This window comes from Pseudorasbora parva, chromosome 12 (assembly GCF_024679245.1).
Source record: "Pseudorasbora parva isolate DD20220531a chromosome 12, ASM2467924v1, whole genome shotgun sequence".
Lineage (NCBI taxonomy): Eukaryota > Metazoa > Chordata > Actinopteri > Cypriniformes > Gobionidae > Pseudorasbora > Pseudorasbora parva.
Genome location: NC_090183.1, coordinates 15862836 through 16007014, shown reverse-complemented (window position 1 = coordinate 16007014; position 144179 = coordinate 15862836). Strand labels below are relative to the sequence as shown.

Here is a 144179-nt window from a genome sequence, read left to right as displayed (position 1 = left end):
TGACCCATTAACTAAAAGTAAATTAAGGTAAAATCTTTAAAACACTGGAAAATCTGTCATAACAACCAACAGACATTTAACTACATTGAAAGAACTGAAAATAAAATCATAATTTAACATTTTTATTATATCCCTTGATCACATGTCTATCTAATCCATAAGGGTGATAATGAAAAACAGATTGATAAAATACATTTAGTTTGTTATAGTGTCTTGAGCATGAGGCTTAACTCAACTTCCCTGCCTTAGTTAACTTGAAGCTAGTTAATATACCAGTGAAGGTGGTGTTGGGGGTGGTGGAGGGATTGAAGTGAGCTTAGCAGCCGCTTATAGGTGCTTGTGTTTGACAGGATTAGATGAACAAGCTCCTCACAAACTTTCATTTAGAACGCCATTGTTTTTTTTTTTTTAATTCAAAAGCATATTAAGATACTCCAGTTCAATTTGTTGTGCATTAGTGTCATGAATGGTTGCGTCTGGAGTGAGGGGTTGGCTGGCGGCAACACCATGCCGGTGCTTCTCTTTTAAGCTGAGTTTCATCAGGCAGCTCAGTTGTGCGGTGGTAGGAATCCATCTATCTAGAGTAGACAGGAGTGCAGTGGGAGGGGAAATGAGGATCTCTCTTGCTCTTTCCTTGATGGATAGGGAAGAGTTTTAAAAGGAATCCACAGTCCACCTTCATCACTATTATTACCAAATAAGTTTATTATGGCTGAGGAGTTTTGCACTCAGACATCTGTTTCATACATGAGGCCTTTTAATAGTTGCAAAGTTCAGTCTGAGTTTAAACGAGAGTATGTACACTACTGGACAAAAGTTTGAAATAATTCTTATTTATTAATGTTTTTGAATGAAGTTGCTCACCAAGGGTGTATTTATTTGATTAAGATTACAGTAAAACAGCAATATTGTGAAATATTATCACAATTTAAAATAACTTTTCAGTTTGAATATAGTTTCTAGTTTCTATATTATTATATATTTAACTGTATTTTATTCCTCTGATGGCAAAGCTGAATTTTCAGAAGCTATTAGTTCAGTCACACAATGAAGGTGACTTGACTTGACACAATACTTCAGAAATCATTCTAATATGCTTATTTGTTGCTCAGTTATTGTCAACAATTATTGGGGCTCAATTATAATTATGAACGTTAAATGAACGTTGGATAATGTTCACCTCTTGTCTGGCTATCCCCAGACCAAGGTCAATTTAAGATTGAACATTGGTCTTGGGAGTCTGCTCTGTATGTTCTACTTGCAAGAGGCGTAATAATAGGGCATTATTTAAATGACTCTGTACACAATTGAATAGTCATTCAACCAATCTGATCGCAAGAGGTGTGATAAACGAGCATAATTCAAATGACTCTGTATGCAATTGGATAGTCCTTTAAGCAATCAGACCTCAAAAGGCATGATCGACCCATCGCTTCTCTATCCGTCTGTAATACGGTTTGTAGATGGGCAGGAAGGAGGCGGGAACCGGCGAACGTTTAACAACATTTATTTAAAGTAAAGAAACAAAATGAAAGTAAAACCGCGGACAGCCCCTCACGGACGACTGCCCGCAAACACACACAAAATAAAACGTGGGCAGCCCCTCACGGACGACTGCCCACAAACACATAAACAAAACTAAACATAAACTCCAGGCCTGGTCCTCTCTCGTCTTCCGCTGTCCTTGCTCCTCCTTATATGCTCCCGTCACATGGCCGCGAGACGAGACCGGTGTGCCACGCAGCTGGCACTCGTGAACGTTAATCACCGGCCCGCTCTCGCGGTCCCTCGCCCCGCTGCTTGCCACACCACATACCCCCATCGCCCCTCGCAGGCCGGGGGGCACTCCCGAGACGGCGCTCTACTCCCCCTCCCCCCCTCTCCCGGGGGGGGGCGATCACGGCGGCCGCGGCACCTGGGGGTAAGGACAGAGAGGCGAGAGAAATGTAGACGGGAGCACGAGGAGCCCACGGAGCCCGCGGACGAGAGAGGGGAGAGAGGGAAAAAAGAAAGAAGAGGAAAGAAAAAAAAAAAATTCTGGTCCGGTTCCCAGACACACTGCCGTTCGGCCCTCCGCCCGCCGAGAGGCTCTTCCTCGCGGTGCTGTGCGATGGCACTGGACGCCTGGTGGGCCGCTCGATCCTCCTCCGCCCCCTGGCGGCCGGCGGTGACTCCTCCTTTCGAGGGACCCGGCAGCGAGCCCCGCGCTCCCTGCTCCTCCCCTATCAGGCGGATGGCAGCAGGCTCCGGCCCCCGGCAAGCGCGGCGACTCCTCCGCTCCCTCTCGGACGGCAGCCACCCCACCTCGACCCAGGGGCACGGCAGCGAGGTCTCTGTCCCACCTTTCCCGCTCCAGCACCATCGCCTCGGGCAGCCCTCGCGGTCTTTCCTCATCCGCGCTGCCCGAACTCCTCAGCACCGCGATCCCCCTCAGCAGCGAGGGCTCTCCGACAGCGCGTCCCTCCTTCCTCCCGGGCTTCGGCACCAATGTAATACGGTTTGTAGATGGGCAGGAAGGAGGCGGGAACCGGCGAACGTTTAACAACATTTATTTAAAGTAAAGAAACAAAATGAAAGTAAAACCGCGGACAGCCCCTCACGGACGACTGCCCGCAAACACACACAAAATAAAACGTGGGCAGCCCCTCACGGACGACTGCCCACAAACACATAAACAAAACTAAACATAAACTCCAGGCCTGGTCCTCTCTCGTCTTCCGCTGTCCTTGCTCCTCCTTATATGCTCCCGTCACATGGCCGCGAGACGAGACCGGTGTGCCACGCAGCTGGCACTCGTGAACGTTAATCACCGGCCCGCTCTCGCGGTCCCTCGCCCCGCTGCTTGCCACACCACACCGTCATCATGTTAAACCCACCAATAGCGCTCCAGGTGGATAAGCCAGTCGGTAAGCCAGTCTTCTACTGCTACTGTTACAGACAAAGGTGTAACAGAAGCAGTAGAAACTAATGTACAGGTTTCTAGACTGAGTTGCAGGGCGAAATCAAATCTCCAGCAGATCAGGCTGGGTTTATCCAGTCTAATCCACCGCGACTCCCTTTGGTGAATCCTGAGGCTCTATGGTGTACCAGAGCAATTCGGCGACATATTTAAAGATCTCTATCTTCGTCGTCATACTGCTTTAAAACCAAATTGGGCCGAACAGACATTTTCGACATCAAGAATGGGGTGTCCGACAAGGTTGTGTTAGGGCCTGCATCCCTTTGACCGACTGTGACCGCTTGTCAGAATTAGACTTTGCGAACGATGTGGCGCTACTATTGGAAGATGATCTGCAGCTACTAGTAGCCACAACACGCCTGACCCAGGAAAGCAGGGAAGGTCAGACTGCAAATGAACACCGAAAAATACGAAGTCCATGCGTGAGTGTCGTCACAGGCCTCTTGAGGTCATAAACAGCTTCACGTACCTTGGGATTGTTGTCTGCAGGAATGGAGAGACAGAATCGGACACTTACAGCAGGACTGAAAAAACCTATATGGTCATTGACGACCCTTTCCATCAAACTTATATATGACTATATGACTCCATCGTCCTGCCAAGTGTCCTCTACGCCAGCTAAACCTGGACAATTTCGGCTCGTGTTTGAAACAAGGTAAACGCCTTTCATCAGTATGCTAGTAATTATTCGTTCAATATGTAATTTCAATAGTTGCTTTGCACAGTGCGTGACATTTAATCTGTATGTTATGCAGGCTTTTTATGCAGATTTTTGACAGTCAATAGACTCGTCGAGGAATTCACATCCACAGCGACTTTGAGAAGCTAAAATAATCTTAGTTGTGTAGTTCTTAAAAAATGAAACAAATCAAGCAGGGATACTTACTTGTCAAGCAGAAATGTGGCTAACTCTGCATCGGTTTTTAATCCTTTCAGGACAGGTAGCTCCCTCCACCTTGGAAAAGCCGCTCCGATATTTACCCTCGTTTTATTTTGGGCTCTATCTAAATCTTTCTTTTTTTCTTTTTTATCATCGTCATCTGTCTTTTTCCGTTTACCATCTTTATTTTATGAGCCGTTTAAAATATAATAAAACTAAAGACTTTTCGGAGATATGAAGGATGCAATACTACTCTATAGGTACTCAAGATTGACTACGTTTACATGGACAACAATACTCCGATATTAATCTGATTAAGACAATACTCTGATTAAGAGGCTACCATGTAGACAGCGATTTCTAATTACCTTAATCTGATTAAAGTCATCATCTAACTAAACATAAATCGGATTAAGACATGTGGAGTATGCCTATTTTAGTCGCATTATCGGAGACATGTACACACCTTAATCTAACTATTAATGTTGTGTCGGAGATTTGTGGGTACAAGCCTCTGCCCTTTTTGAAAATTAATCAATAGTGCCCCTTTCAACAATCATCGATAATATTGTGGCCAATAAAACAGAATTGGGATTATAACGTCTACAAACCAGTAACAAATGGCGGAAAAGTCCCGTTTATCTGACAAAAAGCGGCCACATACAATACACTGACCCATCCGCATATGCACGCTGGATTCACTCGAAAAATGTGATGACTGACAGTTATAAATATTCATGTTAAAATCAGGCTAATAAAAATGTCATAAAAACACAATTCCTGGCTGCCTGTCATTATCCATGGATCACTGATTCTTTGGTAAGTTGTAAGGAACACTATATCGAGCCCAACCTTTAGTTTACTTAAAATGGAGAGGACGCTGGCATTGTCTGTTAGCCGCTTCTCCACCCAAAAATCATGTTAACTGTAAAGTTAGATTTAGATTTTATTTTATTATGTTTGTGACTAGTCTAACAGTCAGAGCTACAACTGGGACTGTTGCTGATCGCTGGCAGCCACTGAGAGGACGTTGTTTGCCGCTCACCGTTTTCCACCGCTTCTCTGATGTTTATGTTTGAATAGTTGCGGTTGGTTCTGGTTTGAAGGACATTTCATGTTGCTCGCTGCGACTGCTCTCTCTTCTGGATGTCGACTGCTCACTGGTGGTCTCGGTGGTCTCCCTCGGGCTTGAGCTTCATGGTGGCTGAAGTTTGCACCGGGCTAGCGTCATCAGCGTTCGGCATGATGTTGGGATGTTCCGCTTCCCAGCTGCTGAGTCTCGGCTGCGCCGGTGTTCTACATTGCGGCCGTGGAATGGCTTGGACTTCTGCGCCGACCCCGGTGTGTCCACAGAAGTGCCCGGTAAACTTTGTTTGCCTCCTGCGTGGTGCTGCAGCCACCTGCGTGAATCTGGTCTTCAGCTGTTATGCCTCGACGACGTCATTAGGACACTGCCGAATTGGGAATATGTAATAGAGCCTCTAGCGCTGGGAGAAATGTAATACATGGAGTGGACCACAGTGTACTGGAGCTTACAGAGACTTCCACCATCAGCTGTTTTCTGTTCACCATCAGCTCTGTTTTCTGTTCACCATCAGCTCTGTTTTCTGTTCACCATCAGCTCTGTTTTCTGTTCACCATCAGCTCTGTTTTCTGTTTACCATCAGCTCTGTTTTCTGTTCACCATCAGCTCTGTTTTCTGTTCACCATCAGCTCTGTTTCTGTTCACCATCAGCTCTGTTTTCGGTTCATCATCAGCTCTGTTTTATGTTCACCATCAGCTGTGTTTTCTGTTCACCATCAGCTCTGTTTTCTGTTCACCATCAGCTCTGTTTCTGTTCACCATCAGCTCTGTTTCTGTTCACCATCAGCTCTGTTTTCTGTTTACCATCAGCTCTGTTTCTGTTCACCATCAGCTCTGTTTCTGTTCACCATCAGCTCTGTTTTCTGTTCACCATCAGCTCTGTTTTCTGTTCACCATCAGCTCTGTTTTCTGTTCACCATCAGCTCTGTTTCTGTTCACCATCAGCTCTGTTTTCTGTTCACCATCAGCTCTGTTTTCTGTTCACCATCAGCTCTGTTTTCTGTTCACCATCAGCTCTGTTTTCTGTTCACCATCAGCTCTGTTTTCTGTTCACCATCAGCTGTTTTCTGTTCACCATCAGCTGTTTTCTGTTCACCATCAGCTCTGTTTTCTGTTCACCATCAGCTCTGTTTTCTGTTCACCATCAGCTCTGTTTTCTGTTCACCATCAGCTCTGTTTTCTGTTCACCATCAGCTCTGTTTTCTGTTAACCATCAGCTCTGTTTTCTGTTCACCGTCAGCTCTGGTTTCTGTTCACCGTCAGCTCTGGTTTCTGTTCACCGTCAGCTCTGTTTTCTGTTCACCATCAGCTCTGTTTTCTGTTCACCATCAGCTCTGTTTTCTGTTCACCATCAGCTCTGTTTTCTGTTCACCATCAGCTCTGTTTTCTGTTCACCATCAGCTCTGTTTCTGTTCACCATCAGCTCTGTTTTCTGTTCACCATCAGCTCTGTTTTATGTTCACCATCAGCTGTGTTTTCTGTTCACCATCAGCTCTGTTTTCTGTTCACCATCAGCTCTGGTTTCTGTTCACCATCAGCTCTGTTTTCTGTTCACCATCAGCTCTGTTTTCTGTTCACCATCAGCTCTGTTTTCTGTTCACCATCAGCTCTGTTTTCTGTTCACCATCAGCTCTGTTTTCTGTTAACCATCAGCTCTGTTTTCTGTTCACCATTAGCTCTGGTTTCTGTTCACCATCAGCTCTTTTTTCTGTTCACCATCAGCTCTGTTTTCTGTTCACCATCAGCTCTGTTCCCTATATCGAGGGAACTTCACACTGCGTCGGAACGACGAAATGGGGATACTCCCTAAGCATCAGCGGCTCTGAAGTCTGAATAGAAACTAGACCAATCCGATTGGCGTGCGTGATGACGTCATTGTGACGGCGTACCCGGAAGTATAAAAGGGGAGCCGGCGCATAATGGCGGCAGTCTTTGCTCTTCAGCAGGCGCTCTATGTTACATTGTCTGTCTATTTACTGTTGTTCTGTCCAGTTGCGATTGAGTTGTGTGTGTGATTAGTTTAAAAAAGTGTGAAAGTATGGAGAGAGAGTACAAGCAGTGTGTGCATCCTTGCCCTCGCTACATCTCGGGCTCGGACACACACATGCTTTGTGTGCAGTGCCTGGGTGCTCAGCACGCTCGGGCGGCTCTCGAGGGAGCCGCCTGTGAGCATTGCGAGCGGCTGACACTCAGGCTGCTCCGCTCTCGGCTGGCCGTGTTCGATGAGGCCGGCCAGCCTCGTGAGCCCCGTGGTTCTAGACCCGCTGTCGCTGAGGCGGCTCGGCGTCGCAGATCATGGGGCTCACAGCGGGATTTGTCAGAGGGTTTTGGGACTGCTGCGGCACCTTCCCAATCCTCCTCGACAGTTCCGATGATCTTCCTCCCCGTGTGGAAGCCCGCTCTGCGGCATCTTCCCCCGGGGTGGAGGGTCAGATGCTCGTTCTCTCCGGTTCTGAGGAGCCGGAGGGCGCGGGCATCGAGGCGGGGGATGAAGCGGGACTCTGCACGTTTCATCCACCCGCCCATGAGGAGCTGGTTGAGGTGTTGACCCGGGCGGTGGCCAAATTAAAGATCGATTGGCCACAAGAAACGCAGGAAGTCCAGCCACCCAGCAGGCTGGACGACCGGTTTCTTTCGCACCGGGTCCAAACACCGCGCCGGGGCTTACCTTTCTTCCCAGATCTGCACGCCGAGGTGTGCAGATCGTGGAAGAAGCCCTACTCCTCGCGTGTTTCCAATCCCCCGGTGTTGGATTATTCCAATGTTCTGGGGGCACGCGAGGCGGGCTATGGGGCGATGCCGCGGGTGGAAGATGCTCTCGCGAGCTATCTTTCGCCCGAATCGGCATCGTCCCTGAAAGCTCCGGTGCTGCCCACCAAGCCATGTCGTGACACCTCGGCTTTGGTGGGCAAGGCTTATATGGCGGCTGGTCGGGCTGGTAGTTCCCTGCACACTCTTTCCATTCTGCAGGCCTACCAGGCCGACCTCCTGAAAGAGCTAGACGAGGGGGAAGGTCCCTCTCCGGAGGACATTCTAGAGCTGCGGAAGGCCGCAGATTTGTCTCTCCGCATTACCAAGGAGACGGCCCGTGCCATCGGCCGCTCCTTAGCTGGAATGGTAACTGTGGAGAGACATCTCTGGCTGAATTTGTCGGGGATAAAGGAGAAAGACAGATCGTTTCTCCTTGACTCCCCGATCTCGCCTTCTGGTTTGTTTGGGGACGCGGTTAACGCCGTGGTCTCCAGACACCAGGAGGCGAAGAAGCAGTCAGCGGCCTTCCAGCAATTTCTCCCTCGCCGCTCTAAACCAGGAAAGGCTGGCCCTAGCGGGCAGCCTCAGCCGTCTGCCAGCTCCTCGCATCGGCAGATGCAAAAAGAGAGCGTCGCCTCTAGAGCCCCTCCTCCGGGAGCCTGGCAACAGAAGCGGCGCTCTCACCAGCAGCCAACCGCTCCTAAGGGCGATCTAAGGAACGTCCTTCAGGCGCGGAAGGCTGCCGGGAAGAAGTCCTAGCCTCGGCAGGGCTTCTAAGGGCGGTCCCCCCCCACGAAGAGACAACCGAGGTTTTTCTCTTCGGGGCGCCCTGGGGAAATCAGTGTGGTAATCCCGCCGTCTACGACGCTTCGGGCCACATTGATTTCCTCCGAACGCACGCTGTCCCATCCGCCTCTGGAAAGACCTGCGGTGGGACAGTTCGCGCGTCCGCACATAGAGACTCATTCCCAGCTTCTCCCTGCCGGTCAGCCGCTTCAGGGGGTTGGGGACGAGCCTCGTGTAACACCCGACGCCAGCCTCGAGAGGCTGGTTCCCTTAGTAGATTATCTCGGCGCATGGAAATGCCTTCCGAGTATTTCTACTTGGGTCCTGCAGACTGTAGAGAGAGGTTACAGACTGCAGTTCGGTCACCCTCCTCCGAAATTCAGGGGGTTGAACTGGACTGCAGTGGTACCAGAGCAGGCTCGGGTAATGGAACTAGAAGTAAAAACCTTACTGGCGAAGGGAGCCATAGAACAGGTTCCTCCGCTGGAAAGGGAGTCCGGGTTCTACAGCCGGTACTTTATAGTTCCCAAAAAGGATGGGGGGTTGCGTCCAATTCTAGATCTACGGCATTTGAATCAATCTCTCAGGAGGTTCAGATTCAAAATGCTCACGATCCCCACCATCGTGAGTCAGATCCAGTCCGAGGACTGGTTCGTCACGATAGATTTGAAGGACGCATACTTTCACATCCCCATCCTTCCGTGTCACAGGAAGTATCTGAGGTTCGCTTTCGGGGGCGAAGCATACCAATATCGAGTACTTCCCTTCGGCCTAGCCCTCTCCCCACGCACTTTCACGAAATGCATGGATGCAGCTCTAGCTCCAATGAGGCTTCTGGGCATCCGTGTATTGAATTACATCGACGACTGGCTCATATTGGCCCAGTCGTACGATATGGCAGTTCGGCATCGAGATGTCGTTCTGACCCATATAAAGTGCTTGGGGCTGAGACTCAACACGAAGAAAAGCGTGTTGACGCCATCCCAGAGGATTACGTTCCTAGGGATAGTATGGGATTCGACTACGATGCGGGCACAATTGTCTCCCGCGCGAGTCGAGACCGTACGGGCGATGGTCTCGGGAATAAGGCTAGGCCACAGCGTCACTGTGAAGCGCTTTCAGAGAGTGCTGGGGCACATGGCGGCAGCGTCCAACGTAATTCCGTTCGGCCTGCTGCACATGAGACCCCTCCAGTGGTGGCTGAAAACCAGGGGGTTTTCCCCCAGAGGGAATCCCTTCCGTATGATCAGGGTAACGCGCAGATGCCTTCGTTCCCTAGTCATATGGAAGAAACCTTGGTTTCTGTCCCAAGGGCCAGTGTTGGGAGCGTCCTGTTGCCGGAGATCCGTTTCAACAGACGCCTCCCTCACTGGTTGGGGCACGGTCATGGACGGGCGCTTTGCGAGGGGCCCGTGGGAGGGCCGTCATTCCTCCTGGCACATCAACTGCCTGGAGATGATGGCGGTCTACAAAGCTCTCAGGAGCTTTTTCCCGGACCTCCGCGGCCAACATGTCCTGGTACGGACAGACAATACGGCTGTCGTAGCGTACCTCAATCACCAGGGAGGATTGAGATCGCGCCCTCTATGCAGACTGGCGCATCTGATTCTCCTATGGTCCCAAGGGAAACTGTTGTCCATCAGGGCAATGTATGTCCCAGGGGTTCAAAATCAGGGAGCAGACATCCTGTCAAGGCAGGGGCTGAGGCCCGGGGAGTGGCGGCTCCACCCGCAAGTGGTGGAGGCCATATGCGAGAGGTTCGGCCCAGTGGAAGTGGACCTGTTCGCGTCTCGCGAGACGTCCCACTGTCCACTGTGGTTTTCTCTCACGCATCCAGCCCCGCTGGGGTTGGATGCCATGGTGCAGACGTGGCCGAGGCTGCGTCTGTACGCCTTTCCCCCGATCGCTCTGCTCCCGGGAGTCCTGGAGAGGGTCCGTCAACAAGGGGTCAGCCTACTGCTAGTGGCGCCCCGTTGGCCGACCCGGGTTTGGTTCTCGGATATCATAGCTCTGCTGGCAGGTCAACCATGGCAGATTCCTCTGAGGAGGGATCTCCTGTCTCAGGCGGCGGGCACGATATTTCACCCCCGTCCGGAGATTTGGAACCTTTGGGTCTGGCCCCTGATGGGGCCAGGTACCTAGAGGCTGGCCTGTCGGCAGGGGTGGTAGAGACCTTACTCAGCTCCAGGGCTCCATCTACCAGGAGACTGTACAGCCTCAAGTGGAATGTCTTTTCCACTTGGTGCGGGGAACGTGAGGTGGACCCAGTTAACTGCCCGGTGGCTTCAGTGCTGGAGTTCCTCCAAGATCGTTTCTCCGCGGGTCTGACCCCGTCCACACTCAAGGTGTACGTGGCTGCCATTGCGGCTTTCCACACACCTCTGGGTGATGGGCCTTTGGGTAGGCACCAGTTGGTTGTACAGTTCCTCCGTGGGGCTCGGAGGATGAGGCCTGTGGCTCAGTCCAGAGTTCCTACTTGGGACTTGGCAGTGGTTCTCGGAGGTTTGGCTGAGGCCCCCTTCGAACCATTGGAGCTGGCGGAACCAAAACACCTGACCTTCAAAGTAGCTTTTCTCCTCGCTATTACCTCTCTTAGGAGAGTGGGAGATCTCCAGGCCTTGGCGGTAACGCCAACTTGCCTGGAGTTTGCCCCGGGTGGAGTAAAGGCTGTTTTGCATCCTAGGCCGGGTTACGTACCTTAGGTCCCATCAAGGGTGGTCAGGTCACTGGTTCTACAGGCATTTCATCCTCCGCCTCATGTGACGGCGGAAGAAGGGAGACTTCACCTACTCTGCCCGGTTCGGGCACTTAGAGTTTATTTGGAGAAGTCTGCACAATGGAGAAGATCTCAGCAGCTGTTAGTGTGCTTCGGTTCACCTAAGAAAGGGTTGCCTGCTTCTACTCAGACGATCAGTAATTGGATTGTCCAGGCAATAACCATGGCCTATCGGGTGCGCAATTTGCCTTCACCCTTGGCCGTGAGGGCTCATTCCACCAGAGGCATGGCCTCTTCAGTGGCCCTCCTTTCTGGGGTCCCCTTGCAGGATATCTGTGAGGCGGCTGGGTGGGCCACCCCGCACACTTTTATCAGATTTTACAGCCTAGATCTCCCTGCGACGCCTGGCGCTAGGGTGCTCCAGTCCTAGCTGTGCCCGGTTTTCCGGCTTCACACTAGGGCAGGCGCTACCCTCGGTGTGGCCTAGTGGGTACTCATCCCCATTTCGTCGTTCCGACGCAGTGTGAAGTTCCCTCGATATAGGGAACGGCTCGGGTTATGTATATAACCCTTGTTCCCTGAGAGGGAACGAGCACTGCGTCGCGCCGCCACACCTCGGCACGCCTGGAGCGCATGCTTCAGAGCAAAAAACTGCCGCCATTATGCGCCGGCTCCCCTTTTATACTTCCGGGTACGCCGTCACAATGACGTCATCACGCACGCCAATCGGATTGGTCTAGTTTCTATTCAGACTTCAGAGCCGCTGATGCTTAGGGAGCATCCCCATTTCGTCGTTCTGACGCAGTGCTCGTTCCCTCTCAGGGAACAAGGGTTATATACATAACCCGAGCCGTTTTCTGTTCACCATCAGCTCTGTTTCTGTTCAGTTGTCTGTGTTGGTTGATTTTTTGTATTATTCTATTTTTTTTTTACTTGTTATTCATTTTTTATCGTTGTTTTTGTTATTTGTTTCCTTTGTTGCACTTTGAGATTCTTCGGAATGAAAAGTGCATTATAAATAAAATATATTATTATTATTTATTATTACTTTAAACTGATAATCGTTTGCCCTATACTCGTGTTTTCCTCTATTAACTCTATTAACTTCTGCCACTCGGGGCATGTTCCAGCGGGAAAGTGAGGTCGATGCATACCCTTTATTGCAATCCGCAACCTCACCGCTGCTAATATTCACACACTGCACCTTTCAGACTCTTTTGTTGAATCTTTCGGAAAGCAACATATTTGAAGAGTGTCTGTAGATAAGAATGCATCAGTAAGAATGTCAACATACGCAATCCTAGAAAAGAGTTGCATTGAAAAGGTCTGAATTGAGACCCAGACACTCCACAAATGCTATTATCTGAAACTCCTTCTCTATACAATTATCATATTTCACCCTGCAGTCAAATGTGTGGTATGCTTGACACTGTTACTAAGGGAAACTGGTTAAATAGACAGAACGGCCTACACCCTACAGGGCATTTTATAGGTGGCCTGTAATATAAGAGCAAATGGAGCCTTTGAGGAGGAGGCAATGAGACTTGTTTATTCAGTGGAGTCTTTTCAGGAGGCCACAGATGGCCATAAAGCAAAAAAGAAGAGAGAAGTGCTCTCATCACCTGCTGCAGTGTTATATTGTGTGTGCGTGTAAAGGAGAGAGAAAGAAAGACAGATATACAGAGAGAGGGGGAGAGAGAGCAGTTCAACTCTGAATATATACAGTTATTGATGACTACTAAACATGACACAAGCTGACAGACAAGCCGAGAGAAAATAATTAGACAAAATAAATGAAAGATGTGTGCAGGAGACAAGAAAAGGAAGCAAATGAGAACTGAAATGAAGAGAGAACTAAGAAAAACAAAGAAATGTGTCGATCAAAACAGCTTGTAAATTGAGAAAAGGGGAGACGCAGAGAGACAGGAGCTTTGAGATAAAGAAACAAGGAGAAAGAGAGAGAGCAGGGGACAACAAAATGTGTGACAGAAAGAGAGTGATGTATGGGGGTCTGAAACATGTCACTCCACACTCTTCTTGTTCGGGGAAGCTCAATACATCAGGATTTAACCCCAGGCCTCCCCCTTTTGTGGGCTGCTGTCAAACAGAGACAAATATGCAAACATGATATGAGCCCACTGATACTGTCACCGCCTAACAAATAAGTCTTTCGCCAGCCCGGCTGCATGTTGACAGAGCACCGCTGAGATGTTCACATTTCCTGCGGAATAATACAGGGGTCTGGGGATGCGACAAAAGTCTTCTTTTAATCTAGGATCCTTTGTGCCATCTGTACAGAGCCAAGGCAAGAATTATCTGGAGAGAAAAAGAAGAAGAATACAGCATAATCAAAATGATTAAGACATCTAATGGAATATTATTTATGTATAGAATTTCTTTCTTCTATACAGCAGTCTATTTTACTTGTATTTCTTTACACAGTCAAAAGAGAAATCTATCTATCTATCTATCTATCTATCTATCTATCTATCTATCTATCTATCTATCTATCTATCTATCTATCTATCTATCTATCTATCTATCTATCTATCTATCTATCTATCTATCTATAATACACATTACAAATGTAGTGTATTTCTGTTATGGCAAAGCTGATTTTTTTAGCAGCCATTACTCCAGTCTTCAGTGTCACATTATCCTTCAGAATCATGTATTCTAATATGTTGATTTTATGCTCAGGTAACATTTTTATTTAATTTTTTATTTTTGAAAATGTGATACATTTTATCATGACTCCTTTTACATTTTTATCAGGAAAAAGTTTATTTGAAATGTATTTTTTTATAATGCCTTTAATGTCCCTTTCGATCTGAAAAGTATTAACTTTTACTTAACTAACTTTAATTAACTAAAAAATATTTACTGGCCCCATATTTGGGAAAAGTAGTGTTTTTTTTTTTTTTTTTTTGAACTGTACTTTTTTCTAAGCCGAAACAAATACAGACATACAGGATGTCTCCCTTCTTTTTTCATCTCCACACCAACAGTAAGAATCCACTTAATCATTTTCAAATGAGTGAGCAATACTTCACTGAATCTCTTCAGTTCTGAAGCCCTGCCAAAACATCTAACGCTTGATTAGCTCTTTTCCTTACTTTTCCCTCATACCCCACATCACAAATTCATTACTTATGTTCACAGTCTAAATATATCACTCCATCTCTGCTGTTAGATGGAGCTAGATTAGATTTGATTATAATAGCCTACCATGCCGCTCTGTTGGCAGCAGTCTGCAGTTCATTGAGAGGGAGATCAAAGGTGCCTGGTAGCCAGAGCCAAAAAAGTGCCAGATAGTGAAGAGGGAGGCCCCACGCTTAATCTCATACACTGAGGGAAAGTGACCTGCATTCGGTTTTCCTCTAAACCTTCCATACATGTTCGTCTGGGGTTTGCTACAGGGAGATTGCTGGGCATTGTGTTCTGACTGCTGAGAAACAGAGAGCTCCTTCACCACTCTTCTGTAAGTCATCGCAGTCCACTCTGACTTTCTCTCATGTCTTCTTAAATTTTGGGAAATGAACTGTGAGGCACCCGGCCTCCGCTTCTACTCGAATGCTGTGAGATCAAACGCCTTATCCTCGGTCATTCCCTCTGCTGTAACCACAATGAATTTACAGCTGTCTCTTTACCACACAATTCTTTGAAGGACAGGCACTCTCAAGAGGCTCTCGAACATGTGGGTGAAGTGGTTGTTTCATGACATATGACTTAAACCATGAAAACACCGTGACTCATTGGAACAGGCTAAAATGTGATGAACTGAGACGTGACATGTTAACATAAGGAAAAATCATTAGAACGCTTCTGGATCTAATGGTTGTGATTCTGAAGATGATATGAATGAAATATTTTCCACTGCAGGAACGACTTCCTTGAATTGTGTTACAATTATACAATTAAGTGAAACATGCAACTCTCCACAGAATCCTGACCCAGGGCAACCTAAAGCAATTTAACATACAGTCGGCCAAAATACATGTGCATTAGGCGAGCAGAGATGTATGAAACAATTAAAGAAATTTAAGACTGTGTTTTGATTGCAATGGAACTACAGACCACAACATATCCTAACCTTGGCAATATCTCTAGAGTTTTACGGAGTAAATTGCTCTTTAACATTAAAATGCAAAGACAGTTTATTGGTCTAAATTATGTCATTAAAAAAATATCCCACAGTATCTATTGCACAGCAGACTCCAGGCTGGATATAATCATCTTTCTTTCTGGACCGGGAAAAATCGAGTGAACAAAAGGTTCTGACATGGGTGTAACACCTACACTTAAAGGGTTAGTTCACCCAAAAATGAAATTGATGTCATTAATGACTCACCCTAATGTCGTTCCACACCCGTAAGACCACCGTTTATCTACAGAACACAGTTTAAGATATTTTATATTTTAGTCCCAGAGCATATGCAGTCTATGCACACTATACTGTCCATGTCCAGAAAGGGAATAAAAACATAATCAAAGTAGTTCATATGTGACATCAGTTGGTTGATTAGAATCTCTTGAAGCATCGAAAATACATTTTCGTCCAAAAAAATCAAAAACTACGACTTTATTTAGCATTGTCTTCTCTTCCGTGTTCCTCAAATAAAGATTCAAACGGCCATGAATCAGTGAAACTGCTGAAATCACGTGACATAGGCGATCCGAATCATTGATTGATTCACTGATTCATGGCCGTTTGAATCTTTATTTGAGGAACACGGAAGAGAAGACAATGCTGAATAAAGTCATAGTTTTTTATATTTTTGGACCAAAATGTATTTTCGATGCTTCAAGAGATTCTAATTAACGTCTCGGTTACGTATTTAACCCTCGTTCCCTGAAGGAGGGAACGGAGACGTACGTCAGAACTGAACCGACGAATGGGATCTTACTTTAGAGACCAATCCTACTTCGAGCATCTAACAACGAGCCAATGAAATTTGGCATGCGATCACGCATTCCACGCTCCGCCCCGCAGCGCGGGTATAAAACAGGAAGTGGAATGATAGATCAGCGCTTTTCCTGCTGAGGAGCCGAAAGGTGACCGGACTCCCAGCGGAAGCACAGCACCTGGCGACGGGACGTACGTCTCCGTTCCCTCCTTCAGGGAACGAGGGTTACATACGTAACCGAGACGTTCCCTTTCAGTCGGTCACGTTCGACTTACGTCAGAACTGAACCGACGAATGGGATCCCTATGGAAAACGCCAGGATGCTGGCCCTTCCAGCGTCCTGCTTGAGCGCACTGCACCGTCTAGTATGGTACGGAAGTCAGGGCTCCAAGCAGGGAGTACAGTCACTGCTGTTTCTGCAAGACCCACTCAGAATGACTATTGGATAACGCTGGGAAAGCGTGCCTACCTCGTTCTTAGAGAGAGGGTACGCTGCGGGGCCACGTCCTTCAAGGAAGGAGAGGTGGCAGAATACACATGAGGACTAACCTGGCAGGGTAGTGCAACATATGGCAGTCTCTGGGGTGGTTCCAGCCTGATTGAAGGGGGGAAAGAACACGCCCAGAGACACGGGGCTAGCCCGAAGGGTAGCTGGTACCGTGGAAGAATACACATATGGGGTTGCCGTGAGGGAACCGCTACATATGGAACCCAGCCTACAGCCACGTTTCACAAGCATACGGGTGCAGGCCTGGCGTCGGACGGTCCGCAACGTCTGACACCGGAGGGGTGACGGAGGAGCTCGACAGGGTTAGCCGGTTTCCCGGGGAACACAACTGGAGACAATAGACGCACGTATCCGGCCCAGAGGGCGGGAGTGGCGTTTCGCAAGCCGACGCTTAGAACGGGCACTTAACGCTCCTGGCCACTGGGGGCGAGGATGCGGGAAGATACCGGCTCTACACGTAAGCTATAGAATCTAGCAAACGTGTTAGGTGTCGCCCAGCCCGCAGCTCTACATATGTCTGTCAGCGAGGCGCCTTGAGCCAGCGCCCAGGAAGAAGCAACACTCCGAGTGGAGTGAGCTCTTACACCGAACGGGCAAGGCACGTCTTGGGACTGGTAGGCCAAGACTATAGCATCCACTATCCAGTGGGCTAACCTCTGCTTGGAGACAGCCTTTCCCTTCTGCTGGCCTCTGTAACAGACGAAGAGTTGCTCTGAGGTCCGAAGGCTTTGGGTCCGGTCAACGTAAGCGCGAAGAGCGCGGACCGGACACAGCAAAGCCAGGGCTGGGTCTGCCTCCTCCGAAGGCAGCGCTTGCAGGTTCACCACCTGATCCCGGAAGGGAGTGGTAGGAACCTTGGGCACATATCCGGGCCCAAGGTTCCTACCACTCCCTTCCGGGATCAGGTGGTGAACCTGCAAGCGCTGCCTTCGGGGTCTCAGGACAACGTGAGAGTTACCTGGCCCGAACTCTAGGCACGATTCGTTGACCGAAAGTGCATGCAGGTCCCCTACCCTCTTGATCGAGGCCAATGCCGTCAGGAGCACTGTCTTCATTGACAAGATTTTAAGCTCACAAGACGCCAAAGGCTCGAAGGGAGGGCTCTGAAGTGCTCTGAGCACTAGAGCTAAGTCCCAAGAGGGTATCGAGAATGGACGAGGAGGATTTAGTCTCCTCGCACCTCTGAGGAACCTGACGATTAGGTCGTGCTTCCCCACGGACTTACCTTCTACTACATCATGGTACGCTGCTATTGCCGCAGCATATACCTTCAGGGTGGAGGGAGACAGCCTTCTCTCCAACCCATCTTGCAGGAAGGAAAGCACGACGCTGATCGAACACCTTCGGGGGTCTTCCCGGCGGGAAGCGCACCACTCAACGAACAGGTTCCACTTCAGAGCATAGAGGCGCCTCGTAGAGGGGGCTCTAGCTGAAGCGATGGTATCTACGACAGCTTGTGGTAGTCCATCTAGAACCTCCGCGTCCCGTCCAGGGACCAGACATGAAGATTCCAGAGGTCTGGACGCGGGTGCCATAAAGTGTCACGTCCCTGAGAAAGAAGGTCCTTCCTCAGGGGAATCGGCCAAGGAGGGGCTGTCGCGAGGAGTGTGAGTTCTGGGAACCAGGTCCGGTTGGGCCAATACGGCGCAACCAACAAGACCTGCTCCTCGTCCTCCCTGACCTTGCACAGAGTCTGTGCAAGAAGGCTCATTGGGGGAAACGCATACTTGCGTAGGTCCCGGGGCCAGCTGTGCGCCAGTGCATCTGTGCCGAGGGTACCCCCGGTCAGGGAATAGTACCACTGGCAATGGGTCGAGTCCGGAGAGGCAAACAGGTCGACCTGTGCGGCTCCGAACTGGTCCCATATCAGCTGGACCGCCTGGGGGTGGAGTCGCCACTCTCCCGGAGGTGTCGGCTGACGAGAGAGCTCGTCGGCTGTCTGGTTCAGCACACCAGGGACATGAATGGCCCGAAGCGACCTCAGCTGCCTCTGACTCCACAGGAGGAGGTGGCGGGCGAGTTGGAGCAGACGACGGGAGCGTAGACCACCCTGACGGTTGATGTACGCAACGGCCGTGGTGCTGTCCGTACGGACCAGTACATGCTTGCCACGCAGCGGCCCCTTGAGGCGGCGGAGTGCCAGATGTACTGCCAGTAACTCGAGGCAATTGATATGCCAATGCAATTGCGGCCCCGTCCACAGACCAGCAACTGCATGCCCGTTGTACGTGGCCCCCCAGCCTGTGGTGGAGGCATCCGTGAATAGCACAGCATGCCTGGACACTTGTTCTAGGGGCACCCCGGCCCGGAGAAACGAAGTGTTGGACCACGGGCTGAAGGTTTGGCGGCAGTAAGGAGTCACTGGGACCCGGTACTGACCGCTCTGCCACGCCCACCTCGGGACTCATATGAAGTCATATGAAGCAATCCGAGCGGCGTGACCACGGCTGCAGATGCCATATGCCCCAGGAGCCTCTGAAAGAATTTCAGTGGGACCGCTGTCCTGCTCTTGAACATATTCAAGCAGTTCAACACCGACTGGACTCGCTCCTCGGTGAGGCTCGCAGTCCGGTTGACCGAGTCCAGCTCCATACCGAGATAAGAGATCCTCTGTGTGGGACAGAGTTTGCTCTTCTCTCGGTTGACCCGAAGGCCCAACTGGCTGAGGTGACTGAGCACCAGGTCCCTGTGTTCGCACAACTGGTCCTTCGACTGGGCTAGGATCAGCCAATCGTCGAGGTAGTTGAGAATTCGGTTTCTGGTTTGGACAGAGAGTGGGTGAGAAGGCCCGGAGGCGTCCTCGGAGCCCACTCTGCTGCCCACTGCCCGGAGGCAGGGAAGTGAAGCACTCAGCCCCGACCCGGAAGGCCCGTGGGCGGCCCGGAGTGTTGACTGAGTGCTCACAAGAGAGGCAGTGTGTGGGTGAGAAGGCCCGGGGGCGTCCTCGAGGCCCACACAACTGCCCCCTGGCGACGGGAGGGTAGGAAAGGAGTGACAAGGCCCGTGGGCGTCGCACACTGCCAACCTGACCCTCTTGGGGCCCAGAGATAGAGGAAATTGCTCTTTTGGTGAAAATGTGGGTACCGCTGGACTCCGGAGAGCCAGCGGCAGAGATGTAGTGACCAGTGGTGCCCCCCCGGTCCTCCTCCGGGGGAGGGGGGGGGGGGGTGCGGACATCATCTCCCTCAGAGCAGCTCCTTTTCTCCCTGGGCTGCCCGTCTCAGGGCCGCTTCCCCTTACGCTTGCCGGCAGGTTTCGCGGGCCCTTGGACGGGTTGGGCGGCCCCCTTGCGTCCGGCACCCTGCTTCGCGGGTGGAGGCTGCTGCTTGGGCTTGGCAGGGGCGGAGGCGGACGCCGGGGGACGCCCTCGGCGACGAGCAGACTGGGGGGCTGCCCCGGGCGGCTGGGTGGAGGCAGCAGCGGGCCGCCGGGGCAGGATATTCTTGATGGCCTCCGTCTGCTTCTTGGCCACCGAGAACTGCTGGGCAAAATCCTCGATGGCGTCGCCGAAGAGGCCGGCCTGACAGACAGGGGCGTTCAAAAACTGAACCTTGTCCGAGTCACGCATGTCTGTCAGGTTCAGCCACAGGTGGCGTTCCTGGACCACCAAAGTGGACATCGCCCGACCCAGGGAGCGTGCCGTGACTTTCGTCGCCCGGAGGGCGAGGTCCGTCGCGGCACGCAGTTCCTGCATAACTGCCTGGTCGGAACCACCCTCGTGCAGTTCCATGAGCGCTTTGGCCTGGTGGACCTGCAGGAGCGCCATGGCGTGCAAAGCTGATGCAGCTTCTCCGCAGGCTGAGTAAGCCTTGCCCGTCAAGCCGGACGAGAACTTACACGCTCGGGAGGGGAGACGCGGGGCGTGCCTCCAGTCCGCAGCGGTCTTAGGACACAGATGCATCGCGACTGGAGGGATCCCCTCGTAACCCTTAGCTGCACCATCATCGAGAGTGGTGAGGATGGAGGAGTCAGTCGATCGCTGGCGAGCGCTATACGGCGCCACCCACGACTTCGTGAGCTCCTGATGCACTTCCGGAAAGAATGGCACCGGGGCGGGACGCTGAGAACCAGCGGAACCTCGGAACCCATTAGCTCATCCCCCGATGCAGCAACCGACATCTGGTCCTCCGCCGGAGCCCCAAAAGAGACGACTGGCGCTCCACGTGGGAGGTCAGCGCGCCCTTCCGGAAGCTCCACCGGCACAGTGGAGGGGGGAGGGGCCCGAGGAGCCGTGAGACCCGTCGGGTTTACCCTGACCGACACCCTCAGGTCCCCACCAAGGTCATCAGCCAAAGTAGTAGCCCTCTGCTTTGCAGCTGGAGGACCACTAGATCGGGGGATGGACGATGGCGCTCCACCTCTTCTGAGGTACTGGAGACGGGACCGCAACACTGCGATGGACATATTCCCGCAATGGGAACATGACTCATCCACGAACGCTGCCTCAGCGTGCTGTGCGCCCAGACACGAGAGACAACGAACGTGCCCGTCAAGCGGAGACAGAAATCGACCGCACCCAGAAACACACGGCTTGAATGACATCTTGAAAAAGACGCAGGGTCAAACCGTGTTGCTCTTTTGTGAAATGGAAGTCGCTCTTTTAGTGTGCTGAAGCACTCAGGGAGATGACCGCGGCTCCACACAGTTCGATCTGCAAGCCTGTGTGAGCTCTCAGTGATGTTTTTGTGTATGTGTATAGTGTATACGCCCAGCGAACCAACTCTTTTAAGGAAACGCTCAGCGAACCAACAAGCTCTTTATCACTGAAGGACGGTCTCTTGCTGATGCGCCGTATCACCCGCACTGGCAGACTCTCTTTCACAGGAATTTTTTGACTCGTAGTCAGAAAGCTCTTTGTAGAAACAGCAAATGAAACTGTTCGGCTCCGAAGTAGAAAGCGCTGATCTATCATTCCACTTCCTGTTTTATACCCGCGCTGCGGGGCGGAGCGTGGAATGCGTGAACGCATGCCAAATTTCATTGGCTCGTTGTTAGATGCTCGAAGTAGGATTGGTCTCTAAAGTAAGATCCCATTCGTCGGTTCAGTTCTGACGTACGTCGAACGTGACCGACTGAAAGGGAACTAATGTTACATATTGACTACTACTACTTTGATGATGTTTTAATTGTCTTTCTGGACATTAATTTAGTCTGTTTATATGAATAGAGCCAATTAATACATGTAATACAATTAACTACATGTTATAGATAAATAGGCCTTTGTGGAGCTAAACCGGATCGAACTTCCAAGCAATAAACAATGTTGCATAAGCTTAATTCGGATTCCAATATTATGTTTGATATCTATTGATTATGTGTATTTATCTAACTGCACATAACTTAGCACGCTGTCATAGGCTGGAGAATCCTTTATTTGAGGTGTTATTGGTTTCTTTGTGCTGTGATTCGTGATCAGATTTGGGACAGGGCTCACAAATCCCAACGTCCCAGTGTGTTTTCCAGACTGGCTACCAAAAAATGTATCACTATTTAAGATGGGCTATCTTAAATAATAAAATAATATTCCTTTCTTGATGTGCGTTGTTCACTCTCTTGACTTGATATTTGAAGGAAAGATACAATCGCAGAAGTTTTGACCCTAACCCTAACGTCATAAGTTGACCTCAGACAACAGCATAAAAACATTACAATGCCAGGTCATGACCCCTTTAAAACTATATTTCAGATATACTAGACTAAGCACATGCTGTATTTAAATAAATAAGATTATTTTGTAGTATTTTATTTAAGACATTACACTTCATTACACTTGTGACAAAACAATTTGTGTGGACAACTTCACCATCACCGTTTTCTCCAGAACGACTGTACAGCCGAATTCAAATTCTGTTGAAATATTGTCCTGTTTAACACTGTGAAGCTGCTTTGAAACAATCGTTATTAAAAGTGCTGGATAAATAACGTTGATTGATTAATTGAACTTGTAAAATATGTTTATGTTTGATTTGTGCTGCTGATGCAATCAGTGTTTTCAGATTTTAAAATCTTTATTAAATATCTAATCACATCCGCAAAAGACTGTATTGTGTACTGGTCTGTGAACAAAAAGATGGTGGATCAAATTACAGTTGTAGCAGAGATTGATGCTACCCTAACAACTACATTCCTCAATGACAAATTCAATGAATTTAATTCTAAGGTTCATTAGTTTGGTCCAAAGTTCAAATCCACCAGGAAAGTGCTTCTGTCAGCTCTGAATTTGAGTAAGAAAGAATTATATAATATCTTACATTTCAATTAATGCATTTTTTTCTGCACTTCATCAAATCTCTATTTATTTTGTTCTGTTGTATATTCCTAGGTCCTTTTTACCATATGTGATATTTCAAGTTTGATTCCAGTTAGATTTTTCATTGCTTATTTCATAACCTGTAAATCAAAGAAACCAGATTATACAAATGATGAAGATTAAACAAGGTTATTTTTCCCAGTGCAATATTCAATAAATTGCTCTCATTCATCTGTTATCATGGGCTGTAATTAATAACTCTTTGCTAATGGGGTCTTAGTCAGAGCCATTCATAACTGTCTGCTTTACCCACCAGCCATTGCAGGGCTGTGCATCTATAAAAAACCTTTGACTCCAGGCCATGCAAAGCCCATTCATCTTCACACCCACGCAGACTTGCGTATTTTATGGCATAACCTGTCCATCCCTCATCAGAATGGAACCCGATACAGCATTGCATTTACTGAAACAACATCCCTCCCTGCGTATCTGGGTCCAATTGCTGCATTTTGCCAAAGATGATGCTGAACGACAGCCATTCATTCATGTAACCAAAATCACTTTTTCTAATCACACTGCAGAATACACACTAACCTGTCAGTTTCAGCCAAACACATTTAGCTCTATGTGTGCATTTGTGTCAGGTATGGGTTTACAGCCTGCGAATGTCTCTCAACAGTTATGGTGTTTGAAGTTTTACTCGAGGTTCCTTCATAAGGCTCCAAAATTGGGTAAATGTTAGACCAAGGAGATGAAAAAGACCCGAGGCCAGGAACACACAAAATGGGGCCAGGCGCTGGGATAAAGGCAGCTTAGCTGTCAATCTACTGTATAGAATCCTGACCTCAATTCTCTCTGCTGACATCTAGTACATAGACTTTAAGCAACACGGATCTGGTGGAGTCCATTTCAGATAAATCCTGAGGGTGCTTTGCTACTTTTGATAGACAGAGACACAGAAAACTGTCAGTCATGGGTGCTTTATCTGCTTCCTGCAAAACAAAACTTAAGAAAGACCATTTCCTTCTTTTCTGTTTCTCTAAATAGCACGGTTCATATATAGTAGGCTACAGTTTTATTTTGCAGTAATATTATATATGAATTGGTCCCACTTCACATTAGGTGTCCTTAATAGTCCAGGCAAAGTAACTAATTTTGGTGCCAAAATAGAACTAATTGTAAAATATTTTTGTTCATCTTAGATATTTTCTATGCGGTGTCCAAAACAACATAAGTCCTAAGAAATCCTAGTTGAGCAAATATATTAAATTCTCATCAATCCGAGATGTGTGCCAGTAAGGCCAGACAAAAATAGACCCTAATGGGGCTATTTTTTTCTTTACTCCTATCAAAGAAAGACTTAATACAATGAAAGTATCCATGAAAATTATTATTTTTTTGTATTACAAGTTTCTTTGAAAATGAATTTGAATATGCAAATGAGCTATACACTAATCGAATAAAGGCTACCCAAAATATACCCGCATAGGTTTAATTTTTTCCTTTGCTTCTACCACAATAAAACTTTACAAAATGATGGTCTAAATGAAAAGTAAATATTTTGTATGTTTCTTCCATGAAAATTATTTTTTTTTTGTATTACAAGTTTCTTTGAAAATGAATTTGAATATGCAAATTAGCAATATACTAATCGAATATGCCCAAAATACTCCCTAAAGGGCTTATTTTTTCCTTTACTCCTATCACAATCAAACCTCACACACTGAAAGTATACATGCATGAAAAGTAACAATTTTGTTTTCCAAGTATCTTGGGAAAATCTATTTTAAATATGCAAATTAGCTCAACACTGTGCCTAATTGACTTATGGCCGAGAAGCCAAAGGTACAAGTGGAAAAAACAGGGGCCAAATATCTAACACATTCATGTCCATTTAGTAAGCTAACCTGTGCATAAACACGATACATTAAAGACACTGTCCACAAAAGACTCACCCAAAGGATTATTAGGAACACCATACTAATACTGTGTTTGACCCCCTATCGCCTTCAGAACTGCCTTAATTCTACGTGGCACTGATTCAACAGACCGGCCTGTCTGGCACCAACAACCATGCCACGCTTAAATCACCTTTCTTTCCCATTCTGACATTCCTAATAATCATTTATTTGTGTGTATATTGACCTTAGGAATTGATTGCCCAATCTTACCTCCAGTTTCTTTCTAAATTCTTTGTTTAAAAATTTGCAAACAAGCCTTACCTAATGAAATTACCCCACAGACAACATCAGAAGAAAGTCAGAATAGCCATCTTAGTCATTAGTAACATGGTGAGATTAAATTTTGGGCTGGTAGATTTATAAATGATTGTTATTGTTAATACTATTATGAGATTAAAGTCAGAAGTCATTCTTACCAACTAAATGATTCACTCTCACACAAAAGACAGATGAAAAACCAGATAGACACACTTTCCAGACATTCCAGCTCTTTAAAATAATTTTGCTAGACACCAAAACTTCTTCTCTTTATGTAGTTAGCACATATTTCAGACCAGGCAGGCCCCACATCAGACTTCAAATTCTATTGAGCCTAATTTCATTGCTAGACAACACTTTGGCACCTTTTGCAGGGAGAAATGGAGAAGTGTAAAATATTTAATGAGTCATTCAGTGATGAAATCACATCAGTTGTTAGAACATATTCAATAAGTGTGGAGCTCGTGTGCATATTCAAAGTCATTTAAAAAGAAACATGTAATACAAAAAAAGTTACTTTTCATGTATACTTTTACTTTTTTAAGTTTTATTGTGGTAGGAGTAAAGGAAAAAATAAGTTATTTGGGTGTATTTTGGGCATATTCGATTAGTGTATAGCTCATTTGCATAGTAAAATTCATTTTCAAAGAAACTTGTAAAACATTTTTTGTTTTTGTTTTCATGTGTTCATACTTTCATTGTGTAAAGTTTCATTTTGATAGGAGTAAAGGAAAAAATAGCCCCATTGGAGTCTATTGTTGTCTGACCTTACTGGCACACATCTCGGATTGATGAGAATTTAACTCAACTAGGATTTCTTAGGACTTTTAGGATGTTCTTCTGGACACCTCATAGAAATCATCTAAGCTGAAAAAATATATATTTTACAATTAGTCGGTCATAAAACACTATTTTGCCTGGACTATAACTACTATATACTTACATAAAAAAGAGAGAAAAAAAGAAAAGTACAATGTACTTATTGTGTTCATATTGCATTGCAAAACACTTTTGCTGATATTGAGGTGGGATACGGGTAAAGTTAGGGACAGGTGTGGGGGTATGGGTAAGTTTAAAGGTAGGGTTAGGTGTAAGGGAAGTGTCAACAGAGTAATTAATATGTAACTACAGAAATTACTTGTAATTACTTGCAGGTAATAATATGTAAGTACAATGTCAAAACATGTATGTACACAATAAGTGCATTGTATCAAATAATTAATTTAAATGTTAGTTCATAGTTAAGGCCACCTAATATAAAGTGGGTCCTAATAATTCACAGTATCTGTTAGTTTATCACTGATAAATAAGCATACAATTAATTTTACACATTTTTAGTGTAAAAATAATGAATGAATAGTAATGTTGACTGATTGATTCAACAAGCTGCTGAAAGCATTCTTTAGAAATGTTGGCCCATATTGATAGGATAGCATCTTGCAGTTGATGGAGATTTGTGGGATGCACATCCAGGGCACAAAGCTGTTTACTTTAAAAAAAAAAATGCATCCTGTATGATTTATAAGCATTTTGAAAAGTGGGGACATGGCCAATGTTCTCATATCTTACCCTCTCCTTGTAATACCTGTGTCACCGATGTCATTATACACATTTTTGTCCTCATAAAACATGCCCCCCCCCCCCCACACACACCTACACACACACGTTTGTTTTTGTGACTTATGGGGACATTCCATAGGCGTAATGGTTTTTATACCGTACAAACCGTTTTTCTATCCCCTTACACTGCCCCTGCTCCTAAACCTACCCATCACAGGAAACATTCTGCATTTTTACTTTCTAAAAAAAAAATCGTCCTGTATGATTTATAAGCATTTTGAAAAGTGGAGACATGGCCAATGTCCTCATAAGTCACCCTCTCCTTGTAATACTTGTGTCATACCCATGTCATTATACACATTTGTGCCAACACACACAAATCCCCAAAAAACATATTTGTTTTGGTTGATCCAGGGCAATGCTATAGTTCAGCTATTTGAGGGTGAAAAATAAATCAAAATAGATTTTCTTAGAATAGGTATCAGATTTATCCAAGTTTTGATCCCAATCATTGGTGTTATGGATGTTAAAACCTGAAACTTTGCTTTGTTCTGATTTAAGTATACAACTGGCATTGGTTTCTGATGCAACATTACAAAATATTCAATTTTCTTGTGTAATATTTGTACCATCTCAGGCCTATCAGAAAGTCTGCACAATTAATTTGTCAACAGTGTTATTAACCATGATAGAATTTACAGCATTGTAAATCACAGGGAAGAGTCACGAGAGTTTTGGGAATCTTACATCATACTGTTGGCCAATCAGTTTGTCTAAGCTGTGTTTTACCATGACACCAATTCATCTGTTAAGCAAGGGAGGGTTAATATTCTAATAAAATACAATTCTATTGAAACATCAGCCAAGTGGATACAGTTTGGAAGATGTTGCATTGACTTTATGCTTTCCCCTGGTGCATTATTCATTTGAGGTCAAGGAAGAATTTTACGGTACATCGAACAAAATAACACAGAAATCCATAGTGAAGATATATTGATATGCACACCTGCTTTTAAGCACTAAATCTCCTGCGGATTCAAGTTGGAATGTTGTTTTCAGAACAATTGTGTATCACTTCTTCTACTACCCTTTGAATCAGTATATAGTCTCACAAAGAGTCCAAATCCCTTTGAATGTTTTTTTGGCAAATAGCTACATCGGTTATAGGGGCCCAGCCCCATTAGTGAGAAAGAAGAGTCAAAGGTCTCATTTCCCCCTATTCATTAATAGTTTGATTATGTGCTATGTGCATGCTTGCATGTGTATGTGCATGCATTTACATTAATGAACCTGGCTTTGTTTCACAGAGCCATACAGAGGTTCCTGTCTGCTGATTGCATGAACACACGTTTGTGTAATCATTGCTCACAAGAGAGCAGAGACCAGGTTTCAGGTAACTTTTTCTTTCAAATTTTTATGTTAACAATTTTGTCAAGAATCCTTCAGCTGTAACATTGGACCCCATTGACTTTCATTATGTGGACAGTAAAACAAAGAAAGTCATACATTTTTGAAAAAATAAGAGTGAGTAAATGATGACAGAAATAACATTTTTGCATGATCTATTCCTTTGGAAATAAAGGAAAGGAGTGTAAATGCGTACACTGTACACAATTTTTGTTGGTTTCGCTTAAAAAAGTAAGTAACCTGGTTGTCTTAAAATTTTGAGTTTATTGAAATTAAAAATTTGACTTGATACAATGAAGGAAATTTGTTTAATAAATAGAAACTCAAAATATTATTGTATCTGAACCACATAAAAATGTGATAAATCATGAAAATAGCAATATTTGGCATGTTTCACGGCATCATCAAAAATAAAACACACACAATTACCCAATATGCTTACAAAATTAATATTTTAGTTTTATTAATATTTTAATAAAGGTTGTCGAATCTCAAAAAATGTTCATTGTATTATCTAAACATTTTTAATTTCAATGAACTCAAAATTTTAAGGCAACCAGGTAACTTTTTTCTAAATATTTTTTTACAGTGTATAAATAGTACGAGTGCAATGTCGTGAAATGTATACGCCAAAACTCATTTTGCCATGCATATGATACACAGTTTTTCGCGTGCATATGATACGCACTTTATGCCATGTATATGACGCTCTTGGGTAGGATTAGGGTGTTGGGGTGGGGGGTTCGTACATATAATAAGCGCGTATCATATGCACGCGAAAAACAGCGTAGCATATGCACGCCAAAACGAGTTTTGCCGGATACATTCCACGAGATTGCACACTCGTACCATTTATACACATTTTCGTGAGATCCGGCTGGGATCTCTGTAGGTCATTATTTCAATTTCCGAGTGATAGTGCCAAAAGTTGCTTTGTGAATCTCTTCTTTCAGGGCTTTGGCTGGAAAACGATTTGGGCAAACAAATAAATAAAGTCAAAGGAAGATTTGTTCCACTCCAAGTTTGGCTCGCTTTGTGGTTGACAGCCTTCCATAACTGTGAATTCCTAATCCTATTATTATATGATATTCATGTAATCAAAAGGAAACAAATATGCTTCTTTTGTATTTGGGATAGTGATACTTCATGATTACAACCAGGGATAATTACCTCCTGGGGAAAAAGCCATGCTGTAATGCAGATGGCCTTGATTCCCCTCTGTTTAGAATACCCTAGACAGATAATAGCAAACAAGTCCAGGCCTCCCAATAAAACATGGACATAATGAAGGCTCAGAACTCCTGCCTTTCAGACTAATGTGAGGGATAAACAAGGTGAAAATGCTGCTTTTCACTCTGTGGCGCCAAGTACTGGAAAAAGCTGCATTTCTCGAACTCGAGGAAGGGACGTGGGGGCATAAATACTCTCCTGTCCTTCTCCCCCACTGACCAGACTACCATTGCCACGTATTTGAGCAGATAAGAATCAGCAAACATATGGGCTGAGACCCAATCAGAGAGATCATAAAGCACTTCCTCACTATTATATCTAGAGTCTGGCTATGTCCTCCCCCGACACAGTTCAAAGACACTTGGATAGAGAAAAGACACTTCACAAATAAGCCCATCTTGAGGAGCGTTTGCTTGAGGTGCATACCAGCAAAACACCCTTGAACTATGGCTTTGGTCCACCGTCTGTGCGCTGACCTACAGAAAATGGTTTAATTGCAGCACTGTTGACCCTGCACTGACCCACTTCCTCCTCACATACAAAACATCCCAATTTGAAGGGCTATAACCTTGGAATTATAAGGGGAGGATATTTGGTGAATAATTAAACCTCAAGCATAGTGCAGTGGTTCAGATGTTTTCAATGAAAAGATTAATTAAATTGGCACACCATTAATTATGTTTTGCTTGAAATCCTGATCATTTTATCTCATAAATTCCCCCCAAAAGGTTCCCAGCTTAGCAATGAAGTAATGTAAGAATAATTTCAAGATCATGCAGTGGATTTTTTTTTTTTTTTTTACTCATTAGGCAGTTTTCCAATTCAGTTACGAAGAGACACCATTAATAAATACAAGGAGACAAGCTGAGGAAATGCTGAAGCTATATTTAGTTATGTTTCATGTTTGGGAATGGGTAATAAGGCCCAACGCCCACATTTTGATTTTGTGACTTAGCAAACAAAAGGGATTTGTGAATACTTAGTAAAGAGAGAGAATTTACCACCTTAAAGAGGTTATCTTTGGCATGGGCTCTTTTTAAAACAACATCTCACCGACACTCAATCTGAGATGACAGCTCTGGGATGAGAAGCAAGCTTAAAGACAAAAGAAAAGCAAATAAACGTGAAGCATAGTTGTCTCATACCTGTTTTGACCTGTATTGTGGCTGGCTGGACCTGCTCCAGATTCAATTAGAGACTAACTGGGTCCTTAAGCCTCTGTCCGGGGTCTCTGAATCCATCTAAGGGAGATGACCAGGGCAAAGCAACATAGAGGTCAAGCTACACTCTGGGTAATTTTATGGCTATTCAAGGAAAATCAAACTCTACAGCTGTCCCGCAGAGAGGAGCTTATGTTCTTTTACACTGCCATGGGAAAAGTACACTGAGGAAAAATCTGAAACACACTTTGACAAACCATAAGATTGTCATAAACTAAAAACATTTCTATGGTTCCTTGAGTTAAATTTAAACCATTGAAATCAAAACAGATACTTATCTCTTTTCTTTATCTAAAATATTTCAATGTAGAACAATGTATTCAACAATTCCGGTCCCTGAATTTAGCGTTTGTAGAGTTCTGATCATAGTCCAACAGCACTTCACTTTTTGTCCCGCTCCATTTGTCCTGGTCTGTTTCAGACCATCTGTTCATTAGTGGTGGTCATTTTACATTGACACACTAGTAGGTGGAAACAAATGACAGCCCCTTTCACACATACAATCTTTACTGGTAAATTACCTGGATTGTGGATGAAGAAAATGGTTCAGTGTTTAAAGGTCATAGCCGATGACTGACATCACAGAGCTTACCGGTATTTGGTACTGATGTGTGAATGATGTCTTACTGGGAAAAAAATGGAACGCTGTTGCTTGTGTGAACAGCATATTTGTCCATTTACTGAGAAGGTAGTTCAGGTAATTTTATGGTAATTGCTGTATGAAAAGGGCTACTGTCTTTATTTAGTGAGTCAATGTTGAATAGATACTGTAAGTGCACATCGAGGGTGCATAACTGTCACAAATGAGGTGAACACCCCTTTTTAAAGGGGTACTTCAGCGCTGGGAAGATGAATCTGTGTTTAAACTGGGTCATTAATGTAGAAGAAATGTGAAATTATTGTTAAATTATAGCTCCGTTTACATGAATGCCTGAACTGCGAGCTGAGCTGTGAGTGCGATCTGATTTGAAAAGCCCCAATATGCTTTTCTCTCAGGAGAAAAAATAGCTGAGCATCAGCACACTGTTTGCGGACTGCTGTGTGCAGTGTTTAGATGAGTAATTAAATATGCAGCGTGCAATACGCTCAGCGTGGGATTTGCTTTGTAGATTATATTTTTAATTTGCTACTGTATTTTATTTGCTATTTGTTTGCTACTGTAACACCTTAATTTTATTTCAGGGATTAATAAAGTCATATTGCATTGTGATAACACAAAAAAGTCAAGTCAAGTCTCCTTTATTTATTTTGAACTTTTTACAATGCCATTTGTTTCAAAGCAGCTTCACAGTGTTAACAGGAAAATAATGCAACAGAATTTGATTTGGCTGTACAGTCGCTCTGGAGAAAACCGTGATGCTATCCAGCTAATTTCAATTATCATATACAGTAGTGTCAATGCGGGCAGATCAGTAATATAGTTGAGTTTTACTGTAAGTCTCCCCAACTGAGCAAGCCAAAAGCCAAAGGAGACGGTGGCAAGCAACCAAAACTCCATCAGGGCCAGAATGAAGGAAAAAAAACCTTAGAAACCAAGCTCAGTCAGGGGGGCCAGTTCTCCTTTGAAGAACAAACAGTGTTGTATTATTATTATAGCAACATTAGAGGTCAGAAGTCATATTAGATTAATAGATGTTCGTAAGATCATTTGAAAGATTGAAGTGGTCACGCTGGAGACGAGTTTAATGAGGAAGTCGTGTCACTGCGGCATTTACAGGTTGGAGTTTAATTGACACGCTCTCGGCAGACACTTCAGGGATGCGTTGGTCATGTCCAGGCGCAGGTCCACCATTTGATCTGGATATGGCCTGGATCCGGCTGTCTGCAGTAAACCTCGGGATAAACAGAGAGACTAACATTAGCGTAGATGCCACTCTTTTTATGATGTAACAAGGTGTTTATGATGCACATCAGGTGTTATGGGAAGTGTCCCCGGTTCCGACTGACCTAGTTAGTGCAGCCTAACAATCAGTCAATTGATTTGAATAATAAAAATTGATTATGTTCTATGTGTACTCCATAGTAAAGATATATGTTTTTAGTCTAGATTTAAACTTACAGAATGTGTCTTCTTCCCGAACAATGCTAGGAAGACTGTTTAGGTGCTAAGTAGGAAAAGGATCGACCGCCTGAGGTTGATTTAGATATTCAAGGTATTATCAACTGGCCAGAGTTTTGAGACCACAATAGACGTGATGGAGTATAATGCATTAAGAGCTCACTAAAGTACTGGGGATTTAAACCATTTAGGGTCTTTGTAAGTAATTCGCAAGATTTTTAAATGTATGCAATGTTTAATAGAAAAGCACATTGACCGATTGAAGAAACAAACCTGATTTCCATGTCAAAGAATGAGGTGCCCCAGAGCATACCCATCTATTATGTAATAGTCGTAGACCAATGGCAGTTTGACCATGTTTAACAGCTGGTGTTTATTTCTAAAACCCTGTGTATGGCCAGGTTCATAGAATGAATCTAGAAGTTACAGTAACCTGCCGTGACATAAACACACTGTAAGTTTTATTTGGAACTGTTTTTATTGGCAGAGCCAATATTCTGTCTAAAAAGTATGATATTCATTAAGTTCTTGTTTATTGACATAAATGATTGCTAAAGCAATATAATACTCGCAATATAGCTTAATGGTCTGAATATTACAACAGTTATAATTAACAACAGATAACAACAGATTTTGTGCTCGGTAATATTGCTAAGTTACATTCAGTTGTAAATGTTATGCTTTATTTTTTTGAGAACGGGCCAAATTACACTGATCAATCTTGTAAATTAATTGAGTTTTAATGTGCCTGGTAGGTTGTGAAAATGTGTTGTGCGAAAGCATGGCTGAGCGCCAAATGTTCTCGATCCGATGAAGACCACAGATCTCAGTAGGCTGTGTGACACATGGATAACGCTGGTTTCCATTGACATCATAAACCAATAATGTCTGTCACACTACAGCCCCTCAGTAAAAGCCCAAAACCTGTTAAAAGTAAAGTCGCTCCACCACAATAAACGTCACAGAGAATGTATTAAGGCTGCAATGAAATGAAACCAAGAAAAAGAAAGGAAGCCCACCAGGAGCCCTTAATCCATCTAGCAAATACTTCTAAGAACAATAGTAAGCCCAAAGCCAAGCAGATACTGTTAGAGTGTACCTTAACAGTGTTGTGTACACTATTACGTCAATGTATACCTCCATCCTGGGCATTAAATATAGTAAAATACCATGAGAATTTGCATTAGGTTGTTAAATAGCACTTTTATTTACAATCCAGTGATGTTTAGTGAATAATGCCTTTAGCCCAGGATACTGCATGCGAGACTAATCTTTTGTTTACACTGGTCTGCCTTTCTCTCTTTTGCTGAGGGGACACAGAAACTCCAGTAATCTGCATTTAATCTGACCACATCTTCCTGTTTGGATTGACAGTCTTCCACTCTTTCACTCTGTGGTGAATGATGTTGATGGATATGATCTTTCTCTTTCTTATCCTCCCTCACTGTCATCTTCCACATTTCCTCTTCCACATATACAAATTCCTTTAACTCTATTGGCCAATGCTAGACGATTATGTCCTGCTGTTATCGTACACTCGATTAAAAAGTCAAGCACCACTTCTGGACTGTGGGAACGAAACTTTTCTCAGACTGAAATATCATAACCTGGCATGTTATTGTGCCATTGTCGCTTAGGGCTAGGCTAAAATACATTAGCCTCTATGTTTATTACTAAATAAATAATTTGAATGAATACTGTTAAAATCATACTCATCGTGTCCTTTTGATTTGACTGTTAATGTAAACCTTCTGGAAACTATTTTGGAATTTAAAAGTCACAACTGAAGAAATGACTGGCACTTCATTGAAACTCCACTCCACCCATGACCTCAAAAAGTCTATTTTAGGTTCATGCTGGGTGAATATGTCGAAACTAGTCACATCTTTGTAGACGCCAGCATCCAAACAAAGCCATGAGCTCAGTCTATGGTCACTCCTAATGCTGGTGTTAAAATGGGCAGCAGGCTTCTAAAAGAGAGGTGAGGGATCAAACATAGGGAAATTATGGCAACGAACAATACCACCCAGCTCCTTCATTTTCTCACGCACTCCAACTGGGTGCACTGCAGCTAAACAGAGACACAGCTCAACTGGGAATTCCTGCCTCATTGTCCTTGGCAATCCTTTCAGTACAGAAACACTTTAGTTGAACAAATAAACATGCAAAAACGTCTCAGAGATCAAAGTTTCTGATATGATGATTTAACCAGCAGGTACTGTGTAATTTGATGGAAGGCATATGCCCCAATGCAGCGGGTTTTTTTGGGGACACCCAGATGAGGATGCCCTTTACGACGGACCGCTTTCTCAAGATATATTTACATGCATAAAATCCTGCTATACTGCAAGTGGGATTTAAAGTAATTATTAAAATTAAAGTAATTATTATAATTATATCTGGAAAACATTTACTTTATAGTAAGTTAATGGTGTATCATTTTTATGCCTATATTATTATAGTACTTTTAGGCATGTAAACTCAAACACAAATGCTTTCAGTTCAGGTCAATTTATTTGTATAACACTTTTCGCAATAAATATTGTTCCAAACCAGTTTTAGAGATATCATTGACAACAGTGAAAGCTAAAAGTAAAAGTAGAGAAGAAAATGTATATACAATGCGAGTACAAATTATTCTTGACTGTATGTACATTGAAAGGAATCTCAGAAGACCCTTTTCCCCCAAAAAACGATATGCCTCTTTTAAAAATAAATAAATAGTGATTTAGTGCTGTCAAATCGATGAATCGCGATTGATCATAAAATAAAGTTTGTGTGTAATGTGCATAATTAGTATGTACATAGAAACACACACACGCATGATTTAAGAAAAATATATGTAAACATAAAAAAAATGATATATTTATACATTATTATGCGAACACAAACTTTTATTTTGGATGTGATTAATCACGATTAATCGATTTGACAGTACTAGATTTAACTCACGATTTCCAGTCGTAATACATTTAAAAAAAAGGTTTTGTTGATTGTAACTGCAAATGTACTAGATTTCTTCCAAATCCAGTTACATTCACTGAAAGACAAGTATAGACTTCCACACCTGCAGATTTTTATGTGGCCCGGCATGTCTTGTGAGGGTCTTTTGCTTTCAACTTTATCTGGAAGAAACCTTCCAGTTCTAATAGTCCCAGAAGGTTCTCATTAGTCTATATTCCAGCGGGAAGATTTAAGTATATAGGTGATGAGAGAAGCCTGCATGTGTTCCGTCTGTCTGTGGAAACCACAAGAACAATGATTAATCTAGACAGAGATTTATAGAGTGTAAAACCAAGGTCCCTGTCTGGATATCTTCCCTCACACATTCCTCCATTCTGTGACTCCCGACACATGTGTCTTTTCTCAGGAGCACAAAAAAGTATAGTTTTAATTATTTGTTATCTCTGACAAATTTGTGGCCGTTCAGAGTGGAGGCGGCCAGAGATATGGCACCAGAATAGTGTGATTTGAAGCATGTGTAGGATTTTGACTTCAGACAATTTGATGGACAATGTCAATATGTATCATGTTTTTTTTCTTTAAGTATATAAGATTAAACTGTAACAGATTTCTTTGGTTAAAAGTTGACTAATGAACAGCTGTCAGGAGGTGGGAGAAAATCTAAGCAGCAATAGGAAGCTGACCTTTGCTGACCTGGTCTGAACTTAGCTAGATAACATTTAACCCTCTCCTTGCCAAAATTAGTAGATCACCAGCTTTGAGAACCTGTCGGCATAACATAATCTTTGACCAATTTCCTATTAATATTTTACTGTTGCATCCTATCAAGCAGCTTATATCTTTTCGGTTATATCAAAACTCATTCAAGGAAAGAAACCATTAGAATGGGTTCTTGTTTTCTAATGTTTTATACTCACCAAAAGGATTATTAGGAACACCATACTAATACAGTGTTTGACCCCCTTTCACCTTCAGAACTGCCTTATTTCTACGTGGCATTGATTCAACAAGGTGCTGAAAGCATTCTTTAGAAATGTTGGCCTATATTGATAGGATAGCATCTTGCAGTTGATGGAGATTTGTGGGATGCACATCCAGGACATGTAGCTCCCGTTCCACCACATCCCAAAGATGCTCTATTGGGTTGAGATCTGGTGACTGTGGGGGCCATTTTAGTACAGTGAACTCATTGTCATGTTCAAGAAACCAATTTGAAATGATTTGAGCTTTGTGACATGATGCATTATCCTGCTGGAAGTAGCCATCAGAGGATGGGTACATGGTGGTCATAAAGGGATGGACATGGTCAGAAACATTGCTAATAGGCCGTGCCATTTAAACAATGCCCAATTGGCACTAAGGGGCCTAAAGTGTGCCAAGAAAACATCTCCACACCATTACACCACCACCACCAGCCTGCACAGTGGTAACAAGGCATGATGGATCCATGTTCTCTTTCTGTTTACATCTAATTCTGACTCTACCATCTGAATGTCTCAACAGAAATCGAGAGTCACCAGACCAGGCAACATTTTTCCAGTCTTCAACTGTCCAATTTTGGTGAGCTTGTGCAAATTGTAGCCTCCTTTTCCCATTTGTAGTGTAGAGGAGTGGTACCTGGTGGGTTCTTCTGCTGTTGTAGCCCATCCGCCTCAAGGTTGAACGCATTGTGGCTTCACAAATGCTTTGCTGCATGCCTTGGTTATAACGAGTGGTTATTTCAGTCAAAGTTGCTCTTCTATCAGGTTGAATCAGTCGGCCCATTCTCCTCTGACCTCTAGCATCAACAAGGCATTTTCGCCCCCAGGACTGCCGCATACTGGATTTTTTTTCTTCCTTTTTACACCATTCTTTGTAAACCCTAGAAAGGGTTGTGCTTGAAAATCCCAGTAATTACTGAGCAAATTGTGAAATACTGGTGCCAGGTAACTAATGTTACCTGGCACCAACAACCATGCCACGCTCAGAATTGCTTAAATTACCTTTCTTTCCCATTCTGACATTCAGTTTGGAGTTCAGGAGATTGTCTTGACCAGGACCACACCCCTAAATGCATTGAAGCAAGTACCATGTGATTGGTTGATTAGACAATTGCATTAATGAGAAATTGAACAAGTGTTCCAAATAATCCTTTAGGTAAGTGTATGTTTCATGTCTTGCCAGTCATGAGAAGGATCATTACACATTACATGTTATATGTACACTAGTTATTAATAATGTTTTTATTCTGGCATTTACATTTCTTAAAGCGTGGGAAAATTGCTTTCAGTGTTGTTGACTGTGCCATTGTACCAAGCACACTGCTGTATTTATGGCCATTTGACATCCTCTGAGTGTCGGAAGTTAAACACACTGTCAAGAACAGGAATCTCGTCTGCACGCCATTTCGTATCTGGCACATTTGACATACACAACAACCTTGCAGTGTGAATCACATCAGCGTTGGCTTGCTACAAGTCATTCAGATCATTGTGTCTCTCATACACACAGCCACAATGAACTCGTATTGTAGACTTGTGGCCACAAAGATGGTTCTGTTGATAGGGGTCGAACTGGCTCCAGTCAGGAAATGTACATTCATCAGTTATCTTTGATTGTGGCCCCAAAACAAATAATCGGCCTCCAGTGATCACATGCACTGTAGCAAACGCTTTTGTTGGAGGTGACACATTCTCACAGACATAAGAACTGCGTGCACTATGGAGCCAACTTTAAGACTGCTCCCTCACATAGCATTTGAACTACAGCCAAACTATTAAGAGCTTGAGACAGTTAGTAAATGGTGTAGAAAAAATTGGTATATTCTGCCACCTAGTGGACACTTTTCAGTCACATAAAATACAGATAAAACTTAAATGGATAGTTCACTCAAAAATAAAAACTCTGTCATCATTTACTCACCCTCAAGTTGTTCCAAGCCTGTATAAGTTCCTTTGTTCAGCTGAACACAAAAAATGATATTTGATAGAATGTTTGTGGCCAAGCAGAGAGAAAAACCATACACTAGGTAAAAAAAAATTCTATGGTAGTCAATGGTTGTTCTCTGCTTTGTTATATATATATATTGTGTTCAGTAGAACAAAGAAACTCATACAGGTTTGGAATAACTTGAGGGTGAGTAAATGATGTCATAATTTTCATTGTTGGGTGTACTATCCCTTTAAACCTCTTTTACATAACATTTTCATTAATATGTTAATGATATTAACAAATTGATTTTAATGTAAATTAAAACAGGGGACTTACATGTATTTCAAAATAATATATATATATATATTTTTTCATCTTTATTTTAGATGGCAGCAGTGAAAACAGCATTTGTCATGTTTGAAATAAAATGGGTTGGAATCAATTTTGACCCTGGACCACAAAACCAGTCATAAGTTGCAGGGATATTTTTTGCCAATAGCAAATGGCATTGTATGGGTCAAAATTATCGATTTTTCTTTTATGCCTGAATTCATTAGGACATAAAGTACAGATCATGTTCCACGAAGATATTTTGTAAATTCCCTAATGTAAATATATTTTTATTATTAGTAGTAATATGCATTGCTAAGGACTTAATTTGGACAATTTTAAAGATGATGTTCTCAATATTTAGTTTTTTTTTTAACCCTCAGATTCCAGATTTTCAAATATATCAACCAAAATTTGTCTTATCCTAACAAACATCAATGGGAAGCTTATTTATTGAGCTTTCAGATGATGTATACAATAAATAGAAACATAAAATAGAAAAATAATACCCTTACAGATAGTTTTTGTAGACAAGACAAATAGTCTTGTTAGAGAGCATCCATTTATTTTTGTTTAATTAGAGAGGAAAAGCTTTATATTTTTATCTTTTTCATCACTTTGTGGTAATTGGATGGATTGTTATAAGACAGATGTCTCTTTGGAATTTTTTTCTAGAATTATCTATGACAAGAAAATGAATGGTGATTTGATCCAGTCTTTGACATTTTAGCCTCAAGACAGTGTGTTCCAGGAACATGCTTCCCTGCCAGACACAATACATTTAAATAACCCACAAACACTCATTTAAAGTAATTTGAACAGTATAAGTACATCTTTTAAAATTCACTTTAAGAGTTATGTCCATGAGTTGCATACATTTCTGTGCAGGTATCAGTTTGCAGCTGGCTGGCACACTTGTTTATATTTCCATGGATTATACATGCTGGCAGAGCCAACAAACTGTCCTCGATGTCTTTTCATAAAGGTTAAATGAAGCTCGATGTGGGGTGTCAAACTCAGCTGCTTGACCAATTTGCTGCCCTAGACAAGATTTAACCTGGTGCCCTTTGCATCTCAGCCAATTCCACCACAGACCATTGTGTTTACTCACAAAAAAACTGCATAGCTTTATGTCTTGTATACATACATATATAATCTAATAATATATAAATAATACTCAAAATGGCACTGCAGAAAAAATGTAAAGCCCCTTTGCTAAGGTATTACGCTGAAACTTTTCTTAAATCTGGTAAATCTCTCTCTCTCTCTCTCTCTCTCTCTCTCTCTCTCTCTCTCTCTCTCTCTCTCTCTCTCTCTCTCTCTCTCTCTCTCTCTCTATATATATATACACATTATTAAATGTTAATATTTGTATTTAATATTTTATTTTTATTTGATCTTTTATTTAATTTATTTTCTTTCAGTTTACTAATGTATGTACTTTTATTAGCCTTGAAAAATACTTTAAGCTTTTAAGCTATTTTTATTTAAGTTTATAATAATATAGAACTTATACCACTGTTTTATTTCAGGTTGCCAAGACAGCATTTCAACGTTTTTCTTTTACATTTTATTTTATGTTATCAATAAGTTTTAGTGAACAACAACAACAACACAACTGATTCGCTTTTCATGTTGGTTGCACCATGGGAGTTTTGTTGATTTGGTGGACAAAGGTTTTTCAAATACTAAGCAATTAAGCAGGATATATGACTACAGCTGAAAATATGTTGACCACTTATAAACATACTGTCTACTGTACATGGTTTTTGCCACTCAAAAACATAAAAAAATTAATGAAACATTTAGCTCCTAATTGCCTTTAGCACGCTGAAAGTGTGCTCCAGAGGCGGACAGTAGTGAAGTATTTTTACTTTCTGAGTCTTTTTATTTTCCAATTATGTGCTTTATCAGTGTTCTTCTTTGGAAAGTGTTTACTTTACTACATTCCAAAACATATATTGTACTTTTTATGTTTCATATTGAATATCATTTAATATTTAATTATATAAAAAATGTAGTATTTATGTATACTATTTTGATATTGTATACTTTTACTTAATAAAAGTAATTCAAATTTTACTTGAGTACAAGTAAGAACATACAATATTACTGTCCACCTCTGATGGGCACACTGGTCTGAACATGTTGTTTCAGTGCACATGTGTGTGAGATGATTCTGCAACCAACATGACATACATCAATATGCTTTACTGTGTTACACAGTGTCCACCTGCTGTTTTGTAGCACATTTCCAGGAGGAGGACAATGACACTTTCAGCGTGATATTGCTTACGGTGGTGTCCAGGGGTGGCATGGGTGTCGATCATATGACTGTTTGTTTACAAAATCACTGTGCAGAAGTTGTGTAACACCCATCCATGGAGGGACGAGGGGCTTCAATGCGGCGGAAAATCTGACGGCTGTCTTGAACTGCCCATGCACAACAACCATCTGATATCTTTTCCAGAACCATACAGACGGACGGATGTTGGTGGTAAGCAGCCATCATGACAAAAAGGTTACAGATTATGTGGTACACAACTCACCCCTTGCTCAATTGTCCTAAAAATCCCCCTGACTGCCATGTTGTTGTGCAGTCTGGGAAGTTCTGGATGTCTACATACCAACAGCTATCACGTGGGTCTTGTTTGACCTGACATTCCTACACATTTCTATTGCAGATGGAGAGCTAGGAACGGGAGGGTGTTGTGTTGCTAAGTTTGGCATGTGACATGATCTTTAGTGGGTTGTGTTGGAGGGCAGCATGTTTTTTTTCGAATCAAGCCGCACAAACAAGTGGTGTGAGCAATCCTGTCACAGCCACTCACAGATCAAGTGTCACAGGCAGCTGGCCAGTATATAAGCCCTAAGTGCGTTCTGCCTCGACAGATCAAAAAAACCTCAGTAAAGGAAGAAGTAACCTGAAAAGCTCAAGCTCAACCAAAAGGCAAAGCAGTGATATAGCAGTTATAAGGACTCTACCTCAAACAACAGCAATGGACATCCGAACGGGTCAAATAGTCCGGGCTCCGAGTCCCATGGAGAGCTTGGAGAAGCAGCTGAGCTGTCCCATCTGCCTGGACATGTTCACAAAACCGGTTGTCATTCTACCATGCCAGCACAATCTGTGCCGCAGCTGCGCCAGTGACCTCTACGACTCCAAAAACCCATACCATTACTCTGGAGGTATTTTCCGATGCCCTACCTGCCGCTTTGAGGTGGTTTTGGACCGCCACGGTGTCTATGGTCTACAGAGGAACCTTCTGGTGGAGAACATCATTGACATCTACAAGCAGCAGTTGGAGAAAGGAGGTAATGCCCTTGAACCTCCTTTAAAATCCAAAGAAACAAAAGAACCTATGTGCGAGGTACACAAAGAGGAAAAAATTAACATCTACTGCATGACCTGCCAGACACCCACCTGCTCCATGTGCAAGGTATTCGGTCAGCACAAGGACTGTGAGGTTTCTACTCTAAAAGTTGTTTATGAAGCACAGAAGTCCGAGCTTAAAAATTCAATCGACCTGCTAGGAGCCAGCAACAGCTGCCTAAAGGCAATGTTAACGCAGATGGAGGAAACCTGCAAAATGGTAGAAGAAAACAGTCAAGTGCAGAAGCAGAGGCTGGGCGAGAAGTTTGACTTACTCTATGCCATCCTAGAGGAGCGCAAGTCCCAACTCCTAGAGCAGATCGCTCAAGAACAGGATGAGAAGGTGGCTGTGGTGCGATCTCTAGTCCAGCAGTACAATGAGTACCTGCAGGCCAGCATTAAGTTAATGGATACAGCCTCCCAGACGATAGACAACTGCAATACGGCAGAGTTCCTCATCACTGCTAAGCAGCTCATCACCGAAGCCAAAGACACATCCAAGAACTCAAATCTAGAGAGGCCAGAACCCGGCTTTGAGAGTATGGACCACTTCACGCTCTTCACTGAAGATGTAGAGGCCATGCTTGCAAAACTGGACTTTGGAGTCAGTGGTGATAATGAGGAAAATGAAGAAGAAGAGGAAGAAGAAGAGGAGGAATAAGAAATGACAGATTCTTGAAAAAAGACTTTGGTGGGAAAAAAAACGATGACAGTAGATCAAAACCTCAATGATAAGGACAATAATCAAGCTGCTTTTGATAACTGTGAGACAAGGGAAGTGCAATCTTAAAGCAGTTTTAGTACAAATTGTACTAATTGCATTATTTGTAATGTCTTTTCCACTTGACTTTTGTACTTTTTTATCAATATGGATGTTAATATTGAATTATGTTTTTTATATATTTTATTAGAATGCAGAATTTTATGTTTTGTTTGCTAAATAACAGCTAGATTATAAGCTGTAGAATACAGCTCTGCTATCTTACTTTAGAGTGTCATGTAAGATCTAATTGTTTGAATACTTGAAATAATAAATGCACTTGACTGATGAACTGTAATGAAATGTTTGTTTTCATTGAAAAATTTTGTGGAAATAAAGGACTTACAAAAAAAGAAAATATATACATATTTAAATTAATTTGTTAAGGTGCAGTTGGTGCACACACCTTCAGATAACCTTTCAATTCTTAACATTTACCCCTTTTAACTGTGTGGCTATATCTGCATTCTCTCCAACCTATCCTTGTGAGGCATTGATCTACACAGTTCAAGTGGGTGGCTATTTTAGCTGGGTGAGAATGAGAGAAGCCACAGAACTCCAGGAATAGACTCACAGTGGGATGTAGGCCTCATGTTTCCAACCCTGACAATTACAGCTGCTAGGCATGTTTGACAAAGTTGTGGGCCAGAGGTTAACACTGACTCTTTTATCAACTAGAAACAGTTGCTATGGCCCTTCAACAAACCCTGACGTTGGATTTGAATAACAATGCTGTACATGTAATGATCTTACACCAACACCATCAACACTGGTTCTTGAAAAATGAACTACATAAAATACATTTTCCTTAAAAATGAAATGACAGAGACTTGAGAGATAAACCCTGTTTATCAAACATCATTTAAATGACAAAGGCAATATTACTGTGAGTATTCCCTGCTAACCTTTCCACATAAAAATTCTTTTTTTTCTCTCTTGTTCTTTTTAATGTATTATTAATTATTTAAATGTTGTTGTACTCTAGATTTAAATATAAAACAATTAAATTCACAATATGTCAATTTTGTGTCACAATATATCTATATATATCTATATATATCTATATATATATATATATATATATATATATATATATATATATATATATATATATATATATATATATATATATATATAAATCAATAAATGTTTTGTATAACCAGTCAATGATTAATCTGATTTGACATATTGTTCTTTTACCCATACCTGCCTATGAACCCATCGCCCTGTGGGCAAGATTCAGCATACACTTCAATGTGAGGGCTGGGCATTGGCTTACTCAGCATAAGCGTTAATATGTCCATTAACAAATTCAGACTCAAATGTTTACATTTAACTATTGCAGCATACTTTTTTTTTTTTTGGAGAGACATAAAGAAAACAGAAAATTACATTAATAATTCGTAGCCTGTTAAAAGAGAAAAAATGTGGTAAATAAAATATAACAGCTGTTTACAGAGTTGACCTGTTGATTTAAAACTCTCAAAGAATGTTGGCCTGAGCTGCTGTGAATAGTATTGTGCATGTCTGTCACGTATATTTATCTGTTTAGTTTGAGGCTCAGCTTTCATGTCTCTAACATGGCACGGGATGAAATGTGTGCATGTGTGTGTCAAGACCTTCTCGGTCCAGAAACTAATTTTAAAGATGTTCTTCCAAGATTTGCCATAAACAAATTAGTTCATACAGTTTACCTTATACATTACCAGCTATCATTTTTAAGTACAATAATTATATTCTATTGATATTTAAAATTATATAAATTTTTACTTTGTATAAAGATACCTTATTTTCCATTAAATGAGCCATAGACAATACTTTTACAACTGCATGGAACGATTCTGCCCACATTAAATTGCTTTTATTTCGGGATCTGTTTACAGCTTTCCTTTTACAGTGTCAGTCTCAAACTTTTCCATTTAACGACATATATTAAGAAACTCTTTGTTCCCACTTTACAGCTCATCAATGAAACACTCAACCAGCGTGTGCAAATATACATTTGGTACTTTAGAAAAGTCACTGAAAGCTCAGCAATGCTTCCCTAAATAAGAGCAGGACTTCCCCTAGCCAGCACCCAAATCCAGGGCAATGCATGGGAGCTAATTTTAGAATATTGACTCAGCCTGCCCATAGTCTAGACCCGATGCACTAAAGGGCACCCTCTCATTCAACATCCTATACAGCATGAATTAGCACACATCTTTTACCTGAACCACAGCCCTAGAGAGGCTTTTCTGTTGATCACTAAGGTCGAGACAGTTTTGGACCAGGGAATGTATTGTTTAGCTTCATTTCCAGAGAAGAAACTGCTGTGTCATTTTGCACAAGACATGAAACATTACCAAGGTGTTGCAGAATGCACATCGACTGCATGCGCTGTGATGTGTAAAACTATCCCAGATTCATTTTTAGCCCCCACAGACATTGCCTGTAGATGGGCGTACAGTAAATAGAATCTTTCGCTCTGTCATCTTGCCATATGCCTCATAAGCTCTACTGTAATGTGAAAGTCAAAAGGTTGAACATGGCAGATGGCAAATTCTATCCTTGCAGTTTTCCAAATGTTAGCAATGCATTTAAACACAAGGATGAGTGTTACTGTGCTTAATATCAGCATGTTTGTCATCCGGCTTTTATACTGCACAAAAGTTCATTATAGAAGTAAAGTGGGGCAAAAAAGTATTTAGTCAGCCATCAATTGTGCAAGTTCTCCCACGTAAAAAGATGAGCGAGGCCTGTAATTTTCATAATAGGAACACTTTAACTATGAGAGACAGAATGAGAAAAAATCCAGAAAATCACAGTCTGATTTTTAAAGATTTTTTTGTTGTTGTGCAAATTATGGTGGAAAAATAGGTGAGAGATAATATTTGGCAAGGATGCCTGCTCCAATTTATTTTTGGGTCTATCTATCACATAATTGAGGTTGTTTCAACCCGCGGACAGGGATAACAACCCCAGGGAAAACTGCATACTTGGCAACACAAAGCAGCTGAATTCTGTTGACATTTGACAACTAACGTTATGCGTCGCTCCGTTGATCTGATTGGTTGTAGGTCTATCCAATTGAGGTCTTTCCTGGTTCGGTTGAAACACGCCCCATAATTACAGCCCAATGGAGCAGTATCAGAATCATATTCTGACTAGAACTGAGTATGACCACGTCAGGCTAATTTATCTGCAGCGAAAAGTCAAATGTTGGTCTATCTGGGATCGCAAAATCAATCAGGCTCGAAGTCAGCATGGCAAGTACCACCGTATGTACACTGAGACATCCTAAATTATAGGAAAGCTGCTGAATGCTAAAATGAGCCTATCCTTTATCTTGCCTCAGCACTGAAAAGCAGGGGATCACATGTACTCCAATGACTTCACTCAGGTCAAGTCTAGTCACCTTTACTTATATAGAGCTTTTTACAATACAGATTGTTTCAAAGCAGCTTCACGGTGGTAACAGAAAAATCATGGAACAAATTTGGTTTCGTCAGCACAACCGCTCTGGAGAAAACAGTGATGTCCTTTAAGTGTCCATAACTAAGCAAGCCAAAAGCCAAAGGCAAGTTTATTGTTAGATAATAGATATTTAGACTATAATTGCAGTTAGATAATGTGTGTTTTATCTTAAAGGTAGGGTAGGTAAGAATTGGTTAAAACATTTTTTTTTTCTTTCAAATTTGTTTAAACGTTCTTTATATATCAATACATAATACAAATGTAAGTACTCTAAAAAAGAAAGTATAAAATTTGAGTGTCTGTAGACCTCTCACGACTGTTTAAAAGACAGCTCATTATTTCCATTCACTCCACCTTCTCCCTTTTGGGCTCTTTCCAAAGCCACGCCCCCAAAACACATGAACGCGCCTCACCAACCGCTCAGCTGGAAGACGCATTATTTACCTGAGAGGAGCGGTGTGCATGTAGTGACATCATGTCAGAATCACATGTAATAAAAAATCTAACTTTATCAGTATGAATATAAACAAATAAGATGTCTTTTAGTACTCATTATCAAGCTAGAATATCGATACTGATAAAGTTTAAAATATTTAGTTCTAAAAAAAGTTCCTGGATGCGGTGTACTAGCTTTTACACATGCATTTTGTTATCTAAAGTTAAATTTAGCGAAATTCAACATGACAGCGATCAACTTGAGCTAAGCATATTGAGTATTTATCATCTCTACTAATGGCTAAGTGTATAATATTGTAACTTTACAGTATGCTAAGTAATTTTATGCTGTATTAGGCAGCTACATGTGTTAGTGATACATGTTTCATGAAAACATTAACCGAAAAAAATGTGTAATCAAAATTAAAGATTACCTGTCCAGCTGAAATACAGCCAGCAATGAGTCGTTTTTCAGCCCCTTGACTCCCTCAGTTCTCGACATCGTTGGAAAGCCATCGCTGATATTTACTCGCATTTGATTTCTTTGTTTATCCAAAGACTTCTTGTGCATTGCCTTTACTTGTAGGCCTACTGTCTTTCTTTTTTTGCATTGTTTGCCTTCGCTGACTGCAAAACCCGGCACCGTGCATTTTGAATGTTTTTGCTCTTCCTAGGGGTGCGCGCATGTGTGGGCAGAACCTGCAGCGAAAGCAGTGGTTTCCATGGTAGGGAGAGAGAGAGTGACAGTCGCCCAAGCCAATCATTTGTTTCATCCCGAACGAAAATAATGAGCGGTGTTTATTGCAGATTAAAAAGTCAAGACTCACTCGATTTTTTACTCTCTTTTTCAGAGTACTTACATTTTAATTATGTATTGACATATAAAGAAATTTTAAACAAATTTGGACAAAAGTGTTTTAGATCATTCTTACCTACTCTACCTTTAATAGCTTAACAGCACTTTAATAGCTACCGAACCATTCATCATTCACCATGTAGAAAATAGTAAATGTGTGAACAAGTGACTGCTTTTAGCCACAGCTTCAGCATCTATTTATAGTGTATAAAAATACTTAGATCGTAGAGAGCATTTGATATGATGAGAAGGTGAAGTACAGGGTGATTTTTTTTATTTATCAAAATCACATTGGCAGAGACTTTTTTGAATTTTGAATGTTTTGAATGCTTATATCCTCTTCCTAGCATTGTTCGGGAAGCAGACACACTCTGTCAGTTTAAATCTAGACTAAAACCGCATCTCTTTACTATGGAGTACACATAGAACATTTTTAACTTTCATTATTCAGATCAATTGACTGATTGTTAGGCTGCATTAACTAGGTCAGCCGGAACCGGGAACACTTCCCAGAACACCTGATGTACTCTTTATTACAAGGTTTATTTTTCTCCATCATGTCCTGATGGAGTTTTGGTTCCTTGCCACTGTCGCCTTAGGCTTGGAGACACTAAAATTATGATCTAAGTTATTCAACTAAACAAATACAAATACTATACAAATATAATTAATTAATTAGGTCTTATATAAACTATAATACTGATCTGCCAACATTGTCAGTATATGATAAATTAAAATAAGTTGATAACGTCACTGTTTTCTGAAGAACGACTGTACAGCCAAATCTAATTTTGTTGCAATATTGTCCTGTTTAACACTGTGAAGCTGCTTTGACACAATTGTTATTGTAAAAGTGCTATATAAATAAAGTTGATTGATTGATTGATAATATTCATATTAAACATACATTTATAAATAAAGACATTTATCACTCAGTTTAGGGCTTTTGAATTGACAGATTTGAACAGACAATATACATTTTACATAACAACAGATTTTCTGTGGGACACTATACTCACTATACTTTTTTTATGCAGGGGGGAATGTGTGAGAAGAATATTGTCATACCTCATACTCTTTCTTTCTTTCTTTCTTTCTTGCAAAGGGTGGAGCTTTTTCTGCATTTCATTTGAAAACCCAGACATGTGATTAAGATTGCCATACCTCTGACTATCCTCACATTATCTGCCTCATCCTGAGAGACTTGGCAAGAGCAGCTACGTGTCTGCAAGCAAGGTAAACAAAATGTTCATTATTACTTATGAAATTAAGTGTAAACTCTGTCTAATAGATAAATAATGATAATAGGTTTAATAATAAGTCAGTTCCTCTTGCTGATATTAAGGCTATGGATGTAAAGAATGTGAAGAGTTCATGCATGTTGTCACCGTGATTATAAATTACTTTCTACATTACTGCATCAGGTATCTGTCAGACTTGATTAAGTTCCTGGGTTCAATTACTTTATAACAGAAATTATGGCAGAAATCCTTATGATAACATCATGAATACTGTATCTATGAGGAGCCATGCTAATCAATGCTCAATTAATTAGAATGACACATTTACACACAGCAGTGGTGTTATTGGGCCATCAGTGATGTATAATGAAATACATCCATCATTTTTTAAAGGGAATGTATTTGTTATGCTAGCACTTATCTTAATTATCGCTATAATGGAATTCACAAACTTGATTTGAATTACTGATGTTTACAGAATAATTGATCCTGAATTATTTTCAACGCGTGTTAAGAGTTTTTAAATGTATCTTATTTAAAGTAGACTGGGATATGAAAAGAGTCACACCCAGTGGATGGATTCTTGATTATAATGGCTGTGGTGATTCATATGAACATATTGTATGTCCAGCTAGCCCATATTGGAAACTTGTTGTCTCTCTAGAGAATAAAGAGGTAGAATAATGAAAGAGTCGCATTATCCCACGACTTCTTGTAGCCTACTTAAGTAATTTTTCCTGTTATTTTGTTAAAAATAACATCAACAAAGCTCTGATTATGGATAAGAAGTTGGACCTGTCCAGACTTACAGAAGAGGAGGCCAAACATGTGTGGGAGGTCATTCAGAGAGACTTCGAACTCAGGAAGAAGGAAGAGGAGAGGCTTGGGTGAGGACTTTAAATTAAATGGTTAAACTTTAGGTTACCACATACCCAGCTAACAGGGAATGGTATCTGAACTTTGGCTAATGTTCTGGAAAGGTTCTCTCAAAGGTCATACAAGATTGCTTCCAATAACATTTAAAGAACATTCATTCAGTTATCTGGTCTTTCATATTGTTCACAAAAGATTAACACATGAGTATTTATACATCTTTCATGGAATATTTCTGAAACATTTTAGTTGGACATTTTTCTTTTGTTGTTTCAGAACATTCAAAAATAAAAGTATCCATAATGTTTGCAAAATTATCAAATGGAATATTCCATTAAAGCTTGCATAACCAAAAATACATTTTTAAAACAATTAAAATATTTTGAACGGAACATTTTGAATGTTCAGAGAACATTAACAATTTTTTCCCCCTAACTAAATGGGAATGTTAGCAAAACATTCTTAACACATATTTTTGTTAGCTCTGTAGACACATCTTACATTATTTACTTTGGTTAATTTGTTAACATTAGTGATCTGTCAGTGGAGCCAACCAGCACATAGTGTACAGTGAGGTCTATCCACAATGTATAATTTCTTCCATATTTCTTAATATATCTCACTATAGTACACAGCAGAAAAATAAGGTTATGAGAAAGGGCATCAAGTGTGAAAGGACACTGTTGTAAAGACATCATGATCATCATGGTACAGTCACAAGGCCTGATCACACCATTCCACTGGCTGGGAAACCATGATGCCCCAGAGCTCTATTCTTTCTGTACAAGGAGGTCTCTGTTTGCATTGCATTCTTATTTGCTCAAGTTGGAAGATTATGTTCTTGTCTATTTCTTGTCAAGGACAGTTATATAGTGTATAGCTTGAAAAAGAAATTGAATTCTTGACCACACTATTTTATGAAATCATAATGTGTTTGGTTGCTGATTTTATGTATTAGGCTAGCATGATAGTGGAAAAAAAATGTGTCCAAATTTGTGTGACTTGGTAAGGATTCTATTTCAAAGGGTCACTGACACGAACTGATTCTATAGTCTCGTAAAGCTCAACCCCTTGTGAAAAAAAAGTGCACTTTAGTGTACTTTTATAAAGTGTACTTATTACACAGATAATATACTTATACTAAATACACTTAATTGTGCAATTAAATGCAATGTTTTCGGTGTACTTAACACACATTATATGTAATTGATTTCAAATTTATCACAAATTAAGTTGAAATAAAATACAATAAGTTGCAATTAAGAGTGATTTTTTGGAACAACTTAAGTGGTACTTAAATACAACTTTATATGTACTTTCATAATCGCTTCTAGTGTATTAAAATTGTAATTAAAGTGCACTGCTCAATGTACTGACAAGCAATTAATGTGAACTAAAACATACTTTAATGTCAGCTAAATATACACTTAAGTGTGAATTAAATGCAATGTTTTCGGTGTACTTAACACACATTATATGTAATTGATTTCAAATTTATCATATATTAAGTTGAAATAAAATACAATAAGTTGCAATTAAGAGTGATTTTTTGGAACAACTTAAGTGGTACTTAAATACAACTTTATATGTACTTTCATAATCACTTCTAGTGTATTAAAATTGTAATTAAAGTGCACTGCTCAATGTACTGACAAGCAATTAATGTGAACTAAAACATACTTTAATGTCAGCTAAATATACACTTAAGTGTGAATTAAATGCAATGTTTTCGGTGCACTTAACACACATTATATGTAATTGATTTCAAATTTATCACATATTAAGTTGAAATAAAATACAATAAGTTGCAATTAAGAGTGATTTTTTGGAACAACTTAAGTGGTACTTAAATACAACTTTATATGTACTTTCATAATCGCTTCTAGTGTATTAAAATTGTAATTAAAGTGCACTGCTCAATGTACTGACAAGCAATTAATGTGAACTAAAGCATACTTTAATGTCAGCTAAATATACACTTAAGTGTGAATTAAATGCAATGTTTTCGTTGTACTTAACACACATTATATGTAATTGATTTCAAATTTATCATATATTAAGTTGAAATAAAATACAATAAGTTGCAATTAAGAGTGATTTTTTGGAACAACTTAAGTGGTACTTAAATACAACTTTATATGTACTTTCATAATCACTTCTAGTGTATTAAAATTGTAATTAAAGTGCACTGCTCAATGTACTGACATCCATTCTACTGTCTTAAAAACAAGCAATTAATATGAACTAAAATATACCTTAACGTAATTTACATGTACACTCTAATATAATGAAATACATTCATAATTACATTTTTCAAATAATACAGCTGCAATTTCGTATAATAAACACATCCAAATTTAAATCCTCTACATTTATTGACAAAACAATCTGTAAAACAAATATACAAAAAAAACTTTTTTTTTGATGCCCAAGAAAAACCCAAAAAACTATTTACACAAACACAAATTCATTTAGAAAGAGTCTGGAGGACAATGAGGATTATATGCAATTATATGTAATTATATGCATTATTATATATCTCCCTCATTCAAAGGTACCTAAATCTACCCATCACAGAAAATTACCTCACACAACAGATGAATAAATACAAACAAATGGAAAGAAAAGAATCGTTTCATGTACAACACTAAGATTCAAAACTTTGGGTAACGTTTAATTAGTTAACTACTTAATTTAACATGAACCTAGAATGAATAATAATATAAACATTTATTTATCTTAGTTAATGTTAATTTCAACATTTACTAATTAGGGGTGTAACGGCACATGTATTCATACCGAACCGGTTCGGTAAAGGACTTCCGGTACAGTGCACGTGTGTACCGAGCGGTACGAATGCAATCTTTAACAGTTAACAGACGGCTTGTTTAATGAGTGGAACACACTTCAATACAAGTTTTCATGAGAACATATGTATTCTGTCAATTTTATCATTAAATTCAAGTGATGCCATATTGATGCTCTTTAATGTGACATGACAGATCACTGTAAAGACACATCAGTTCAAGCAGCACCGCGGCACGAGTGAATGTGATCACCTTGTCATAGTCAAAGAATAAACATGAATTAACATCAGAAGGTATGTTAAGGATACATTACAACTTACTAAAACATATCACATCGTGTAATCGTTCAGTGTTTCAACAGCAGAAAGACGTCGATAAAACACGAGAGAGATGAACTCTTTCACTAAATGTATGCATTATATTAGCCTATATATTCATATTCTACTTAACCTGAAAACCTGAAAAAAATCTAACCTATAATTAGATTTATAAGTTAATGCAAAAACGGTCTTATGAGAAGTTTACACGTTTGCATACAATGCAAGTGCAAGTAAGGCCTCCCTATATAGTCTACACTATACAGCATTCTTTGTCGTTTGATTAAACAGAAACAACAAGGCAATTATATATTACATTCTGAATCAAATTATAATCTTTGTGTGCCCTTTGTTAGAGTTAAGCTTGGTAAAACGTCCTTCAAATATGTCGCAGCCTCAGATTGGAATTTGCTCCAGACTGAGTTGAAGCTAAAAGATCTGGTGACATTTAGTCATTTTAAAATTTTACTACATCATTTTGAGAGTAAATTAATGGTGTGTAATTGTTTTTGACTGGTTGTATGTTTTATGTTTTTATGTGCCTTTTTATGTATAACTGTACATGCAAACACAGCTGCCTATCTTGGCCAGGACAGGACATTTTAATCTCAGTGAGTTTTTCTCCTGGTTAAATAAAGGTAATAATAATAATAATTAGTAGAGATATTTTTTATATTATATTTTTAATTCTTTAAGAAACCTTTAGTTTAGGACAATTACAATTTGTTCAGTAAACCAATTAAAAAAAAGAAAGCATTTTTATATTTAGTGTTCTCTCCCCGAACTGTCAGCTTTGTGTACTGTTACACCCCTATTATTAATGCAATCTTAAAATCAAAAGGTGTATATGTTAATTATTTAATGCATTGTTAACTTGCATGAACAATGACTATAAATTTAATTAACTAGCTTTGAACTATAATTTATTAAGCAAGGTCAACAACTATTAATAAACACTGTAAAAAATAAAATAAATAAATAAAAAGAAATCACTGTTAGATCATGTTGGTCAATACATTAAATAACTTTAACAAATTAGATCTTATTGTAAAGTGTTACTGAACTTATAAGCTTTTAAACCTTTACTAGCACCAAAATTAGGACCAAAAGGTTTATTCTAAAATCTTATTCCAGCATTATAGTGAATGAAAAAAAAAAAAAAAAAACTGAAGAACTCCAAAGGCACACAAAATTGTTTGTCACCAACTATTTTCAAGTTGTTTGGAAAGTGCTGTTTATGTCAATGTCCGAGAAGCTCTCCATCAGTAGGAAACTGGCGCACCATCTCTCCACAGTATATGTGAATGGACATGTTCCAAAGAGGCCGGAAAGCAAAAAAATATACCTTGAGGAAAGAAAAAGAAAACGCAAAGAAAAAAATTGTTTATAAAACAGATCTATCCATTATTATAATTGGCTCAATTAAATTAAAACGATAGATGTACAGTATATATTCACACAGCAGTATCTGTATGAAAAAAAGAAGAAAAAAAAGAAATAGCCATAAGAGGGATCATAAAAATGAGCATGTTGTCTCTTTTTAATCTAGTACTGCCCTGATGAAGCAGTTTATTCTGCACGGTGTGTGTAAGCTTTTGACCACAACTGCATCCCCTATGTGATGAATTACCTCAGTCGTCAGGGTAGAATGATTGGAGAGGTTCCTTCACGTATCCCACTGAGCACATCATCTTCACTGACACTGGACTTTAAAAATAGAGAACATTTTAATAATGGTTTTTATTCCTACTTTACAGGGAATTAAACATAACTTAAATATAGATAAATAACCCAAGACCAATGTAAATTGAGAAAAGTATTCTTGCATTTTTCCTCATCTTGCCTTGCAAGTTTCAGCTTACCTTGCACCATCTCCATGAAGGATGTTCCTGTATTTACCACTCCTGGCACAGCAATGCTGCGGCTCCATTCCTTTGGGTGTGTGGTCTGTAAAATATATAATGATTAGGGTATCTGTAAATGCACAAGTGGGAATGTATTACTTACAAATGGACAAGGTGCAAAGCATTTAAAAGCTAAAGACTTGATAGCAATGTTTTAGCCAAGGGGGTAATCTAGCGCTCGGAAAGCGTTCCACCCCTAGGGGCTGCCATTGCTAACCAAGCCATCACCTGCTGTTAGCATCCCATTGACTCCCATTCATTTTTGAGTCACTTTGACAGTGAATAACTTTACATCTGAGACGTTTAAAGACTCCATTTGTCCATTGTTTATTTCTAAAGAAACACGACAATGTATAAAAGGCTCCATTACCTTGTATCTTACACTATCGCCCCATAGAAGCTGTTTTTGTAAAAAAATAGGCTAACGATTGCGTCATAACCAACGCGACCCTGTCGCACAGTTGAGAAATTACCGTATAGACCTGAGGAGACGCTCGCAGGCAATCTTTTACTGTCTATGAGGCAGTCGGGGGGACGTGGAGACATGTCCTGGAGACTAGTCTGATAAAGTCAAGGGGGAAGAATGGGGAGAAGCCCATAGTGAGCCAAAAGCAACGGGAGAAAATATTTAAACAACGTGATTCAGATTTCGCTTTCCACATCTACTAGAAGACTCACAGCTGTCAGACAGGAGGCTCACGTCACATCTACGTCGTCAAGCTCAGTCTGAGCCTGCGCAGTTCGCTCAGCCATCAGGAAGTGAGTGCCCCTAGGTTGACTTCATTATTTCGCCGTAGACGTCAATGGGGTCGCTGTGTCCATTTCTTTTACTGTCTATGGTTTTAGCTTGTGTCATGGCTGGGCATAAATTCATCATTAACATTAACTTGACCTCATCAAGATGGCTCTGTGATTCCACACAGCTTGCACTGGATCTCCAATAACACATCTGTATTGATCCTACAAAATAAAAAAAATAAAATAAAATAAGCACAAAATATTAAAAACACAAATAGTACTTTAACATCTTACTCTCCAAATGCAAAAAGAAAAGAACATATTAAAATCATTATTTCATTACTGGTTGTTGTTATACGTTAAGTTAATATATGGAATAAATGTATATAACGTTAAATGTCTTCTGTCCAATTTAAAAAGTAGGAGTTCGATTCAAATATTGTATGTACAGCAGGCAAATTCATTGAACATGCCCACACCGACGATCACATTCCGATTTAAGAAATTATTATAATGCAATCTTAGATAACAAGTTACATGAATATGAATAATACAATAAATACATAGGAAACATGATTAACGTTAATTCACCTCCCGAGTCCATAGTGCGTCTATCCTATCTGCGATTAAACTAAATAACTACACCGTAATAGAGAGCTACCATGTTACGGTGAAAATGTAAAATCAAGAGAGCTTATATCAAGATATACTTACTTGACTAAACGGTTCACTCCTCTGTTGTCTGTTCTCTTCAGCTTCATTTCCCTCACGCATCGAGATGACGCAATCATGGCGGACCGCGCATTTTTCAAAATCATGACGTAGTATTTTTGGCGCATGCGCATTGAAATATTAAGTATAAATATAAAATAAGATATTTCGTGCATTAAATGTTGATTATAAATCACTTATTAATTATCCATTTCTGTTCAGGTTGTTCTAACACACTGTGTAGTTGGACTGTATTTCAGAGAACTTGACTCATTCACCTAACTAAAAGTCAATCATGTTTAGAGTCTGATTAAAATTAAATGTAGCCTATTTTAACTGAATTTTAATGCAAATTAATTTGGTTTAGATTTGTTCAACTTTTTCTTGCAATTAATGCAATTAAATGTGTGTTTAATCGCCATACAACAACATAATATTGAAAGTATTCTGTACACAGATGTAAAGTAGCCTACAGTACATTAGACAACTCCTCTCATAAAGATAGACAATGTCAAATTATGTAGAAAACTGACACTTGTAGTTGAGTTCATAGGAGCTAGTTATAACATAACAGTATGTTGTACTGGAGTGTAAGCGAGTGAAATTTTGAAGAAAAATACATTAACCAATGTAAATTTGGACAACTAATTTAAAAAAAAAAGCATTTATTTTCCATGTGCTTTGTCATTAGTAAAATAAGTGTACTTTATGAAACAAACTCATAATTAAAATGGTTTAAGTAAATTTAGGTGTAGACATTATTACAAGGTGCATTTTTAAAAAGCGCACTTAAGTGTGTTTATAAATATTGTCATACAAGTGTACTTTCTTTAAGTGAAAATTAACTAGATATTATTACAAAGCGCACTTATTAAAAGTGCACTAAAGTGGGTTTATAAATATTGTCATGAAAGTGTACTTTTTAAAAGTACAAATTAATTATATATTATTACAAAGTGCACTTATTATAAGTGTACTAAAGTGTGTTTATAAATATTGTCATGAAAGTGTACTTTTTTAAAGTACAAATTAATTATATATTATTACAAAGTACACTTATTATAAGTGTACTAAAGTGTGTTTATAAATATTGTCATGAAAGTGTACATTTTTAAAGTACAAATTAATTATATATTATTACAAAGTACACTTATTATAAGTGTACTAAAGTGTGTTTATAAATATTGTCATGAAAGTGTACTTTTTAAAGTACAAATTAATTATATATTATTACAAAGTACACTTATTATAAGTGTACTAAAGTGTGTTTATAAATATCGTCATGAAAGTGTACTTTTTAAAGTACAAATTAATTATATATTATTACAAAGTACACTTATTATAAGTGTACTAAAGTGTGTTTAGAAATATTGTCATGAAAGTGTACTTTTTAAAGTACAAATTAATTATATATTATTACAAAGTGAATTTTAAAAAAGTGTACTTAAGTGTGTTTAGAAATATTGTCATTAAAGTGTATTCTCTTTAAGTACACTTAAGTGGCACTTAATTTTAATTATATCATATTATCTACAAGTGCAGTTTTAAAAAAATATACTTTAAATATATTAAGTGCACAAAAAATACACTTTCAATACAATTAAGCACACTTCTTTTTCACAAGGGACGTCTTGATTCAAAGGCCGATGAATCTCATAATATTCCTTTTTTGTTCTGCGCTCTCTTGACTTGACATTTAACGTTAACGTGCGCACGTAGTTCGCGCTTATATCGAACAATCGCGCTGGCTATGTAATACAACAATAATAGTCCAATCAATTGCGGGTTGATGAGAAATTAATCATTGTGTTTGTTTGATAAAGACATACTTGAATCATTCCGGTTGCCGCGTTCAAAACAACTCCTTCCTCATGTGAACTGAACTGACAGGGGCATAAAGATGACAGGGGAGCTGAAGCTAATTAAATATGCAAATCTTATCCAATCCTAGCCGTGGGGCACGCCCGTTAAAACCCAGCATTCTGGGGAGAGCCTCAAAACCAGTGTAGAAAATAACCTATTACTTAGGATGTTTTTGAATGTAAAAACCACACAAACATAATTAGTTGACCCCAGACAACAGTATATAAAATATGACACCTATAAGCAATAATAAGAAGACTTTTTCAAGGAAAAATGGTTCGAGAGATTAGGAGGATATTACAGGCTTTTTTGTTATTGTTTACTGCGGCTTTACCGGGCTTAGGACTTTAAAGGGATAGTTCCCCTAAAATAAAAATGTATTTTATCATTTACTCACCCTGATGTTGTTCCTGTATAAGTTTCTTTGTTCTGTTGAACACAGAAGAAATTTTGAAGTAGGCCTATGTTGGTAACCAGACAGTAGCCTTTGATTTGCATTATTATTTTTTTTTTCCTGCTATAGAAAAGTCGATGGCTACCATTATAGTTTTCAACAGAACAAAGAAATACAGTGTGAAATAATATCTTGAGGGTGAGTAAATTATGACAAATTTTCATTTTTGGATGAGCTATCCCTAATAAGCCTTTATCTGACCAAGCTCTTCTGATCTAAATCACTCAAAAATCTTTCAACAGCATGATAATCTCGCAGTATTTGAATTTGCTTTCATGCCTATTAAATGTTTTTAGAAAGATATTTCTACCTAAGACATGACATTACCTAACTATTATTTACCTAAGACATGACAAACTATATTTATGAACTTGTCTGAGACTGATACCAGTTATCTAAAACTTTTTTTTTTTTAAACTAAAATTTAAATGTTACGGGTAATGTTAATAATTTGAAACAGTGTATTGTAATGTGCCGGTCGGTAATACAATATATAAAAATGAACATATAGCCTACACGATATTGTTATTGTGGGCACTTTATAATACTGTGAATAATTATTTATTAAATTTTTTTATAATATATAACTTATATGCTAAAAAAAAACATTAAGAACGTGATATGTTTGATTTCACAACTTATAGCTTTGGTTATATACTAGTATATGAAACATATGATTTGTAAAATGTTAAAGACTATTTTAACAGAATTTAAATGACAAAATGTGATTTCATAAAAATTGTAATCAGGCTCAGAACAGATTGCCCATTAAAAATTATTTCAGCCAATAGAATCGCTCTGGGGTCCCAAGTAGACACAAATTCACAGGTGGACAGGATATCTCATGACACCGGCACATGCCTAATTGTGAATCCCTAATGAGCATTATCTCTTGTACAGCCACAAAGCTTATTTCAGCTGAAAAGCTTATTCTTTAGCCATGTATGTCCTTTTGCTGAGACATTCTGAAAGGCTCTTTCTGTTTGTATCACATCGCAGGGAGCTTAAATCCAAGATTGAGAAGGAGGAAACAAAGAGGGAACTCCTGGGATCTCAGTCAAATCTGGGTGACTCTCACTGTATCCGCTGCCTGCAGCCCTTTAAGTTCCTGGTGAACAGCAAACGGCAGTGTATAGACTGCAAACTCTACACCTGCAAGACCTGTAGCCGCTACAACAAGAAAGAGCGTGGCTGGGTGTGCGACCCCTGCCGCATGTCCAGGTTAGAAAAGATCAGATAACATTTTGATTTTTTTTATAAGTTTAAAGCTACACTAAATAAAGTAAAGTGAATATTTAACCAGCTAAGAATGTTTTTATGCAGGGTCCTAAAAATTGGAACCTTGGGGTGGTACCATGACAATATACGCTCTCGCTTCAAGCGTTTTGGAAGTGCAAAAGTAATGAGGTCACTGTACAAGAGATTAAACGAAAATGGTGAGTGCTATTAAAAGCCTCCTGATAACCTTTTTTGTGTACACATAAGCTGTCACATCATAGTACTGGTTCAGTATCACCAGTCATTTTAAGTGCTTATGCGAGCAAGTGAGTGTTAAGTGAGAGATATAATGTACAGTCAGCCAGTCATTATCGCAAACTAAACCCTGGAACGGTGATTAGGCCTCATAATAGAGGGCTCTTGTATAACCCTGAAGGGGTTTATTTTGCGATAACAGCTGGCTGACTGTATATTATCCCACTTAGTACACAGCTAGCTACTCACCAAATAAACAAATGTTTGGACATAAAATATCGATTTTAGTTTAATATTGTGCAAAGTAATTTTAACTCTTTCATTTGTGGGACAAGGCTTCCCCACCATTCATAGAATTTCCCGGCTTTCCTTTTTTTCACTGCTATACGGTAGGAGATGCTATTACGCCTTCTGAAAGAGTATTGAATATCCTGATCAAGCCACATGCGATGAATATGCAGAAACATTTTGCATTTCAGAGCTGTAGGACTGTGCAAGCATTAATGATGTTAATGGACTTACTCCATGTTTTGATCATCGTTCCGAATCCAATCCAGAGAAGTCTTTGATAATTTTTTTTTTGGTCTGTTCTTTATTTTGATATATTGCATGTTCAGAGATTCATACACTGTAAAAAAAAAAAAAAAAAAAAAAAACTGACACCAATTGAACCATTTCTAGTGACTGATCACATCTAAATTTTTCAGTTGGTCAAATTGAATTTCTGTGAATTGATGCAATTTAATTAACAGAAATTCAATTTGGCCTACTAAAATTTTAGATGTGATCAGTCACTGCAAAAATTTCAATTGGGGCCTGAATTTTTGTGAAAATTATCACAATTTTTAAATGTGGCTGGCAGCTTAAAAAATAAAATAAAAAATAAATTAAAAAAACTGACGGGAAAGATTAGTTGAAATTAATCACATAATATTTACATAATATATGTGTGTGTGCTGTGTATAATTATTATGTTTATATAAATAGCCTACACACACATGCATGTATATATTTAAGAAATATTTGCATATACAGCATAGTATATACATTTACCTAAAGGGTTATTAGGAACACCTGTTCAATTTCTCATTAATGCAATTATCTAATCAACCAATCACATGGCAGGTGCTTTAAGGCATTTATGGGTGTGGCCCTGGTCAAGACAATCTCCTGAACTCCAAACTGAATGTCAGAATGGGAAAGAAATGTAAGAAAGGTGATTTAAGCAATTTTGACCGCGGCATGGTTGTTGGTGCCAGACGGGCCTGTCTGAGTATTTCACAATCTGCTCAGTTACTGGGATTTTCACGCACAACCATTTCTAGAGTTTACAAAGAATGGGAAAAACATCCAGTATGTGGCAGTCCTTCGGGCAAAAATGCCTTGTTGATGCTAGAGGTCAGAGGAGAATGGGCCGACAAATTCAAGCTGATAGAAGAGCAACTTTGTATGAAATAACCACTCATTACAACCGAGGTATGCAGAAAAAGCATTTGTGAAGCCACAACACGCACAACCTTGAGGCAGATGAGCTACAACAGCAGAAGACCCCCACCGGGTACCACTCATCTCCACTACAAATAGGAAAAAGAGGCTACAATTTGCACAAGCTCACCAAAATTCGACAGCTGAAGACTGGAAAAATCTTGCCTGGTCTGATGAGTCTCGATTTCTGTTGAGACATTCAGATGGTAGAGTCAGGATTTGGCATAAACACAATGGCCCTCATTTATCAAAAGTGCGTACACCAAATTTCCAGCGTACACCTTGCGTACACCCAAACCCAGGGTGACTTTGAGATTTATCAATATGGACGTTGGCGTACGGCACGCTCAAATCCTACGCCAGCTCAGGAGGTGGTGTACGCACGTTTGAGTTAGTGGGAAAATGCGCAGAAAAACAATTCCTAACACCACAAAACGCACTGGCAAGATATGCTATATGATCCACTGTTAAAAACCACAACAACAACATTCAGTGTTTATTTTTGTGCAACATGAACGTCAATGTTTAATTTGTGTGACTTTACCAAAGCGTTTGATTTGTAGGCATATGTATTCCTCCAGTCGCGAGCCTGTGCGCTTTATCTGACGTTTCAGGCCCGCCTGGCCCGGCAGCTGCGCACGTACTGGGACTAAAATAATTCAGACTGACAAAATAATAAAAATGACCTTCTTCTTTTAAATAATAATAAAATCAATAAAAACGACACTCTTCTTCTGAATAACAAGCGTCATTAAGAATAATAATCAAAATAATAATAAGAAGAATCTTACAAATCGTCATGTAATTATTAATGTGAATGAATCTTACTCCACATCACATCATCATCACTATTGTACACCCCAATTCATGTGCCGTGATACGAAATTAAATGCTAATTTTTTCAAAACGTGCTGTAAAATAATGCAGTGATGGTAATTTATCATCCAAACAGCTATTTAAACTGCTGGAGTGCGCTATTCAACCTCCACATTATTAACAGTACTCGTAATTTGGGTCCATATTTTGTTTTTGTAGGTGCCTTTAATCCCACTCTTTAAACTCCCAAATAAAACAATTTCGTTTTTTTTCCCACTTCCCTGGTGATGGTCTCGATGGGCGCGTCTCAATCATCTCACTAGTTCAGTAGTCAGGGCACTGATCAGGGAGTCAGCCCGTTGACTTATGCCCTAATCAGTGCCCTGACTAGTGGACTAGTGAGATGACTGAGACGCGCCCGATCTCCACGTCGGAGAAGTTTCGCTTCTTTGCCGTCTTCCGTGTGTCCATGGCGTAAAATGAGGGCGTGGGGGAGGCGGAGACTTGAATATATAGGGGCGTGTTATTCTAATGACGATCGTTTTCAGCTGCGGCATTTATCAAGGGCAAGTATTGCGTACACCTGGATTGCAGAGGTGCGCACAGCTTCATAAATTAGGCGGTGAGAGGAGTGTAAGCATAATCTTACGCCAACATATACACCAGTTTCTACGCAAGATTGATAAATGAGGGCCAATGAGAACATGGATCCATCATGTATAATTTATCTTATATATAAAATATATTTTTAAATAAAAATATTATAGCATATTAATTAACATTAACATATTATTTTTTCCCCAGCACTAAAAAAAAGCATTGCCTTTGGGACGAGGGAACAGGGAGTGCTAAAATGCTAACTCGCTGCTAAGTTTTGGACTACAAAATAATGTACCTGCGCCACTCTTTAGATTGATTAATTTAGGTCATTGTAGACAGTAATTTTGCAGTGCACTGTTTATTTTTGCACAGGTATTTCATATGTGAAATGGATCAAACATTACTCTCATCAGCTCAATTAGATTTTCCATAATTTGTGTAACATAATAAATATGCAACCCTTGTATATACTGATTTTCAGATGAACAACAGCACGAGACAGCAATGATTAGAGCATGGGTAATCGTCATGTCTATGTGTATTTAGTTACCGAAAGGACTTGTTTATCAGTCTTTTGAATTCAAAGAACTCTGTCTGTGCCCCGTTGAGGCCACAACTGGGTCACATGCTGTGTCTGAGGCACTGAAGAACTTGTTGATGTTGTTTATAGCCTTGCACGACAGGACATGTTAAACAGAAAAATGAGAAGCTGAATGCACAAATGGAAGCATAGATTATTTATCCCAAGGTTGAAGAAGACTGAAGTGACATCTGTCTTTGGTTTACAGCTGTTAAACTGTTTATGTTCTTTATTTACAGTTATATAGCTTCATTATATTGAAAAATACCTGAAAATGTGGCAATAATTCTACATATTGTAATCATGAGTTAAATATTCCTCAAGGAATGTCAGATTTTCACTTTGTGTTAAACAAAACCAGCATTTACATTATTGTAATTTATTTCTTAAGGGCAACGTGAGGATGACACACAGAGCATGCCTGACGTGCGCAGTAAGTACAAAACACATTCATGTTAAGAAAACAAGAGGAAAACATTGGAGTTGTCAGAGCAGAGCTGAGCTGAGGGCATTTGGCCAAGCATTGTTGATGTGTCGGTATTGAAACCATGTAATCACTTTCGATAGTGCACCGCTGTAATATATAATGTATTTTATTTTTAGATGTGTATAATGGTCATGATGAGGAAAATATGGATGCTGCTGAAGCTCAACGTTTTAAGCAGGTATATTAAATTATGTTATATATTTGATTTTACATTTAGAATTAATTTTAGGGGTGTTTTTTGTCTTCCCCTTGGCAAAATAAACTATAATTAAAAAAAAAAAAAAACTTAGGGCACCACTTTATATCAGGTGGCCTTAACTACTATGTACTTACATCAAAATATAAGTACAATGTACTTATTGTGTTCATATTGCATTGCAAAACACTTTTGCTGATATTGAGGTGGGATACGGGTAAAGTTAGGGACAGGTGTGGTGGTATTTTTCATAAATCTGGCACATTTAAATGGGCGTGATGTTTCTGTTGCAGACGAATGCTATACATTACTGTATATCATAAATCCCGGGAATATTTTTGAATCATTAAGTAAAAGCATTAGGAATATTAAGTGTGCAGTTATGATAACAAAAAGTTTCTTAAACCAGCTGACACTCATAATATCTTCTATAAACTAAAATTGTTGCGAATTTCTCTCAGATGCGAAAGACCAAGCGTCTACTCTCTGTCCACCCCATGGATCTTGACATGGACGACTATGCCACTCACTCTCGCAGACAGTCTGTCCAGGTATTGGTATGGTTCATGTACTATTGTTATCAACATTCACATTTTTAAGGGGTACTCAGGCATTATAAGCACTTTTTTCTCTTCTCCAGCACATCCATGAAGATAGAGGTCAGCGGAATGATATAGAATACAATTCTGACATGTACCATCAACATCGCATGAACCGCAGGAAAAGTCTCGACAGATTCTCGCGCCCAGGTGACGCAAGCACGATCTGTTTGTATATTTCGGTCTCCAATTATTTCTTTACCTTTTATTCTCTTCCTCACTTTTATTCCTCACAACTTGTGCTGGATGGAGTAAAAAAAAAAAATCACAATGTGAGCGTAGGCAAATCATGAATCAATCCGCTGATTTATAACCGTTTGAATCTTTATCTGAGGTTTAAAAACAAATGCGGAAGAAAAAAAAAATGCTGAATAAAGTCATAGTTTTTGTTATTTTTGAACCAAAATTTATTTTCGATGCTTCAAGAGATTCTAATTAACTAACTGATGTCACATATGGACTACTTTGATGATGTTTTTATTACCTTTCTGGACATGGACAGTATAGTGTGAATACACTTGGATACGCTCTCGGACTAAATATAAAATACGGAGGTCATTAATTATATGAGTCATTAATTACATACATTTTTGGGTGAACTAATTTTTAAGGTGTTCCAATCACTTCCATGGCCACAGGTCTATAAAATCAGGCACCTAGGCATGCAGACTGCTTCTACAAACACTTCAGGAGCTCAGTGAATTCAAGCGTGGTACTGTGAAGTCAATTCGTGAAATTTGCTCACTACTAAATAGTCCACGATCAACTTTTAGTGGTATTATAACAAATTGGAAGCAATTAAGAGCAACAGCAACTCAACCCAAAAAAGTGGTAGGCAACGTAAAAACATATAACATTATGGCATGGGGTTGTTTTTCAAGGGGTTGGGGATGGTCCCTTAGTTCTAGTGAAAGTAACTCTTAATGCTTTAGCATACTAAGACAATTTTGACAATTTCATGCTCCCAACTTTGTGGGAACAGTTTGGGGATGGCCAATGCATGTTCCAACATGACTACGCAAGGGGTAATAGGCAAATGATCACAGAAATAATCAACTAGAAAAACTACACAGAACTAAAAAACATGACGAAGAACAGCCCTTATGAAAGGAAAATATATTTACCAATATATTACTTCAAAATATATTATAATATATTGTAAATACATGGAATAATATATTGATGGTATTATACAATATATTATATATTCCTGTAATATATTGCAAAATGTACAAATGATTGCCGCTTTCATATATTGCTATATTGGCAAATATAAATATTAAATCCCATATATGTGAATATATTGCCTAATGTATTACATGATATTTTCCAATGTACTGCAATATATTTTTGTTTCGTTAAGGAGGAAGTAACATAAAAGTACTGACAAGACGAAATGAACACAGAAATCATAACAATATGTTAAATATTTTTTATTAAATATATTTAAATGTTTTTAATGTCTTTTAAATATGTATTATTCTCATCCATCACATAATTTATACAAACCATAGTGTATGCAGTTTTGAATGTTTTTACTGAAGAAAAACTTGATTGCTTGAGAAGGGTTTTTTTCTTCTTCCTTTTTTTTTCTGTGTAATCCAGCATCTGTGTATTTCTGACTGATTTTTAAAATAATATTAAGGTCAAGGTTAAGTGGGTTAAGTATTACATATCATCCTACAATATTGTGTTTTAATATCTGTTCAATTAGTATAAATGTTCTATAACAGAGAATGCACTGCATGTGGACAGTCACCAGGATTTTCAGCATTAAACTATGCTAACTAAATTTTTTCCTTTTTATTTTTGTTGTAGATGATGGCTTGTATTCTGAACACAGAATGGTACGCGCTCGTTCTCTCTCTAAAATCAACTCCTCTGTGGCTCCACGCCAGATCTACCTGGACACTTCAGAGGAGGAAGATGTGTTCCGTTACCCTGTTTACCAGCTGCCCCCACGACGCCGTAGTCGAGCATCCTCTCAGGAAAACATTCAGCAGGGAGCACCACCGGTATGATTATGTGACTTTTTGTCAGGGTTCTGTCACTTCGGTTTAATTTGCTCTTGGTTTTGTGACAGAGCCCTGACACTAATATATTGCCATGTCATGTTTTGTTTGAGCACATGGCTTTTTATGTGTTTCTTTGTGCCATGTGCTCTCATGTCTATTGTCTTGACCCCACCCCTCTTATTTCTTATTATTGGTTCATTTGCCCCATCTGTCTTCTCTTGTTACCTGCCTTGTTTTCTCAGTCTTATGGTAACTCTTCGAAACCGCACATGTAGACCTGTTTGCCTCTCTCTGGACTCAACCTATTGCCAGTGGTACTATTCCCTGACCGGGGTACCCTCGGCACAGATCCACTGGCACATAGCTGGCCCGGGGACCCCAGTGAGCCTTCTTACACAGAAACTGTGCAAAGTCAGGGAGGACAAGGAGCAGGTCTTGTTAGTTGCAACCTTCTGGCCTAACCGGACCTGGTTCTCCGAACTGACTCTCCTCGCGACAGCCCCTTCCTGGCCTATTCTTCAGAGTCTGTTGCTGAGGCAGCGTGGTGCCGCAGATCGTGGGGCTCGCAGATGGATCTGTCAGCGGGATTAGGGACGGTTGAGGAATCTTCCTCTTCCTCGTCTGACGATTCAGAGATTCTCCCACCACGTGCAGAAGCCCACGATGCGGCTTCTTCCCGCGAGGGGGAGGATCTGGTGCTCAGGCTGTCTGATTCCGAGGAATCGATCGCCATGAGCACCGAGGTGGGCGCTATGGGGCAGTCACCACCCCACTCGCCCGCAATGGAGGAGCTGGTGGAGGTTTTGACTCGCGCTGTGGCCAAGCTGAACTTAGATTGGCCACAGGAAAAAGTGGACATCCAGCCGCCAAATAAGCTGGATGAACGCTTTTTCAAGCGTAGAGCTCAGCCTCCCCGCCGGGGTCTGCCTCAACGAGTTGTGTAAAGTGTGGGAAAAGCCCTTTTCAGCCGCTTTCGAATATTTCTGCGTGGGCCCTGCGCACTGTGGAACGGGGCTACAGACTACAGTTCAGTATCTCTCCCCCGAAATTCAGAGGCGCTGGACGGTGGTCGGTCCCGAGCAGGTGGGGTTAATGGGGCAAGAAGTACACTCTCTGCTGGTAAAAGGGGCGATAGAACGTATCCCCCCGCCAGAGAGGGAGTTCGGGTTCTACAGCCGGTACTTCATAGTCCCCAAGAAGGATGGGGGGTTACGTCCGATATTAGATCTCAGGTATCTGAACCGGTCTCTGAGGCGATTCAGGTTCAAGATGCTCACTATTCCAGCCATCGTCAGATCATAGTCAGATCCAGTTCGAGGACTGGTTCGTCACGATAGATCTAAAGGACGCATTCTTCCATATCTCCATCCTTCCCAGTCACCGGAAGTTCCTGAGGTTCGCTTTCGGGGGCGAAGCGTACCAATATCGGGTTCTTCCCTTCGACCTAGCTCTCTCACCTCGCACCTTCACGAAGTGCATGGATGCAGCTCTGGCTCCGTTACGGCATTAAGGCGTCCGCCTGCTCTTGGTAGCACTCCGGTGGCCATCCAGAGTGTGGTTCTCCGACATCATAGACCTGCTAGACGACCTTTCATGGCAGATTCCTCTGAGGAGGGACCTGCTGACTTAGGCAGGGGGCATGATATTCCACCCCCAGCCGGAGTTATGGAACCTATGGGTCTGGCCCCTGAGGGGGCACAGCTCATAGAGGAGGGTCTGTCAGCGGGCGTGGTTGAGACCCTGCTCAGCTCCAGAGCTCCTTCCACCAGGAGGCTGTACAACCTAAAGTGGAATGTGTTTTCCACTTGGTGTAGAGAATGTGAGGTGAACCCAGTTAACTGCGCAGTGGCTTCAGTGCTGGAGTTTCTCCAAGATCGTTTCTCCGCCGGGCTTACCCCGTCCACACTTAAGGTGTATGTGGCAGCCATTGGGGCTTTCCACACACCTATAGGTGAGGGACCACTGGGAAGGCACTATTTGGTTGTACGGTTCCTCAAGGGGTTGGCTGAGGCCCCCTTCAAGCCGCTGAAGCAGCCGGAGGGCAAGAACCTCGTGCTTAAGGTGGCCTTTCTCCTGGCCATCACATCTCTGAGGAGAGTGGGGGACCTCCAGGCATTGGCAGTCACGCCAAATTGCTTGGAGTTTGCCCCGGGCGGAGTTAAGGCCATCTTGCGTCCGACCCCGGGTTACTATTGCGGTGCGGTCGGTGGTTCTTCAGGCATTCCATCCCCCGCTTCATGTGACGGCGGAAGAGGGCAGACTTCACCTTCTCTGCCCGGTGCGGGCATTGAGGATTTATTTGGAGAAGTCTGCCCAGTGGAGGAAGTCAGACCAGCTTTTGGTGTGTTTCGGTCCACCCAAGAAAAGGCTGCCTGCCGCAAAACAGACTTTCAGTAACTGGATTGTCCAGGCAATAGCCACGGCCTATCAGGTGTGCAATCGGCCTTCACCTATAGCCATGAGGGCTCATTCTACCAGGGGCATGGCCTCTTCAGTAGCCCTCCTTTCGGGAGCTTCTTTGCAGGAAGTCTGCGAAGCGGCCGGGTGGGCCACCCCACACACCTTCATTAGGCATTACAGTCTGCACCTCCCGGTGATGCCAGGCGCCAGAGTGCTCGCCTCCTGAGTGTGCCCTGAATTGGTTCACACCGGTTACGATGGGCGTGGCATAGTGGGTATTCATTCCCCGAAGTGTCATCTACGATGACGCAGTGCGAGTTCCCTTGATAAGGAATATAACCCATGTTCCCTGAGAGGGAACGAGCCACTGCGTCTTGTAGCCACGCCTATCGCCAGAGCGCTCGCTTCATCGAAGCAAGCTAACACTGCTTGTGCCGGCGTCCCTTTATACCTCACTCGCTACGTCATGACGCAACACCAATCAGGATTGGCCTTCATTCAAGCTTCAGTGGTGTCATGCTAAGGGCGTTCCCCGAAGTGTCATCTACGATGACACAGTGTCTCGTTCCCTCTCAGGGAACATGGGTTATATTCATAACCCGAGACGTTTTTAACCAATCATTATTGTAGGTTAAATTAGCTTAAGTTATTTACTGTGTCTGTTATTGTAGAATGACATATGAAACAATTTACTGTGTTTTCTTCCTGTTTAAGATGTGTTAGACAGAATCTGGATAAGATTGACTACTTTGTCCAAATAATCATTTGATCAGTCTGCATATTAAACTTAATCTTGTTTTATTTTCTTTCACATGTTTCTGTGAGGTAGATCAATGAACTGAGCAAGCGAATGTCTGCAATTGAGAGTCTTTTGAATCGACTGGAAGAGAAAATGACTTTGCCTTCTGATCAGGTATGAATACAGTCTCAAAAAGAAATGTAGCTCCTTTATTCCATAACTTCTTATTATTTTAATGGTTTCATGTATGTCCATCTCATGTTTTCAATAAAAAAACTACTCATTTTGTATGTTTGTAGCCTGTTCAGCCCACAGCAGGGCAGATGGATGAGGAGAAGCTTAGGAGAAAACTAGATGAGCTGATGAGCGACAAGGCACTTTCCTCTGATGAAGATGAGCCAAAGAGACCTCCTCCGTCCAAAGGGTCCACTGTGTCTGTGAGGGGGGCCCACACATTAATGGCTCACCTGAGCTCCTCCAGTGATGAAATGCCCACTGAAGCACAAAAGGTGAGTACATAGACAAAACACTCATCAAAAAAATCTAAGGGAGATGCTGTCTTTGTTCAAGGTAAGATTTTCCTGAGAAGCATCTCGGATTCAATTGTTTTTTAAATAATAATATTTATAAAAAATATATATATATTTTTATAGAACAGCTAAGAAGATTCAGATGTCTCATTATCAGAATATTAGTGGAATACCAGATGGTATTAAAAGTCACACAACTTTCCGCAGGCTTCCCAAAGGCTATTATCTAACCCATATTAAAGAGACCGTTCACTCAAAACTGAAAATTCAATCATCACTCTCATTTCGTTCCAAAACCGTGAGACTTTGGTTAATCTTTGAAAAACAAATTAATACATATATTTTTAATGAATCCTGAAATGTTTCTGTCCCTCTATTGAAAGTCCAGGTAACTAAAACTTAGAAGATCCGAAAAGCTCAAGGCACCAAAAAAAAAGATTCCATGAATATGGAGCAGCATAATGAAGTTATGGTTACCCCGAATTTCAACAGAGGAACAGAAACAACATGAGAGTGAGTAAATTAGGAGAGAAATTAACACTTTGTATGAACTATCCCCAAATAATCTTAAACTACTGAGTTTTAGCACTCGCATTTTTAGTAGTATAGCCAATTGAAACATCTGAAAGACGTTCGTTATTCATAATAGTTATTTTAATAACTAATCCGTATCTTATCTAAAGACCATTAAGCATTAACGACACTTATGCCTCGTTGACCTATAATCTTAGCAATGCTAAAGTCATTTTTTTAAGGTTTTAATGCTGATGAGGCTTTTCTCCTCCCGGTTAATTGCTGTTCCCTCTACATGGCTTTCAGAGATCCACCGCGGCGGCCCTATGCGACATCACAACCGAGATTCTAAGAACAATTAATGCCACTGAAAGCGCTATGAACGAGTTGGCCCACTCAAATCCTAATGACAGACTTCAGTTAGCGGGCACAGATGTTAAGCAGGCTGATGATGCTTACAGGGAACTTGAGGAAAATGTAAGCTTAATCCCTCTTATAGATACTGTAATGTTTGTTTGAAGGAGAGAGATTAGACACTTTGAATACCAAAGGCATGACCAATCGGTTTTATATCACTGAAGTTTATGAGTGGTTCAGAACTGAATTGTGCTGTTTTGTCTTTCTTTCTTTCTATTTACTGCAGGTGTACATGTCCGCAGGAAAGTCTTTTGAAGTTGCGAAAAAGTTGCAAATGATTGAACAGAATGCCAATAATCACTACAACAGCCAGCTGACCGATTCAGAACTCTCTGAACTGGAGGACCAGGTTGCTTTGGCCGCCGCAAAAGTTCAGAGCACAGAAAGTGAGGTGAGCTACATTCAAAAAATACATTCTATCTATCTATCTATCTATCTATCTATCTATCTATCTATCTATCTATCTATCTATCTATCTATCTATCTATCTATCTATCTATCTATCTATCTATCTATCTATCTATCTATCTATCTATCTATCTATCTATCTATCTATCTATCTATCTATCTATCTATCTATCTATCTATCTATCTATCTTTCTGTCTGTCTGTCTGTCTGTCTGTCTGTCTGTCTGTCTGTCTGTCTGTCTGTCTGTCTGTCTGTCTGTAAATTATAATTATTTATTTTTCTAATCAGGTCTCAGACATTGAGAACAAGATAGCTGCTCTAAGTACTAAAGGATTATCAATTGATAAAGCCAAGAAAAAGGTAAACCGACAAAGAACCTTGGTAAAATTACATTTATAACCCCCCCCCCCCCCCTGTTTTTTTTTTTTCTTTTTCTTTTTTTTGCAGATGTGTAACTAATTAAATGTTTTGTCAATATTTTATTTCAGGCACTGAGTATACAACAAAAAAGGAAGTTTTCCCAAGACATTCCCTCAAACAGAGTACACTTTTGAGTGAAACAGGACATCACTTTAATGTGTAACTGTGCATTAATCAGCCTTTAATCCATCTATTTATATGTGCTTCTTGTATCTATACATTCACTCAGTCCAGAGGATGTTTTGAAGTCACCAGAAGACAAAACATAACACAAATGATAAGCCCCAATAGGTTAAACAGTATTTTTTCATTTATATTTAACCTTTAATTGTGTGAATTATGTTATTTCATAATGCATGAGATTTTTTTTTTTTTTTTCCACTTGTAAAAATTGGATCACATAGCAGGAATAACATTTCTCTTATACACAAATGTATTTTATGATCACTGTCAATTTGGTTATCATTTATTGCTAATGACATACCTTTGTGAGAAGATATCCATTTTACTTTGTAATATCATGACTTATCTAATACATCTGATCTTGACATGGTACTAGTAAACTTTGTGTCTTATGTAAATGATCAGGTGACTTGAACAAAACCCAACTTTGACTAAAAACATTATTAGTTCAAATAAGGCAATTGTGATGTCATCAGGTATTCACGCCCAAAAAACTTCTATTGCTTTTTCTTCCTTGCTTTTTCCCTCAAATTGCCTTTACAACTTTGCAATTTTAATAATAAAGGAAGGTATTCCAAATAACTGTTTTTCCTTTATTGCATTATTGGTCTTTTTGGAGCTAGGCCTACATTAAATGTGTAATTTTATCTTTAAGTAATAAAAATAGATTTCTAAGTACATTAGCCCTTGGAAAATGCTTTGTAAAATTAAACGTTTGTTTGGCGCTCCCTGCTTGAAGTGGAAAAAAGTTATTAAACCATCTTCAACTGGTTTGCTGGTCTGTTAACTAGTTTTAAAGTCATTTGAGCTAAACAACAGCTTCACGACCATCTTAAACAAAGTGAAGGCACTTCTTTTTGCTGAACATTATAATCAAGGATACATATTGAGCATAAAGAAATGCATTAGCATTCTCATATAAACTCCCATTCAAGTCTGTTCACTAGGCGGCAGACAAGGAAAAGTTCATTTAATGCTGAGAGGATTTGATGGATACAATATAACCCCGTTTTTGTAATTACATCTATTTGGTGCCCATTGATGAGGAGTGTGCTGCCCTCTAGTGGACATGCAAAGAAAGTTAACACTTTTAATCCTAAACTTCAAAGAACCTTGTAATTGTTTTTAGGAATAGTGTTTTTCCTGTGATTGGATTGATTAGACAGTCTATATAGGCAGATTTCTTTATTTAGTTAATAAAGTTAGAAGCACAGTATGTAAGATTTTTGAATTAAACAGTGTAATATAGTTTGTTGACGTGGTACTCACATTATCCCAAATGTTTTCTAAGAATGTTTAAATCCAAAGGAATATGTCTTTTTTTTTTACCATGCAGGACACGGACTGTTATACATGTGTTACCCTCGACTTCCGGTTTTATTTTATATAAACCATGGAAACACCAGTGACGCTTTAATATATTATGTTTTATTAGACAAGGGAACAACTGTTTGGATCAGTGATTTGTACTCGAGACTCGGTCTCGAGACCACATTTGTTTGGATACATTTATAGACAGAAAACGAATCATTGTTATATAGCTAAACACATTCAGTCTTATTGTTTGAATAAAATTTTCTTGATTTACCACAAGTATGTTTTACCATGACTAATATTGATCTAGCTTACTGCAGTGTGTAACAAGCGTCTCATAGTAGCCGCAGAGTGAACACAGAGTAACATTAGTTGTACATACTTTTCAACATGCTCAAATGTTTTTAACATGATCAAAAGTGCTACGTTACCCCCATTGACTGTAAAAAAATATATATGTAGTGTCCAAAATGTCACCCAGTTTCTGAAGAGCATTTTTGAAACCTAAAGTCGACTGTTGCCATCTTGCCAGCATGCCACGCCTAGATAACCAAAAACGGGCAAAGAGGTGGGAAGTGGGTGGGGCTGAGGTGCCTGGATGCTGAAACCAAAACCGTAGTGGCAATCCACCTGTCACTCAAGTGGCCACGCCCCTTAATTATGCAGAATTTTATAAGGCTTCATTTAATTTAATTTAAACAGAAGAGTTACATTTTTTAATTTATTTCAGCACCCCCCCCACCCCCCCACCCCCCAAAAAAAACATGTCATGAAAAGCATGAAAGGCTTTTCTTCCACTAAAGTCATTTTAACATTGCAGTTAAATCTAAATCCATTTTAGATTTAAGAGAGTCTGCGGGAGCTCAGTGTTTGGTAACCTCACATGTGTTTAATTGGAAGAAGTGGCGACTGTGTGTGACAATAATAAATGTTCCGCTGCTGTCAAGCCATGTGTCCCGCTAGTCTCTAATTAGCAATTGCTCCAGCGGCCACATTGCACTTCCACAAGACTCGGCCCTGCTCTGCTTCAAATGACAGGAACGTTAATAATCTCATCCATGAACATGGTTTCAGTCAGTGTCCCATCCCGACTCTTTTCCACCGGCTGTGAGGTGAAGAAAACATCTCCCATGAATCCGCACTCAATCTCGGCCTCATCAAACTTTTTTGAATAGGCAGCCTCTAGTGGCGAAAAACTACATGTTGCGCCTTTAAAACAGAAAACAAGACAATGGACCCACATTTCAAATTGCTAAATGAACTCCATAAAAGTGTTTTCACAACTTTCAAAAAGAGGAACAAAATTGAGAGATTTATAATGGCAGTCTGTAAAGGAAAATATGTTAATTTTACTGCCATTCCCACGGCTGCTGTAGAAACACCCTCACAGAAGCATTACGTTAACTTGTAAATTGATCAAAATTAATTTGATAGCTTAAAACGTATAGTGTTATAAATGTGCATACATTAAAAAAAATGGTAAGTAATATTTAGATGATAGATAGATAGGTAGCTGGATAGATAGATAGATAGATAGATAGATAGATAGATAGATAGATAGATAGATAGATAGATAGATAGATAGATAGATAGATAGATAGATAGATAGATAGATAGATAGATAGATAGATAGATAGATAGATAGATAGATAGATAGATAGATAGATAGATAGATAGATAGATAGATAGATACTACTCCAGTCTTCAGTGTCACACTTCCTTCAGAAATCATTCTAATGTGATGATTTACTGCTCAAGAAACATTTATGATTATTATCAATATTGAAACAGATGTGTACAATTTTAAGGATTCTTTGATTAATAGAAAGTTCAAAATAACAGTATTTATCTGAAATAAAAACCTTTGTAACATACCACATTTTAAATGTTTTGTGTCAGTAAGAATTCTTTTTTATTGGGGGGGGGGGGGTATTTATCTATAATAAATACATTTATTTAGCAGGGATGCATTAAGTTGACAGTATAGACAAAGCTTTATATTTCAGATAAATACTGTTCTTTTGAACTTTCTATTCATCAAATAACCCTTTAACAAATTAGGCTATAACTGTTCCAACATTGATAATAATCATAAATGTTTATTGAGCAGTAAATCATCATATTAGAATGATTTCTGAAGGATTATGTGACACTGAAAACTGTCCTAAAGTCCTAATATGCTCAAAATTCTGCTTTGCATCACATGAATAAATAACATTTTAAAATAGGTTATTCGAATAGAAAACAGTTATTTTATAGTTTAATAACATTTCACAATATTAAAGCCTTGCAAGCAGAAGAGACTTCTTTAAAAAACAAAAAAATCTTCGTTTTAAAACTTGTCACCATGGATAGATAGATAGATAGATAGATAGATAGATAGATAGATAGATAGATAGATAGATAGATAGATAGATAGATAGATAGATAGATAGATAGATAGATAGATAGATAGATAGATAGATAGATAGATAGATAGATAGATAGATAGATAGATAGATAGTCAGTCTAGCTACATACTGTATTTGTGTATATTGTGTATTTTTGGAATGTAGATCACCTCACTTTCTGTGCTCTAGAAAGTGAGGTGAGCTACATTCCAAAAATACACTATACTGAATCGAGTTCTGAATCGGTCAGCTGGCTGTTGTAGTGATTATTGGCATTCTGTTCAATCATTTGCAACGGAAATAATTAAAATGCAAAGGTCAAGTCCCGCCCATATGCCCCGCCCACTTTCCCTGCTGCGGCCAGCACAGACTGAAATCAGACCGTGTGCCATGCCGTTGGGCTGCTGTATATTCTCATCCTAGGGCCGCTCATCATCCGGGTTCGCTTTGCCCTAGAAACAAATGCAGCTCTGGACCGACAACTTTATTCTTCATTCGCTTGGTTTGACGTTACACCGAGCTAACGTAGGGAGGACTATTAAGGGATGACCGGTTGTATTCACAAGGAGTGTAGATGGTCTTATCGTGTTCATGGCGTGTCAGCAGCAAACTGTCATCTTCCGTCCTATCCGTGATGTTTTGACATATCGATGTGTCGTTTGAATGTGCAACAGGCTCCCGCCAGATATTCATGCGGTTTATGGAGACGATGGGTCATCAAAGGGAGGATGTGTCCTAGTGCTCTACATTTTGTTTTTGCTTGTGGTTACAATAACCATTTATTAATGTTGTTCACTTACGACCATGACTCTTTGAATGGTGATCTTTGATCTGTACACGACTGAACAGCACTTCAGTTTGGCGAGGTCATTTTTGTCAAGGTTTGTGCCAGAGTATAAGGGAATTTAAAATGGCAACTACGGGGAGGAAAAGAATTCCCAACCGGGAGAAACTATCGGCGGAGGATGATGCGCTCAGTCAAATAGCTCGAGAGGTAAGACGGATGAACTGTCTTTCACGTGGTACTAGCCGCAGCTCTATCATGATGCGCAAAATGTCGTCCTTTTACAAGTATTGAGTCGTTATGGGAATTCCCAACCATCTTGCTGAATAATGAAAGGGTTTTTGTCCTCACTCCCCATTTTCCGCATTCAGTAAGGAAAAATGAGCACGGATACGATGACGCGTGTCCTTTAATAACGTGAATGGGAACATTTCGCACCCCTCCCATCCCAATTATTAGGCGCTTGAATGACAAAAACACGTCGTTGCAGTCTGAATGGAGGCATTGTCGCTAGCATGACCTACATGATCGCAAGACCTTAGTTAAGAGGTTAATTGCAGTGGTAAACACTAACAGTCGAGTTTATTTGTCCCTACACAAATATAGCGTTAGTGCAGTTGAGCAACAGCATCTTGTTTGGATACCTGCACGGCGGCGTGACGTCATGAAGCGAAGATCAAACGAAAATGCTGAGAGAAGGTCCCAGACTGCTGACGTCAGAAACTGCTCTGATGCGGCACATCACACCCAGTAAATGGCCCAAATAGTCTCAGGGATATATTTTAAAATACACAGAGCTCAAATCGTGCCGAATCCGATCACTTAAAATACTGTGCCATATGTAATCCAGCATCGAATTCGGTGTTCAGTTCTTAATGAAAAGCAGACTCAAGCAGCTAAGTTTCTTTCTTTCAGAATGGAAAATGTGGCTGATAAATGCAGAAAATAAATGGTGCAGGGATTTAGTAATGATTGCTATTTACTATATAGAGTACAAAGTGATATAGCTTTCAGAAAAATATATATGTTTGTATTGAACATTTAAGGAGCAACATATTTTGTGTGAAAATAAACCATAAAAGTGGTTTATTTTATTTAAAAATGCAAAAAAAAGAAAAAAAAGAAGCAAGGGTAAATTTGTGCATTTACCACAAATGGGTTACAAGGCTCAACAGCAAAAGGCACGCAGTATTGATACACATAATTTCACCAATATAATATGTTTTTAATATTGTCTAAGTTAAAACTTGTTCAAAACAATCACTTTAGCAAAGTTTGAACTGCTTTCTGTTTATTTTGAAACCCTAGTCATCTAATAGCTATCACAATGGATGTTGTTGTAATTAAAGGGTTAGTTTAGCCAAAAATGAAAATTCCGTCCTCATGATCGTTCCAAACCCGTAAGATCTTCGTTCATCTTCGGAACACAAAATAAGATATTTTTGATGAAATCAGAGAGCTCTTGGACCCATCCATAGACAGAAATTAAATTAATACTTTCAGGGCTGAGAAAGCTAATAAAACCATTGTTAACATAGCCCATGTGACTCCAGTGGTTCAACCTCAAATTTTATGAAGCAACGAGAATACTTTTTGTGTGCAAAAAATAAAATTACAAGTTTGTTCAACAATCTAAAAGACTGATGCTGTTGACGTAGTGTAAACTGTGCAGAACTGTGCGCTTCCAGAATGCCGCCTTACCATTGGCCGACACTCTGGAGGTGAGCACTATGCATGTGCACGACTCATTCTGCCGAAAGACTGCCGAGAACTAGAACTAGGACACACTTCAGTGTTAAGACTGTGTCATCAGCGTAAGAGTCTGACACAGGCTAGAATAAATAGTTGAATAAAGTTTTTGCGACCAAAATGTATTCTCGTCACTTCATAAAATGAAGGTTGAACCACTGGAGTCACATGAATGATTCTAAAAATGTTAGACCTTGAAATTGTTAATTACATTGCTATCTATGGAGGGGTCAGAGAGTGTTTCTTTAATCAAAAATATCTTAATTTGTGTTCCGAAGATGATCAAAGGTCTTATGAGTTTGGAATTACATGATTGATAGTAATTCATGACATAATTTTCATTATGGGGGAACTAACCCTTTAAGTTATCTTATTCCTAATGTTTCAAAAGATGTTTAAGTCAGAGATATCCGTTTAGTGCCGCCAGTCCTCTGTGACCTTTCAGTTTTGGATCCACTGACCACATCTGGAAAGCATTTTCAGACTGAAGAATCCTCACAATTTTTCCCATCAATCTTCTTTCTTCTAATTGACCTTGACCTTACCTTGATGCTTAGTGGGTGCCCTTAATAGGCAAAATCTTTGGAAGTAGTATGGAAATGTATCAGGGACATTTTATCTATAAAATTAGCTCTAGCTAACGGATGGAAAAAGTAATGATGTTTTGCATCATTTGCCCTCTGGTCCTTGTGTTCTCGTAAAAATCTGTACCCACCCTTTAAACTTAGCATCCCTCTTACAGGATGAATAAGTCTCTGTGGACTCCACATCCTCAAATGTTTTCCCTTTCTTTTTGTTCTTCTTTCTTATTTAAACTTCATAATCACCCATTGCCCAAGCCAGGGAGAATTGAGTCAATTCTTAAAGGAGTAGCTAAATTAAAACTTTATTATTTTTATATCTTCATGCCATTCCAAAACCCTATGACAAAATGTGTTTATTTTTTTATTTTTTTAACTGGCCTGATAAAGTCATTATATAGTTGATTTTAATGTTTTTATTCAGCTTAAACAGCTGATATTGTCTAAATAGAATTTTGGTTTGAACTTTGAGCTTAAACTGCAGACTTTCAGTCTGGACTTTCAGTCCAAATCCAAACTTTGTGCATTTCCGATTAGAATCCGATCATATAAAAAAAAAAAAAAAAACGCATCAGTCCCTGTAGAGTAGAATAAACTCTACATCCTAAAATGTTTTTCCTTTCTTTTTGTTCTTTTTTCACATTGAGACTGCACTATCAGTTATCCACTAAGCCAGGGAGAATTGAGTTGAAGGAATGGTTAAATCAATGTCATTTTTCACATTTTCATGCCATTACAACCCCCCATGACTTTCCTTCATCTTTTAACACAAAAGGTCAAATTTTAACTTGCCTCTGTTTTCAAAATAATGAAAATAAATGACAAATGTTGCTCTCTGCCTCCACAAAAATGTACCATAAAAGTTTCATTAAACACTTTCTGCCAGTATTAATATTGAGTACTTATAGAGTAGTATTCCATCCTTCATATCTCTGAAGAGTCTTTAGTTTTATCATATTTATTAAAGACAGATACGCTGTGCCAATTCATTCCGAGAACAGCCAAACACGTGGAGGTGTGCAGTGGGCGGAGCTAAAGAGTCACGCGCGCACACACACACCCACACACAAAATAAATCATGGCATTATCCCTGGATAACTTTAGATTCACTATACGTTCGTGTTGCCTACACGCGCTGATTGCCAACGAAACTTTCACAACTCGGTTGTTGCTCCAGAAAAACAAACTGCATCAACTGTGTCCTTAACGCTGGGTTATTTGAGAAGCTGAACAAGGTTATCTTTCCCTCACAACCAAAAACACACTTATTTAGTGACAATGTTGATTTTGTGGTCTAAAAACAAAATTACAGCGCTGCCGACGGCTTCTTTTTCTATTCAGACTATTGTCTGTACGATTTGTAAACTATTTTCCATGAACAGGCAGAAATTTGAAGGTGCCCTAGAATCAGTTAAAACAATATGTTAAATTGTTCTCTGATATCTACATAGAGGGTATTTGGCTTATTTAAGGGCAAAAATTGTCCAGATACAGTTTTACATATCATTTTACAACCCTATAAATTGTCCCTAGGATGTAATGCTCTGTTTTTGCCTTATTTGGAAGAGTCATGAATATTAATGTTGAGCTCTGCTCTTATTGGGTTATTTCAGCCGCTCACAGCTCACAGCAGTTCAGCTGTTCAGCGAAGCGGCTCGTGAGTCCTGACAGAACACAGAGCGACTGAATGACACTTTAAGCAGAACATCTCAAATGGAGATATCTAAAATGCAGCCTACTTGTTTATTGGTGTTTTCAGATCATCTGTGCGCGAAAAAGAGCTTGCGTGCTTGCGATTGCCAGATTTCAGTAATTTAAATCCTCCAAACAGAGCTTTTCTGTGAAAAGAACACATATACTATCTAGTGTTTTACCTAAACATGTCCAATCTGGCAACCATATGCAAGCTCTCTCTCTCGCGTATGGATGATCTGAAAACACCAATAAACAAGTAAGCTGCATTTCAGCAATCTCCATTTGAGATATTCTGCTTAGTGTCATTCAGTCTACATTTTAGACTTGTCTTTTTTCGTTAACGATATTGCATGTTTATATAACGTTAGTAACAATGTAGGCTACGCAGTGACTGTGATGTACTCTGAAAGCATGCAAAAACATTATAGGCCTACTTCAGTTCTCAAAACTATAAATATATAACATATTTTTACAAAATGAATAGCCTTGTCAAATGACTGTTGTTTCAACTTATATGGTGGAAAACGTGACATTTGCTAGAAGGATCAAGCGAACTATCTGTAAGCAATGTATCTACGGTTGTATTTTGTAATACAAAATAATATTTACCTTTGTCATTAGACACACTATTTAGTCTTGTAGGGTACTTGGAGTTTCCTGATGTTACTGTACTAGCATCTTGCGTCATCTAGACAATGTAGTCTCTCTAAGAAACTTTCAATTTAATCAGAAATTGTTTAAACAGCTAGTCAATACGTGGATAAATCACTACTTACCGCTTGCAGGAATACAGTTGCTCCTTTCTTCAGTTTAAGACGCTGAGCAAAGCTTGCTTGAAATGGGCCGAACAAATGAACGATTTTGAAATAAATTGCTGTGGTATCCGATTATAATAATCCTCAACCACTGTTGACGTATGAAAAGTCCTCACGTCTCCTGCACAGCCTGAACATATGTGTCATGAGAGCTGCCGTTTTTGCTATCCTCGAGTGTCGCTTGTTTATCTGCAGTCCCGATGATTCGGCTCCGTCAGTTCCGCCTGATAATGAACCTGTTTGGACAGATGCAAATGTTGTGGGTGTGCATATAAATGATCCCCAACGCTTGCGTCACGGTTGGCCTTATGTTGAGAATCACTTATTTTTCCGTGGTGTTTTTCATTCACGAGATTTACATAAGGAGGAAGCAATGTTTGAGACTCACTGTATGTGATGTCCATGTACTGAACTCTTATTATTTCACTATGGAAAGGTTAATTAAATTTTTCATTCTATGGCACCTTTAAATTGTCACACTGAAAATCTTAACATCTGCCCAGCCTGTCCAATACATGAACAATTAAATTAATTATGCACTTGTGTGTTTTGCTTTCTGGAACTACATTGATTGAATAATTATGCACTTACTCTGATCATTTCAGTGATTAATTTTATCCTGTTAAAAAAATCTAAATAATTTGTTCTTGCTTACACATTCATGTCCGAACTGTGAAACACACATGTGAGAGAGAAAAAAATTCGCAGTTGGGTCACTTGAACCATGTAATGTAAATGCGATGATAGACATCTTTGTTTAGGCATGACATAGGTGTGCAGTATGGTATGGAGACTTTGTACCAATCAGACAGCTATGTAGCACTTAGAAGGTTCAACTGTATAATCAACATCTCTGCCAGTTAAGCTGTTTTTAAACACCAGGCATTAGGGAACAGCAAAGCTCTGTAGAAACTTGATCAATTTTCTTTCCTCTGCTTGTTCGGCAACACGATCACATGGTAATGCATATCAATAGTATGAGTGTGCAATCTCATAGAATGTATATGCCAAAATGACTTTATGGCGTGCATATGACACGCTCTTGGGTAGGTTGGGGGTGGTGGGGTGGGTGGTTCGTACGTACGTATAATAGGCCAAAGTGCGTGTCATATGCACGTGAAAAAACACGTACCATATGCATGTCAAAACCCATTTTGGCGTATACATTCCACAAGATTGCACACTCTTACTATTTATTTGCATTTTTGTGAGTTTGAGCTCTGTTCACAGATGTGGTGGGATTGGGGTGTAGACTTTGTTTCAATGTAATCAGAATGGCACTAGTTAGTTCCTGCCATGACGATCTTGTGAAAGTCTTAATAAGTCTTTCCCAGACATTTTATAGTTGTTTCAATATTTTTATTTAGCCAAAAAAATGCAAGTTATATTGTCTTAATAGATTTTTGGCTTCTTCTCAGCATGTCCCCGAGGTTAAACTGCTCATCACATTACATTCAGTAATGATACAAACTAGGATTGGAGGGCACAGCTTTAACAAATGTGAAAGGCAAAAGTTTCAGTTTTCTCTCTGAATTCTCATGGTTTATGTCACCTTTTCACACCACGTAAAACGAAAATATGTCAGACGGTGTTATAGGAAATATGCCAAAAAGGTTGTGTTGTTGCAAAGTGCTAGTTGATCAGAAATAATAAAGACATGTTTTAGGCCGCCGTAGACAACCAGGAATAAAGGCACACATACCAGCCTCCTATGTTCATGCTCAGAAGAGGCAGTAGTCCCACGCACTGGCTCCATACTGTCATGTTGTAAATAAAGCAACATCTGTATTGCAAATCCCTCCACGTTGCTGTTGTTTTGTTTGGAGTATGCTTACCATAGCAAAGTCATTGCCATAGAAACCAAAGCAGATATTCCGGAAAATGAAAGAGCTCCATGGGACACAACTTTTTTCCCCCTGAAAATTTGCTTTACAAATACCTGAATGTCAATATAATTTTTATTGACATTCACCAAAAATTATTAAATTAGTATTATTTTTTAAATGATAAACCCTAATAAATTAATTTTGATTAATCTTTTTGGTTCTTTGGTACTTTTTGGATGTTATAGATCAGAAGTAAAATGGAGAGAAATGCAAGTTGGCTGGTCGTTGTGCATGTCAATCAAGTGGATGTTATTTTAAGTCTATCACCGATCTCTTTCCACTTAGAATATCTTTTTTTTTGTCTTAGTTGCACAGAAGCAGAAATGACATCTCATGTTCCAATTTTATCATCTACCTCAGTCACAGCACGTGGACTCCATTGGAACTTTGGACTCCATTCACATTCGACTCTTTTTCCACTTGTATTTTCCTACTCCTGAGACAGGAAGCAGAAAGCCTTAAGGCTGTACGTCTTAGGCTTTGTTCCAAATGGCGCTCTTGATATGTACTTATGGTCTTGCAGAGCTGCCATGGCTCGTGTGTAGAACACCCATTAGATATTTTAGGGATCTCACGACCGCCTACTTTGCAGAGGCACTGATGCAGGCTCCATCAAAACTTTACTGGACAGTTCATGCGACATAACGTCATCAAAGTGTGGATTTTGAGGTAGGCCACAACGTTTTAGGATGACATTTGGGACCTTATAAAAGGCAAAAAGGCTACATTTTCAACTGTCTACATTGAAAGTAAATAACACACATATGGTGACTAAATATTATCATTAGCTAAGGGCTTATACATTGTTAGACTTAAAGGGTTATTTCACTCAAAAATGACCTCCGGTCATCTTCAGAACACAGTTAAAGATATTTTATATTTATTCCGAGAGCGTATGCAAGTGTAGGCACACTATACTGTCCAAGTCCAGAAAGGTAATAAAAACATCATCAAAGTAGTCCATATGTGACCTCAGTTAGTTAATTAGAATCTCTAGAAGCATCAAAAATACATTTTGGTCCAAAAATCACAAAAACTACAACTTTATTCAGCATTGTCTTCTCTTCCGCGTTTGTTTTCAAATCTCAAATAAAGATTCAGACGGTTATGAATCAGCGGATTGATTCATGATTCGGATCGCTAATATCACGTGATTTCAGCAGTTTGATACGCGATCCGAATCATGAATCAATACGCTGATTCATAACTGTTTGAATCTTTATTTGGGGATTCAAAACAAAACGAAGAGAAGGCAATGCTGAATAAAGTCGTAGTTTTTTTGTGATTTTTGGACCAAAATGTATTTTCATTGCTTCAAGAGATTCTAATTAATTGAATTAATTCAATCTTAAATCATCTTCTTCTGACAAACAGCCACATGCCGAGAAGCAAAAACAAGATCTGCTGTATGTCGTCCGCTGATGTTTAGTGTCTTCCCGCGAGAATGATGCAGAATGCTACACCATGCTTATCAAGTAAGGGTGCTGTTGCCTGTGGAAACACAAGCCGGATCAGGGTTTAGCACCACGGATCGTACTGAACCATCATGCTCGGTGAAAACGAGCCATAAGTAACGTTGCAACTACATGTCAACTGAGAGTCATTCGATTATTAGTAGACTGTCTGCTTAATATCTGCTAACACTTTATTTTGATGATCCCCAACAGACATTCTACTGACTATAAGTAACTTTGCAACTGCATGTCAGCTTATTCTACTAACCTGAACCATAACACCTAACATAAGTCTACAGTCTACTAATACTCTAATGAGAGTTATATGACGTAGTTGCAAGCAGGGTGGGAAATTAGCACCCGCCACCAGCCAATGGCGGGTACTTTTTTAAAGCGGCGGGTGACTTTGGTGTGTATACCAGCCACAGTGGTGGGTGAATTGTAAAACATATTTTTACTGGTTACTACTTAAAACATTCATTGTAACGGATTGGACAGCTTTGTCAAAGAATGATGTTGCTAGTAACAATAATGCACCCTTGTTGAGTAACTCGTTTCATGATTCTGACCGTTTCTGCCACTGAAATGACTGGGGAAAAATGTCCCAATCTACCCAAATTCACCCCAATACCATACTAATGTACTTTCTTTTAAATTTGAATTCTGGAAAAAGTGGCTGGTAAAAAATATAAGTGGCTGGTAAAATTGGACATCCACCAGCCACTGTGGCTAGTGGGCAAAAAAAGTTAATTTCCCTCCCTGGTTGCAAGGTTGCTTATAGTTAGTAGAATGTCTAAAGTGGACCATCAAAAAGTGTTATTGAATCTTTGTGCATAGAAGGTTGGTTTGTTGAGGAAGATGTGTGGTTTTTGACTCATGAGGGGAAGATAATTTAGCTGACCTAGTAGTAGAAGAGTATTTAGCTCCTGCCTCACTGCAGCAACAGATTGGCCAGCCACCACCCACTGACCTGCATCCCATAAGCCTCTCCACAACATCCTGTGTTAATCGGCCCTCCAGGAGCTTCACTACTGTGCATCATTTTGGCCGTTTTATTTAAATTCCTCAGAAAACTAAAATCTATTCCCTTTCAGGGCTACTGATGACAGTTTCCAGTGTAAAGTGCCAGGAATGGAAAGGCAGTTATTCTGTTAGTCATGCAGGGTCATATATCAACCTATTTTGCTCTCCGTGGTGCAGTGGAAGGCAAAGCTGATGTTGTAAGCCATTGCGAGTCTGCATATTAGGGGGGTTTGAGTAAGCCTGCGATTAAGTTGCTGGGTAGACTGAGGTGAGGAGCAGACAGGAAGTGATGCGCTATGGGCCTGCATTGCGCTCTAAAAGCAGATTAGTCTGGAGCTACTATCCATGGCTGTCTAATCTCCTGCACCGTCACCTAGAAAACAAAAACAACTCGTTCCCTATAATTATGTATTACATTTTCAAAGTCAAACCAGTTTACCAGTTTACACAACCTGATTGAAGGTAATGAATTAATCTGTATTAAATAAATCTGCATTAAAATACAATTCTTAAAAAGTATTCCTTTTTTATTATAATGTTACATGTCTGCTTATTAATATTTGAAATACTTTTGTAAAATGTAACATGGTGCAACTTTTGATATTAATTAATGATAAAAGGAATTCTATGATTCAATAATACTTATATAATTATTATATATAAATACACATACAATTATTACATAATATTAAATAAATACATCTTAACTAATAAGTAATTATTAACAACAATGGTGTTCAAAGGTAAAATAACCTGCACCCCTTAATTAATAAACTTTGTTTAACATAACAGTCAGGCACAATTGACAAATAAGATGTTATGACATGATATTGTGTAGTTATGTAGTTTAAACTTGGCGCTAAGTAGAGACGAACTCACTGACGGAGCGCAGTGAGGTAATCTGTCATATCACAATACAGACTTAACTTCACATAAATTAAATAAAACAGCCATGAATGAGAGCATGTTGGAAATAAAAGCGCCAAACTTATTTCTTTCTCTGTTTATGCTCAGTCGCGTTCAGCCGTTCTCTCACTGAGTTGTTGCTCCAGCATATAGGCTAGTCACCGTATGTAAACAAGGCAGACTCGTTTAAAACTCCTTAAATTATTATCGTCTGCTATATAACATTTATATAATGAACATCTAATTAATTACAGCTCCATGAAAATAAATTATTAGGCCCTTCTCCGCGAGAATTGTAAGTTAAACGCAGAGATGATTTTTTTAAATTTATTTTTTGTACATATTTATTATTACAATGTTTGCATATTCCAGAGAATATTCTCTCTTTAGTCAATTAAACACATAAACCTTTTAAAACTAGTTTAAAATTAATGTGTATTTATGTTCATAGTTATGGGGAGTTGATAGACTCAACTCAACTTAAGATAGAAAACATTAGACTTTATAAATGTATTTTGCCTGTTGTTAATATGGCTGTATATTATTAATAAAAAGGTGAAAGTGCTAAAAAGACTTTGCACTGTATTTAAAAAAATTAAAAAAATTCAGACTATTTGGTGTAAATGTCTTTTGTTCTGTATGTAAGGGAGTGAAACTGCAAAAATTACAGTGTTTAAAAAGCTCAGTGCTGTTGCTGTAATTGTAAAAAAACATAAATAACACAATAAATAAATATCGGTTCTATATATTGGTTATCGGCAAATGCTAAATAATCGGTATTGGTTATAAAAAAAATAAAATATTGGTCGATCACTAATTACCATGACCTTTAAATATTAAAAGCTCAAGGGCTCACCCCTTTAAATAATTTATTTAGATGTGTGCATGCAACATGTATTCAAGGTGTAAAGAAAACATCTTAGGTTACGAATGTAACCATAGTTCCCTGAGAATAGAAACGAGACACTTTGGAGAACACCTCCAGCGAGACCAGTGTCTGAAGCATGTGTCTAAACACGACAATAACATTGGTCAACTTCTTTTGTCTGAAGGAGCCGTGGGCAGGCATACCTGAAGCATGGCAGTGAGACACAGTGTCTCATTCCCCTTCTCAGGAAACCATGGTTAATTCATAACCCACCTTTAGAATGAGAACTCACACTTTGGAAAACAAATATCCACTCTGCCATGCTGAGGGAATGAATGGCATAACTGCTGACATAAAGTCAATGACTCCACAGAGCTAGGTCTAGAGTCACAATTCCCTATCCTAGAATGTACGCACCAGTGCTGTGACTCTATTCCCTAGGGTTTGACCAGGTTACGATTATTTATCATGTTGACAAGCACGTGCGTTGTTTAAGACGCAGTTTAGAGACCATGATTTTCCTTCTAACACAACTGCTTGCTAATATTCATAAAGAAATATTAATGTTCATCATAGTTCAAATCGCAAGTTTCACCCACAGTCAGGTATTGACACAATTGGCGTGAGACGCACTCGCAGTCGCAATCATGTCATTATGATTTGTGTCTAACAACTGATTGCATGGTTTTCGGTTAAAATGTAAAAATGATTGCATATTATTTGAAAACATTAAAAAATTATTGCAATATCATTATTATTATTTTGTCAGCTTTATTACAGGATTATGATGAACAGGTCTATTCATGTTTTAACCAAGAGGGAAAAACGCAAAATCCCTGTAGTCATTATGAGACAGTGCTGTTCTGTAAGTTGTACTGTAGCCTAGCCTACCTTCTGACGTTCAAATTTCGTTCTGTAACTGGAAAATAAGTGAATATCGGCTCGGGTACATGATCTGCATGATGAGGCGCTCAGTCACGCTTTAGTAAAGAGCGCGACATCTAGGCCTACTGTTTGAATTTGGATACAAATTTACCGGGAAGTGGTGTTATGACAAAATCTGTTTATTTATATCTCAGTCATGCCCCCATCTTTCTGCAAAAATGCTAACTGTTTACTTTAACTGTAAAAAAGGAGTCTTTGATTCATCTTTTGAAGGCATGAAATGAATAAAAAAGGCTATATGTATTATTTCTTTTATTTTACAGTTAAATTATTATTATTTATGTAATCAGGGAGTTTTTTTTATTTTTTTAATGTCGCGAAAGCACTTTGTTCCTACATGAACTGACTACCTCTTTGCACTTCAATAAAAAGACTTTATGGTATTTGGCATATTTGTTTTTGCTGTAGTTTTTAGGGTGATTTTTCCTGTAAAGATATCAAGATATATATCGTATATTGAGATATAGCTAAATATATCGATATATATATATATTGCTCCATATCGCCCAACCCTAGTATATCCCGCCTGTCACTACAGGAGACACTATCATCCTGATAAGTGGAGGTCTCAGGAAACACTCTTAAAACAGGAGGAGACTTAGTAACACATCATCAAGGAGGCTCACAGAGAGCCAACGAACTAACATAGTATCCAACGGGAGCTCTACAAATAAAGCTCTAGCAAGATGACTAAATAAGAGGACGCCTAACTACGCCAGGAATACTTTCCAAGGTGGCTCACAAAAGACTGACAAGTCAATACTGCTATCCAACTGGAGCTCAGGGCAGCGGAGGTCTCAGCATGATGCCTCTATATTGAGAGTAAACTTAACGTTTTTCTATGGATGGTGCCATCAGGCTATCAGGAATTGGTTGCTATAAAACCACATGTGAACATAATACTGTATTGTTTTGGAAAATGACTTTAAACTGGATAAACTGAATAAATCAGTAATTAAATCTATTTTTTCCTCAATAGAGGCAGTTATCCAAAGTCAAGTATTTTCTGTCTTTTAATGTTTTTGAAAGGGTTATACATGTTTTAATCTCAACCCACCTTTTCTACTGTAATGACCTTTATTTAGGTATTAGCCAAGCCTCCCTAACACGTTTGCAGATTTTACACAATGCTGCTGTTCGTCTGTTAACAGGAATGTGCAAGCAAGAACAAATTACACCAGTATTGGTATTCCTGTTCCTTTTTAGAATTAATTATAAGATTTTAGATTTTGTATTTACATTGTTAAACGGATTTTGCAGATTTTATTTAATGGAGTTGCATGCTCCATCAAGATCACTTGAGCTGAGAATATACTTTTGTCCCGCCTGCAAGTGCAGGCGACTGTGCTTTTGCAGTTGCAGTCCCAAAACTTTGGATTAATTTGTCTCTACATGTCAGACAGGCCCAAACACTTTCTGCTTTTAAATCTAGTCTCAAAACAAATTTTTAATCTTTGGCATTTAGCTCAGTATGAGAGCTGTTTTTATGATTTTCTTCTAAATAAACTTTGAGTTGAGTTGAGTTGAGTTGAGTTGAGTTGAGTTGAGTTGAGTTGAGTTGAGTTGAGTGACAAAGCCTAAGTATGCTCTATACTGAATGACCACCTTACCAAGGAGGCTCGAATACCCTTTTTCCACTAAGTCAGTGCTGGTGCTGGTTATGAGCCAGAGCTTAGTTTCAAATCGGTCTTTTGTCTTTCCACACCCAAAACACAAACTCCGAACCAGGAAAAGTGGTTCCTAAAATGAAATTTGTCATTAATGACTCACCCTAATGTTGTTCCACACCCGTAAGACCTCCGTTCATCTTCGGAACACAGTTTAAGATATTTTATATTTAGTCCGAGAGCATATCCAAGTGTAGCACACTATACTGTCCATGTCCAGAAAGGTAATAAAATCATCATCAAAGTAGTCCATATGTGATGTCAGTTAGTTAATTAGAATTTCTTGAAGCATCAAAAATACCTTTGGGTCCCAAAATAACAAAAACAAAGACTTTATTCAGCACCGAATTAAGAATCAGTCGACGAAGGCTGAACAACTAGGAAGGGTTCGCAAATTAAAGCAAAAAAAAAATTTGCTTCCTGACGGGTTCCAAAGATCGCCACCATCAACTGATCCTGAAGACAAAATAAATTGTTGAAATGTACTACAGGCCCCCTTTTGTATTCTGGTCGCACCGGTAATGATGTCATAGGATGTTGCCAGCCAATGTTATTGTCGTGTTTAGAGACGTTTTTCAGACACAGGTTATGCTGGACAATCCCCAAAGTGTCCTAGGATGCAGTGCTTCTCCTATTCTCCCGAAGTTCCCATTCGAAAGGGAATTCGATTTTTGTATGATTAGAATGTGACATTTTTTCTTCCATTGAAATACCACACGCACAAATGTTTATTAGTTTTCCATGACTATTTGAACGTTTTGCTTGTGCTTTCCTACCCATCTGTATTGGTGACTCACTCCATTCCCAGTCCACACACACACACACACACACACACACACACACACACACACACACACACACACACACACACACACACACACACACACACACACACACACACACACACACACACACACACACACACACACACACATTTGTGATCTGGGTGAATTATGAGTCAGCATACTTGATATTCAAATTAACCCCTCCGCAAGACTGTGGAGGAGGAGGAACGCTCTTGTTGTTTGTTCCATCAGTCCCTATGCAAAGTTCATTTTGCAGTCTTGCTCTGAGCCACATGTTAAATATGGCTATGAGGCGCAGGTTTGTTTGCTTTGGAGGCTATTACTATGTGTGCTCATGGTCTCCAAAGACACCCAGAGTGTACGTTAAAATGTTCTAGGCCTGAACCACAACTGCCTACTTTATTTCTGCATTGTGGACTGCATGTCAAACTGACTAGAAATTCTCTACAATAGATCAAGAATATATTAAGGCTATGTGATTTTGTTATTGGATTGTCTAATTGAAAGACAGTCTATTCTGAGCTGGACTGCCCAGGATTGGGTTGTCACAGAAGTTAATTCACATAGGGCTGCCAAAGCATGAGTTTAATCTCAGATATTTAGGAGCTTCACTACAGCAATTTGAATCAGTTTGACCTCTCTTGCTGTTTAAATCTCAGTGAATGGTTGGAAGAGATTTACACATGCAAATATACGTACAAACAAGTACCCCAAAACAGTCTACAGTTTATGCCAAGTACAGGCTCTGCTTGTAAGTGTTAAATCATTGTTCCTTAATCTTTGAAGATTAAACTATTCTAAATACTACTTAGGTGGTAGGATTATGATATACATTTTGCTTCACTCAGCAAAATAATTAAGCAACAATGTGTCAAATGTAGAATCAGGGTTTATTTACACACTGATCCTGATTGTACTTGTGCCAGATAAGTATTGATACTTTTTTAAGAAAATGTTTGCCTATTTGGGAAAGAAATGCTTGTCTTACAATCTTAATTTTGAATTATGGTTTAGTGAATGGTTCACTGACTGAATGAGTTTGATTCATGCCGCTTACTTAAAGGGTTAAAGGGAAAAGGGAAGGGAAGCATGATCATTCAAATATACTCCCTGGTTTCTACTGATACAAAGCCATATGTTAAATCGCTGAAGTAACCCTTTAAAGCAGCACTAGGTAACTTTTCAACCTTCATAATATATTTTTTAAGACTCTTGTGATTATAAATCGACTTACAATAGGTTGAATGACACGTCTGCCATAGCCTGATGGGGTCTGTATCGTTTTTAATCGTACTTTTAAACTTCGGGTTTCGGGTAGTAACCCGAGAAAAAAAAGAACTACAAAATTCGACTGCTTTACGGCATATACGTCACTTCCACCCCCTGTTGTAGGATGACAGCTCTTACGACAGTAGTTGAGGACATTATTTTTTCCAAACTGAAGGGGGGACCCCGAGAGCAAAAGTAGCCAAGTGCGGCTTTAAGTGAGTTTCCCATTAAACAAAGAACCAGCTCTCAAGAAATCACTTGTCCTCGAATGTCATTGCAATATGTTTACTCACATTAACGATTATTTGACTAATATTAATGAAACTACATGGGTGCACATGTTTAACTGTCATGAATTCTGCCAAGAAATTTATTATATTTATATTTTTCAGATATATTTTGTACTGTCACTTTCAATCAATTTAACGCTTTTCTTAATAAAAGTATTTGTTTCTTTTTAAAGAGCATACAATCTTACTGACCCCAAACTTTTGAACGGCAGTGTATACAGCAATGGACTGCCTCTTTGCTCTTATGCGAGTTCGCAGTTGATCTCTTTCCTGACTCTGAAAGAATTTAGTTCCTTATGGTTCCATAGGGAGGCCTGTGGGGTCCTCACACAGCTGAGGAGGAAAGGAACATCTGTCAGATTCTGCCACGCTCATGCTTGATCTCGGACAGACACACTATCTTCTCATGACAGAACCTCAAATCCCTCTAATAGCAGTGACTTGTAGTCTGTTTTTACAGAGCGGTATTTAACGAAACCAGAAACTGAACATTAAAGCTTAAAATATAGCTTTCCCAGTGAGGCAATTCAGCCAAAGAAGAAAACGCAGATGCAAGAGACTGTTTTTCTTCTCTTTGTTAAAGTGAAATGCAAGAAGATTTAGTGCTTTAGAAATCATTCATGTATGACATCTGTGACAATCAGTGAAGCTGGAGCCTTTCATAATTAAAGAAGCATAATATTGCATTTGCAGTAATAATTTGATTTAACTGCAATTTAGTTCTGCACTAACACATGAAACCAACAAAAGCCACTGGTCTAAAGTGGAGAATGTACACAAGTCTGGTATGACTGATAAGGCACCAGTTTATCACTTACACATGTGTCTCATGCTGAGTCACTGATCAAATGGTTTTAACCTGTGGAGCAACTGGCATGTGCATTTGTTTAGACTGCAACTGCTCTTTATTGGTGTGGTATTTCGGTAGACATTACTCATTATAACAATTGTGTCCAGCTGGATTATTAACTTGACTATACTGGTAAAACTGAAAATGCACACAAAATTCAATTACAAAAAGATTCTGAAAGGTTACTTTCAGTAAAAAGAGGAGTTTTGAATATTCACTATTGTCTATGATATCATTTTATATCAATTCAATCCACGTGTATTTGTATAGCACTTTTCACACATTATTTTATAAAGCAGCTTTTTAGAAAATGCATGCGTCTACATTACAATTCAGAGTGATCTGTTATCAGAGGTGACAATGGGTGCGTTTACATGCACACAAGTAAGCTGATAACTTTCCTCGTGTTTCCTTGTAGTGACGTCAAAAATAATAATGTCCGTATATCTGACTCTGAGATTTTGGAATGTTATGTCAGTTGTGATGTTCAATAAAGCGTGCACCGTGTCAGCGGGAGATTTATGGCTCATATTATCCCTTATACAGTTATGCAGCGTTTTGACTGAACTTCTTCTAGGCTACTTATGCTGCATTAGAAAATCAAATATTATATTAAAACATTTAATATAAATTCCGGCGAGATTCTGAAGTGCGCAATTTACATTTTTTTTTATTCATACTCCATACATTCATACCATATAGAGCTCCGGAGGTTGACGTCACACAGCCTAAACCCCGCCATTTTGGCAGGCAATCAGGGGAGCGTAGCTGCAGCATTGGTGTCTATAGTGGTTGAAAAATAATTTCAAACCAGACTTTTCAACATGGTGGACAACTGCTGTGCACCAGGATGCCAGAACAGGCGGGGGAAAGCAATGGGGAAATCATTAGTAACTTTTGCCTCATGTAACTAATAATAAAAATAAGCGATGTAAAAAATAATTGCTATGTACAGGTCTATGTCTTTTAAATTAAAGTGCAGAGTGAAATCTATTGCCTTGATACTGATTGTGATGAAATTGTCTTCAGAGGACTTCATTATTAAAACGGTTAGTTCACATAAAAATGAAAATTCTGTCATTAATTACTTACCCTCATGTCGTTCGACACCCGCAAGACTCCGTTCATCTTCGGAACACAAATGTATTACAAAAAATACAAATATATTTTTGTTGAAATCCAATGGCTCAGACAGGCTTTCATTGACACCAATGTAATTTCCTCTCTCAATACCCATAAAAGGCACTGAAGACGTCGTTACAAAGCCCATCTCACTACAGTGGCTCTACAATAGTTTTATGCTACGACGAGAATAGTTTTTGTGCACAAAAAACTAAATAACAACTTATATAGTGATGGGCCGATGTCAATACGCTGATTCATAACGGCTCGAAACTTTGTTTTGAAATTGGCCCATCACTATATAGTCTTTTTCTTTGCGCAGAAAAAAAAAACATTCTCAGTATAACATTCTATCGAAACAAAACCCATAAAGGTCAATGAAGGCCTATCTGAGCCATCGAATTTTAACAAAAATATCTTCATTTGTGTTCCGAAGTTGAACTGAGGTCCTACGGGTGTCGTACGATATTAGGGTAAGTAATTATTGACAGAATTTTCATTTTTGGGTGAAATAACCCTTTAATATTACTGTTTCAGTGTTTGTCTTGTTGCTAGGCAGTTTTGTATATTATAATGAACTTTTTTTCTTGGCAGAAGCTTTAATATACATGTATGTACAATTATATAGTTTATATTTAAACAAATTATTGTTCTTCCCTTTTCCAAGTTTTCCATTATGTCTCTAATAGTCAGTAGAATGTGAGAGTTGCTCTGTTAAGCAGTGTGAACTCCAGCTCCCTGCATGCTGTTGACAGGCCAGTGGACGTGGTTGGCAGGATCTAGGCCAGAGGCTTGTCTGAAGCCCCTTATTCAATGAGTTGTGACTTGTTCAGACAAAAGAAACAGAGCTGCTTTCTAACAGTCTGTTTGTGTCGCCTTGGCAAGCTTGTTATTCTCTCCACTGTCACAGACTTCCTACAGTGCATTAGCCTATGTACTGTCTGTATGGATATAATGCATGCACAACAAAACATTTGTTCTTCCAGAGCTTATAAAACCAACAATGAATTGCATTACTTTAATAAGCACTACTGAAGTAAACAAATAAGGTAGCACCATTTTTTTTGGTATTTCATTCAGAGGGTGTTTTCAGACAATTGGTTTGATTGCTTTGCTGGAACTTCCCCTTGCCACCACTGGTCTCTTCACAATATACTGTGTACAATATATTATGGAATACACCAAAAGCTCTAATGTGAAAGCAACACACACACACACACACACACACACACACACACACACACACACACACACACACACACACACACACACACACACACACACACACACACACACACACACACACACACACACACACACACACACACACACACACACACACACACACAGGTCAAAACACAGGGCAGTTAATCCAAAAAGACAACAGGGATTACTGGATTGTTTGGATTGTATCCTCAACCCATGTTTCAGAGCCGTTCATGACAACAATAAATGTCAAATCTTTACTTCTTTCAAGTTTAAAGGCAATTTTTTGGCTCTAAGTGAAGTTGTAGAGAACAGGCCATTAATTGTGGTTTTAAACTTTGCCTTCTCTTTATTGTCAGAACATGACACTTAACATTTTGGAAAAATTTTTGATGCATACTTTAATGGAATGTATTATTGGCACAGTTTGCAGGCTGCAATATTAATATTATTGCATGTTTTGTCCCTTAAAGAAATGCACATTGTACGGTAGCTTGAGTTGAGAGTATTTGAGTTAGGATGCAGATGTAAATTAATGTTTATTAATAAAAATAGCAACACTGTAAAAACCTATTTTTAATATGATAAAATTGATATAGTAGCAAAAAAATATTCCATAGTAGCAAACTTTTCGATCATTTAACCACAGTTAAAATACACTGTAAAAATTATATGTTCAATAAGTTATGACAACATGTGTTTTTACATTATTTAAAATCATCAAAATAAGTTAAGAAATGTTACACAAGATGCAAAAAAAATTTCAAGTCAGTTTAACATAATCTAGGTTGAAATAACTTAAAGATCTAAGTTGATTGTACTCAAAAATTTCAGGCTGTGACTTTTTTTTACAGTGTACGCATATAACATCTCAATACCACAGTGAAATTAAAACTATATGGTACTATTTGTATGAAAAGCAGTAGCCTAAATACATTTATAAATGCACAAATGCTATAGCTTAATATATATAAAAAATATTTTTTTAATTGTATTCCATTGCTACATTTAAAACATGTCTACACTAATAATATAATTCAATGAATATTACACATTTATGTCACAATACCATAATGCAGGCCCATAAAATGCTATTTGTGTGGTGACATGATGTTCATCAGTTGGGTTGTTGAGCAACATTTTGTCCCTCTGTTATGCTTTGGGTTTAACATGTTGACCGGAAATGACAGCTTGGAGGCAATGAGTGAGCTATTCCTTCCTGGCACTGTTTATGTGTGTGTGCACTTAGCGCTTAACTGGGAACTTTATTTCACAATCTGTGTTTGCGTTTACACTATTACAATCTATTTTTGTGTTTGTGTTTACACCTTACAATATTACTAACGATAAATGTTTTATATATATATATATATATATATATATATATATATATATATATATATATATATATATATATATATATATATAAATCTTAGGTGGAACAGTCTTTTTTAATCATTTTTAATCTGTTATGGGGCTGCTGATTGGTACTCAATTCCTTGGGACTTCCATCCTCTCAAGTCAATGATGAGATTAAAAAGATAATGGATTAATCACTGAAAGTCTGTGAATAGCTTAATTAGATTACATTCCGAGAAATGTCCTCAACTTACTTTGCCTAGTCCTCAAGCAGAAAAGGTATTTCTCTGTCATTCAAATGGCCTTTCTCACTCACACTGGTAAACAGTTTTGACATTCATTTGTATTGAATATAAAAATGCTTTATGTGATTTTTCTAGTACGTCTCTCACTCACTGTTTTTTACCAGGCGGAGGCAAGACTGGCAGCTAAACGAGCAGCCCGCGCAGAAGCTCGAGAAATCCGCATGAAGGAATTGGAGAGGCAACAGAAAGAGGTCAGGAGATAATCTGTTTGGCAGACTGTTACAGTTCTGGTTTCTTCTTAGGCTATAATAAATATAGCCTGTATTGTTATGGTCTACATAGAATTTCACACTAGCTTTATTTAAGCAAAATCACACAAGCAAGACTGCAATTACTGAAATTGTTATTCAGTAAATATCTTGTATCATTAAATAACACTAAATAATTGTCACAGAATAATACTCAATATGATTCATTCACTCACTCCTAATAAGGTTATAATGTACCTGGCAGAAAGGTTTAGAAAATTCCTAAATACACAAACTGAAATTAACTAAAAGTGGAGTGAAATGGTTCCCCAGGACAAATTCTCCTAAGCATTAAAGTACAGTACCACTCTTAGAATTGTTACTCAGTTATCCAATTATTCATGGTTAAACATTTAAACCTTCTAAACCTGTCTTAAAGTTATGACGCAGAGAAAAGACTGTATACATTTTCTTGTATGGTTTTTCTTAGCATATAGACTAAAATGTGGGGTGTTATCATGGATCCTAGTGTCTGTGTGTGTGTGTGTGTGTGTGTGTGTGTGTGTGTGTGCTGGTGTTAACCTATGTTAGTTTGTAATAGTAACCTGAAGATGTGACATACTGTATGTAGTGTATGTAGTCTTATGAGGTATATCCTTTATTTAGTAATTGTATTGTCATGTGACTTTTTTGTTGTTCTAAGAGCATCATATTTAAGTATTTAATAGCTTCTTTGATAATTTTTAGCATAATAGTGCAAATTATTTGGGGTTGCCATCTAGAGTGTGCACTGCTATTGTGTGTTTTTAAATATTGGACTATAACACATTACAGTTCAAAAGGTTGGGGTCAGTATTTTTTTTTTTTAACTAAAGAGTCTCTTGTGCTCTACTTTAAAAAATAAATAAAATAAAAAATAAGTAAAACAGAAATATTTAAGTAAAATTTCCTGATTCAGTACAATTTCCTGAAACTAAATATTATTACAAGAAAATAGTATATTTTATAATAAATATATAATTTTAAATATATATATTTATGTTGATGGGAAAGCTGAATTTTCATCTTCCATTACTCCAGTCTTCAGTGTCATATGATCTTCTTCATAATGCTGAAACAGTTAATGTCCTACTTAATATTTTTTTTTCATAATTCTTTGAATATAATAGCAAGTTCAAAAGAACAGTGTTTATTTGAAATAGACATTATTATATATATTTTTTAAATGTTGTAATGATGTAAAATCTTTACTGTCACTTTTGATCAATTATACTTTTTCCCCGCCAGCATTTTTGAAAATGTTCACAAAAATGTTATGGCCTCCAGAATATATTTTGTTGTATGAATATCTGAACATGCAATGAATTAAAAGAAAACATAAAAAAAAAGAATCTAGCTTAATAAATTATTTTTATCAACACTTAAAAAGGGGTAAGTTTAATAAAAAAGCAACATTTTGAACAAAAAGTTGAGAAAATAGCATCAAATGATTTTATTGCTTGTTTTTGTTTTTTTCCTCCTGTGTTTTGATCCCGAGATTCTAAACTTTTTTAGAAGATGCTCAACCACGCCCCCCACTGAACATTTTTTATTGTTTTGAATTATAAAATTCTGTAAATGTGGGGAAGTGGTGTGTTATAAATGACAAAATTCCATCAATTTTGGATAATGGAAATTCATTATCAAATAGAGAATGTGCCCTTGCTGAATTCAATTATTATTTTCTTAATTACTATTAGCAAACTTTTCAATTTAGGGTAGTGTATTGGTTAAATACAATATCAATAAAAGACAACATTTTTAACCCCTTTAATCCAGTTTAAACATAAAATACCTAAAAAAAATCTAATTATGTTGTTATTAGCAGTTTCATCTTTTTCTTCGAAAATATCGCCCATGAAAATAGCATGTACAATACATTCCCTAGGATATTGAGACAAGAGTTCATTTGTTGCCATTTTGAATCAGCATTATTTTTAAAATGCTTATGGGAATATTTTGCTTCCTGTAAATGGTATGCATGTTGAAAAAAATGACAATACATTTAGGGTGTTGATTTTTACGCTTTGTTCCTGCTCAATCCTGATTCATTTACATATTATCCCTACAGTCTCCTTTAAGCTCTGTATATCTTTCTCTTCCTGTCTCACTTTTTTGTCTTTCTCTTCATCATGGCCTCCCTGCTGTTTAATTAGATATATCAAGCGCAAAAGGTAAGATCTGTCCCTCCACAATTTCTTCCTCATATTTGAACATTAGAAATACATGCTGCAGTATTTCGCAAAGTTTTATTAACATCAGTTTATTAAATTATTGCTAAAGCTTGAGGAAGAAATCAACAAGACCATTCCCACTCTCAAACCAAGTTCTCTTGCAAACCTGTTTTTAACATCTTCCTATACTTTCATTATAACCCTTCCTCATTTGATCGTCTTGCTCTCCTCCTCTCTGCACCAGAAATACTATGGGCTGGACAGCAAATGGGGCCATATTGAACAGTGGATGGTATGACCTGTTATTATACCGCACTGCTGCATGCAGTAGACCGCCAAAGATAGAATTTCGAATTAGAAAAGGCACACAGCACAGGTCCCGAATACAGTTAATCAAACTATCACAATGTATCCTTCAAAGAATGAAATGTGATTGGTTGGTGTTGCATGTCTCTTAGGCAGTCTGTGTCTGATCCTCATTTCACAGGCTTTACTGGAGCAGTGGGGGGCAGGAGGCCCATCTGACATGTTAGGGCTTAGTAGAGGTGGTCATAACATAAAGCAGGATTATAGGGCGGTCGCGTGACCCACATCTTAAAGCACTCAACCCTCCCCTCCCACCCCTCCAGACACCCTGTCTGAGCCCTGTAATAAACCGTGATATGACAGACAGCGCAATCTCTCAGTGCATGCTTTGTTCAGTTTTTGTAGTGTTTGATAATCATGTGACTTTTTGATCTAAAACTTCCTGCTTTTCTGTCCTCTTTTCCTGCTCTGCTTTTCAGGAGGACAGTGAGCGGTATTCCCGCCACTCTCGGAGACATACCTCGGTCTGTATCTCTTATCTGCTTTTTGTCCTTCACTTTTATTCCCTTTTTATTCCCTTTTTTGTTTTTCCCCTTCTTCCTCAGTCTGTCCACCTCTTCATCACTCTCTTCCTATATATATATTTTGCTAAAGGCTTGTAGTGTGTCGTTCATAATAGATGTCAGATGTACTTCAGCAAAAAATGAAAAACACTTACTCACCTTTATGATGGTAAAAAATTCCAAGCTAATTTCCATGCGGTAACAGTGAACAGGGACCGAAGCTTTCAGGCATCAAACTCCATAAAAGTTTCCTAAAAATAGATGACTTTTCCAATATGAAAACTTTGTGTGAGAAATGTAGGCAAACCCTGAACTGCTCACACACACACGCTTGTTTTTGTGACATATGGTGACATTCCATAAGCGTGAATGGCTTTTATAATGTACAAACCGTATTTTCTATCCCCTCATCCTGTATGATTTATAAGCATTTTGAAAAGTGGGGACATGGCCAATGTCCTCATATTTCACCCTCTCCTTGTAATACCTGTGTCATACCCATGTCATTATACACATTTGTGCTATCCTCATATGTCACAAAAACATGCCCACACACACACACACACACACACACACACACACACACACACACACACACACACACACACACACACACACACACACACACACACACACACACACACACACACACACACACACACACACACACACACTTTTTTTTATTTTGTTGACAAAACAAACTTCCATCATTTTTAAACTCATAATTTTTTTAATCATAATTCTCTGAAAGAAATTCACTGACACAATTGTTCTATATGCATTTAATCCTATCCTTTTTTTTACCCACATTTGCTATCTAGAGGGTACAAGTTTCCATTTACTATAGCAGTATACTCACAGGCGTATACAGAAACATGCATGGGTAACCCAAAGCACAGTTCTAAACTCCCTGTTTTCTTCCTCTTCCTTTCAGATATCAGATGATGAGGAGCGGATGTCTGTTGGCAGTCGGGGCAGTTTGAGGGTTAGTATACATGTGATTCCTCATATAAAGATTTTCATTTGGATGATACAAAATCATTGGAGATTTTATACCAGTTTCTTCTGTTTAACATTCAGTTTGAAGAGTGGTAGTTTACAATCTCTTAATTTTAATCTGATGTCACATAATAAAACAAACAGATATTCTGGATTTATACTGGTCAACAGTTTAGAAACTTTAGAAAGTTTAGAAACCATAAAAGGGTTAGTTCCCCCCAAAATATTTTTATAATATTTAAATATTATAAAATATTTTTTCAATTTAATGTTGTTCCACACCACTGCCCTACAAAGGCAAAAGACCTTAACTCACTGGAGTGTGGAACTGAGAAAAATGACTTTAAAGATTTTTTGTTGTCCAGCCAAATTAGTTATAGGTAGGACACTGGAAATCTGGCATTTAGATGTTTTAGTAATGACAATTATCTACATACACTTTTTTTTTACTCAAACTTGACTTTTGACCCCTATTTTGAAGTTACGGCACTCTGCCTTTGTATTGTCTGCAAAAAATGTGGAGTCATGCCAAGGCAAAAGGCAGTAACTTCCATAATATCAATATTTGGTTGCTGATCACCATTTGCAAAATCAATATAGTAACACCTTTATAAAATCTAATGATCATGGCATTTATTTTGGATGATTTACAATTAATTATAGCCATCTTATTATTATTAAGGACACAATACCTCTAGTAAAGAGAATCTTCATTGGTGTGCAGCAAAACTTACAGGTTGATAGGTGACACTGAATTATATGAACAAGATAAGATTATTTCTAATAAGTAAACATTTGCATATATAATGCAAAGATATAAAAAAAATAGAACAAATAAAAAATCTTGTAAAAATGCATGTGATAAATAAGACAAATAGCAAACAGTGCCGCTGGTTAATCAAGGGTTAAGTTTGGCTATCACGCTATTATATTTTGGCTAATGACAGCGCTGACTGGATCGGATTGCCCATTCATAGGCTAAACAGAGTAATTATTTATTGCAATATGTTTTTAATGTTTTTATCTAGTAAAAAATGATACAATGGGCTACATAGCTTATACTTTTACATCTTTGAATGAAAATCGCCAAGCCTAAAAGGACAACTTTTAGACTGATGTGAACGACAGGAATAATTCTCAGAATGCTTGTGGATTAAACATCTCCGATGACGTTCATTGGCATGGATTTTATCGGGTTTACAAGTAAAGGTAGGACATATGGATATAATTGCGAACTGTTACTAGCCTACTGATTGTATGCGTGGTCGCACGCTGTCACTGCATTCGAGTAGCCTACACACACTCGTGCAGTGGGAAGCCCCAGACTGCCTGACAGCGCGCTGAGAGAATATTCTACATTATGAAAACATGTATGACAGTACACAGACTACACCGTAACTCAAACGCGGCAAACTTTAATAGACATTAATACAAAGGCGGAACACCATAACTGCATGTCGGTACCGTAACTTAATTTAGACGCATGGCTAAACAAAGGCAGAGTATCGTAACTCAGTTTGAGTGTTCTAAAACCAAGGCAAAGAGCGGTAACTGCTGTTACGGTGTTCTGCCTTGGTTTCTCCTGGGCTTTTGGAAGTTTCTGTTCAGACAATCCATAATTTTCTCGAAAAAACAACATAATTGACTAACGATATTTATCCACATGATAAAGCAGGTCTTGAAAGTCCCAAAAATGTCAATAACTCATTTTCGACCAAAAACGAAGTTACGGCCTTTTGCCTTTGCACGGCAGACCTGTAAGACCTCCGTTCATCTTCGGAACACAGTTTAAGATATTTTATATTTTAGTCCCAGAGCATATGCAGTCTATCTACACTTTACTGTCCATGTCCAGAAAGGTAATAAAAACATCATCAAAGTAGTCCATATGTGATGTCAGTTACTTAATAACAATCTCTTGAAGCATCGAAAATACATTTTGGTCCAAAAATATCAAAAACTACGACTTTATTCAGCATCAGTCTTCTTTTCCACCTTTGTTTTCAAACCTAAAATAAAGATTCAAATGACCATGAATCAGTGAATCGATCAATGATTTGGATACCAGTGTCAAGAGATTTCAATAGTTTGGATCGCGTGCCAAACTGCTGAAATCATGTGACACTGGCGATCCGAATCATTGATCGATTCCCTGATATATGGTCGTTTGAATCTTTATTTGAGAATCACGGAAGAGAAGATAATGCTGAATAAAGTCGTAGTTTTTGTTATTTTTGGACTAAAATGTATTTTCTATGCTTCAAGAGATTCTAACTAACTAACTAACTAGTTATTCTAAGTAACTAATGTTACATATGGACTACTTTGATGTTTTTATTACCTTTCTGGACATGGACAGTAAAGTGTAGATAGACTGCATATGCTCTGGGACTAAAATATAAAATATCTTAAACTGTGTTCCGAAGATGAACGGAGGTCTTTCGGGTGTGGAACAACATTAGGGTGAGTCATTAATGACATCAATTTCATTTTTGGGTGAACTAACCCTCTAAGATATGTTACATGATGTCTCTTATGCTCAAAGCTCGATTTATTTAGTCAAAAATACAGAAGAAATAGTAATTTGGTGAAATACTAAATTACAGTTTTAATAAACTGTTTTTATTTAAATATATTTAAAAATATAATTTATATCCTGTGGTGGAAAAGCTGAATTTTAAGCATCCATTAGGTCAGTCTTTACTGTCACATGATCCTACAGGAAAACAGTCTGCAGATGTGGTGCTCAGTTTTTATAAATTATTATTATTGCTTAATGATTTATTATTTCTTCTTTTTTTTTACCCTAAAGTTTTGAATAATTGTATATCACAGTTTCCACAAAAATATTAAGCAGCAAAATCTATTTTCAACAAAGACAATGATAAGAAATGTTTCTTTTGCAGCAAATCAGCATTTTAGAATGATTTCTGAAGGATCATGTGACACTGAAGACTGGAGTAGTGATGCTGAAAATTCAGCGTTGCCATTACAGGAATAAACACCACATAAACACACATTTAAAACATATTAAAATAGAAAACAGTTGTTTTAAATTAGCCTATTCTAAACTTTTGACCGGTAGAGTAAGCAAACATCAGTGAAGTGCAAAGAGAATCAATGTTATTATAGTAAAATAGCTTGCTTTACTTTACTTCAGTAAAATCACTGAAGTTATGTTAAAATAATAGTAGATTCTAATCTATTTTTTTAAAATCTAATTTATTAAATAAAGTAGCCTAGCTCTGCCCTAGCTTCCGCTCAATTTTCAGTTTACTTCAGTACTGTCTGGGTTTGTGGTATATTCTCTGGTTTTATCATGGTCGAATTCAGTGATGCCAGTAATGTATTACTCTAATCTGACTACTTTTTTCCAGTAACGAGTAATTTAACGCGTTACTATTTCCAAACCAGTAATCAGATTAAAGTAATTTATCCAAGTCACTGTGAGTTACTATTTTAGTAATTTTCCTTTGTAAAAAATTCTAATATATATTTTTGCTTTCTTCTTGCGTCTCAGGAAGAGTATTTTTTTCAGGAAATATTTTTGAATTTCAACTTAAAATGTCAGGAGAAACATTGTTGAAGTTACTGTTAAAAATGCAATTCCAATAAAGTGAGTGTTGGCAAAAACGGTTGTCATTTCTATGTTGAGGCAGGGGTGTTGATGGCTACTGCTGAATTGAACCAATAAAGTAACTTGTAATCTTACTTAGTTACTTTTAAGTAACTAGGTTACTTTTTAAAAGAGTAATCAGTAATCAGTCTTTTTCAAAGTAACTGTGGCAACACTGGTCACAACCAAACGTTAGCGATTGGTTATGGCAGATCAGATAGTTATAAACTTCAACAGAGTACCCACCTTCAAGGAAGTTATCACTTGTCAATGGAGGGTGGCCAGACTCTCTGGCAGAACTAGTCTATAAATAAATAGGTATTATTGATGGAATTGATAACAGAATAGTTCTGTGCGATTCTGTGCGGCTGCCGTTTGCACACAGAGCCCTGACACTGCTTGTTCCCTCTTTCATCCATTCTTCATTACACTTGTGCAACAATCTGTCACCTCAGCTATTTTCATGTTGTGTTTTTTTTTCTCATTCTCACATTGTTCTTTTGTCCTCCTCTGCTTACCGTAGGGTAACCACACAGATCTCTGCAGCAGCACCAGCAGTCTGCCTTCAGCCAGACTACAAAATGGACGGGTCTGTCCCTTTCACAATCCTTAACAATACCTTTTATTCCTTCCTTTAGAGTTAGTTTTCCTCTTAATTTTTTAAAATCTTATAACCCTTTCTTCATTTTGCCCACTGCTCTTTCTTCAGTCATCTCACAGGAATGTTTATTTTCAAACAAATGGCAGTAGGACACTTATATAACTTAACAGTAGTCCAAATTAATAGACAAATGGCCATATATGTGATAAAAAATACATTTAAGTGATTGTATAACTCACACTCAAACGACATTCCTGATCGCACAGATTCCTACAAAATATATATTTTTTGTTGCAAAAATGTTCCTGGTCTGCACATTCACATCTGCCTTACGGAGCCCCTAAAGGGACATGGTGAAGAACCTTTTGTGTTCTTTGCGAATTAATGCAAAGTTTCTCGGGTGAAGGCAAACATTTTTTACTAACTTTTAAGACGTGGTGCTTTATCGCTGGTAGGATGTTGTTTGATGAAATCTGATATTTTTTTTTTTAGGGGAGAGATTGTTCATTTACTTGAAAAATGTGTAGTATTGCAATGAAATCTTATGAGCATATATATTTCTTCCTCTCCTCTCTGTCTGTTTTAGCCCTCTGCGCTTTTTAGTGAAACCCCTCGTTCAAGAAGTCACAGGGTTTGTTTCCAGTTGTCATCTGCATGCAACCTGACATGCAGATTGTTTGTTCACTCTGTTTCATCTTGGTGAATACATGGCGCATATTGTAATGAACATAAAGATATAGTTTATCCAAAAATGACAATTATTATTTTGTCATCAAAACCCATATGACATTCTTTTTGTGGCACACAAAAGGAGTAATCTAGTAGGATGTTCAAACAGTTATGAAAGTGAATGATGACAACGGCTGTTCCTTGTCTCAATCCTCTCCCATTTGATAAAGTGTGCTTAATTTTATTTCATGTAGTGTACTTCAAATCTTAAAAGCATATTTAAAAAAAAAATCTGTACTTGCAGATGATATTAATGAGATAAAAAGCCACATTTGTGTACTAAGAGAGTACACTTTCATGACACACTTAAGAACACTTTTAGAAAGTGCACTTTCTAGTCAAAATAAAGTTTTCTTTTAAAGTACAATCATTCTTTAATAATCTTTTGTTGAGTTTTAGAGAAGTATATAATGTGTTCACAGGTAAAGTAATTTTAACTAAATTTAATTATTATAGAATATATTTTAAATACATTCATATACTTGAAATAATATGTTATATATATATATATATATATATATATATATATATATATATATATATAACATATTATTTCAAGTATATGAATGTATATATATATATATATATATATATATATATATATATATATATATATATATATATATATATATATATATATATATATATATACATTCATATACTTGAAATAATATGTTATATATATATATAGCGCCTTCCCAAAGCTCAAGGACACTTTACAAGCAGTAACAGAATAGACAGTCGATTTACATAATGTAGTAGATTCAACATAGGAACACAGAACATTAATATTCAGAGAAAAACAGCTGGTAGCACATGGTTAGGAGTATATTATAACTGATTGTATTGGGTAAACAAGTTGATTTTGAATTGTGATTTAAATACAGAGAGTGAGTTTACAGTTCTTAGTGCCAATGGTAGAGAGTTCCATAGTTTAGGTGCAATGACGGAAAAGGACCTGCCGCCCATTGATGACAAACGAAATCAGGGTAAAGTAAGAAGTTCACACCCAGCAGATCAGAGAGATTGAGGTGGAACATAAGGAGACAGTAGATTAGAGAGATATAAGGAGGCGCAAGACCATTGATTTGGATTCCTATTAGCTTCCACTGAGGAGTTGCTAGTCTTCCTGGGGTCCACAAAGCAATACAAGACAAAAGCCATACAAATAAATACAAATAAAAACAAAATTATAATTACTCTAATAAAATCACCAAATATAGCAATAGCAGCACATCTAACATGCATCTACATGTTTGTAAGCATACTGTATCTTTACATTGTGTTCTAAACACATACAGTATATACTTTTACTCTTTTGTATGTTTATGGGAAGCATATTCCATGCAACAAAAAGTTCCAAGCTACTAAAACATATTTAAAAATATATTTTTTTTTTATTTAATTGAAAATAACAGGAAAATATTTTTCAAGAGGGCTTTCATTGTACAAAAGAGCTACTTGGACATTCTGCTAGATTTCTCTATATCTGGATGTATTATAATACTGTACAACGACATTAGAACAGAATGATAACAGAATTGTAATTTCTGGGTAAGCTATATTAATTTTATGGAATTTGTTGTGTGTTCAATCCCTTATGTGAGCAGATACCTGCATGTAGTGTTAGTAAACTGATTCATGGCTTCCATAGCCTCCAACTCAGAGATCTAATCAATTCTTTTTTTAGTCATTCTATAAGTGCTCAGAATACATCAAAGTCCATTAGAGTTGATGGCTAATGTGTTTACTTTCTCTGAACACACAAAGAAGCTTCCTTTAAACTTCTCCGTATGTCATGAGCATTTCCTCATATTGGCCCTCATTTATCAATCTTGCGTAGAAACTGGTGTATATGTTGGCGTAAGATTATGCTTACACCCCTCTCACCGCCTGATTTATGAAGCAGTGCGTACCTCTGCAATCCAGGTGTACGCAATACTTGCCCTTAATAAATGTGGCGGCTGAAAACGATCGTCATTAGAATAACACGCCCCTATATATTCAAGTCTCCGCCTCTCCCACGCCCTCATTTTACGCCATGGACAAACAGAAGACGGCAAAGAAGCGAAACTTCTCAGACGTGGAGATCGGGCGCGCTCAATCATCTCACTAGTCCACTAGTCAGGGCACTGACTAGGACATAAGTCAATGGGCTGACTCCCTGATCAGTGCCCTGACTACTGAACTAGTGAGATGATTGAGACGCGCCCATCGAGGCCATCACCAGGGAAGTGAAAAAAAAAAACCGAAATGGTTTTATTTGGGAGTTTAAAGAGTGGGATTAAAGGCACCTACAAAAACAAAATATGGACCCAAATTACGAGTATCTTAATAGTGTGGAGGTTGATAAGTGCACTCCAGCAGTTTAAATAGCTGTTTGGATGATAAATTACCATCACAATGCATTATTTTACAGCACGTTTTGAAACAATTAGCATTTAATTTAGTATCACAGCACATGTATTGGGGTGTACAATGATGATGTGATGTGGAGTACTACCATTCATTCACATTAATAATTACATGACAATTTGTAAGATTCTTATTATTATTATGATTATTATTCTTAATGACGCTTGTTATTCAGAAGAAGAATGTCGTTTTTATTGATTTTATTATTATTTAAAAGAAGAAGGTCATTTTTTTATTTTGTCAGTCTGAATTATTTTAGTCCCAGTCCGTGCGCAGCTGCCGGGCCAGGCGCGCCGGTAAAGCGCACAGGCTCGCGACTGGAGGAATACATATGCCTACAAATCAAACGCTTTGGTAAAGTCACACAAATTAAACATTGACGTTCATGTTGCACAAAATAAACACTGAATGTTGTCGTTGTGGTTTTTAACAGTGGGTCATAATATAGCATATCTTTGTCAGTGCGTTTTGTGGTGTTAGGAATTGTTTTTCTGCGCATTTTCCCACTAACTCAAACGTGCGTACACCACCTCCTGAGCTGGCGTAGGATTTGAGCGTGCCGTACGCCAACGTCCATATTGATAAATCTCAAAGTCACCGTGGGTTTGGGTGTACGCAAGGTGTACGCTGGAAATTTGGTGTACGCACTTTTGATAAATGAGGGCCAATGTGTTTACAGTACATCTCCTCTGGTTGTTAGCAGTCCTGTTTGATCACATTTCGTGGTGGTGAACCATTTTGAATACATAAAGCAGTCATTTAAGGGTCTTTATTTTAACTTGTTTGTTGTGTTCTCCATGGTCATGTCTGAGAGATATCGAGTGTGTGAGGTGAATGTAGTGTGGTGAGGTGTTCTGTTCTGTCTGCAGGGGTCACTGCATGAAGAGAGTTCATTCTCTGGCTCTAGGCGTTTCAGTGGCTCCAGCGCTAGAGGCGTAAGGCCCGATTTTTACCTATCCCTCTGAAAGGGGCATGACCTGATACCCAATACCAGTCTGGGCTTGTTGAGCTTCTTGCATGGTTCTTTTTTCAGACCACAGGCTTGTCTAGTTGTTGTTTATGTCTGTTTACGTCATGAGCTTTTCTGAAGAAAGTTTGGGACCTTCCACCCTACTGTTTGACCCACTCTTGTTGTGTTTGGATGCCTGCATGGCAGTAGTCAGAGTGGGACTGTTGGTGTACATGTATGTAAAGCATGCATTTGATGGTAAATCATCTTGGATTGAATTTCTTTCTGTCTTTTGTGTGGTTATGGTTGTTTACTAGTGAGACTGATTGACTCTCCTTCGCACAGATTCCCGCTAATGCTGTGTATCAGTGTGTGTGTTGACCCACAATATAGGTATGGTTTTTACACTACTGTTCAAAAGTTAAAAAAATAATATATATATATATATATATATATATATATATATATATATATATATATATATATATATATGCTTTCTTTAACATGGCAATGAGTTCACTGAGTTCAAATTTGTTTCTTGAACTTGACAATGAGTTCACTGTACTAAAATGGCCCCCACAGTCACCAGATCTCAACCCAATAGAGCATCTTTGGGATGTGGTGGAACGGGAGCTTCGTGCCCTGGATGTGCATCCCACAAATCTCCATCAACTGCAAGATGCTATCCTATCAATATTGGCCAACATTTCTAAAGAATGCTTTCAGCACCATGTTGAATCAATGCCACGTAGAAATAAGGCAGTTCTGAAGGCGAAAGGGGGTCAAACACTGTATTAGTATGGTGTTCCTAATAATCCTTTAGGTGAGTGTATATATATATATATATTAGTTATAAAGTTAAAAAAATGAACTAGTCATTGACAACATTGATAATAATAAGAAAGGTTACTTTAGTACCAATTCAGCATATTAGAATAATTTTTTGAAGGATCATGTGGCTGGAGATTGGAGTGATTGCTGCTGAAAATTCAGCTTTGCATCACAGGAATACATTTCATTTAAACATATTAAAATTGTTTTTCTATATTTTTGGTCTTCTTTCAAAAAGGTACTAGAATCAAACTTTTGAACAGTAGTGTATATGGTACTGTCGTTTCTTTAAACGTTATACTTATCAGTTGCCATATTTTTCCTCTAATGCTCAGAACTAACTCTCTTCCTGCTAACATCTCCTCTGTCCATCTTATTCTGCTTTTTTCTCTATACCTGCTTTTCTGGTTAGCCCTCAGACTACAATGGCTTTCTGGGCTCCAGTTCCAGGGCTTCTTCTAGGGCGAGTTCAGCCCGTGCCAGTCCAGTGGTGAGCTTCCCTTTTCTATCACTGACCCACCATTAGTACTGCAGATTCAAGGTCAAGTCTGTCATCTCTGTAGCGCATGAAGATCCATGGCAAAAACTGACCTATTCTCCAGCGTCTTTGCATATCCTGTTCCTCGCTACTAATATTCAGTATCATGTGGCACTAGCATGACTCTTATGTATTGTGCTCCCTCTAGTGAATAAAGCATGAAACATATCTAGATAACCCAATTATGATGCTTTTAAAAAAATAAAGTATTTCTGATTTAATGTGGATTTGTATAAAGAGTCTTCATGATTTTACTATTTAGCTTCTTCTGAACACATTTATTTTTTCATACAGGTGGAGGAAAGGTCAGACTTCCTGGAAAAGGTCAGTAGGATTATTTTGAGGATGTTGAATAGATTTGTAAACAATTTTTATTCCATCAAAGTGAATAATACCACAACAAAGTGATCCACCAGGCTATGTACATTTTTAAACTATATCCTCAGGGTTCCAGGACAGCCTCCACCCTCTCTGCTGCTACTCTAGCATCTCTGGGTGGAGGGTTATCACGAAGAGGAAGCTGTGATACCTCGATTTCAGCTGACACTGAGGCCTCCATACGGGACATGAAGGTATTTTGGGGTGTGTTCATAACACTATATTATAATGGCCATGATCTTTATGTAAAGATCTTCATTTGCTTTCCTGCTCTCAGGACTCCTTGGTAGAGGTGGAGGAGAAATACCGTAAGGCCATGGTGTCCAATGCTCAGCTGGACAATGAGAAGACAAACCTGATGTATCAGGTAGACACACTAAGAGACACTCTGATGGAGCTGGAGGAACTTATGTGTGAGACACGCAGAGAGCGTGATGAGAAAAACAGGGTAAGGACTATAAAATTATGAAATCTAATTTTTTGATAATTGATAATAATTGACACTTTTACAAATACATTATATATATATATATATATATATATATATATATATATATATATATATATATATATATATATATATTTTTTTTTTTTTAATATTTTTTTTTATACAAAATATGAAATTTACATTTTCAGTCATATACCAAATTTAGAGTAATCAATGAAGTGTGATGTTATTATTGACAAAACTACTATGGGAAGGTAGAATTCCATAGAAAGTGCATGCAGGTCATTTTGACCCCCTTTACAAAGAATTAGAGTATTTCTCAACATATAACCAAGAAATGTATAAGGAGCATTGCAGAGGCTTACATAATACAAGATTTGACATATAAGAGGAATGATTGGAAAATCAAGAAACTAAGTTTTTATTTCATTGAAGAAATTCTTAAAATCAAACTCTGTCAATTTGACCCCCTTTGTGCATTTTTTGGTAAAGTCTGATCATAACTAAACTACTGTATGTGGTAATGTTGCATGTCAAAGTGTAATTAATTGTACTGAAGTGGTTTTGCTATATGGAAATGGTTAGCATACAAGTTATCTCTGGTAAACTTTTAGTGTGAGTTATCAGTCAGGCACACAAAGATATCAACACTCAATATGCAGCACACAGACTGTTAATATGCAAAAAATAAAATAAATAAAATAATAATACTGAAATGCACACAGTCATACAGATGGTCATTGTGAAAGTCATAATTCATTTGTCCTTAAATTCTAATAATTTGTAGAAATACTACAGTTGCTAGTAACGTACTCTGTTACTTTCGTAACCTCGGTTCCCTGAGAGAGAGGAACGAGTATTACGTATGGGAAAAACTCCTTTTCTCGAGAATGTGAAGCAAAACTTTTAATAAAGGTATCTATGTAAAGCGCAGTGAGCTGCACGGCCATAGCCCAGCGCGAGGAGCGCTCTGATTGGCTGGCTGCGGCAACTAAAGGAACCTATGGTGAGGCGGCTGAGAGGAACGAACCAATGGGGGGCGTTCCAGAAGCCCGCCGAAGAAGGTGCTTATATTTGCATACAGGAGGCTATATAAGACCCTAATTCGCCATAGGTGTCAGGTTTTAAGATCGACTGAAGCGATACCTGAGAAGCATAAACACGGCACGGAACGTAATACTCGTTCCTCTCTCTCAGGGAACCGAGGTTACGAAAGTAACCGAGTACGTTCCCTTTCGAGAGAGGTTCCTCGTATTACGTATGGGAACACAATGTAAAGCGCCGTGTGTGCTGACTGACCCAGTATACCCAAAGCACATGTTATAAACCCCCGAGACACCGACAGAGGCGGCTTATAAGGGGAATGAAGAACCGGAAGAGTCGGTTCGTTTGAACAGCTGATCGGACATAGTCGGATCTTATGATGAATGAATAGTGCTTAAGGACTAATGTGTACAGGCCAAAATGTAAGGCAATCTGTTTGCCAGGGTCAAGATAGAGCCTAGATGGAGAGAAGCCCTGCTTGTAGAGCTGGAACCTCCAACTTGTAGAATCTGATAAAAGTGGACGGAGAGGCCCAGCCTGCCGCCGCACAGATATCTTCCAAAGAAATGTCACACGACCAAGCCCAAGATGAGGCCATGCCTCTAGAGGAGTGGGCTTAAATGCCTGTAGGACAGGTTAGGTCCTGGACCTATATGCTAGTGGGACTGCATCCACTATCCAGTGTGAGAGACTGTTTCATGACAGCACAAACTTTAGTGCGGCCACCGAAGCAATGAAGAGCTGATCCGACTGCCTGAAGGGGGCGGAGCGCTCTAGATACAATCTCAATGCTCTGACTGGGCAGAATAGGTTTGCGTCTTATTCTCTCTGAGACGCGGGTTAAGCAGTGCAAAGACCTGCATACTGAAGGGGTTGATAGCACTTTCAGCATAAAACCATGCCTCGGTTTGAGCACAACCTTGAAGTTGCTGGACCCAAACTCAAGACAGGAAGGGCTCACGGAGAGTGCAGGTAAGCCACCCACTCGGTTAACCGAGGCCACAGCCAGCAGAAAAACGGTTTTGAGTGATATGTGCTTCAAGCTCGTGTTCTGAAGTGGTTAGGAGGGGGAACCCTTCACGGCCTCCAAAACCATGGCGAGGTCCCAAATAGGGACCGAGGTAGGGGCAAGGCGGGCTGAATCTCCTGGCCCCTTTAAGAAAACACACAATAAGATCACTTTTCCCTAGTGAATGTGCCGCGATCGGAGCGTGGCTAGCTGCTATGGCGGAGACACACACCCCGAGTATGGAGGGGGGACGACCCGCATCCATTAGCTCTTGGAGAAAGCGAGCGGTTCCGCCAGTTCGCATGAGTGTGCGTCGATGTTTCGCGTAGCACATTGGTTAGAAAACCACTGACCACTTCAAAGCAGAGCTGCCAGATAGCAGGGGCTCTAGCTTCCGAAATAGTGTTCATAACTTGTCAGAGAGGTTCCCGGATACCGTTGATGGGCCATACGTGGAGGGCCCACAGCTCGGGATTGGGATGCCAGACCTTCCCTTTCATTGGCAGAATAGGCATGGGGCTGTGTCTGACAGCTGAAACAGTATGGAGAACCATGTGCGGTTCTTCCAAAGTGGGGCTATTAAAAAGCACAGGCTGCAGCTGGATCGCGATCGGAGGGAACATATAGAGGGAGTCTGGGCCAACATGGGCCAGGGCATCCCTGCGTTTGCAGAAAAAATATTGGGCAGCGTGTGCTGTGCGAGCTGAATTGTTTGCGGGTAAAGGGACCATCCCCCTGGGGACATGGGTCCTCTGGATAACATGTCCGGACCCTGATTCAGAATACCTGGCACGTAAGCCGCCCTTAGGGAGCTCAGATTGTGCTCTGCCCATAAAAGGAGATGCTTAGCCATGCACGGTTCTTATGCCGTAAGTCTTGAGTCTATGACAATGACTGTACTGATAAGCCTGCCCCTCGAAGGCGAATCTCAAGAATGGCCTGTAGTGGGGGTGGGGGGTTATCGTAACGTGAAGTATGCGTTTTTCAGATCTATTGAGAAAACCCAATCCCCGGGGCGAATGTGCGCGAGGATTTGTTTCACCGTCAGCACCTTGAAACGAGCGTGTCATAAGTGCTTTGTTCAGATGCCTGGAAAATGGGCCTGAGACCGCCACCCATTTTCGGCATGAGGAATTAGCGACAGTAAAAACCTGACTCGCTAGCGTCGGGTGTACTGTTTCCGCCGCTCTCTCCTTTAACAGTCTCAATGCCTCAGCGAGAAGCACGTGACTGACACTGCTTCTTACAGAGGGCTCGACCACGGCTTGAATCGCGGGGTCTGCGAGCAAAACTGTAGCGAGAACCTCGTTTTATATGTTCAACACCCAATATTATATACCAGGAATGGCCTGCCAGGCCTGGGCTCGTAAAGCCAGGGGTTGAATTAGATTCGGGGGCTGGCCGCTTAGTAATAGGGGCCTGTTAGCCGGGTTGCTTGTGCTGTAACACTGCTTGTAACACTGTGGGGATAGTGTTAGTTTTGGCGGTGCAGGCTTTGCAGTGGGCACGCGCCTCACATTTATATTGTGTGTGCGAGAGTGAACTTTGTGAAAAGTGCTTGGGTGCAGGAGTGCAGACTGTAAAGTGGGCACATTTCCTACATAGAAAGCTCTTTTGTGTGTAGTGTAAACAATGTGCAGTGGCGCACAACCTACGTAGAATACCCACGGTGCAAACCAGTGAGCAAATCCACAGGGGTAAACGCACACAGCATAGTGTGCAGACGAGCGTGTTTAACACAGGCTAGTTGACTGCAATATTTCATCTCCAGTCACTTAACTTAAGGGAACTGGGAGAATGTAAGGAAGTGCGGGTGGTATGTGAGCCATTCCACAATGCCGTTATGCTCTAGTCTAGACTGAAAGCGCGCATGCAGACAAGCGTGTTTGACCACAGGCTAGTTGACTGCAATAAGGCTAGTTGACTTTATATGGTGTAATCCGGCCGCGGCGGGATTTATTTGTGATTTTGTGAGGCTGAATTAACAGTGCTTATGTAGGGGTGCACACTGTGTAGTGGACACTTTGTCTACAGTGTAAAAACCTTTCCAGCCGCCTGAATAAAGGGGACTGGAAGTGATAGAGTGAAAAAAGGGCTTAGCTTGGCAGCCATTTTCCGACGCCCTTATGCTCTGACAGTGAGCGCGTGCTATGACGTAAGCCGCGCTCTAGTCAGCAACGCGCTGTGGAAGGGGCGCGCGCTATCATGACAAGGCAGCCATTACAACTTCCTTGGCAGTAAGCGCGCGCTGCAGCGACATTGTTCTTGACATACCCAACAGCCCGAGCTCGCTCGTCTAACTTACTCTAGTATTCTCTGTCCGCAGCGCTTCAGCACGGCGGCGGTAGAATGAGCACGGCGAGAGCTTCGGCTCGAGTTTGTTTATTCACTCTAGTATTCTCTGTCCGCGGCGATATCGCGACAGGACGAGAGAATTGGAAGTGTGAGGTAAAACTCTGTCCGCGGCGCTTCTAGCACGGCGAGAGCTTCGGCTCGAGTTTGTTTATTCACTCTAGTATTCTCTGTCCGCGGCGATAGAGCGACAGGACGAGAGAATTGGAAGCGTGAGGTAAAACTCTGTCCGCGGCGCTTCTAGCACGGCGAGAGCTTCGGCTCGAGTTTGTTTATTCACTCTAGTATTCTCTGTCCGCGGCGATAGAGCGACAGGACGAGAGAATTGGAAGCGTGAGGTAAAACTCTGTCCGCGGCGCTTCTAGCACGGCGAGAGCTTCGGCTCGAGTTTGTTTATTCACTCTAGTATTCTCTGTCCGCGGCGATAGAGCGACAGGACGAGAGAATTGGAAGCGTGAGGTAAAACTCTGTCCGCGGCGCTTCTAGCACGGCGAGAGCTTCGGCTCGAGTTTGTTTATTCACTCTAGTATTCTCTGTCCGCGGCGATAGAGCGACAGGACGAGAGAATTGGAAGCGTGAGGTAAAACTCTGTCCGCGGCGCTTCTAGCACGGCGAGAGCTTCGGCTCGAGTTTGTTTATTCACTCTAGTATTCTCTGTCCGCGGCGATAGAGCGACAGGACGAGAGAATTGGAAGCGTGAGGTAAAACTCTGTCCGCGGCGCTTCTAGCACGGCGAGAGCTTCGGCTCGAGTTAGTTTATTCACTCTAGTATTCTCTGTCCGCGGCGATAGAGCGACAGGACGAGAGAATTGGAAGCGTGAGGTAAAACTCTGTCCGCGGCGCTTCTAGCACGGCGAGAGCTTCGGCTCGAGTTTGTTTATTCACTCTAGTATTCTCTGTCCGCGGCGATATCGCGACTGAACTAGAGAAGAGGAAGACTGAGGAAAAACTCCGTCTGTCCGCGGCGCCTCCTCAGCGCGACGGTATAGTGACGAGAGCTTCGGCTCGAGTTCGCCTATTCACTCTAGTATTCTCTGTCCGCAGCTGTAGCGCGACGGAATGAGAGAAGAGTGGGAACAACTCTGTGGCAGCGGCGGAAGAAGAGCCGCGGCGGCGGCAGAGTGAAGAGAGCTTCGGCTTGAGTGTGCTCATGTCCTCTAACATTCTCTCTTTCCGCGGCGCTATTCAGCGCGACGGGACGAGAGCAGAGGGAGAGTGAGAAGAGCTCCGTCTTTCCGCGGCGCTTAACGACGCGGCGGAACGAGAGAGTCCTCGAGTAGAACAAGCCTGTAAGCTCTAGAAGTGGCGTTGCAGCGGCAACACACACACAAACACATATAACACTCAACATAGACACAGTTTAAAGGATATATAACGCCGGATGGCGTAGCTGGAACGGCAGAGAAGGCGGAGAGGGAGTCCGTCGTCCTCAGCTGCAGGTTCCGCTGGTGCCTTTTCAACGGCGGTGCTTCTTCCGGAGACCAGCGAAGGTATCGCTGAAGGAGATAAAATCTGACACCTATGGCGAATTAGGGTCTTATATAGCCTCCTGTATGCAAATATAAGCACCTTCTTCGGCGGGCTTCTGGAACGCCCCCCATTGGTTCGTTCCTCTCAGCCGCCTCACCATAGGTTCCTGCAGTTGCCGCAGCCCGGCCAATCAGAGCGCTCCTCGCGCTGGGCTATGGCCGTGCAGCTCACTGCGCTTTACATAGATACCTTTATTAAAAGTTTTGCTTCACATTCTCGAGAAAAGGAGTTTTTCCCATATGTAATACGAGGAACCTCTCTCGAAAGGGAACCAGGAATATACTGCAAATTCACAATACATTTTTTAGTACATACTCCCAATGAAGGCATTTCTAATTGTGATGTTTTTAGGAGTGCGAGCGAGAACGTCATGCCCACAATGTCCTAAAGATCCAGTTTGAGGACATGAAGGAAACATTGAAGCAGAGTGAAGAGTTGTTGACGGTGAGCGTCACCAGTAAATAATGGGGCAGTCAAACCTCTTCTTGCTCTTCATCTTCCTAACATAGATCGATTCTTTTTTTCTGTTGTCTTTTCCTCTTAATATTCTTCTATCTGTCCATCTGTTTACATCTGCTTACCCTCATGGCCTGGGCTCAGGAAGCCAAACAGTCTCACGGGAAGCAGGCGGACTATATTAGAGAGATCTCTGACCTGCAAGAAACATTGGAATGGAAAGATAAAAAGATCCGGGTACAATTAATTTCATGGCCATGTTTCTTCAGTCATATAGATCAAAAATTCTTTCTTTTAGATTTTAACACTTAATAATATTTTAAATGACAGAATTCCCTAAATCCTCTTTAGCTTGTGTAACTCATTAACTTGTTAAAGTACAGAATGCTTTACACTGTGTCATATGTCCCTTGTAGTCTTTCCTAACCTTACAGCTTTCCTTTACTCCTTTGTTCTTCCCTTCCCTAAATGTTCACTTTTGCGCATTAAGGCCTTAGAGAGGCAGAAGGAATATTCAGACATTATCCATGATGAACGGGAGGCACTCAGGGATGAGGTTTGCCGGCTTAAGGATGCTCTAAAGGTAGAGATACAGAAGGAATATTGGCAATCACAGAGATGTAGAATTACAGATGCATAGTAGAGATATCGAAGTCATTATATTTAGCCACATTATTTTGAATTTAAAGGACCATAGAACATAATGAAAAGTAGGATGTTGACATCAGATTGTATTCTTGCACAGAAACATGGCATTGTGCTGGGATCTGAGTCGACGGCCAATGGGCAGGTAGCAGACAGGACGATTGATGGGCGTGCTGATGCAGAAACATCTTCCCGATTGAATCAAGAGTCTCTCACGCCCACCATGACTGGAGATAGCATGTTAGGTAAGACAAACGGTTTCCAGTATTTTTTAAAATCAGCTATTTCAGCCCTCAATCTGTTGAGGAAACGTTGACTGTATACATCCCACCAATAAGAAGTGCAAGCTCTGAAGCATAGAAACTGGACTGTTTGATATCTGATGTGATCCCAGAAAACCAACATGAAAAACAGTGATTCGAAGTTGATAAAAACTCAGTCAATTACAGTATAAGAAATGCAGATACAGTAGACAATAAAACAGAAAGTGAAGGTTAAGCAAAAACTTGTCTATCTGAGAATGAAGTGAGCTAATTTAGTACACAAATAGTAGCAAACACTTATAAATATCTTGTTCAGTCATGAAACTCTAGAAACTCTAGAAATTTGGTTCTTTCTAGACTGAGAAAAGACAGAAAATGTGTTTTTGTCTCATGGGGATGAAAGACAACAATTCCCAAAATGCTTCGCTGCCCTGTGAGGCCACTCCCAAAGCCACTGCTACTGAATCACTTTTACTTTCCCACCACCGTGTTTATCTTCATAAAATCAGTTCAGTTAGAGAACAGACACTAAAATTAAAGACTGAACATGTCTGTTCAATATATTATGATTTAGCCGCTGAGGAAGTGTCAGCACACACGCAGCAGGAGTCAGATTACACACATTTTTACAGTCTATGATCGTGATGAGCTGACTGAGCTCTCGTGATGAGAGCTGAGGAAGACGCGTCCACGCTCGTGGCAGTAGTTCTCAGCGCTTGTTCAGTCTGGCACGTTTTCAGTTCATGCCTTTGGAAGATTAAAGGGGGGGTAAAATGCTGTTTCATGCATACTGATCTTTTTACACTGTTAAAGACTTGGAATCCCATACTAAACATAGACAAAGTTTCAAAAGTTAAGGTGGACGTTTGATGGGAGTATTTCTTTGTCAAAAATACTACTTCCGGTTAGTCATAAGTTTCGGCAAGTTTTTTGAGATCATGCGTCCCCTTTGACGTTAACGGGGGCGGAATTTCCTTGTATGGGCCTTACGGACAATTCTACCGGAAGCGCGTGAGAGAGAGCGAGGGAGAGAGTGAAAGCAACAGGCTACGCCCATCAAAGGGCTGGCTTGTAGGATGCTAAACAGGTGATATAACCAGTAGCTACTGACTTACCCACTGATAGGCCGGCGGTAAATCTGTATTAGCACTTTCCTCACGCGACGGGCGAATCACTTTCCTCACAGAGCGACTCACTTTCCTCACGCGGCAGGCGAATCACTTTCCTCACTGAGCGAATCACTTTCCTCACAGAGCGACTCACTTTCCTCACGCGGCGGGCGAATCACTTTCCTCACTGAGCGAATCACTTTCCTCACAGAGCGAATTACTTTCCTCACAGAGCGACTCACTTTCCTCACGCGGCGGGCGAATCACTTTCCTCACTGAGCGAATCACTTTCCTCACAGAGCGAATCACTTTCCTCACGCGGCGGGCGAATCACTTTCCTCACTGAGCGAATCACTTTCCTCACAGAGCGAATCACTTTCCTCACTGCAGCGCGCTGCTGCACACGTCATTATTTAGCTCCGCTCACATGACACGCCCCCACCCGCTCGGCTTTTTTCGGAAAGACTCGGAACAGCGCATCTTTCTTATATAATTATAAAAAAAATAAAGACTTTTCGGAGATATGCAGGATGCAATGCTACTCTAGAGGTACTCAAGATTGACATGACACTGACTGAAACTGAGTGTTTCACCCCCCCTTTAACTTTCATAGGAATTAACTTGAGAAGATAAAATACTCACTTTGCTGCGCCGGCCACACCGTTTCCATGAATGCCTGCAGTTGCGAGCTGAGCTGTAAGTGCAACCCCATCCCCCACATGCGAGTTGAAAACATGGGGAAATAGCTCCCTCTGCCGGCTGTAGTCTTTAGCGTCTGGTCAAGCATTTTACCGATGACGCAAATTGATGATATTTGCGTCACCGGAGTAATTTTTCCAGAAATAAAATGCATAAATCTCTCGTCTCAGGGGGATATGAGAGGGGGGAGAACGATCATTGGAATATACTCCAGGGTTTCTACTGATAGAAAGCCATATGCTAATCGCTGAAGTAACCCTTTAAAGGTGCCCTAGAATGATTTGAAACAATAGTTTAAATTGTTCTCTGATATCTAAATAGAGGGTATGTGGCTTATTTAAGGTCAAAAATTCGATTTATTTAGCTAAACAAAGTAATGTAGAAGCTACTCAAAATAGTGTCATGTTTACTACTTACCCGCTGCAAAATATAATCATTCTTCAGTTCTCAAAAATGTATATTTTTTTAACAAATTGACTAGAAACCTTGTCAAATGACTATCGTTTCAACTTAGATGGTGGAGAAGGTGACGTTAGCTACAAAAATCGAGTGAGCGATCTGTAAGCAACTAAACAGTTGTAAACGTAGTTAGCTTCTGAGTTATGTGTTAATAATGAAATATAGGCTAATTTAGATTTCAATCCGTCAAAAGGGATCGACATACGTATCTACTGTTATATTTTATGACAACACTGGCAGGAAATAATATTAACCTTTGTCATTTGACAAACTGTTGTGTGTGCTACTTGGAGTTTCCTATACTAGCATCTTTTTCATTCTAGGGCACCTTTAACAATCTGCAAGCAATCCCACCATTAGCATGTGGCACAAGTTTATTGGTGTCTGCTGATTCTCTGAAGTCAGTGAAATTTCTTGCTAAACATTTAAATAGTTTAGTGTTCGTTGTAGGATATTTTGACAGCATTGTATCAGAGTTCCTCTGAAACCCCCCACATGCCTAAATCTGCTACAGGATTTATGTTTTATGTCTAATAAAACATAAATGTAGGATTTATGTTTTATGTCTAATAAAACATAAATGTAGGATTTATGTTTTATGTCTAATAAAAAATAAATGTAGGATTTATGTCTAATAACGAAGCAGCATTTCTTACATGCTCACAGCAACGTTTCTGTGTTTATTGGCAGTAGCAAGTTCATGCTTGTTCTACAGCAGCAGTGTGTATAGCAGATCTTGGGCCAGATTTACTAACAGCTTGCACCAGCACAACCCCTCTTTTGGCATTAAAAAACTACGGTCAGGATTTACTAAAGCGCTGAAAAGGGTACAGATATTTTTGCGGCTGACCTTATTGCATATGTGACCAATCACAGAAAGTTGGGACTCAAGTCTGGGGCATTTTGAGTTATTCACAGATTCTGAAAGTGTAGTATCCAAGCTTTCCAACAATGTGTAACACAGGAAATCTGATAATATTTGGAGAAGTTGTGCCATTTAAATGTAGGCATTTAAAAAAAGGTTTAAACAGGAGAAAATGGCCTCTAAAGATTGTGCAGTTCTCACCTGTTCTTACCTGCTGGGAGTGACAATAGGGCTCATATACATCTCATAAGCCATACCCACTGTAAAGCTGCATGGTTGCATAGTAACAACAAACACAACGGGAAAAATCAGAACGCATACTATTAATAATAAAGGATAGCAGATGCTATCATTACCATCTAAAATCCCATTATAGTAATGATTAAAACGACATTTAATAACAATAGGTAGGTGTGGGAAGGTCTAAACATGATATAATGTGTATGTGTTCTTAGAATGGCCTTCTCCTTTGGCTGTCCAATAATTTGTATGTCCTGCCACTCATTTTCTGCAGCTAAAGAATCCAGCCGTATGTTCTACATAATGTCTAGAGAAGGTTTTTGTCTACAGGACTGTCTCCCATGCAGAGAGTTCTCTTTTCTCCTCATGTTGTGAAAGTTATGGATTTTTCCGTTTCTCTGCCTTTATCTCCATCAAATGTTACTATCGATATAGCCTCTGATATCTTGCAGTCCAACTCGTCTGACGCCAGTCCGATACTTTCTTCATCTTCGATCCGTTGCAGATTAGGAATATTATTCAGTCTTGTAATGCCGCTTTTATCATCACATAAGTAGCCATGCTTCCCTTGGAGGGCGGGACAATAACAAGCCGGCTTATCCAGTATGCAAATACACACAGACAATGACGCCCCTACTGCAAGCTAGAATCTCCGGAAAACAAGCCGATTTTAACCTCAAAATGTATATGCTTTTAAATATACCAATACTGCTATCTCAAACAGGGAGAGGCTTCTTCGTGATTTAAACTAACAGATTCTGCCAAAAAGCAACAATCACCTATTTTGAAAATTTTTTTTTAAAAAAATGCTTCTTTCTCATGTTGCTCGAAAGTAGTGCTGCCAACTTGTGTTACTGGTTTCCGTGACGGGTCACATACATGCATTTGTAGCAGTTTCCCTTTCAGACGATACATTTATTGGAGTAGAGTATTTAAATGATTTACAATGGTTTGTGTTCGCCAATTTACTGGTACTTTGCTTCATTATTTACCTCCCAAAAAAGCATGTCTTATACCAGACACTAACTGGTAGATTGTGTTTTTAATTTGCGTGTTGTCAGTAGATCATGTGCAGAACTTTCCACTCCCATTGGTGCTTTTTTAAAAATTGCGCTCTCACGCTAATTTTCCCTGTTTAGTTATCTGGGCATTAGTCTGCCAAGACTAAACACATTAACATTCCCATATTCATTAAAATGCCAAAACAACTTAGAGAGTTGTCATGATTAAAAATAGGAAATTGTGACACAAGAGAATCTTCAAAATCCTAAAAATAATTCAGTAAATTTGTAGCCAAAACAAGGTCAAACAACCCTAGATGAATCAGAAATGGCAGCCCTCAATATTTAGAATACCGGTAAATTCAATATTTAGACAATTACAATTCCAAGGGCCAGATTCACTTTAACTGGGCAAATTAGCGTGAGAGTGCAATTCCATAGAAGTGCCAATGGGACTGGAAAGTTCTGCACATGATCTACTGACGACACACAAAGGAAAGAAAACAGACGCAGCCGGATCATTTTCATAATGACCAGAGTAATCTACAAAGAGCACATTAGCACAAATTAGCGTCTGGTTTAAAACTTGTTTCAATCTAACCATTTAAACCTGAGAATCAGATTCTTGGAAATTACAGTATATGAACCACAGAACACCAGACTAGCAGAGAACATTAACTGCATAGAAATCAATGCTGGCATGAAAACCTCTCAAGATCTCATGTTTGAACCCACAGACTTTAACAAAGTGGATATATTTAATACCACAGGAGACAATGGTGTGCAGTCCAGGGACCATCAAGAGACAGAGGCTGAGACAGAGTTACAGTGTGTGGAGGACACATATAGCATGCCAATAGAGCACAAAGGCACAGCTTTCCATCTCGAAAGTTGTGTGGAAGCAGTTGAATTGCAAGATGCTCCTTTAGTGCTGGATGGTGTAACTATGCATAGCAGAGGGCCTGTGAAAGGATTGAGTAGAGAACATGAAACACAGAACTTCTTTAAGACCAAGTTTAAAATTAAGATCCTCAACTGTGTTGTGTTATGAATTTTCACATATTTTTTTCTTTGTTTTTTTCTGATGTTTATGACAATGTGCTTTTGATCTTATTTTTAATTGAGAAATTATACTCATGATGTAATGTTGCATATGTAATCTTTAATGCAAATTAGAAAGATCCAGACATGTTTTGGACATGCAAACGCTTTCTTTCAATATTCTTTCAATATTCAGATATAAAAAAGCTTGATTTATTGAAATAAAATAAAAAATCTGCAAGCGAAACTTGAATACATTGTGATATGAGTATCAATCCAAATGCATGGACAATCAGATGCATTGCATGTTTGCCAATACTGTAGTAATCATCATCATCATCATCATAGTCAACTAAAATCAGTTATCAACACGAATAAAAAGCAAATAACACAAATATTTTATACAAGATAATATTCACATCAGTGTACATATACACCGATCAGGCATAACATTATGACAGACAGTACAGGTGAAGTAAATAAAACTGATGTCTTCATCACTGTACATGTCAGTGGGTGGGATATATTATGGGGGGGGGGGGGGGGGCGTTTGATGGAGTATTTCTGTTTTAAAAATACTCCTTCCGGTTTCTCACAAGTTTTGGAGAGTTTTTTTCGAGTATGGGTCGGCTTGACGTCGACAGAGCGGAAGGTCCTTGTATGGGCCGTACGGGCTCTTCTCCCGGAAGGGTGCGCCCGCGCGCATGACTGAGGTGAAAGAGCAAATCCACGCCCATAGACACTGCTCTCAGCTGCAGATCCAGTCGTCCGTGCAAAACTTCTGTCGCATCGCGCTCCACTTTATTCCTATGGGTGACATCAAGCGACTTCAACGCTTCAGCACAGCATTCCGGGAAGGCAGCGCTGCATTTGAACCGATTTGAACGCAGAAATGACGGGAAGCAGCACAACATCACGCTTCAGATCTCCACGGTCACTGCCGTCACAGGACTTCAGTAAATCAACAGTTACCAAAGAAGTGTGTTTTTGATGTAGCGGTGACGATAAAGGTTCGTGGTCGTGCTTTAGTAGCAGGCAGTGAGTAAAACTGCTTCAAATGTCTATGCTGTTGGCTATCGTCGCGTAAGTAAACATTTGTAAAACACACGATCGTGTATACGTTAGTTAATTTATCAATGGAGCCTGCGATCTATGGTGTGTGCTTAAATACATTTGTTTAGCTGACCAATTTAGCTGTCAGTTTGTTTATTGTAAAACCACCCAAACATAAACCTAGCGTTCTCACAAAGCGTGCTTCGTCATTCAAATGCACTAACGGTTACTCCATTGTTGTTCTAAGTATAACGTTACACTAGTCTGATGTGCAAAACCGTTTTGCTTGCTACTGCTAAGGTTTAGTCGCATACAATAGTCCATAAACCAAATCATCATAAACTGTGAGTTTACACACACAAATGTTGACAGGCCACTAAATACAGTACATACCACAGAGACGGACGTCCGACTGTTGTTGCTTCCCCTGTTCAATTTATTTTGGCCTCCGGATCTGATTCTGGATCATATCTGTATTAGTTGAATCTGATGTAGGGTAGCGTTTTCTTCTCCACGCTTGAGGACGTCACCGCTTTGTGTGCGCTCGTCATTCTTTAGCTCCGCCCACAAGATACGCCTCCAGCCGTTCGTTTTTTTTCCAGAAAGACTCGGTACAGCCTATCTTTCTTTTTTAAATATAATTAAACTAAAGACTTTTCGGAGATATGAAGGATGCAATACTACTCTATAGTTAGTCAAGATTGACATGAGATTGACTGAAACTGAGTGTTTCACCCCCCTTTAAGAAACAACTGAACATTTTGTCCTCAAAGTCGATGTGCTAGAAGCCGGAAAAATGGGCAACCATGACATGGGCCAAATTGTTATGGCTAGAGCATTTCCAAAACTTTAGCTCTTGTGTCATGTCAGAAGACATAATCAGTTTTATTTACTTCACCTGTCAGTGGTCATAATGTTATTTCTGATCTGTGTTAGAAGCTGGAAACATGGGCAAGAGTAAGGACTTGAGCAAGTTTGACATGGGCCAAATTGTTATGGCTTGAGCATTTCCAAAACTGTAGCTCTTGTGAAGGGTGCTCAGTCTGCAGTGGTCAGTATCTATCAAAAGTGGATCATTTAGGAAGGAACAGTGGTGAACCGGCGACAGGGTCATGGGTGGCCAAGGATCACTGAGGCACATGTGAAGTGAAGCCTGGCCCGTGTGTTTCAATCAAACTGATTGTAGCTCAAATTGCTCAAGTTATTGCTGGTTTTGATAGAAAGTGACTTTGACACATACCACATATCTGAGCATTGTTGGAGACCATATACATCCTTTCATGGAAAAGGCATTCCCCTGTGGCTGTGGCCTCTTTCTTTTCAACTAGTATGAGGTGTTGACTTGGCTTCCAGATTCCCAAGATCTCAATCCAAATGAGCATCTGTGGATGTGCTGAACAAACAAGTCTATTCCACAGACATCTTAGTAACATCTTACATCTGCTAACATCTTAGTGCCAGATACCATACCTTCAGGAGTCTAGTGGAGTCCATGCCTTGACCGATCAGGGCTGTTTTGGCAGCAAAAGGGGAACCAACATAATATTAGAAATGTGGTCAAAATGTCAAGTCAACTTTATTTATAAAATATAAATTATTATAATAATGTGTTAACAAGAATATAATGGAACACAATTTAATTTGCTCCAGAGATAACAGTGATCTAGCTCATTTCAATGATTTAGTTTTAATTACATGTAGTTTAATTTAGTTTAATTACATTTATTTGGATATTTAGTAGAAATTGTAGTGTCCCAAATATTATGCCTGATTGGTGTACAATGTGTATAATAATAGTGACAATATTAACACCATATATATATTAGCATATTCATGTTAAATAAAATCTGCAATTTAACTTTTTTAATTAATTACATGATATGCAGGTTATTAAATTAATTATATAGGAATATTTGTGGAAAAAAACTCAAATAAAGATAATTTCACATACAAGAGGAATACAGCTTTGAACAGACTTAGTAAATATTTTTTTATTATTATTATTTTCTTATTCCTTTTCACCACAGCAATCTATTTTGCAATGAAGTAGTGCATGTCTGGTCATGCTAAATGGATGTTAATTGCATCTATATAATTAATATATTAGTATAATTACTAATAATATAGTTAATATATTTATATAATTATTTTAGTGCTTACATTGACTCATTGTGTATGTTACATTGTCTATATGAGTCTATATGATGTGCTGTACATGTTTTTGTTTGCATGTTTCAGAGATCAGATTAAGGAAGCTGGTGGAAGAGAGAGAGAGTTTGCTTGACCAGGTGAGTTTTGTCATTTTATGCTTTTCAAGTGATTAATTGTTTTAACTGTTATTGCTGGAGATCATCTTATGAAATGCCTGTCATAAGGACTTTGTTAGCATGACATATTTTGTTGATCCTGGAACAACATTCCTGTCAAAAATTCTTATCCTAACCCTACCCCTACCCCTAAACCTAACACTACCCTTAAGTTATCCCTAAAATTAGAGGGAAATTATCAATAACACTGATGTAGAAGCATCTAACCATGGTTGTAAGTCTATACTTGTTATAAACTATAAAATTGTCCCTCAAATCTCATTGTTTGATTGGAATGTTCTTCCAGGATCATCAAAAATGTTGATCCAGGAACATTTCTTGAAATCAGATTTGTGTGTATATGCAGGTACGGAAGCTTAAAGCCACTGCAGAGCAGAAACAGAAGAATGGGACTGAAGAAATGGGAAGCACGGATGAGGATGACCTACAGAACGGTCTGGACCCTCATATCCTAGATCTGCAGAGTAAGATACACCTTTACATTTCAATCACTATCAGTCTATAGTTTTATTAATTTAGGCTGGTTTGTCATATAGAGTTTTATGACTTCAAAAATATGATTAAATTTTTTTGTTCTACAGGAGATGCTAACAGGCAGATCAGTGACCTTAAATTCAAGTTGGTCAAATCTGAGCAGGAAGTCATAGCACTTGAACAAAATGTAAGTCATTAATAAAATCAGAATCAGAACTTAGAATCTTTGCTCTTGCATTCAATTTCATCATCAGTTGCTAATAATATTCTCATTTTAAGTTTCATTTCCCTTTTGGCATTATTAATTTTGTTCTTATTGTGGTACAACCAGTTCCACAGTATTTCATGCATAACCTGTAATCTCTGTCATGTGACAGATAATTCGACTGGAGGGTCAGGTGGGCCGCTATAAGACGTCTGCTGAGACTGCGGAGAAAGTGGAAGATGAACTAAAAGTGGAGAAACGCAAGTTACAGAGAGAGGTACATTATTCAATTATTGGGGGAAAAAGAACTCTAATATTTTAGAAAACATCTTAGCAACAACAGCATTCTAAAAACAAAATATGATGTGCTAAGTTTTTGGTTAATCATTCTTACACTCAATATCATGTTAGTGAAAAAATAATAATTTAATACAATTTAAAATAAATAAATAAAATAATTGAATAAAATTTAAAATAAAATTTAACAAACCTATATTATGGTAATGGACCAACACATACATATTTGAGTAAGGCAATTTAAAAACCAATAGTTATAGTAACGTGACCTTATTTCATTTGAATCAAATAATAATATCCGTTGGAAATCGATTGGATCGTTGTGATATCTGGTTTGAACCAGTTCCCCAAATCGGACTGAACCGTCAGAAACAGCACAGATCTGCAAGTTACTCGATTCAACCTCACTTTCGGACTTTCATGGTCACTTAAATGTCCCTTGGTGCATCGTCGACATAAACACAGGATCTACTCAATGGTAATCCCAAAACAGCTATTTAACAGGAACTCCCATATCCAAACATAACAGAACATTAAACTCTTACAGATCTCCTCTCATAATAATTTTGCACAAAATAAGAATTAATTTCAACAATTACTCTCCTTATACACTCCAAATCCTCATTTCGCACATGATTGTTAATTGTATCCAAACTTAATTCTCAATTTCTTAAAGGGTACATAACACACACAGTTTCAGCCAATTCAATGTAAATCATGAGTACCTACAGAGTAGTATTCCATCCTTCATATCTCCAAAAGGTCTTTAGTTTTATCATATTTATAAAAGACAGATACGCTGTACCGAATCTTTTTGAAAATGAGCTTGTGGAGGCGTGTAGTTGATGTGGCTTAAGAGTCATAAATACACACACACAATACATCATGGCATTATCCCTGGATAACTTTTGATTTACTATACGTTCGTGTTGTTTACATTATATGCACTTACACTCCGATTGCCAACAAAACAAACATTTAATGCAGTTTCACTCACCACCTGCGTTTTCGACTAACACACACTTGCAGAACTTGCAGTTGCTGCTCCGGAAATACAAATGGAATCCACTGTTTCCTTAACGCTGGGGTATTTGGGAAGCTAAACAAGGTTATCTTTCCCCCACAACCAAAAAACACTCTTTTTTAGTGACATTGTTGATTTTGTGGTCTAAAAACAAACTGACAGCGCTACCAACAGCACGCGCTCATCCGGGAAAAGTGAAGTCATACAGGGCCATACTCTGTAAAAATGTTCCAAAAAGAATTCAAAATCTGAAGGAGTGTATTTGGCACAGAAATATGAGTCCAACTCATTTTTTTTGTATGATACAACTCATGTTTAGCATGAGAATCCAACTCTTTAACAGTGTAAATAAGTCAGAATACATGACATATCATTAGACCCCCCCCCCCCCCCCCCCACCCCAGTAAAGACAAGAGAATGTTGAGTGATAAATAGATAGTACTTCTTGAATTAATGTAATTTCTCCATTCTCAAATATTTTGAATTATTTGTTAGTATAATACTAATTTCTTTTCAGAAAACACTTGAATAAGAGATATACATTTTAGTCAAATTAACTTTATTATGATTTTCTTTTGGTATGTCCAACCCAAACACACAAGTGATTAGATTTTAGGGTATAGTTTAACCTGACAAGCCAGACCCACATCAAGATGTTTGGTCTGGGAACTCACCATTGACAGGGCTCAATCCGAGGGGCGGGATAAACGGTTGTCTTTCAAACTCCCTCTGCACGCGATTGGATAGCGCTACAACCAACCAGAGCAACGAAGGTGAAGTGGAGCTAGTTGACAGATTAAACTTTAGCCGTATCCGATCAGCAAAACTCTGAACACATCTTCCCTTTTTAAGAATGACTTCAGTGCCGTTCTTTGTTCTTTTCTCAGAGAAAAGCTCAACTCCAAGTCTTCCAGAGTCACGGTCAAAGCTGATTCGAAAGACCGCTGTTCGCCAGCTTCTGTGTTTACTAGAAGCACGCAAGCGCATCTCTGCCGTCATTATGTTAAGCCCCGCTTACCGACTCTATACACGACGTGATTGGCCTGACCAGAGTTTGGTTTTTACAGCTCAGAAGGGTATTGAGAGTTGCTAGACGACACTCACGGCAGATTAGATTTGCTGCCGCTAGGGTGCGTCTAGATTTATAGCCTAAGTATAGTTATTTATTATTTGTGATATTTACAAAGCCACTATATATTTTTTTGAGTGTTATCTAACAAGTTCCTGCTGTGTTTATTCTATAGCTGCGGTCTGCACTTGACCGTATCGATGAGCTGGAAGCAAGCAACAGCCACCTGGCGAAAAGACTAGAGAAGATGAAGGCCAATCGGAGTGCCCTACTAGCACAGCAGTGACGCCCGCCTGTGCCAACTCCGCAGTCAGCCCACGATTCCTAGCGCCCACTGGCACCAATGACCTGCCGCCAATATAAAACTAAAACTAAAATCAAATTAGCTCAATCATAATCATGCTAATTCAGACTTCAAAAATGTAAAAAAAAAAGGCTAACCGGCATGAACAGCCACCTTAATTTGTTTGCTAGTAGGATTCCAAGCGAAGGACTTATCAAAAGCAAATTCTTACTGAGGCTCATTAAAGTGACCTTTGGTTTGGATTAGCAGAATTCAGGCCCTCAATGAGCTCTCAAAACTTTTTGACATTGTTATGGATATCTGTGTCTACACACCAACGCAGCACAGGCAGAGAACATCTATGACAGCATGTTACTTTATGGAAGTATCTTGGTTCAGAGGGACTTATCTTAGCAGATCATGCACTTTATCTCTGCATCAGTATTACAATGTATTCAAATGTGTTGCTCGGAAACTGTAACACATCTTTAAGTGGAACCATTTTGCATAATGAGGTAATGGAAATTGTGTAGTCCAGATATTAAATGAATGAATGTATGCACTCATGCAGAGACAGTTGTGCATCTTGCAATGTTTTGTGCAGACAGGGAGTGTTGTTTATACTATCAACAACTTAACAACAGACATGTGCAGGATATGTGCAATATCACTTTGAACGTTTAATGGGGAATTGTTATAATGTCCATTTTGTTTTACGCCAAATCTGTGTGTGCACGTGTTGGTTCTTACTTAAATAAGGTGGACTAGCACTTTATGATGTTAGTAATTTTTGTTTACATGCTAAAATGTTGCATAAACATCCTGAGGAACTTATATTAGGACATGGTTACAAAAGACTTTGATGCAATAACAATGTTAATATAACTTTATGGAGTGTTTTTGGGTCAAAGGCAAGCTTGGAAGTATTTGAATCATTGTCCTTTAAAAAATGTTCTCAGTGGCAGCAATTCTTTTTCTTTGTTGCTTTATTGAAGCACTCTTTTTTTTCAACTAAAGTGGGCCAAACAATGAAAACACATTTTGTTTTGTTTAATATGCAGGTTTTAGATCACCTACTCGCTTTCCGTGTATAAAAACGGAGGTCTTGGTAGAAGTAGACAGACAGTATAAGCACAGAATACTGTTTCATGTCCAGTTTAAACTCAGATCATAGTGCAACAGCATATATATCATCGGAGGGCTAAATGGATATTTGAAACGTCACCAGCTTTTAAAGATACAATCTGTAATCGGAGTATTGCTTTCGAAAACATGCTGAGTTAACACAATAAATGGGAGTGCAGCTTTTTTTAAAGCTGATGGTTGTAGCACTTTTCCTAATGGTCTGTCATTTAAAGTGTGTATCATTAATCTCAATGCATTTGGGGTTTATAGATATGAAAATGGCTTTTTTAAGAAAAAGGAAATGTATTGCAATAAAGCTTTTCAGTGTAATTGACCATTACATTTACACAAATTCAGATGTACACCATTATGAAAACAGTTGTAATAATGAATGTCATGATGCATATCTGCTGGATGATTGGTTGTGGCAAGAAGATGATACGTTTTGCTGATTGTGAGCTTCACATGTATCCCTCCCCAGGGATCTGCAACCATTGGAGACAATGCACCACCTTGTTTACACACTCAGTGAACATGAACGTGTTGTTACTTAATGACTGAACTTTTGAAATAACAACCAGAGACAGACAAATTACATTGTTTACCTGTATTACAGCTCTTCTGTTTGACATGGCATAGAAAGAAATAAACTCATGCAATAACACTGGCTTTTTAGGTTGTTATTTATTTCATTCTTTTATTTTAAATATAATGAACAAGCATAACAAAATGGATCCTGCTCCCTCATTACACATGGAAGTGGTGTACATTTGAACAGCAGATGGCAGCATTACATTTTCAGCTGACAAACCGGTTCCTGGTGACATCTATGTTAAAAGTCCCAGTGAACCGGAAGTTGCTACTGATTTTATTTCAGTGCTGTGAAGTGTTTCCAAGCAAAACAGAATATTGAATAAAGGGCAGGGTTTTACTTCAGCACTCCTGAAGTTTGAATAATCACAAAATAAAAGTAAGGAAAATTAAAACAGTTATAAAAGGAATTAAAAAGAGATACACTCTCTGGGACTTCACCATACTGGTTGTCTCTTTCTAAATAATTTGTCAGACGTCTCCAGCAGATCCATAGCCTGGGAAAACCCAGACAACTTCTGGCAAATTTAGATTTGCTCTGCAAGTAGTCTGGCAAAGAGCTCATCAAACCCATCTCTTATCCGTTGATATCACGGAACCAGGAATCAGAAACGTTAGGGCGGAGCACAGCGACGGTGAAGCAGATTTTGATGGATGCCACTGTGGAACATTACTTGTTCATCTGCGTCTGTTAAAACCCGAGCAAAGAACAACACACTCAAAGCCTTCATATCTATAAAAGATGTTATTGCTTTCTCACTGACTGCATTCAACAAAAGTCTGATATATCAGCTTGCCCCTTTGATGGCTGAACGAATGGGGGTCGGACTCCGGATGCAAAGCTCATCGTCTCAGGTACCTCACACTGGACGTGCACATTATATATGCGCAAGCTCAATTTTTAATCGACTTCTGACAGAAGAGCTGCATGATGGGTGTATCTTGTAGCACAGGATGAAATCAGGAACTTCCAGAAACTTCTTAAATCACACTGCATGATCTAAATTTCTCTTCCAGAAACTTCTTAATCACGCAACTACCGATTGATCACCCGCTCAGTTTCAATTTCTAGAAACTTCTTAACCGCTGCATTTACCCACATGATCTCAATTTATCTTCCCGAAGCTTGGTCCCGCCGAAAGCACCAACAGAGGGCATTAGAACTGGACCACGGAGCAATGGAAGAAGGTGGCCTGGTCTGATGAATCACGTTTTCTTTTACATCACGTGGATTGCCGGGTACATGTGCTTTGCTTACCTGGGGAACACATGGCATCAGGATGCACTATGGGAAGAGGCAGTGTGATGATCCTACTATCCATGTGGATGTTACTTTAACACGCACCACCTACCAAAGTATTGCTGCAGACCATGTACACCCTTTTAATGGAAACAGTATTACCCGGTGACTGTGACTTTCAGCAGGATTATGCGCCCTGCCACAAAGCAAAAATGGTTCAGGAATGGTTTAAGGAGCACAACAACAAGTTTGAGGTATTGACTTGGTCTCCAAATTCCACAAATCTCAATCCAGCCAAGCACCTATGGGATGTGCTGAACAAACAAGTCCGATCTATGGAGGTCCCACCTCGAAACTTACATTAAATGATCTGCTGCTAACATGGTCCCAGATACCACAGCACATGTTCAGGGGTCTAGTCACTCGACAGGTCATGGCTGTATTTGGTAGCAAAAGGGGGACCAGCAGGTTATTAGGACATAACGTTATAACTGATCTGTATATTTATTTAATTAAATTTGATATATTTATTTAATTAAACTAATATGTTAGTTGTGTTATCCCTCATGAGAATCTATTAAATCTATTCATATATGTGAATCTATCTATCAAACTATTCGATTTATAAAATAAGTGGTAAGATAGGGAAGAGAAAATGCAGCAAAGACAATAAAATGCCCAGATGGAAGTCTTATATTCATGCTGGCAGCTGGCCCTCAGACACAGACAGCTGAACACTGGCCCCTGGAGATTTCCCTTTTCTTCCACACAACCAGCCTAGCTCTAACTGGCAGTTCTAAAGAAAATTCAGACCGGTCCTTCATAAAAGCTAATTGAAAACCCATCAATATTAACTGCACTAAATGTGGCAGGACTTCAAGCCTGATGAGCACTGAAACTTGGAAAATGATATAGTGTTAAATATATTAATGCTATAGCGTTAAATATAGTACTATTATCTACCAAGTTTCAGTAATCACCAGGCTTCCCTCTCCCTCTTACCTTTTTGTTTTTGCATATACACAAAAAAAGGCCAAGTGATTTTGACTAGGGCAAAATAGTGATGGCAAGATAACTGGGCCAGAGCTTCTCCAAAAAGGCAGAAGTGTTTCAGGTATGAGTTGGCAAATGTGGTGCAAGGAAGGACAAACGGTGAACTGGTTTCAGGGTCATTGTCTGATTAAAGCTACACTGTGTAACTTTTTAAGTTTATTCTTAGCTAAAACCACGTAGTTCTTTCAAAAATATATGTGCTCATTAATGTATATTTACTTCTTTCAAGTAATAAAGTATTCTCGTAAGTTTATAATATGCCATTGAAAATACATACGGGTGAGGGGTTCGAATGCTAGTCGCCATGTTGCCCCTCCATCAGGAGTGGAGCCTGACAGACCTGCGAAAGCTGCCGACATCCGGGAAAGGCCGTCGGCGTTGGCCATCCTGGCTCGATGTTTTACGGTGAAGTTGAAGTCCTGGAGTGCCAGGAACCACCGTGTCACCCTGGCGTTCGTCTTTTTAGCTCGAGCCATCCATTGTAGAGGAGCGTGACTGGTGGTCAGGGTGAAGTGGCGGCCGAGGAGGTAGTACCTGAGCTCCAGGACTGCCCACTTGACGGCAAACGCCTCTCTTTCCACGGTCGCATAGCCTTGTTCTGCTGGGGTCAGCTTTCGGCTGATGTAGAGCACCGGGTGTTCCTCGCCGTCGGTGACCTGGGAGAGGACGGCTCCCAACCCGGTGTCGGATGCGTCCGTCTGCAACAGGAAGGGGCGATTGAAGTCGGGGGCTCGGAGCACCGATGCCGAGGTGAGGGCCGTCTTGATGCGCTGGAACGCCGCCTCCGTTTCGGCGCCCAAGGGGACCTTCTCCGGCTACCCCTTCTTGGTCAGGCCTGTCAGGGGAGAGGCTAAGGAGGAAAAGTCAGGGATAAAGCACCAGTAGTAGCCCGCCAACCCCCAAAAGGCCCGTACCTGTGTCTTGGTGACTGGACGAAGTGCTAGGACAATCACGGTGACCTTCCTTTCTTGGGGCCGGATCAGGCCCCGTCCCACCTGATAGCCCAGGTATTTGGCCTCAGCGAGTCCTAGGTGACACTTGCGGTGGTTGGCGGTCAGCTCAGCCTGACGAAGCTCCGACAGCACCCTCCGCAGCCAATCCAGGTTGTCTTCCCACGTCTCTAAGTGTACCTCGACATCATCAAGGTAAGCTGCCGCGTACGCTTGGTGTGGCCGGAGTAGGACATCCATGAGGCGTTGGAAGGTGGCAGGGGCCCCGTGCAGGCCGAAGGGGAGGATACAGTAATGCCAATGACTGCTCGGGGTCGAGAAGGCCATCTTCGGCTTGGCCTGTTCGGAGAGGGGGACCTTCCAGTAGCCCTTGGTGAGGTCGGGGGTTGATATGTAGCACGCCCTCCCTAGGCGGTCCAGCAGCTTATCATTGGGCATTGGGTCATGCTCTAGGACGTTGGTCCGCCCGGGCAGAGGGGAGAACACCACAGAAAACTGACTGACCAGGTGCTGCAGCTCCGACTTTTGGGCCGCCGACAGCTGAGGATCAATGTCGACCACCACGGACGGGGGATCCGCGAACGCAGAGAGTTGGGGCCTGGTCCCGACCCAGCGTTTCAGGAGGTTCACATGGTATAATTGGTCCGCCTTCCTCTTCCTGGGCTGCCGGATCCAGTAGGTGACGGGACCGACCCTCTCTGTGACTGTAAACGGGCCCTGCCAGGTGGCCAGAAATTTGCAGGCGGCCATGGGGACCAGGACCAACACGTGATCCCCGTGCTGGAATATCCAGGGTTGGGTGGCCCGGTCGAAGTGCCTCCGTTGGGCCTGCTGGGCCTTGGCCAGGTGCTCCCGGATGATGGGCATCACGCGGTGAATCCGTTCCCTCATCTGGCGCACATGCTTGATGGTGGTTCGGTGTACCCCCGGCTGTTGCTCCCAGGCCTCCTTGGCGACGTCGAGCAGGCCGCGTGGCTGCCACCCGGCGCAGCATCTGCTTGAGGGTCTAAATGAAGCGCTTGATTAGCCCATCGGTCTGGGGGTGGTACACCATTGTGCGGAGCTGTTGCACCTTCAAGAGCTTGCAGAGGTCCGCCATCATCCGGGACATGAACGGGGTGCCCTGGTCAGTCAGTATCTGGGCTGGGATGCCGACCCGGCTACACAGGAGGAACAGTTCCTGGGCAATGGCCTTCGTGGTGGCTTTTCTGAGCGGGATGGCCTCTGGGTAGCGGGTGGCATAGTCCACGATGACCAAGATGTGTTCGTAGCCCTGGGCGGAATTCGGGAGCGGCCCCACCAGGTCCATTCCAATCCACTCGAAGGGTACCTCAATGAGTGGAATCAGCGGGCTGGGGGGAGGAATCCGTGGCGACGTCTGCTGGCAAGGGGGGCATGCCTGGCAGAACCGCTTCACCTCGGCCTCCAGGCCAGGCCATTGGAAGCGGTCTCGGAGCCGCTGAATGGTGTTCTGGGCCCCGAGGTGGTCTGCCATCGGATGTGCGTGGGCTATTTCAATCACGTCCTCTGTCTTGCTTCGTGGGACCACAAGGAGATTTTTTTCCTCCCCCCTTCGCTGTGCGACACAGTAAAGCAGGCCTTTCTCTATTACAAAGTGCGGAGTGGGGTGGGGTGCGGGCTGTAGGTCTTTCCCCTCCGCGCGAATGCCCCGGCCCCTGACACCTGCTGGAAGAGATCATAGAAGAGGTTAGCAGATTGGGGGGTTGACTCACCATCTCTGGGGCTGTCGAAGGCCAGCAGCACAGGACGCCGATTGGGCTTCCGCGCTGGTCGGCATTTTGGGCGATTCCCGGGCCGACTGGCAGGCTGGGTGGCGGCGGCGAGGAGGCGGTCGAAACCCGGCCAATCCCTTCCGAGCAGGACTGGAACCGGCAGATCCTCTACAATTCCCACCTCTACGGGCCAGGTGCTGGGTGCGGCCGTGATGGAGACGCGCCGCGCCGGAACTTCTCGGGTGTCGTCGTGCGCACAGACGATAGGGACCGAGGTCTTGGGCTCGTCCAGGGAAACGCGGGTTGGCATGGGCTTGTCCGGGGGCCTGGGAACCGCCGGCCTGCTTACTGGTCACGGGGTACCCTACAGCGTGTGTTGCTCCTGACGTTGCACCGACTGCCTGACTGTAGATGGCGCGGGAGAGCCCGCAGGAGGCGGTCCACTACTACGCGCTCTGTTACCTGGATGGCGGTGGGACCCTCGGCCAGTAACCAATGTTGGGCGAGTCGAGAGAGGTCCGCGGCTTGGATCTGCGGTGGTCGCCGTGGGTCGTATGCTCGCTGGGCTTCCCCTGTCAGCAGCGGTGCGACAATCCGTGCCCACTCTTCCTCTGGCCAAGCCTCTCGGGTGGCGATGGTTTCAAACATCTCAAGATACATCGCCACATCATCATTCGCTGTCATCCTCGGTAGTAATTGCGTGGCCTGGACGCGAGGGTCAAGTAGCAGAACACGTTGGCAGCCGCAGCGTGGAGCGTGAGCAACTCCCGCTCGGTGTCATCTTGCCGGGAGGCCATTTGTTCCATGATCTGCTGCTCACCTCGTGAGGTGCTTCAACAGTTCATCCATCACAGCGTGGAGGAGTGCCACCTGTGAAAAAAGAAAGGATGAGTGAGTATTTTTGAATGTGCGTCGGAAAAACCCAAAACGGAAAAAAAAAACCTCCAGGGGAAAAAATCCGCTCCACGTGAAAAACCCGGTGACTTCTTCACTCTTATGCCCGCATTCTCCACCAGTGAGAAGGGGTGAAGAAGCACACGACACAGGATGGCAGGTGAATCCCCGAAGGGTGGATTTTTATTAGTGGGATTACCAATGAAAGTGATAGTGCGGCGTGTAGTGCTCTGTGCTCGGCGTGTCTCGCTCTCTCTTGCCCTTTGGGTAGTGATGGGACATCTGAAGCGAGGCTCCGGAGCTTGTGTCGAGCAAAAAGGGGCGTTCCAGATGAAGCCCCGATTCGAGGCTTGTATCGTTTCCGTGAAAATCACGTGACGATGACAAACGAGGCCTCGTTTTCTTTTGAATACGTCATTGCTTCATTCTGAGTATCGCTTTCGGATAAAAGTGGTTCGAAACCTCGCGGCTCTTGTGGGGTTTGCAGTAGGCATTTGCATTGGTGTTGAGGTGTTGGTTGTATGTAGTAGCGATATCATTATATATCATAGCTTGTATTATATATTATATTACATTATACTTAGTTTAGTAGATTATTAGAGTAAATTATACATAGTTCAGTAGATTATTAGAGTAAATTAGCCTATATCTAGGTGTAATACCTATACTACATTATATATATATATATATATATATATATATATATATATATATATATAGCCTATATTAGTAGTGTTATTATTATATATATTATTGCTATTATTATTAATAATAATAATATTAATATAAAACTAGACTGTATTAAGGAAAGCTTTTCCCATCCCTGTTGCAGTTTGCTGTTCCAGAATTCCAGTCCCATAAGCACTGCACTACACTCCCAATCAGTGCAACACTCACAATAATTTATTTACAATCATTCTGAGCATTCACTGTCATCACTAACCTAAAGATCTACTGAATAGTTCAACACAAAGTTGTGTGTTTGTGTGAGTTGTGTGTACATAGGTTAATACAGGCAGAGTAAAATACTTTATTAATACATAGGCAATAGAAAAAGGGTGTGCCCACACTATGACAGTTTAGTTGTTCAGGATGAATAGATTTGTGTGCGATGCATTGCTTTGCACAGCAGGTGTCACTAGGGAGCACACTGTTTCATGAGGCTTCAGGTAAATGAACCTTTTGGTGAAGCAATGGGCTGGAAAGCCTCAGTGGTTCAGGAAGCCTCATTTGGCCATCACTACCTTTGGGTGCTCGCAGTGATGTGGGTCCATGCTCCTTCATCCGTGGGGGGGCTGGCTGTCACACGCTGCTCTCTGGGGACTAAATGGAGACACCAGTTAGCCGAGTCTTCTGGAGACATCTCTCACCTCTCTGGTCAATTGGCTGGCTTATGAAGACGCTGGCTGATGGGGCGCAGGTGTGGCGGCTCAGCCCGTGATGAGCGTGCACAGGTGTGACGGCTTTGTTTCCAGGGTGACGCTGACGAGCGCTCGGGACACTTGTCACTATATATATTAAAAGAAAGAAAAGTAGATCAGGATATTTTTTAACATGACATTTTAGCATTAGTGATTTTTTTCAAGTAATTCAAGTTCCAGTCAACATATTTTGTTGATCATTGAACAACATTTAGTCTTAACCTAAACCTTAATTTTATTCCTAAACCTAATCCTACCCATAACTTTTCCTAAAATCTAAGGGAATTTATATACTGATGTGTAAATAACTGAATAACTGAAGAGTAAATAATACTGGTGTAGAAGCACCTAATCCTGGCTCTGTAAGCTTGATAAACTGTAAACTTGTCCCTCAAATCTGACTGATTGATTGGAATGTTGTTCCAAGATCAATAAAGCTGTTAATCCAAGATCATGTACTGGTGAAATCACGTTCACCCAAAAAACTCTCCTTTTCATGAACATATGAATGCACTGTATAATAAACAAATGGTTAATCATTTTATAATGTAACAATTTTTGATAATCTTATAATAAAAATTACATCATGCTGTAAATATATCTATCAGTTATACCATTATGCCTTAAAGAGTTAGTTCACTCCAAAATTCTGTCATTAAGTACTCACCCTCATGTCGTATCTTAATTTGTGTTACAAAGATCAACAAAGGTCTTACAAGTTTGGAATGAAATGAGGGTGAGTAATTAATGACAGAATTAAACATTTTGGGAAAACTATCCCTTTAAGTAATTGACTCTACAGACCTACAAATAAAGCAAATGATGTAGGCCGTTGATCTTTACATTACTTCTGTTGATTGATTAAAAACTTGAATCAAGTTGTCATCATTTTTCATTTATATTTTAATTTGGTGTAATATTTGCAACACAAGAACTAAAAAACTGACAATAAACAACAGAGTAAAACAGGAGCCTCGTCATCCGGAAAGAATGAAATGACCCATGCAGGTCAAACAGAGTTACAAAGATTCAACTCATAGCTAATGGCCAATGTATATCTCTATTATATTTTATGTAACAACCACTAACTTTATGCACTAGAACATTTTCAATTGGAACCCTGATTTTTCTTTTTTACAGTGTACAGTGTTCTTTTTTAAGATCTATGATCATTAGCTAACCATGTTCTTGTGCAGGGGATGACCATGAGAGCTGGCTAACAATTTCACCTGAAATTGAGTGGTTTACAATTGTATTTATCATGGAAGTTTAGACATGAAAACAGGTACCTGAAATTTGCCATACAGGATATTTGTTTTGTTTTTTAATGTAAATGAGAGTGCCTTTGGTCTTCTATATGTACAGTAGGGGTGTAACGGTGTACAGAAGTCACTGTTGATGAAATTCGAGAGCTTCCTGACCTCTACAAAGACAGCAATATAATTAACACTTTCAAGGCCCAAATGTAGTAAATTTCACTTGAAAGTGCACTTTGTAATGTCTAAATATGTTTTACTAAAGGAATTAGACTTTCCTAACAATATTTTTTAAACACACTTAAATGGACTTTTAAATGTGCACTTTGTAATAATGTCTAAGTAAGTTTTAATTTTTTTTAATATTTATTTTATGTTTTCTGTTTCATATATTTATTGGTATGCACACAAAGGACAATGACAGCACTTGGATAACAATAACAAACATACTTGCGTACAACTTTTTTTTTTTTTAAAGATGAAAGAAAAAAAGAAAAAGAAAAATTAAAAAAAAAAAAAAATAATAATAATAATAATAATAATAAAATAAAATAATAATCAGTTAAAAAAAAAAAAAAAATTAAAAAAGGGGGGGGGGGGGAGGGGTGTGTTGGAGTGAAGCCTAGTTAGTCTGGAAAAATTGCATAAATGGTTGCCACTTATTGTAAAATTTGGCGAGATTCCCTTGTTTGGAGTATCTTATTTTTTCCAGTTTTAGAAAGGACATGACATCAGTGATCCAAAGTGTGTTGGACGGGGCAATTGTTGCTTTCCAGTTAAGAAGGAGATGGCGTCTCACTATCAAAGAAGTGAAAGCCAGGACCTCCAACTGCACTGAAGAAAAGCGGTGGTATTCTTGAGGAGTACCAAAAATGGCTATATGCGGAGAGATATCAATGGTCTTAAGGAGCACTTTAGACATTGTGTCGAAATAAGTTTGCCATATATTTTCTAGAGTTGGGCAGAAGAAAAACATATGTGCAAGATTACAGGGCGAGCCAGAACATTTGTCACAGACATCAACTATATTAGGGAAAATTTGTGAAAGTCGGGTTTTAGAAAAGTGACATCTGAACACCACTTTAAATTGTATTAAGGTCAAGCGGGCACAGATTGAGGCTTTGTGAATACCATTTAAAACACAGTCCCACCAGTCAACCTCAAAGGCCAAACCAAGCTCTTTCTCCCATGCCTCCCTCGTCCTTGTGGTTAGATGATCATCATAGGACTGGATAATACCATACACTTTTGAAATTAAAGATCTTTGTGAACAATTCAATCTTAAAAGACTGTCCCATGTCTGCTCCGGAGGAAGTTGTGGAAAGTTAGAAAATAAAGATTTTACACAGTTCCTAATTTGAAAATACCTAAAAAGATGCGAAGGTGGGAGGCTGAACTCGTTAATCAAATCTGTAAAAGAACAAAAAACCCCGTCTTTATAAAAATCCTTAAAACATTTCAGACCCTTATCATGCCATAGAGTGAAATTAGAGTCAGTAAGTGCAGGTTTGAACGCATAGTTCCTCAACAGTGGACTTGATATGGCAGGAGTAAGAAATTTAAAATGCTTCCTAAACTGAAACCAAATCTTTAATGTGGAAATGACCACTGGGTTGCTGGTAAAGCCAGAGGGGTTGACTGAGGCCGCGCCAGCCAGTATCGCCATTAAAGAGGATGAAGGACATGATTGTGTTTCCAGCTGACACCAAGGTATGTTGACCAGTTCTAGCCAGAACATAGTTTTACTTATATTTGTAGCCCAATAATAAACTTTGAAATTTGGTAGAGAGAGGCCGCCGTTAAATTTACAATTCTGAAGTACTTTTAGCGTAACTCTAGGTGTCTTACCATTCCACAAAAATTGAGATATAATTGAATCAATGCTTTTGAAAAAACTTTTAGATAAAAATATAGGTATGCACTGGAAAAGAAACAGTAGTTTTGGGAGGACATTCATTTTTACCACGTTAATTCTACCAATCAGGGAAAGAGGGAGGGGCCCCCATCTTTGGAAATCGGCCTT

The 144179-nt window shown here is 39.9% G+C and overlaps 3 protein-coding genes across 12 annotated transcripts; all 3 read left to right on the top strand.

Annotated features, from left to right (window-relative positions):
* The first annotated feature begins 41615 nt into the window (after nt 1-41615).
* Nucleotides 41616-43214, top strand: trim63a (tripartite motif containing 63a). The gene has a single exon (XM_067459333.1). It carries the CDS (start codon nt 41740-41742, stop codon nt 42772-42774), a length of 1035 nt encoding a protein of 344 aa, XP_067315434.1. The 5' UTR covers nt 41616-41739; the 3' UTR covers nt 42775-43214.
* Nucleotides 43215-49638: 6424 nt separating this feature from the next.
* On the top strand, nt 49639-72908 carry mlpha (melanophilin a). Of its 2 annotated transcripts, XM_067459331.1 has the most exons (14): nt 49639-49748; nt 59528-59749; nt 59852-59964; nt 63874-63915; nt 64086-64147; nt 64627-64716; nt 64806-64914; nt 66583-66779; nt 70009-70092; nt 70218-70427; nt 71268-71438; nt 71605-71769; nt 72076-72147; nt 72276-72908. In XM_067459331.1, the coding sequence occupies exons 1-14, from the start codon at nt 49639-49641 to the stop codon at nt 72339-72341; spliced, it is 1713 nt and encodes a 570-aa protein (XP_067315432.1). In that variant the 3' UTR covers nt 72342-72908. The 2 variants fall into 2 exon arrangements, with proteins under 2 accessions (XP_067315432.1, XP_067315433.1); XM_067459332.1 differs by lacking the exon at nt 71268-71438.
* A 3537-nt stretch (nt 72909-76445) lies between these two features.
* On the top strand, nt 76446-133682 carry lrrfip1b (leucine rich repeat (in FLII) interacting protein 1b). Of its 9 annotated transcripts, XM_067459321.1 has the most exons (22): nt 76447-77088; nt 97779-97865; nt 100058-100075; nt 100320-100367; nt 100861-100905; nt 101879-101929; nt 106083-106148; nt 106747-106791; nt 110174-110239; nt 111497-111574; nt 111917-111946; nt 112069-112194; nt 112278-112448; nt 118735-118827; nt 118984-119076; nt 119330-119422; nt 119585-119729; nt 128453-128502; nt 128888-129005; nt 129123-129202; nt 129393-129497; nt 131786-133682. In XM_067459321.1, the coding sequence occupies exons 1-22, from the start codon at nt 77005-77007 to the stop codon at nt 131894-131896; spliced, it is 1803 nt and encodes a 600-aa protein (XP_067315422.1). In that variant the 5' UTR covers nt 76447-77004; the 3' UTR covers nt 131897-133682. The 9 variants fall into 9 exon arrangements, with proteins under 9 accessions (XP_067315428.1, XP_067315422.1, XP_067315423.1 ...); XM_067459322.1 differs by lacking the exon at nt 106747-106791; XM_067459327.1 differs by lacking the exons at nt 118984-119076; nt 119330-119422 and having other exon boundaries at nt 76446-77088.
* The last annotated feature ends 10497 nt before the right edge of the window (nt 133683-144179 follow it).

Excerpts from the sequence above, each read along its gene's own strand:
- trim63a (XM_067459333.1), top strand. The coding sequence starts at position 41,740 with ATGGACATCCGAACGGGTCAAATAGTCCGGGCTCCGAGTCCCATGGAG.
- lrrfip1b (XM_067459321.1), top strand. The coding sequence starts at position 77,005 with ATGGCAACTACGGGGAGGAAAAGAATTCCCAACCGGGAGAAACTATCG. Across the intron at positions 77,089-97,778 it reads TCAGTCAAATAGCTCGAGAG|GCGGAGGCAAGACTGGCAGC; the intron begins GTAAGACGGATG and ends GTTTTTTACCAG. Across the intron at positions 129,203-129,392 it reads TCATAGCACTTGAACAAAAT|ATAATTCGACTGGAGGGTCA; the intron begins GTAAGTCATTAA and ends GTCATGTGACAG.
- mlpha (XM_067459331.1), top strand. The coding sequence starts at position 49,639 with ATGGATAAGAAGTTGGACCTGTCCAGACTTACAGAAGAGGAGGCCAAA. Across the intron at positions 49,749-59,527 it reads AAGGAAGAGGAGAGGCTTGG|GGAGCTTAAATCCAAGATTG; the intron begins GTGAGGACTTTA and ends ATCACATCGCAG. Across the intron at positions 72,148-72,275 it reads TTGATAAAGCCAAGAAAAAG|GCACTGAGTATACAACAAAA; the intron begins GTAAACCGACAA and ends ATTTTATTTCAG.